The sequence below is a fragment of the Bufo gargarizans genome, chromosome 1 (assembly GCF_014858855.1).
Source record: "Bufo gargarizans isolate SCDJY-AF-19 chromosome 1, ASM1485885v1, whole genome shotgun sequence".
Taxonomy (NCBI): domain Eukaryota; kingdom Metazoa; phylum Chordata; class Amphibia; order Anura; family Bufonidae; genus Bufo; species Bufo gargarizans.
The window spans coordinates 756,981,808-757,125,986 of NC_058080.1; the positions used below are offsets into that span (position 1 = coordinate 756,981,808).

General features: G+C 49.3%; 1 protein-coding gene across 1 annotated transcript; it reads right to left on the reverse strand.

Moving 5' to 3' along the window:
• Positions 1-31,569: 31,569 nt before the first annotated feature.
• Positions 31,570-117,717, reverse strand: LOC122938256 (dynein axonemal intermediate chain 1-like). The gene is made up of 21 exons (XM_044293645.1): positions 117,680-117,717; positions 115,341-115,393; positions 115,139-115,186; positions 114,749-114,847; positions 112,860-112,940; positions 111,594-111,720; positions 111,142-111,212; positions 109,635-109,757; positions 109,461-109,520; positions 109,241-109,372; positions 108,891-108,975; positions 105,948-106,065; positions 103,495-103,538; positions 98,381-98,628; positions 88,515-88,604; positions 86,737-86,824; positions 83,676-83,755; positions 80,942-81,090; positions 80,109-80,208; positions 51,091-51,276; positions 31,570-31,756 (listed from the first exon to the last, which is right to left on the reverse strand). Exons 2-21 carry the CDS (start codon positions 115,359-115,361, stop codon positions 31,652-31,654), a joined length of 2,055 nt encoding a protein of 684 aa, XP_044149580.1. The 5' UTR covers positions 115,362-115,393; positions 117,680-117,717; the 3' UTR covers positions 31,570-31,651.
• Between the last annotated feature and the right edge of the window lie 26,462 nt (positions 117,718-144,179).

Genomic DNA, 144,179 nt, shown 5'->3' on the forward strand with positions numbered 1-144,179 from the left:
ACGGACGAGTTGTGCTCGGTGTCATACACGTCTTTTGACGAGGCGGTGCGTTGGGTGCGGCGTTTTGGGCACGGCGCTCTGCTTGCTAAAACTGATATCGAGGCGGCTTTTCGGTTGTTGCCCATTCACCCAGATAGTTTCCATTTGCTTGGTTTTCGGTGGGAGGGTTGTTTTTATGTGGATTGTTGTTTGCCCATGGGGTGTGCGATCTCGTGCTCTTTGTTTGAGTCGTTTAGTTGTTTTCTTGAGTGGGTGGTGAAGCAGGAGGCGGGGTGGAGCTCTGTTTTGCACTACCTAGATGACTTCTTGTTTTTGGGTCCAGCTGGGTCCAGGGTGTGTGCTGTCTTGCTGCATACGATGGAGCGGGTGGCGGCGCGTTTTGGCGTGCCGTTGGCCGTGGATAAGACGGAAGGTCCGTCCACGGTCATTAAGTTTTTGGGGATTGAGATCAACAGTTTGGCTATGGAATGTCGTCTGCCTGGCGATAAGGTGCTGGATCTGTTGAAGGAGGTGGCGTTTTTGAGGCGGGCTAGAAAGGTTCAGCTCAAGCGGGTTCAGTCGGTTTTGGGTAAGTTGAATTTTGCCTGTCGCATTTTGCCGATGGGGCGGGTTTTTTGCCGTCGTTTGGCTTTGGCGACGGCGGGTGTTACTGTACCTTTTCATTATTTGCGGTTGCCGGGGGCTGTGAAGGATGATTTGGCGGTATGGGAGTCCTTTTTGATGGATTACAATGGAAGGTCTGTGTGGATGGACGCGGTGGTTAGTAATGTGGATTTGGAGTTGTTTTCGGATGCGTCTGGTTCGTGTGGTTACGGTGTTTTTTGCAGGGGACAGTGGAGTGCGGAGGCGTGGCCGGTGGAGTGGGAACGGGCTGGTTTTCTTTCCAATTTGGTGTTGTTGGAGCTTTTTCCGATTGTTCTGGCTACTGAATTGTGGGGGGACTGGCTCAGGAATCGGCGGGTGCGCTTTTACTGCGACAATATGGGTGTTGTTCAAGCGATTAACAGCCAGTCCGCCAACTCACCGCCGGTGTTGAATCTACTACGGCATCTGGTGTTACGGGGGTTGCGGTTGAATGCCTGTTTTGTTGCAGTTCATGTCCCGGGTGTTGATAACTCACTTGCTGATTCCCTTTCTCGATTTCAGTGGGAGCGTTTTCGAGGTCTGGCGCCGGGTGCCGAAGTCCGAGGGTTGCCCTGTCCCCAGTGGCTCTGGAGCGTGGCCTTGGGGTTTCAGCGGACTTGATTAGGAGGTCGATTAGTAGCGGTACGTGGTCGGCTTACTCTTCTGTGTGGTCTTTGTGGGAGGCTTTGATTGAGCAGGTGGGTGGTTGTAGCTCGTTGGAGGATTTTCGGACGTTGTTGGTGTTCTGGGTGGGCACGTGTTATGCTGCTGGTTTGTCCTTTTCGGTGGCGTCGAAGAGGGTGGCGGCGGTGGCATTTTGGTTGCGGTTGCGGGGCATCGCTGATGTGTCTCAGTGTTTTATGGTGCGGCAGGCGTTGAAGGGTTATCGCCGGGGAAGGCTGCGGAGGGACACCCGTAGGCAGGTTTCCTTGGCGGTGTTGCAGATGCTGTGGACGGCGGCGGGGTCGGTTTGTGAGTCGGCATTCGAGGTGTGTCTGTTTAGGGCGGCGTTTACGTTGGCCTTTTTCGGGGCTTTTCGCATATAGGAATTGGTGGCGGCTAGTCGCAAGGGCGATGGGGGTTTGTTATGGGAGGACGTGGTAGAGGTGGATGTTGTTTTGCGGTGTTATATTCGCAGGTCTAAGATGGATCAGGAGGGTAAAGGGGTTGTTTTGTGGCTGAGACCGATGGTGGGGTCCTTGCTTTGTCCTGTGCGGTGTGTGGGGGATTTCTTGGCGGTTAGGCCCTGTGGTTTGGGGACGTTGTTGGTTCATCGGGATGGTTCGCGGTTGTCGCGTTTTCAGTTTGTCCCTGTTTTTCGGAAGTGCTTGGCAGCCGCGGGTTTACCTGCTAAGGAGTACGCCTCTCACTCGTTTCGGATTGGGGCTGCGACCGAGGCGGCCAGGTGGGGCCTGGGGGAGGAGGTTATTCGGCGTATTGGGCGCTGGGAGTCTGATTGTTTTCGTTCTTGTATTCGGCCTCATCTGTTGTGAGGGGTGTGGGTTGGGTTGAGCGTGGGGATGATGTGAGTTGTTTGGTTGGTGGTTGTGGTTAATTGTGTTTGTTTTGTTGCAGGGTCGGCGCCTTGTTTGGCTTGGATTTTCGGGCACTCGTATGTTCATTGGGGGGCCTTGCGAGCGGATGTCTGGAGGAATGGACGTCAACTGGGCTTCTCGGCGGACGAGATGCAGATTAGGTGGATTGGTTTGCGGGGGCTTCTGTGGGGGCGGGTTTTGCCCGAGTTTCATTTGAATGTGCGGTTGGATCGGCCTCCGGATATTTTGGTTTTGCACGTTGGTGGAAATGATTTGGGGGTACGTCGTTCGCGTGATGTCATTCGGGATATTAAGCTGGATGTGTTGCGGCTGTTGGCAGATTTCCCGGATGTTTTGTTGGTATGGTCGGAGGTGGTGGCGAGGAGTAGCTGGCGGTTTGCTAGGTTGGTGGAGCGAGTTAATAAAGCTCGGGCAAAACTGAATAAGGAGGTTGGACGATTTGTGCGCAGGCAAGGTGGGATAGTGGTGCGTCATAGGGAATTGGAGGCGGCGTCGCCTCAGTTCTTGAGAGCGGATGGAGTGCACCTTAATGATGTTGGGATGGACATGTGGGCGTTGGGCATTCAGGAGGGTCTGGAGACGGCACTTAGGGTGTGGCAGGACGCCCACAGGTGAGGTGTCACCTGTGGTCTTCTGGTGGCTGATTTATATGGGATCCTGGGGAGCAATACAATGGTTAAGAGATGCGGGACATGTTGGAGCCTGCATCTCATGTGGTTTGGCAATGCTGAGGATGGGGCTCCTGTTTGGGCTAAAAGGCCTACAGGAGGAGTTGCGTGGATACTTCAAGGATTTGGTGCTCTTGGGTCGGTGAGTGCGGCCAAGGGTAAGCTTGAAGTATATGGTGAGAGGGTTGAGGAAGATGACGCTTGTTTGGGTTGCCCTCCAGGATCCTTGTTATGGTGCAGCAGGTCATGACGTTGAAGGTTGTGTTAAATTGTCTGTTGTTTTTATTGTTATTATTATCATTGTATATAAATAATAAAGTTCGGCCGTCATGGTCATTTTCTCCAAAGAAAGAAGGTGTCGATGTGGTTATTGAAAGGTAGAGGTTAGTAGGAAAGACGGAGGAAGTTCTTCCATCCTATTAAGTCATTGTGAGTGAGCCCACTCCCTTGGATGAGAAGCAACCCCACACATGAATGGTCTCAGGATGCTTTACTGTTGGCATGACACAGGACTGATGGTAGCGCTCACCTTTTCTTCTCCGGACAAGCCTTTATCCTGATGCCCCAAACAATCGGAAAGAGGCTTCATCGGAGAATATGACTTTGCCCCAGTCCTCAGCCGTCCATTCACCATATTTTCTGCAGAAGATCAATCTGTCCCTGATGTTTTTTTTGGAGAGAAGTGGCTTCTTTGCTGCCCTTCTTGACACCAGGCCATCTTCCAAAAGTCTTCGCCTCACTGTGCGTGCAGATGCGCTCACACCTGCCCGCTGCCATTCCTGAGCAAGCTCTGCCCTGGTGTCACTCCGATCCCGCAGCTGAATCCTCTTTAGGAGACGATCCTGGCGCTTGCTGGACTTTCTTGGACGCCCTGAAGCCTTCTTAACAAGAATTGAGCCTCTTTCCTTGAAGTTCTTGATGATCCTATAAATTGTTGATTGAGGTGCAATCTTAGTAGCCACAATATCCTTGCCTGTGAAGCCATTTTATGCAACGCAATGATGGCTGCACGCGTTTCTTTGCAGGTCACCATGGTTAACAATGGAAGAACAATGATTTCAAGCATCACCCTCCTTTTAACAGGTCAAGTCTGCCATTTTAACCCAATCAGCCTGACATAATGATCTCCAGCCTCGTGCTCGTCAACATTCTCACCTGAGTTAACAAGACGATTCCTGAAATGATCTCAGCAGGTCCTTTAATGACAGCAATGAAATGCAGTGGAAAGGTTTTTTGGGGATTAAGTTAATTTTCATGGCAAAGAAGGACTATGCAATTCATCTGATCGCTCTTCATAACATTCTGGAGTATATGCAAATTGCTATTATAAAAACTTAAGCGGCAACTTTTCCAATTTCCAATATTTATGTAATTCTCAAAACTTATGGCCACGACTGTAGACACGAGATGCCAGTAAGGGGTTAAAATAAAGTGCATTTCAGCTTCACTTCTGGTTGGAGGCACATTGGCAATATGGCGGCAGTCATGTGGAAGTAATTGAGGTGACATCTACACAGCCCATCACTGCTGCCCCCTGAGACCCCGCTGATGGGGAGCAGCGAACAGATGGAGGTCAGCGGACTGGGGAATATCACTGAGTGGTGCAGCGCCATCCAGACACCCGCACCCTCCATGTCCTTCACCTGGGGATACACCCCCTCCCCCGCCATTTATTCCACGTCATTCCACTGCGCACAGTGAGAATATATCAGGATTACCTCTATATTATTCTTCTTAGTCCGTTATAATGGTTATAAATCTACTATTGCGCTTAATTTCCCTAGAAAACGGAACCTGTCGGCCGCCCCCAGTCCGCCCATTGGACCTGACAGTTTGCTCCTCACAATGGTGTTTATTGCCTCCTCCAGTGGGTTCCTTTAATAACCACTCAAAGAGGTGGAGGCCTTGAGACCCCATAATGCAGAGCATCCTCCCCATAATGCAGAGCATCCTCCCCATAATGCAGAGCATCCTCCCCATAATGCAGCGCATCCTCCCCCATAATGCAGCGCATCCTCCCCATAATGCAGCGCATCCTCCCCATAATGCAGAGCATCCTCCCCATAATGCAGATCATCCTCCCCATAATGCAGATCATCCTCCCCATAATGCAGCACATCCTCCCCATAATGCAGCACATCCTCCCCATAATGCAGAGCATCCTCCCCATAATGCAGAGCATCCTCCCCATTATGCAGCACATCCTCCCCCATAATGCAGCACATCCTCCCCCATAATGCAGCGCATCTTCCCCATAATGCAGAGCATCCTCCCCATAATGCAGCACATCCTCCCCCATAATGCAGCACATCCTCCCCATAATGCAGCACATCCTCCCCCATAATGCAGCACATCCTCCCCCATAATGCAGCACATCCTCCCCCATAATGCAGCACATCCTCCCCCATAATGCAGCGCATCCTCCCCATAATGCAGCGCATCTTCCCCATAATGCAGAGCATCCTCCCCATAATGCAGCACATCCTCCCCCATATTGCAGCACATCCTCCCCATAATGCAGCACATCCTCCCCATAATGCAGCACATCCTCCCCATAATGCAGCACATCCTCCCCATAATGCAGCACATCCTCCCCCATAATGCAGCACATCCTCCCCCATAATGCAGCACATCCTCCCCCATAATGCAGCACATCCTCCCCCATAATGCAGCACATCCTCCCCCATAATGCAGAGCATCCTCCCCCATAATGCAGCACATCCTCCCCCATAATGCAGCACATCCTCCCCCATAATGCAGCACATCCTCCCCCATAATGCAGCACATCCTCCCCCATAATGCCTTATCTATCCTCATCAACTGCCCCGCCTTCTAATAATAATGAGATGACTGCTGACCCTGCCCTCTAATGATAATAATATGACTGCTGACCCTGCCTTTTAATGATAATAAGAGGACTGCTGACCCTTCCCTCTAATGATAATGAGATGACTGCTGACCCTGCCCTCTAATGATAATAATATGACTGCTGACCCTGCCTTTTAATGATAATAAGATGACTGCTGGTCCTGCCCTCTAATGATAATGAGATGACTGCTGACCCTTCCCTCTAATGATAATGAGATGACTGCTGACCCTGTCTTTTAATGATAATAAGATGACTGCTGGTCCTGCCCTCTAATGATAATGAGATGACTGCTGACCCTGCCTTTTAATGATAATAAGATGACTGCTGACCCTGCCCTCTAATGATAATGAGATGACTGCTGACCCTGCCTTTTAATGATAATAAGATGACTGCTGACCCTGCCCTCTAATGATAATGAGATGACTGCTGACCCTTCCCTCTAATGATAATGAGATGACTGCTGACCCTGCCTTTTAATGATAATAAGATGACTGCTGACCCTGCCCTCTAATGATAATGAGATGACTGCTGACCCTTCCCTCTAATGATAATGAGATGACTCTGCTGTCAAATTCACTACAGAAAGCAATCTCCTTTTTGTAACACATGGGAAAATATGGTGCAAATAATTGATAAATTTGGTAGACATCTTGGCCGCCATATTTTCTGGGGTAATGGTCATTTCTTGGCAGTACGCAGATTGATATTTGCAGCCCTGGGCCAAGTCCTTGTCGTCCTGTCACCAGCAGCAGATGCTGTTGGTTGGTAATTACCGCCTCAGACTGAAGCTTCTTCTCAGGAGCAGTAACAACCCGCGGAGAGAAGAGCTGACAGCTCGGCCATCAGCGCCGACTGCCCATCTGCCGCCACCGGCTAAATATATCCAACACAGAAAAGCTTTTATACAGAGAGGGGACGTCATGTCACATCGGTGCCGGCGGCTGGAGACGAGGCCACGGCTCCTCCAGCATCTCTTAGCTTATCCCAAGGTGAGGACTGGGGGGACTGACCCTAAGGATCCTGTCACACCCTCCCCCACCGCTGCCGAGTTATACCGCACCTTGTATGAGGGTCCTCCGGCCACCGGACAGACTTCAGCTCAGCGGCGGCCAGGCTTTGGGGACCCACCATTACTTTTTTTTATATTTCCGTCTATGGAGCTGTGTGGGGGCTCATTTTCTTGCAGTTTTCATTGACACCATTTTGGGGTTTGTATGACGTTTTGATCACATGAAGTATTAAATATTGTGAACCGGCGTCACAACCAGAGAGCGATGTGGGTGTAAACATAATCCACGCATTTCCTAGAAATATCAACCACAAAAGATCAGTTAAAAAAGTCATTAAAAATGAATCTACATTTACTGAATCCCCCCCTCAACGGGGGACGAGGACCCCCGTTACTGTAAAGAGAACCCCCGTTACTGTAAAGAGAACCCCCGTTACCGTAAAGAGAACCCCCGTTACCGTAAAGAGAACCCCCGTTACTGTAAAGAGAACCCCGTTACCGTAAAGAGAACCCCCGTTACCGTAAAGAGAACCCCGTTACCATAAAGAGAAGCCCCGTTACCGTAAAGAGAACCCCCGTTACCGTAAAGAGAACCCCGTTACCGTAAAGAGAACCCCCGTTACCGTAAAGAGAACCCCCGTTACTGTAAAGTGAACCCCCGTTACTGTAAAGAGAACCCCCGTTACCGTAAAGAGAACCCCCGTTACCGTAGTGTCACGTCAGTGGGAGCGAAGCGTGAACAGGAGTAAAATATCAATAATACACGAATCAATAAGAATAAAAAAATTATGTAAAAATATAAAAAGTGCAGGATGGAAAAATGCTTGGCAAGTGTCCCCACCGTACGGTGCTATTTTCCTGTCATTGGCGCTGTAGATATTAGTTAGAAGTTGGTGGATTAATACATTCAACATCCACTTGAAATAAATTGTATGGAATACAGGTTATACATGTTATACAGGTTATACATAAAAGACGCAGCGTTACCACAATAGAAATGTTACTATGTATTTATATCCAAGCATCACAGTATCGATCTCTGCGCCGATACAGACTGTTGCTGAGAACATCAAATCAGGAAAAAAGAAGAAAAAAGAACACCCTTTGACTAGTTACATCCAAACTATGAAATCCAGTCCAGCTCTTTGGTGATAACCATAGACAGGGTATAAAAACTGCCTGGTGGCGGGTGACCACTGATGGAGGAGGCAGGCTGGACCTCCGAAACGCGTCTGCTGAAAGCACAGTAGACCCGCATCCATACAATTTGATGGACAAGAACTATTTACTCATTTTTTGGAAGCGCTTCCAACATTAGACCTTCTCCCCATCTGAATGAAGATTACCGAACAGTGAACGCGGACCGACACACAACACGCGGGACGCCGAACACGGTGACGTCACACTTACGTGGGACGCCAAGCGAGGAGACTCGAATGGCGAACTAGCGGTCACGGCCAACAAGATCACCGGAGAAGGTAACTTCCATCAGGGTACAGACTTCCTTACCTTGTCGGACGCCACAACAGGTACAACACCGACTGACATATACACCGCCCTGATACCGCCATAAGAGGCCGCCTGTAACTAACAACCTGATTGTGAAGAAACGTCCCAAGTGGATGTTGAATGTATTAATATTCCAACTTCTAACTGAGCAGAAGAACGGTAATGGAGACTATAACCGAAGTGGCCGTCTAATAACAGCGACAGTCCGCCATATGTGTGACAACAGCGACAGTCCGCCATATGTCTGACAACAGCGACAGTCCGCCATATGTGTGACAACAGCGACAGTCCGCCATATGTGTGACAACAGCGACAGTCCGCCATATGTCTGACAACAGCGACAGTCCGCCATATGTCTGACAACAGCGACAGTCCGCCATATGTCTGACAACAGCGACAGTCCGCAATATGTGTGACAACAGCGACAGTCCGCCATATGTGTGACAACAGCGACAGTCCGCCATATGTCTGACAACAGCGACAGTCCGCCATATGTCTGACAACAGGGACAGTCCGCCATATGTCTGACAACAGGGACAGTCCGCCATATGTCTGACAGCAGCGACAGTCCGCCATATGTCTGACAGCAGCGACAGTCCGCCATATGTCTGACAGCAGCGACAGTCCGCCATATGTGTGACAACAGCGACAGTCCGCCATATGTGTGACGGCAGCGACAGTCCGCCATATGTGTGACGGCAGCGACAGTCCGCCATATGTGTGACGGCAGCGACAGTCCGCCATATGTGTGACGGCAGCGACAGTCCGCCATATGTTGACGGCAGCGACAGTCCGCCATATGTGTGACGGCAGCGGACAGTCCGCCATATGTGTGACGGCAGCGACAGTCCGCCATATGTGTGACGGCAGCGACAGTCCGCCATATGTGTGACGGCAGCGACAGTCCGCCATATGTCTGACGGCAGCGACAGTCCGCCATATGTCTGACGGCAGCGACAGTCCGCCATATGTCTGACGGCAGCGACAGTCCGCCATATGTCTGACGGCAGCGACAGTCCGCCATATGTCTGACGGCAGCGACAGTCCGCCATATGTCTGACGGCAGCGACAGTCCGCCATATGTCTGACGGCAGCGACAGTCCGCCATATGTCTGACGGCAGCGACAGTCCGCCATATGTCTGACGGCAGCGACAGTCCGCCATATGTCTGACGGCAGCGACAGTCCGCCATATGTCTGACGGCAGCGACAGTCCGCCATATGTCTGACGGCAGCGACAGTCCGCCATATGTCTGACGGCAGCGACAGTCCGCCATATGTCGGACGGGGCCGCGACAGTCCGCCATATGTCTGACGACAGCGACAGTCCGCCATATGTCTGACGACAGCGACAGTCCCGCCATATGTCTGACGACAGCGACAGTCCGCCATATGTCTGACGACAGCGACAGTCCGCCATATGTCTGACGACAGCGACAGTCCGCCATATGTCTGACGACAGCGACAGTCCGCCATATGTCTGACGACAGCGACAGTCCGCCATATGTCTGACGACAGCGACAGTCCGCCATATGTCTGACGACAGCGACAGTCCGCCATATGTCTGACGACAGCGACAGTCCGCCATATGTGTGACGACAGCGACAGTCCGCCATATGTCTGACGACAGCGACAGTCCGCCATATGTCTGACGACAGCGACAGTCCGCCATATGTGTGACAGCAGCGACAGTCCGCCATATGTCTGACAGCAGCGACAGTCCGCCATATGTCTGACAGCAGTTACAGTCACCGTACTACAGCCAATATATACCTGCCTGTTGGAGAGATCATTCAAAAACTCCACCAGCTAAGGCTACGTTCACACTTGTCTCAGAGGGATCCGGCAAAACGTATGCCAACTGAGGGCATTTGTAAGACTGATCAGTCAGAAAAATGCATTGAAGTGCCGGATCCGTCTTTCCGGTGTCATCCGGCAAAACGGATCCGGCATAAATTTTTTTCGGTCTGCGCAAGGACAGATCCGGCGTTCCGGCACTAACACATTCCTATTGAAAAAAATGCCGGATCCAGCATTCAGGCAAGTCTTCAGTTTTTTTGGCCGGAGATAAAGCCGTAGCATGCGGCGGTATTATCTCTGTCCGGAACAGTCAAAAAGACTGAACTGAAGACGTCCTGATGCGTCCTGAACGGATCGCTCTCCAATCAGAATGCATGGGGATATGACGGATCAGTTCTTTTCCGGTATTGAGCCCTTTTGGTGGAAATCGGTGCCGGAAAAGAAAAACGCAAGTGTGAAAGAATCAATATTTTTATATTTTGATTGCACAGAAATTTTCGGATGAGGCGAAACCAATTATCTTAATTTTTTTAATTAGTTATTCTGAGTTGTAAAATGGAGAAGGGGTGACTCCGTTTTTTTTTTTTTAAATGTTAATAGTTTTATAAGCTTTTTTTGTTTAAAAAAACAAACAAAACATTTTAAATAGATCCTAGCAGGAGTGGCTCGCGGTAACTGATCCCTCAGACACTGTGGTTGTAAAAGTCTGTGATCGGAGTTGTCTCTTGTCGCAGACTCTGCTGCCGGTGTCTGTCTGCCCCAGAAAAGCACCAACTATGGTAAAACTTATCCCTGGTGTCCAGTCATATAGTGTCTGGAGGTTTAGTGTCCTCTCCCCGTCTTCATGTGATTTAGTGCCCAGTCCCTGGTGTCCAGTGTTTAGTCCCCAGTCCCTGGTGTCCAGAGGTTTAGTCCCCAGTCCCTGGTGTCCAGAGGTTTAGTCCCCAGTCCCTGGTGTCCAGAGGTTTAGTCCCCAGTCCCTGGTGTCCAGAGGTTTAGTCCCCAGTCCCTGGTGTCCAGAGGTTTAGTCCCCAGTCCCTGGTGTCCAGTGTTTAGTCCCCAGTCCCTGGTGTCCAGTGTTTAGTTCCCAGTCCCTGGTGTCCAGAGGTTTAGTCCCCAGTCCCTGGTGTCCAGAGGTTTAGTCCCCAGTCCCTGGTGTCCAGAGGTTTAGTCCCCAGTCCCTGGTGTCCAGTGTTTAGTCCCCAGTCCCTGGTGTCCAGTGGTTTAGTCCCCAGTCCCTGGTGTCCAGTGGTTTAGTCCCCAGTCCCTGGTGTCCAGTGTTTAGTCCCCAGTCCCTGGTGTCCAGTGTTTAGTCCCCAGTCCCTGGTGTCCAGTGTTTAGTCCCCAGTCCCTGGTGTCCAGTGGTTTAGTCCCCAGTCCCTGGTGTCTAGTGTTTAGTCCCCAGTCCCTGGTGTCCAGTGGTTTAGTTCCCAGTCCCTGGTGTCTAGTGTTTAGTCCCCAGTCCCTGGTGTCTAGTGTTTAGTCCCCAGTCCCTGGTGTCCAGTGGTTTAGTCCCCAGTCCCTGGTGTCCAGTGGTTTAGTCCCCAGTCCCTGGTGTCTAGTGTTTAGTCCCCAGTCCCTGGTGTCTAGTGTTTAGTCCCCAGTCCCTGGTGTCTAGTGTTTAGTCCCCAGTCCCTGGTGTCTAGTGTTTAGTCCCCAGTCCCTGGTGTCTAGTGTTTAGTCCCCAGTCCCTGGTGTCTAGTGTTTAGTCCCCAGTCCCTGGTGTCTAGTGTTTAGTCCCCAGTCCCTGGTGTCTAGTGTTTAGTCCCCAGTCCCTGGTGTCCAGTGGTTTAGTCCCCAGTCCCTGGTGTCCAGTGGTTTAGTCCCCAGTCCCTGGTGTCCAGTGGTTTAGTCCCCAGTCCCTGGTGTCCAGTCTTTAGTCCCCAGTCCCTGGTGTCCAGTCTTTAGTCCCCAGTCCCTGGTGTCCAGTGTTTAGTCCCCAGTCCCTGGTGTCCAGTGTTTAGTCCCCAGTCCCTGGTGTCCAGTCATATAGTGTCCTCTCCCTCTCTTCATGTGATTTAGTGCCTAGTCCCTGGTGTCCAGTGTTTAGTCCCCAGTCCCTGGTGTCCAGTGTTTAGTCCCCAGTCTCTGGTGTCCAGTCATATAGTGTCCTCTCCCTCTCTTCATGTGATTTAGTGCCTAGTCCCTGGTGTCCAGTGTTTAGTCCCCAGTCCCTGGTGTCCAGTGTTTAGTCCCCAGTCCCTGGTGTCCAGTCTTTAGTCCCCAGTCCCTGGTGTCCAGTCTTTAGTCCCCAGTCCCTGGTGTCCAGTCTTTAGTCCCCAGTCCCTGGTGTCCAGTCTTTAGTCCCCAGTCCCTGGTGTCCAGTGTTTAGTCCCCAGTCCCTGGTGTCCAGTCATATAGTGTCCTCTCCCTCTCTTCATGTGATTTAGTGCCTAGTCCCTGGTGTCCAGTGTTTAGTCCCCAGTCCCTGGTGTCCAGTGTTTAGTCCCCAGTCCCTGGTGTCCAGTCATATAGTGTCCTCTCCCTCTCTTCATGTGATTTAGTGCCTAGTCCCTGGTGTCCAGTGTTTAGTCCCCAGTCCCTGGTGTCCAGTGTTTAGTCCCCAGTCCCTGGTGTCCAGTGTTTAGTTACCAGTCCCTGGTGTCCAGTGTTTAGTCCCCAGTCCCTGATGTCCAGTCTTTAGTCCCGAGTCCCTGGTGTCCAGTGTTTAGTCCCCAGTCCCTGGTGTCCAGTGTTTAGTCCCCAGAGAGGTAGAATTAGTAACGTGTAATAATCAGCCCATGGCGGTTGTAGGCGGCTGTGCGGTTGTGTAATCCGAGGATGATGATGATGAAACAATGTAACGATCTCCTCCCTGTGCGGCTTCAGTTTTGTGTCGGGGTTTCGGCTCCACGCCCGGACACCCGCTAATTACGGCCTGTGCTGTGGTTTCCTGCATTACCCGGAGCGGCCGCTGTGTGGCAGCAGTGCGCAGCCCGGCGCCTCCTCCCGCTCAGGGTCGGGGAGGGCGGACACAAGAAGTTGATGTTTTCTGCTGAAACATTTCCCTGGATCCCATTACTGGTGACACAGACCCAGCCTGGCACCGCCGCCGATGGATAGTACAGCTGGCATAGCCCCTGTGCCCCGGAGAGTGACTCCCAACATCTCACCCTGGCATCACCACTGCTGGTAACTACAGGTGGTGCAGACCATGTGCCCTGGAGAGGACACACTGGGCACATACCTGCTGCTGTGGGCACCGTCCTATGATCTGGAGAGTGGGCACCTGCACCCAGCACTGGAGATCGCACGGACATCTGCCAACCTGGCATCACCGCAGACAAGAGTCGGAGCCTGGCATCTGGATCATTGAAGGTACAGGGCGCCCATGAATGCCCCTGGCATCAGTCAGAACTGTGCTGAGTCCTGTGGGGCCTGACCGGGCACCTGAGGAAGGGGCAGAACTGGGCACAGAGCGGCTGAGATCCTGGTGCCCACACCGTGCCCTCTGATCTGTGGAGTGCCACCTGTGAGGGGCAGATTCCTGGGACGCCCATGAAGGTAAAGGGCTTCCTTCCATTCCTACTGCCCGGTCTGCACGGGGTCCTGACCTGGTCCTGCTCGGGGTCCTGACCTGGTCCTGCTCGGGGTCCTGACCTGGTCCTGCTCGGGGTCCTGACCTGGTCCTGCTCGCCGGCTCCTGGACAGTTTCAGGGTAAGTTCACATGGCGCAGATCTGCTGCCGCTATCCTGGTCCTGTGGATGAGGGGCAGTGAATGGGGAGAGTTTCTATTCACTGACTGCAAGCAGGGGTCATGAGCATGGGGCGGGAGAACTTTTTATTATAGAATATTTATTGTTGAATCTCTTTTTATTGCAAAGAAGGACAAAGTAAGTAAACATAGCGTTCCAGGCAATGTAAGCAAACATGTACACACAGAGGCTTCAGTGAGTTACAGCATAGCCCTCAAGGTACAATTATAGAATATTTAAATGTGAGCGGAGAACCCCTTTAAAACTGAACAGATATTATGTGAAAAGCCTCATCATTAGGCGTCTGATGGGGGTTGTAGTTCAGATGATGCTGTGCACAGGCAGGAGATATTACCGCTCTGATCCAGGACAAATGGGAAAAGTCACAAGAGAGAAAACAACAACGTATCGAAGGAAACAACCCCCCCCCCCCCCCAGGGGATTAACCCCTTCACCTCCATTATGGTATTGTGTACCTCCATGTACCCCCCATCCTGTACCTCCATGTACCCCATCCTGTACCTCCATGTGCCCTGTACCTCATACTGTACCTCCATGTTCCTCATACTGTACCTCCATGTACCCCATACTGTACCTCCATGTGCCCTGTACCCCATACTGTACCTCCATGTACCCCATACTGTACCTCCATGTACCCCATACTGTCCCTCCATGTACCCCATACTGTCCCTCCATGTACCCCATACTGTCCCTCCATGTTCCCCCATACTGTACCTCCATGTACCCCATACTGTACCCCCATACTGTACCTCAATGTGCCCCATACTGTACCTCCATGTACCCCATACTGTACCCCCATACTGTACCTCAATGTGCCCCATACTGTACCTCCATGTACCCCCATACTGTACCTCCATGTACCCCATCCTGTACCTCCATGTTCCTCATACTGTACCTCCATGTACCCCATACTGTACCTCCATGTACCCCATACTGTCCCTCCATGTACCCCATACTGTCCCTCCATGTACCCCATACTGTACCTCCATGTACCCCATACTGTACCTCCATGTACCCCATACTGTCCCTCCATGTACCCCATACTGTCCCTCCATGTACCCCATACTGTACCTCCATGTACCCCCATACTGTACCTCCATGTACCCCATACTGTACCTCAATGTGCCCCATACTGTACCTCCATGTACCCCATACTGTACCTCCATGTACCTCATACTGTACCTCCATGTACCTCATACTGTCCCTCCATGTACCCCATACTGTCCCTCCATGTACCCCATACTGTACCTCCGTGTACCCCATACTGTACCCCCATGTACCCCATACTGTACCCCCATACTGTACCTCAATGTGCCCCATACTGTACCTCCATGTACCCCATACTGTACCTCCATGTACCTCATACTGTACCTCCATGTACCCCATCCTGTACCTCCATGTACCCCATACTGTACCTCCATGTACCCCATACTGTTTCTCCATGTACCCCATACTGTACCTCCATGTACCCCCATACTGTACCTCCATGTACCCCATACTGTACCTCCATACTGTACCTCCATGTACCTCATACTGTACCTCCATGTACCCCATACTGTACCTCCATGTACCCCATACTGTACCTCCATGTACCTCCATACTGTACCTCCATGTACCTCATACTGTCCCTCCATGTACCCCATACTGTACCTCTATGTACCCCATACTGTACCCCCATACTGTACCTCTATGTACCCCATACTGTACCTCCATGTACCCCATACTGTACCTCCATGTACCCCATACTGTACCTTCATGTACCCCATAGTGTACCTCATACTGTACCTCTATGTACCCCATACTATACCTCCATGTACCCCATAGTAACATAGTACATAAGGCCAAAAAAATCCCTCTGTCCATCCAGTTCGGCCTGTCATCCTGCAAGTTGATCCAGAGGAAGGCAAAAAAAAACTGTGAGGTAGGAGCCAATTTTCCCACTAAAGGGGTAAAAAAAATTCCTTCCCGACTCCAATCAGGCATCAGAATAACTCCCTGGATCAACGACCCCTCTCTAGTAGCTATAGCCTGTAATATTATTACGCTCCAGAAATACATCCAGGCCCCTCTTGAATTCCTTTATTGTACTCCCCATCACCACCTCCTCAGGCAGAGAGCTCCATAGTCTCACTGCTCTTACCGTAAAGAATCCTCTTCTATGTTTGTGTACAAACCTTCTTTCCTCCAGACGCAGAGGATGTCCCCTCGTCACAGTCCTGGGGATAAATAGATGATGGGAGTGATCTCTGTACTGACCCCTGATATATTTATACATAGTAATTAGATCTCCCCTCAGTCGTCTTTTTTCTAAAGTGAATAACCCTAATGCTGATAATCTTTCAGGGTACTGTAGTTGCCCCATTCCAGTTATTACTTTAGTTGCCCTCCTCTGGACCCTCTCCAGCTCTGCTATGTCTGCCTTGTTCACAGGAGCCCAGAACTGTACACAATACTCCATGTGTGGTCTGACTAGTGATTTGTAAAGTGGTAGGACTATGTTCTCATCACGGGCATCTATGCCACTTTTGATATAACCCATTATCTTATTGGCCTTGGCAGCAGCTGCCTGACACTGGTTTTACAGCTTAGTTTGCTGTTTATTAAAATTCCTAGATCTTTTTCCATGTCAGTGTTACCGAGTGTTTGACCATTTAGTATGTACGGGTGACTTGCATTATTCCTTCCTATGTGCATAACTTTACATTTGTCAGTGTTAAACCTCATCTGCCACTTCTCTGCCCAAGCCTCCAATCTATCCAGACCCCTCTGTAGTAGTATACTGTCCTCTGTAGTATATATACAGTATACTGTCCTCTTAAGTGTTAATTACTTTACACAGTTTAGTGTCATCTGCAAAAATGTATGTTTACTGTGCAAGCCTTCTACAAGATCATTAATAAATATATTGAAGAGAATAGGGCCCAATACTGACCCCTGAGGTACCCCACTAGTGTCCCTCCATGTACACCGTACTATACCTCCATGTGCCTAATTCTGTACTTCCATGTACCCCCATACTGTACCTCCATGTCCCCCATACTTTACCTCCATGTAGCCCATACTGTACCTCCATGTACCCCGATACTATCTCTCCATGTACCCCCATACTGTACCTCATACTGCCCCTCCATGTACCCTGATACTGTCCCTCCATGTACCCCATACCTTCCCTCCATGTATCCCGTACTATACCTCCATGTGCCTAATACTGTACTTCCATGTACCCCCAGACTGTACCTCCATGTACCCTCATACTCTACCTCCATGTACCCCATACTGTACCTCCATGTACCCCCATACTGTACCTTCATGTACCCCCACACTGTACCTCCATGTACCCTCATACTCTACCTCCATGTACGCCCATACTGTACCTTCATGTACCCCATACTGTCCCTCATACTGTACCTCCATGTACCCTATACTGTATCTCATACTGTCCCTCCACGTTCCTCATACTGTACCTCTATGTACCCCCCACATGTACCCCCATACTGTACCCCCATGTATCCCCATACTCTACCTCCATGTACCCCTTACTGTACCTTCATGTACCCCATACTGTACCTCCATGTACCCTACACTGTATCTCATACTGTCCCTTCACGTTCCTCATACTGTACCTCTATGTACCCCCCACATGTACCCCCATGTATCCCCATACTCTACCTCCATGTACCCCTTACTGTACCTCCATGTACCCCTTACTGTACCTCTATGTGCCCCCCACTGTACCCACATGTACCCCATCCTGTCCCTCATACTGTCCCCCATATTGTCCCTTCATGTACCCCATACTGTACCTCCATGTGCCCCCACTGTACCCACATGTACCCCATACTGTCCCTCATACTGTACCTCCATGTACCCTACACTGTATCTCATACTGTCCCTCCACGTTCCTCATACTGTACCTCTATGTACCCCCATACTCTATCTCCATGTACCCCTTACTGTACCTCCATGTACCCCTTACTGTACCTCCATGTGCCCCCCACTGTACCCACATGTACCCCATACTGTCCCTCCATGTCCCCCATAGGTCCTGCAGAGGGCACAGTTCCCCTATTGCTCTGAGAAGCTCCGTGCAGAGGTTCTCCGTCCAGGACATGATGGATGCCGTATAAAAGCCGCAGTCTGATCTGGGGGTGTCCAGCTGTGACCCCATCATAGTCCTCTGACTGCAGCTCATGGACTGTTGACAGATCTGTGGGACTATTACTCCTGTCAGTAAATTGTGAATCTACAACTCCCATCATGCTGCATTCACCTCTATGGGACTTCTGAGAACAGCCCAGCAAGTGTTGATGCTGGGAGTTGTAGTTTCACAAATGCTGGAGGTTGCTGATTAGAGATGAGGGAATTTCTGCTTATGAAATTCGTTCACACTTCGTTTGGTGCATCCCGTCATAGAATTGCGCTAAGGTCCGTGGTAACGGAATCCATAACGCAATTCACCTTTTACCACCAAACTGTGAACGAATTTCAAAATATGAAATGTGCTCATCTCTGTTGCGGATCCCTGCACTAGAGACTGGAGAGGAGCTGCAAGGGTTAAATGCTCCACAGTATAGATCCCAATCTGCTATTAGCGCTATGTCTTATACTCCACTCACACCCAGAGCTGCATTCACTGTTCTGCTGATTAATGCTGGCTCACATTTCCCTCCTGCTGCCTCAGGGTCTGTACGTAGCCTGCTGTGCTGCAGTGCATTGTGGGAGTTGTAGTCTCTGCAGTAGGCACTGTACAGTGCACCGCACCGATGTAATGGGAGGAAACCGCAAACCCAGCATTTCCGCGGAGGAGTCAGCGAGGCGGTCTGAGAGAGAAGCTCATTGTAACAGACCCTCAGCTGTGAGCAGTGTCGGGTCTGTCTAGGTTTTCAGCCCTGTATATGAAAAGTTCTACCACCTGGATGAGGAAGAGTTAAATCTCGATTTTCGCCCCGGTCTCTTCCATAAAGCAAAGGGAGCGATGGGTTAATAAAGCGTTCCTGGCCGTCAGCAGAATCCGGTCCCTCGAGGGCCGACTCATACATTATAGATCCTCGCTAAAAGGTTTCCACAGAAAACAGGAGGAATCAGCGGGAGACTTATATTCAGTGATGTCAGGGGGCGGGGCTGTGACAACCTCTCAGATATGATATACAGGCAGGTGGTCAGCAGTAGTAGATGAATAGCTGTAGTATAAGGGGTGTGGATCCTCCATCATCCCCACCGCCAGGGTCCTCCACACTCAGCTACTGGGAGGGGGAGGGACAAAACATATGGAGCAACCGCCACCCTGTATACAATAATACCACAATGCAGTGCCCACATACTGCCATACTGTGCCTGCAATCTAGTGCCATACAGTGCCCACATACTGCCATACTGTGCCTGCAATCTAGTGCCATACAGTGCCCACATACTGCCATACTGTGCCTGCAATCTAGTGCCATACAGTGCCCACATACTGCCATACTGTGCCTGATATATAGCGCCATACAGTGCCCACATACTGCCATACTGTGCCTGCAATCTAGTGCCATACAGTGCCCACATACTGCCATACTGTGCCTGATATATAGCGCCATACAGTGCCCACATACTGCCATACTGTGCCTGATATATAGCGCCATACAGTGCCCACATACTGCCATACTGTGCCTGCAATCTAGTGCCATACAGTGCCCACATACTGCCATACTGTGCCTGATATATAGCGCCATACAGTGCCCACATACTGCCATACTGTGCCTGCAATCTAGTGCCATACAGTGCCCACATACTGCCATACTGTGCCTGCAACCTAGTGCCATACAGTGCCCACATACTGCCATACTGTGCCTGCAATCTAGTGCCATACAGTGCCCACATACTGCCATACTGTGCCTGCAATCTAGTGCCATACAGTGCCCACATACTGCCATACTGTGCCTGATATATAGCGCCATACAGTGCCCACATACTGCCATACTGTGCCTGCAATCTAGAGCCATACAGTGCCCACATACTGCCATACTGTGCCTGATATATAGCGCCATACAGTGCCCACATACTGCCATACTGTGCCTGATATATAGCGCCATACAGTGCCCACATACTGCCATACTGTGCCTGATATATAGCGCCATACAGTGCCCACATACTGCCATACTGTGCCTGCAATCTAGTGCCATACAGTGCCCACATACTGCCATACTGTGCCTGCAACCTAGTGCCATACAGTGCCCACATACTGCCATACTGTGCCTGCAACCTAGTGCCATACAGTGCCCACATACTGCCATACTGTGCCTGCAACCTAGTGCCATACAGTGCCCACATACTGCCATACTGTGCCTGCAACCTAGTGCCATACAGTGCCCACATACTGCCATACTGTGCCTGCAATCTAGTGCCATACAGTGCCCACATACTGCCATACTGTGCCTGCAACCTAGTGCCATACAGTGCCCACATACTGCCATACTGTGCCTGCAACCTAGTGCCATACAGTGCCCACATACTGCCATACTGTGCCTGCAACCTAGTGCCATACAGTGCCCACATACTGCCATACTGTGCCTGCAACCTAGTGCCATACAGTGCCCACATACTGCCATACTGTGCCTGCAACCTAGTGCCATACAGTGCCCACATACTGCCATACTGTGCCTGCAATCTAGTGCCATACAGTGCCCACATACTGCCATATTGTGCCTGATATATAGCGCCATACAATGCCCACATACTGCCATACTGTGCCTGCAATATAGTGCCATACAGTGTCGACATACTGCCATACTGTGCCTGCTATGTACCCTCATACTGCCATCCTGTGCCTGTAATATAGTAGCATACAGTGCCCACATACTGTCTTATAGTGCCTATAAACTTTTTTTTTTAACTCCTCATTAGGCCGAACATTTCTGCTTGCTGTCAGTGAATTTAGAACACTGATGTTTACATTCAGGAGCAGTAAACTTGTAGACCTGCTCCCAGCTGAGGGGTTGTTACAATGTATCCAGTCTAGACAATGCTCTACAGACTCCAGACTGATACATTGTAGCTGCTGAGAGCATTGTCTGGACTGGATACAATAGTCACAAATCCTCAGCTGGGAGCAGGACTAGGAGTGTTCAAGTTTAGGGCTTCTGGATTGGTGACCCACCACTGATTGCTGCACAGGTCTATAGATCGGCCCCGGAGGAGACCCGAGACGTCTTATTTCACCTCCTTACTGCAAGGAACAGGATTACTAGAGAATTGTCCCGGTGAAGGGCACAATGCAGGGGGGAAGAAGACCTCATCTCCATCATCTTCAGTCCTCAGGTCCCTCCACCAGGTTGTAATATTTCTGAAAGAGATCTTAGATTTGAGGAAATCCTAAAGATGTGCTGGGGGAAAACTTGAGGAATGGAGATGAGGATGTAGACATGACCACGTGGTCCTGGTCAGAGCTGCAAAGTCCAGTCCAGGAGTCCACCAAGGCCATACCAGGAGAGACATCCTTAAGAATGAGCTGCGCTGCCCCCGGGGTCCGACCCACTTGCTAAGATATAATAGGGGCAGTTCTGGGTTTTATGGAAGGAGATGGGTCATTTGTGATACCTGATGATCTCACTTCTTTGCTCTTTTGCAGATTCAGATGTTCTGACCTTGGTGAGCAGATTCTTGGGATGATCCATGTAGTCGATCCTCGCACATGATGTGTTGATGCAGCTTTTGAAGGGTGAACCCAACATGAAGTTCTGCTGCAGTTGCCCCTGAGGTTGGAGATGTAGAATCACCGTTGGACCTGACTTGAACTCCACCATGTCTAATCAAGTGGTGCTAACCTGGTAGATAGAAGCGTTGGTTGAGCACTGCTACATCTGCCTGCTTCAGGGACGGGTAGTACCTGAGATGGGTTCACGGCTGTCGATCGGAGCGGTGGTGGCCATCTCTTTTAACTGTGTGATTGCATTACTGATCCTCATCCTCTTCCTCATCTTATGTAAGGCATGCCAGACTCCATCCTGCCCCAACTCCAGCCCCTCACCGGACTCTGAGAAGGGGAACGAGGAGAAGTATCTACTACAATCCTGATTATCCATCACCTGAAGAAAGGAGCCACCGGAGGATCCTTCAGCAGCACTGTCATGATCTTAGAGCACTTTTTGCATCTCACTCTGCACTTTAATTTTCCTGGAACCCACGGGAAGCAGATAACGGGAACAGTATCTTCCCTGCCGCATAGTAACCATTATGACAAATGCCCAGAGCCAAAACAAACCTGAAGATGCAATTGTTGTAGAAAATGCAAACAGAATAATAAGATCTGTGACGTCTTCCCATCTACAACCTCCGGTGGCCTCCGCTCTGGGGAGCGAGCTGGTGGTCCGGCTCATGTCGGGTAGAGTAGTCACTCCTGGATTAGGGCTCATGTCTGACTGTCCGTGGGTCGTCCACCTGCTGACCTCCTCAATGTGCACTATAATCCTGGAGGAACATGGTCTCCAGAGCTCCCTCACAAAGCCCCATGTAGCAGAACGGCAGATGCTCTTAAAGGGCCAGCAGGGTTTGAGGAGGGTGGGCAAGCCTTCTGCGATGAATAATCCTCCATTGCACTCGGTTTGCAGATGATGGGTCACATGACGTGAGCGCGGTGGGAGGGGTTAAAATCTTTAATATAGACATTTTTTTCAGCAGGAACTTAAAAAAATACAGCAATAAGGGGACAACGAATCAGGGAAGCTCCTCGACATGTGCGGCCTGGTGGATCCGTCACATCCCTCCTGCCTCCTAATACAGCAATGCAACAATCACCTGAGCGTGAGCGCCCCCTCCTGCACCAGTACTGACCCTGCAAGCGTGAGCGCCCCCTCCTGCAGCACTACTGACACTGTAACCAGGAGCGCCCCCTCCTGCACCAGTACTGACCCTGCAAGCGTGAGCGCCCCCTCCTGCACCAGTACTGACCCTGCAAGCGTGAGCACCCCCTCCTGCACCAGTACTGACCCTGCAAGCGTGAGCACCCCCTCCTGCAGCACTACTGACCCTGCAAGTGTGAGCGCCCCCTCCTGCACCAGTACTGACCCTGTAATCAGGAGTGCCCCTCCTGCACCAGTACTGACCCTGCAAGCGTGAGCACCCCCTCCTGCAGCACTACTGACCCTGCAAGCGTGAGCGCCCCCTCCTGCACCAGTACTGACCCTGCAAGCGTGAGCGCCCCCTCCTGCACCAGTACTGACCCTGCAAGCGTGAGCACCCCCTCCTGCACCAGTACTGACCTTGTAACCAGGGAGCGCCCCTCCTGCACCAGTACTGTCCCTGCAAGCGTGGAGTGCCCCCTCCTGCACCAGCACTGACCCTGCAAGCGTGAGCACCCCCTCCTGCACCAATACTGACCCTGTAACCAGGGAGCGCCCCTCCTGCACCAGTACTGACCCTGCAAGCGTGAGCACCCCCTCCTGCACCAATACTGACCCTGTAACCAGGGAACGCCCCTCCTGCACCAGTACTGACCCTGCAAGCGTGGAGTGCCCCCTCCTGCACCAGCACTGACCCTGCAAGCGTGAGCGCCCCCTCCTGCAGCACTACTGACCCTGTAATCAGGAGCGCCCCTCCTGCACCAGTACTGACCCTGCAAGCGTGAGCGCCCCTCCTGCAGCACTACTGACACTGTAACCAGGAGCGCCCCCTCCTGCACCAGTACTGACCCTGCAAGCGTGAGCACCCCCTCCTGCACCAGTACTGACCCTGCAAGCGTGAGCACCCCCTCCTGCAGCACTACTGACCCTGCAAGTGTGAGCGCCCCCTCCTGCACCAGTACTGACCCTGCAAGCGTGAGCGCCCCCTCCTGCACCAATACTGACCCTATAACCATGGAGCGCCCCTCCTGCACCAGCACTGACCCTGCAAGCGTGAGCGCCCCCTCCTGCACCAATACTGATCCTGTAACAAGGGAGTGCCCCCTCCTGCACCAGTACTGACCCTTTAAGCGTGGAGCGCCCCCTCCTGCACCAGTACTGACCCTGTAACCAGGGAGCGCCCCCTCCTGCACCAGCACTGACCCTGTAAGCGTGAGCGCCCCCTCCTGCACCAGTACTGACCCTGTAACCAGGGAGCGCCCCCTCCTGCACCAGCACTGACCCTGTAAGCGTGGAGCGCCCCCTCCTGCACCAGTACTGACCCTGTAACCAGGGAGCGCCCCCTCCTGCACCAGCACTTACCCTGTAAGCGTGAGCGCCCCCTCCTGCAGCAATACTGTCCCTGCAAGCGTGGAGCGCCCCCTCCTGCAGCAATACTGGCCCTGTAACCAGGGAGCGCCCCCTCCTGCACCAGTACTGACCCTTTAAGCGTGGAGCGCCCCCTCCTGCACCAGTACTGACCCAGCAAGCGTGAGCACCCCCTCCTGCAGCAATACTGTCCCTGCAAGTGTGGAGCGCCCCCTCCTGCACCAATACTGACCCTGCAAGCGTGGAGCGCCCCCTCCTGCAGCAATACTGACACTGTAACCAGGGAGCTCCCCCTCCTGCACCAGTACTGACCCTGCAAGCGTGAGCGCCCCCTCCTGCACCAATACTGACACTGTAACCAGGGAGCACCCCCTCCTGCACCAGTACTGACCCTTTAAGCGTGGAGCGCCCCCCCTGCACCAGCACTGACCTTGTAAGCGTGAGCGCCCCCTCCTGCACCAGTACTGACCTTGTAACCAGGGAGCGCCCCTCCTGCACCAGTACTGACCCTTCAAGCAGGGAGCGCCCCCCCCCTGCACCAATACTGACCCTTCAAGCAGGGAGCACCCCCTCCTGCAGCAATACTGACCCTGCAAGTGTGGAGCACCCCCTCCTGCACCAGTACTGACCCTGTAATCAGGAGCGCCCCTCCTGCACCAGTACTGACCCTGCAAGTGTTGAACGCTGCCTCCTGCACCTCTGCTGAACCTGCAAGCATAGGGTGCCCCCTCCTGCTCACTACGGAGATCGGCACCCCCCTGCAGCCTCCATACTGTCACGCCAAATGTGTGTGAACATGTGCAAGATCACAGTGCAATGCGTGAAACCCACAGCAAGTCCGTGACAAACCATCAGAATCTGCAAGTAAGACGTGGATTTTTCTGTGGCGTAAAATGACGCCTCATGTGAATCCACCCTGACAGGCACCGCTGATCACATATCATCCATAACATGCACATTATGGCGGTATCCTCCCCTAAGAGCAGTGACTCCATAGGGGACTGTTTGCTGCTGTGCGGGGTCCTTGCAGGCGGCAGTGCTGGGACGGGGCTCGTGTCCGCAGTTCCGCCGGCGCAGGACGCTTCCCCTCTATTCCCGCTATCTCAGAGGTGGAAGCACACGTGATCGCCACATTTCCACACCTCCTACGATGAATTAGTGATGGGGAGGGGAGGGGAGCGGATACGGAAATACATGAGGTCGCCTCTCCCTTTGCCTTACCTGATTAGTGGATCACGGGGTACATTCTGGATCGGGGTGCTGACCCTGCCCCTTTTCCTGTTTTAAGCACCAGGTTGTCACTGTCCTGTGCCTGCACCTTCCTGACGCTGACGCGTCTCACTTTATATTCTGCAATTTAATAAACACAATATAAAACCCCAAATCTGTGCCGTAAGTTATTATCAGCACCACTATTCTCCAGCTTCTACTCTAGTTACATTCAAATCTGCATTCACAAATATTGTATGCTGCATGGAAATCTGTCAACAGGGCGCTGACAGCCACTCCCCCCCGGCTGCACTGCACTGTGGGAGTTGTAGTTTTCCTTCCCCAAAAGCGCTGTATCCTGGGTATAGACTACAACTCCCACAATGTACAACTACTACTCTCTACAGATTCTGAACCAATAGGATGTGAAGAAGCTCGTATATATATAGACTGTATATAGGGAGAGGATGAGACATGATGTGTGAGGTCCTGCCGCCTGAGAGCTCCCAGGAAACGTTGAATGCAGATCTGAATGTGACTGGAGTAGAAGACCTAAGTCATGCATTGAACCAGCAGGTGGGAGCACTGGCACGAGATCCTGCAGTGTGAGAGCTCCCTGCAGATCTGGATGTGACTGGAGTATAAGACATGATGGTATAAATATTTGGTAGGACCCCTGGTGGGTATCAGGGTGGTCTTCTTGCTCATACTTCTCGGCTGTGACACTTCCTGCTGGTCAGGATTTTTGGGGGAGGGGGGGATTATTTTCTTCTGGATGAACAAGCTCAAACAGATAAAACAACAAAGCGAACACATTTGGAGCAAGCGCCGCGTCGTCCTGCCCGGAGGGGCGCCGTCCTGTTCATCCAGCAGGAAGAGACGCGTCTGTTTTGCACATGCAGCAACTTTACGGCGGAGAATCATCCAGCTGCTTCAGCACAATGTCGCGTTAACCCCTTGTACTCCGGGCCATGAACCAGTTTCAGGTCAAAAGTCTCCAGGATCATGTGACAGTCACAGCGTCCAAATTTATAGATTTACACACAATCCTCTCCCCGGCCTGAAATGGCTGATAACAGGGAGCAATAGATTGTTATGTTTTAAAACAATATTTTATAATAAAAGAGTTACAAACTAAAACATAAACGTATAATAATGACATAAAAATATAATTCGGACCATATCTCCCCTTCCAGCCAGTCCACACCTCCTACACATACCACACACACATATAATATACTATATACACATCCGTCACCGTCCCCTACAAAATTCTAATTTTTATTTAATTTTTATACTTAACAATATAAGAACCAAATCATATAAACTAACTGAAAACAAACCTGGTCCACCACCAAACAACAACATCAATAAAATAACAATAAAACAACAATAAATCCATCCTTTTTTTTTTCACACCCACACATCTATCTAAATTCACATGAAAAGCCGAGCTCTGTCCCCAGCCTTTTAGTTTATCCCCAGGTCAGGCTAAGGCCAAAACAGTCCATGCAAACACTATCCCCATCACCCGAAGTCCCTCACCCAACCTAACACCCAGAAAATAAAATAACATACAATATATACAATAAACACAACATAATCTACAATATATACAATAATCACTTACCATAAACCCTAAACGCTGACTTTTCAGTCAGTACACACACCAGGCCCAGGTTTGGCCTCTGGAAGCCCTTTTTTCATTGCAAAACAAAAAGCTAGGAGTTTAAGATCAGCCCATCACCAGGAGGAACTGGAGGATTAGTCAGCTAAGGTACCCCAAAGCAAAAACCCCTCCAAAGATGGGAGACTCTGGCAGCACCCAGCCTTCCACGCTCCAGAGAGCGAACCTTTACCAGGTCACCGAGGATGCTCCTACATAACTCTTCCCCAGGGAGGATTTTATGACACATCGCGACTAGACACCTCGCGTTCCACGTGTGGTACCTAACCACTACACTAACTAAGAAAGAAGTGCAGTGGTCCCTACCACCCAGGTCTCTGAATGCCCCTTAAACCCACTCTGCATAGGGCAGCCAGCCGAGGCCAACCGATGGAAGCCCCCACTCTGTGGTAAACCCCTGTATTAAAGGGGCACTGAAGCAGGAAGTGGTCCATGCTCTCCAACACTCCTCCCGGGGATAACCCCTTTCCTCGGGTTTCCTGTATTTCAGATTGCCCCTCACATACAGCTTACCATGGAAGCAGTGCCAGACGAAATCCCAAAATTTCATAGGGATCCTTACTGAATTTAAAAGCAACAACCCTACCTCCAGATCCCGACCTGGGCAGTCCCCGAGGGCCAGCGGGGCCTGGAAATGAGAAGACAGGACCCTACTGTCAAGGAGTCTCCTTGACATGGTCCTAATCTCCCTCACTCCCAAGCCCCACCGTCGGATGATCTTCAGTCAGGGCAGCATAAGTCGGGAGAGGCCCATGTGGTGTACGGAGATCCTTCACTTGCCCACCTGTCTCCCATTCCTGGAAGAAAGGCTGAAACCATCCTTTACAAGAGACTACCCACAAAAGAGCCCTTTCTTTCCAGAGGTTGGCAATGTTTGCTTTAAGAATGGTATTCACAAGAATACCACTGGGTTGACCATACCCAACCCACCTTCTCTCCTTGTGCGGTATGTGATCTCCCTCCTGATTAGGGTCAGTCTGTTCCCCCATAAGATCTGGAAAAACAGACTGTAAACCCGTGGCCAGAGAGACTCTGGCAAGATACAGACGCTGCCCAAGTATATCAACAAAGGGATCAGGTAAGTTTCGCTCTGATTGACCCTTTCCCGAAAGGTTAAATACCAACCCTTCCATTGGTCCACCTTATGAGTGGCATCCTTCAGCCTGCTTTCCCAATTTGTCTGATGATAATCATCGGGCCAAACTTGGTGTCTAGAATCTTCGCCCTACCATGGGGTTCTGGGAGGGTGCCCTGGAGACCAAACTTAGGCTCTCCTCCTCCCAGCCAGAGAGTTTCAAATTTCTCCCGGTTGACACTGGACCCGGAATCCTCCGAGTAGCAATTTACCTCTGAAATCAGCCATTCCACCTCTTCTTGCAAAGAGGCAAAAACAGTGACATCATCGGCATATGCCACCACTCTCAGAGACAGGCCCTGCCCTGCCAGGTCCATCCCAACCCCTGCCAACAGTCCACGATCTATACTTCTAAGGAAAGGGTCAATCGCGAACACTTACAACAAAGTGCTTAAAGGACATCCCTGATGAACACCGGAACTTACTGCAAAAGACCGGCCAAATCCAGCCGTTTACCGACGGGAAACTCCCTGCCCCCACATACAAGGTTTGTAGCCAGCTAACAAACCTCCCTGGCAGGCCGTACTTCAAAAGGATGGACCACAGGTACTCATGATCAACCCGGTCAAAAGCCTTAGCCTGATCCAAAGACAGCAGGTACCCCTTCCAAAGACCCGCCCTCCTCTGCTCAACGTCCTCCCGGACACTAAACACTCCGACCAGGAACAGAACAGTGCTGAGTCCCCGAGAGGATACCTGTCGCAAATTTCTCCAGACGACTGAACAATATCTTGACCAGAATCTTCCTATCTGTATTAAGAAACACTATGGGATGCCAATTCTCAATACGGCACGGATCTTTTCCCTTTGATAGAATAATCAGGGCCGACCTCCTCATTGACTTTGGCAGAGTGCCCGAGGATAGACACTCATTTAATACCTCGGTCAAGAGGGGAACCAAAAGGTCCTTAAAGGTCTTTTACCATTCAGATGTTGCCATCTGGATCTGGCGATTTCTTGAGCCAAAGCCCCTCAATGGCCAGTCTCACTTCCTCTTCCCTGATTGGCTCTACCAAAACATCAATAGAAAAATCACCTCTTGGCTCAGGGACAGTTTCAGCCAAGAAAGCCAACATCTGACCCCAATTCAGTTCCTTCTTACCCAAGAGATATGAGTAAAAGTATCTGACGCTTTCCAAGATCCCTGACTTGGACCTCTTCAGGGATTCCATACCGTCAATCAGTCCAGCCACATACTTACAACTCACGGCCATCTTATAGTTTCTGTAAGGGTCGGGCGAAGTCCCTCTCAAAAACCAAAGATGCGTGTCTATCATACTGACATCTCATAAGCAAAGATTTGACACAAGAGATATCCTCGCGGCTACCTCCTGTCGAGACCAGATGCTCGAGTTTCTTCCTCAGGGCCTGGTACAAACGATATTTGTCCAGACTCCTGAGGCTAGAGAGCGTACAGAAGAAACCCGCAACCCGATGTTTGAACATCTCCCACCACTCCGACTTACTACTGCAAAGGTCCATTAAAGGTACCTGACTCTGCAGAAAGTCCTCAAAAGACTGTCTGATCTCCATATCTTCCAGGAGTGCCTAATTCAGCTTCCATAAACCTCTACCCAGCCGAGGAGTCTTTGCAACATTCAGAGAGAACATAATCAAAACGTGGTCGGAGAAATCCAACTCCACTGCCGTTAAGGCTGAAAAGATGGCTTCCCCTTTCAAATAAAACCTATCTATTCTAGACCTGAACTGACTACCTCTAAAGTAAGTGAACACCTCGTGGCCTGGGGTGTGCCGATGAGGACATCCACCAGGCGAGCCTCACTAACTATACTGTTCAGAGCGATCGCATCATAAGCCAGCCTCTGTTCTCTTGAACCTCCCCTATCCTGGAGTCTAGTGACATTATTAAAGTCCCCTCCAAAGACCACCTGTCGGCTGGTAAAAAGAAAGGGCTTGATTCTCATAAAAAGACCCTTATGGTCCCACTTAGTCTGAGGACCGTAGATGTTTATGAGCCGAAGCTCCTGTCCCCTCATTAGAACATCCAGGATCTAAGACCTCCCCATTTCCAGCTCGATTACCCGTCTGCATTTAACTCTTTCGGTGGTTTTAAAAAGGATCGCCACCCCGCTATACGGCTCGGCCGCAAGAGACCAATATGATGGCCCTAGCCACCATTCCCGATTGGCTTTATGAAGATCTACCAAGCTTGGCAGCCTGGTCTCTTGCAAAAATAAAACACCAGCTTCAACCCGTCTGAAAAAATCAAAGGCCATAAATCTTGCCATATCTGACTTTATGCTGGCGACATTAATACTCGCCAGCATCAACGGGTTAAGTGCCGCCATCCTTGGTGATTGAACTAGACAGCCTTCTTCTTACCACCCCCACTACCCTCAGAAGATGACGCCCTGTCCTCCTCCTGTCTTTTCAGACAAGGAGAGGTATCCATGACACCTTTGCCTGCTGGCCCTGGTTTAGCCTCCTTTCTTGAGGTCATTACACCCTTTGAGGGAGGAGACTCGGCAACCCCTGGAGGAGCCTCCTCTACGCCCTTTGGTACCCTGCCCTGACCCTCATCCTCCGAAGAGGAGGGAGAGATGTTATGAAGACCAGGATACCGGTTGGAAAGATAAAAAAGAGGGGAGATCGTCGAGCTTTCCTCCGGTACTTGGTCCAAGGTGAGAGGTACAGATGGATGCCACTCTAGAAAGGTGCTACCTCTCTCCTTCCTCTTTTTTAATCTCTGCACCCCACTTTTTACACTTTCCCTCTAGCCACTTTTTGTAGTCCTCATCCAATCTCTCACCATATGAAGAGGACACAACTGTGGCATCTGAGGTCATCTCTTCCCTTTCCTCCTCTCTGGTTCTCACTCAGGAGCTCAGCTGTAGTGCGACCACACTCAGGTTTGGATTCTCCTGTCCTAAAGTAATCCTTTCCCGGCCTGAAATGGCAGATAACAGGGAGCAATAGACTGTATTCTCCTGTCCTACAGTCATCCTCCCTCGGCCTAAAATGGCCGATACTAGCTTATTGTTCCCTCCTCCACTCTGATCAGCAGGACCTGGGGGTAAAGACCCAGTAAGTGGCCGAGGCACGTATTTGGAGGTATAAGCCCTCACCTACATATCTCCTGACTGTACACCTATAATGACCGCCAGAAGTCACCAGAGATGAGCCGCCATAGTGTACAGAGGATGCTGCACCACAGCCCTGTCAGTCTCATAACCCCGGGCAGTCAATGACATTTCTGCCTCCCACTGGTTGACCTCTATTCTTTGCAGGACACATCTTCACGTTCTCATGGTCCTTGGAGAAGATAGATGGGACCTTCTTTCCCTGGGCCCCAGACCACACATGGGGCCGCCTGTTCAGCCCTTGACTGTGGTATCACCCCAGCTCTGCTGCATCCCTCAGCCGATACGCAGCCTCTCCTTGCTTTAGTTGCTTGTAATCCTGTCATTTATGTATTGGAAATCATCTCACCATGTACGGACCTCACGGTGAGCTGGTGCTTATACACAGCATCCTCCGAATAAGCATTGCTGCAGTGCAAACCATAGTGGAGGGACAGAGTGATATTATCAGAGTGCGGAGTCTGCACATATCGCGCTGAGACAGAAGACGTCACTCTAATATAACAAACATTTATTATGAACAGAAGAAGAAGCAGAAGATTCCTGGATTCTTGTGAAGATTAGGCACCGCCCCCGAGGATCCATCACTTCTCAGGTTTGTCGTCCGGTTCTCTAACCAGGGACAGTAACTTGTCCAGTTTGGCCACTTCCACCTCGGGACCTTTAGGGACTTCTTGCCCTTTCTTTTCCTGAAAGATAAAAAATGAATCATCAGAACTAAAGACGTAATGAAGACTCATGATCCAGGTATCTGATGATGGGGGTTATAGTATAATGTAGGTACACAGTGACTTTACCAGCAGAATAGTGAGTGCAGCTCTGGAGTATAATACAGGATGTAACTCAGGATCAGTACAGGATAAGTAATGTATGTACACAGTGACTGCACCAGCAGAATAGTGAGTGCAGCGCCGGAGTATAATACAGGATGTAACTCAGGATCAGTTGTGGTCTGCCAGCTGGGAAGGTACCAGACTGTGCCATCGGTTCCACTCCTGATATTTAGGTATGGCGATGCCACGGTCACCTGAGGGATCTCACTGTGTTAGGAAGATGCGTTCATTCCATCTTTTGCAAGTTCATAAATGTCGGGGTTCTCCTTTATATAATAAGTAGACAGGGGCGGCCGGAGACTGTCCGGGGGATCATGTGATTTCAGGGTCTCTGAAGACGTTGCTCTTTTCAGACTGTCTTGTGCTGCTGTCGATGCTTCTTACTGACGCGTTTCATCCCTCGTGTAACATCTTTGTTAAGCTCTGAGGGTCAGTCAGTAAAGAAGAACACGTCCGTCTGGGAGAGGACGCGGCATTTACATGGACAGATGAGAAGACATAACATTTCAGATGATGGCTGGGGGCTGTGGAGCCAAGCGGGGGGGGGGGATCAGGGACGGCTGGATGGCGGCTTCAGCCCTGAGCGGCTCCCGGGTCTTCTCCTCAGAAATCCCTAGTGATGGTGAACGTGCCCCGGTGACGGGAAATTATACTGTGAGCCTCACTGGGGACAGGGGAGGATGGGAGTTATAGTATCTGTATAGCGCTGCCCGATATGATGTGGTGGGTTACTATGTAATAATACACAGGTGGGGGGTCAGTGTGTAATAATACACAGGTGGGGGGGTCAGTGTGTAATAATACACAGGTGGGGGTCAGTGTGTAATAATACACAGGTGGGGGGGTCGGTGTGTAATAATACACAGGTGGGGGGGTCGGTGTGTAATAATACACAGGTGGGGGGGGTCGGTGTGTAATAATACACAGGTGGGGGGGTCGGTGTGTAATAATACACAGGGGGGGGTCAGTGTGTAATAATACACAGGTGGGGGTCAGTGTGTAATAATACACAGGTGGGGGTCGGTGTGTAATAATACACAGGTGGGGGTCTGTGTGTAATAATACACAGGTGGGGGTCAGTGTGTAATAATACACAGGTGGGGGTCAGTGTGTAATAATACACAGGTGGGGGGGTCGGTGTGTAATAATACACAGGTGGGGGGGTCGGTGTGTAATAATACACAGGTGGGGGGGTCGGTGTGTAATAATACACAGGTGGGGGTCAGTGTGTAATAATACACAGGTGGGGGTCAGTGTGTAATAATACACAGGTGGGGGTCAGTGTGTAATAATACACAGGTGGGGGTCGGTGTGTAATAATACACAGGTGGGGGTCGGTGTGTAATAATACACAGGTGGGGGTCGGTGTGTAATAATACACAGGTGGGGGTCAGTGTGTAATAATACACAGGTGGGGGTCAGTGTGTAATAATACACAGGTGGGGGTCAGTGTGAAATAAAACACAGGAGGGTGTCAGTGTGAAATAAAACAAGGGTGGGGGTCAGTGTGTAATAATACACAGGTGGGGGTCAGTGTGTAATAATACACAGGTGGGGGTCTGTGTGTAATAATACACAGGTGGGGGTCCGTGTGTAATAATACACAGGTGGGGGTCAGTGTGTAATAATGCACAGGTGGGGGGGTCGGTGTGTAATAATACACAGGTGGGGGTCGGTGTGTAATAATACACAGGTGGGGGGTCAGTGTGTAATAATACACAGGTGGGGGTCAGTGTGTAATAATACACAGGTGGGGGGGTCAGTGTGTAATAATACACAGGTGGGGGTCGGTGTGTAATAATACACAGGTGGGGGTCAGTGTGTAATAATACACAGGTGGGGGGTCAGTGTGTAATAATACACAGGTGGGGGTCGGTGTGTAATAATACACAGGTGGGGGGGTCAGTGTGTAATAATACACAGGTGGGGGTCAGTGTGTAATAATACACAGGTGGGGGGTCAGTGTGTAATAATACACAGGTGGGGGTCGGTGTGTAATAATACACAGGTTGGGGGTCAGTGTGTAATAATACACAGGTGGGGGTCGGTGTGTAATAATACACAGGTTGGGGGGTCAGTGTGTAATAATACACAGGTGGGGGTCGGTGTGTAATAATACACAGGTGGGGGTCAGTGTGTAATAATACACAGGTGGGGGGTCAGTGTGTAATAATACACAGGTGGGGGGTCAGTGTGTAATAATGCACAGGTGGGGGTCGGTGTGTAATAATACACAGGTGGGGGTCGGTGTGTAATAATACACAGGTGGGGGGTCAGTGTGCAATAATACACAGGTGGGGGTCAGTGTGTAATAATACACAGGTGGGGGTCAGTGTGTAATAATACACAGGTGGGGGGGTCGGTGTGTAATAATACACAGGTGGGGGGGTCGGTGTGTAATAATACACAGGTGGGGGTCGGTGTGTAATAATACACATGTGGGGGTCGGTGTGTAATAATACACAGGTGGGGGTCAGTGTGTAATAATACACAGGTGGGGGTCGGTGTGTAATAATACACAGGTGGGGGGGTCGGTGTGTAATAATACACAGGTGGGGGTCGGTGTGTAATAATACACAGGTGGGGGTCCGTGAGTAATAATACACAGGTGGGGGTCCGTGAGTAATAATACACAGGTGGGGGTCCGTGTGTAATAATACACAGGTGGGGGTCCGTGTGTAATAATACACAGGTGGGGGTCCGTGTGTAATAATACACAGGTGGGGGTCCGTGTGTAATAATACACAGGTGGGGGTCCGTGTGTAATAATACACAGGTGGGGGTCCGTGTGTAATAATACACAGGTGGGGGTCCGTGTGTAATAATACACAGGTGGGGGTCTGTGTGTAATAATACACAGGTGGGGGTCAGTGTGTAATAATACACAGGTGGGGGTCTGTGTGTTAATAATACACAGGTGGGGGGGGTCAGTGGGTAATGATACACAGGTGGGGGTCGGTGTGTAATAATACACAGGTGGGGGTCGGTGTGTAATAATACACAGGTGGGGGTCCGTGTGTAATAATACACAGGTGGGGGTCCGTGTGTAATAATACACAGGTGGGGGTCCGTGTGTAATAATACACAGGTGGGGGTCAGTGTGTAATAATACACAGGTGGGGGTCGGTGTGTAATAATACACAGGTGGGGGGGTCGGTGTGTAATAATACACAGGTGGGGGTCGGCGTGTAATAATACACAGGTGGGGGTCAGTGTGTAATAATACACAGGTGGGGGTCAGTGTGTAATAATACACAGGTGGGGGGTCAGTGTGTAATAATACACAGGTGGGGGTCGGTGTGTAATAATACACAGGTGGGGGTCAGTGTGTAATAATACACAGGTGGGGGTCCGTGTGTAATAATACACAGGTGGGGGTCCGTGTGTAATAATACACAGGTGGGGGTCCGTGTGTAATAATACACAGGTAGGGGAGGGTCAGTATGTAATAATACACAGGTGGGGGTCAGTGTGTAATAACACACAGGTGGGGGTCAGTGTGTAATAATACACAGGTGGGGGTCAGTGTGTAATAATACACAGGTGGGGGTCGGTGTAATAATACACAGGTGGGGGTCAGTGTGTAATAATACACAGGTGGGGGGGTCGGTGTGTAATAATACACAGGTGGGGGTCAGTGTGTAATAATACACAGGTGGGGGTCAGTGTGTAATAATACACAGGTGGGGGTCAGTGTGTAATAATACACAGGTGGGGGTCGGTGTAATAATACACAGGTGGGGGTCAGTGTGTAATAATACACAGGTGGGGGTCAGTGTGTAATAATACACAGGTGGGGGTCGGTGTAATAATACACAGGTGGGGGTCAGTGTGTAATAATACACAGGTGGGGGGGTCGGTGTGTAATAATACACAGGTGGGGGTCGGTGTGTAATAATACACAGGTGGGGGGGTCGGTGTGTAATAATACACAGGTGGGGGTCAGTGTGTAATAATACACAGGTGGGGGGTCAGTGTGTAATAATACACAGGTGGGGGTCGGTGTAATAATACACAGGTGGGGGTCGGTGTAATAATACACAGGTGGGGGTCAGTGTGTAATAGGATAGCAGTGAGGGGCTTCTCGGCCGGTGTCTCTGCACACAGATTACTGCTCTGGAGCGGGTGCGTTCAGCCTATATGTAGGTCACACACTGAGACGAGCTCTAATGGACGCTTCCCTTCAGAGGACATCATGGGTTCGGGATAAAAGCCTCATTAATCACACGGATGGCGGTCCGGGCTCTCTGCGCACTTGGCTTGTAATAACTCATCGCCCCGGGGTGAACGGCCTCGTTAAGTGCGGCTTATACTCCAGGACGCCGGAGCGGAGACCCTGATCAGTGGCTGGATGTAGTACTCAGGGGTAGGGACAGGGTCTTACTGGGGGTAGTAGTATGCAGTGGTCTGTATCTGACAGGGACCGGGGTGGCGCCATCACTAGTGGGGACCGATGGGCGCACAGGAGTCCCGTGAGTCCCTTGGCTCTAGTTCACACTGCTCTCTGATGCTCTTACTGTAAAGAATCCTTTCCTCCACACATACCTGACCTAATGAGGACTCCACGTTTTTAGACAGAGGCTCGGGAACGGAACTGTGGGCCCCCGGTGAGAACTGGTGACAAACACCTCGCTGCTACTCCCATCTCCGTGCAGCACAGAAACGAAGCCTTCCTGCAGCAGCTCATGACGCAGCGCCAGCCTGGCATGGCGGATTACATAGGGAAGGTCTGCTATGGCAGCAGCTTCAGTCTGTCTCATCGGAGTTCCCCCGCTGCCCCCGGGATGATTCACTCATCCAATTAGCGGCGCCCCCCCTAACTGGCGGCATACGCCAGGGTCCAATTACCCTGATAAGAGCCCGCTGCGTGCGGAGCGCGCGGGGTTATTACACTACTAAGTCACAGGAAGAGCGGCGCGCTTTGCGGCACTGTGCACGTGTGGGGACAATGGCTCGGAGCGGGCAGACGCACTGGCACAATGGGCATTCAGGCGGCACAAAGGCCTCTCCGTCCCCCACGTCTCCTCTGTGATTCTGAAGACGCTGCGTTTTGCATTGATGCCAAAAATAGAGGGCGGACGCCATTCATCAGACAGGTGGCGTATTAATGCCTCAATCAGGGCTTTTATCCGGGTACAGCAGGGCCGAGCGCGCGCCGTCACATCTGTGCACAGTGCCATTTATTAAAGGGACACAAAGTGTTATGGGGGGGGGGGGATGGTTCAGGATCTGAGCTCCAATCTGGAGTGCGACTGTGGAGGGGAGGAGGGTCATCTGGACCCCAGTGACTGAGGGGCCCCATCGAGCACGTGACACCTAGGGAACCCAATGTGCATATCTGCAAAGATGTAGCAGAGTCCTGTGGGCGCTAAGCTGTGTACACAAGAGTTGCACGTGACTCCATATTGCGACTAGAGCAGCGATTTGACTGTGAAATGCACAACTCCCATTAAAGTCAATGGAGGAGAAGTCGTGCGTGACTTGTGACCCAGCATGTCTGGATTTTTTGCGACGGCCTCGTTGTCATGTCACACTGCGACGCCAGTGGCAATGTCATGCGACAAGTCTCCGCATACCCGTACCCTAAAAGTGTAAGGAGCCGTTAACCCCCGGACGACAGGTACACATACCTACTCCCGCAGCAGCTGATGATGATGTGGCGGTCACAGGGCACGCGCCCACATAATACACGCAGTCAGGTGGGGGATTTCACGTCTGTTCTGTGTCAGCTGCCAAACTGCAACCTGCGGGATCCCCCTTCGCCTCGGAGTTCCCATTAAGGCCGTGATGAATGCGAGGCGGCGGCGGCGTTCCTGGGAGAGCTGCCATTTCCCGGGCAACAGTCGATAAATGAAACGTCCAGCAGGGAAATAATGGAAGCGCGGGGCGAAAATAGAAACCCATTCCAGGGCATCCTGACACGCAAGGGTTAATGATATGGAGCTCACCAGCACCATCACTCCCAACATCCTCACTGAAGTACTGCCAAGCCAACCTAACTGTACCTATGGTTGCCGGTGCCTCCTGTCTGCTCCTGGCGCTCATATGTCGGTGTCCCCGGCTCACAGCAGGCACAATGCCAAGCGGCAGCTGGAGAGGTGTGAGGCACATCGGGTCGCTAACTAGCAGGCTGGTTCTGGGGGGGCCTGTGTCGCGTCTTCCCATGTGAGCCCCTGATGAGGTGCCACAGGCCAGTGTCCAGGCTCGTCACCAGTTGACTCGAAAGACGACCCCAGGGCTGGGATTTACTGGGGACTTTTTGTTTTGGGGTAGGGGTGGGGGGGGGGGGGGAGAGAAAGATCTCTACGCGTCAAAAGTATCCAGACCCATAATACCTGTATACAGACCTCAGCCCAGACCCCCTTCTAGACAGACTCCAGACCAGACCCCACTGCATGCAGACCCCATTACACAGACTTTAGCGCAATCCCAGGCCAGACCCCACTGTATACAGGCCCCAGGCCAGACCCCACTGTATACAGGCCCCAGGCCAGACCCCACTGTATACAGACCTCAGACTAGACCCCCTTCTAGACAGACTCCAGACTAGACCCCCTTCTAGACAGACTCCAGACTAGACCCCCTTCTAGACAGACTCCAGACTAGACCCCCTTCTAGACAGACTCCAGACCAGACCCCACTGCATGCAGACCCCAGAAAGACCCCTATATACAGACTCCAGACCAGACCCCACTGCATGCAGACCCCTATATACAGACCCCAGACCCCACTGCATGCAGACCCCAGAAAGACCCCTATATACAGACCCCAGACCAGACCCCACTGTATGCAGACCCCATTACACAGACTTTAGAGCAATCCCAGACCTCACTGTATACAGGCCCCAGGCCAGACCTCACTGTATACAGGCCCCAGGCCAGACCCCACTGTATACAGGCCCCAGGCCAGACCCCACTGTATACAGGCCCCAGGCCAGACCCCACTGTATACAGGCCCCAGGCCAGACCCCACTGTATACAGGCCAGACCCCACTGTATACAGGCCCCAGGCCAGACCCCACTGTATACAGGCCCCAGGCCAGACCTCACTGTATACAGGCCCCAGGCCAGACCCCACTGTATACAGGCCCCAGGCCAGACCCCACTGTATACAGGCCCCAGGCCAGACCCCACTGTATACAGGCCCCAGGCCAGACCCCACTGTATACAGGCCCCAGGCCAGACCCCACTGTATACAGGCCCCAGGCCAGACCCCACTGTATACAGGCCCCAGGCCAGACCCCACTGTATACAGGCCCCAGGCCAGACCCCACTGTATACAGGCCCCAGGCCAGACCCCACTGTATACAGGCCCCAGGCCAGACCCCACTGTATACAGGCCCCAGGCCAGACCCCACTGTATACAGGCCCCAGGCCAGACCCCACTGTATACAGGCCCCAGGCCAGACCTCACTGTATACAGACCTCAGACCAGACCTTTCCTATTTAGAGACCCCACTGTATAAAAAGCCCAGACTAGTTTTTAATATGGACCTCAGACCAGGGGATGGTGGGAGTTGTGGTCTAATGTTAACTCTCTGGGTATGACTGGTGTATGACACATGATGTAGTGAGTGAATACAAGTGAACTGTAACATTATATTATCAGGAGAATTGTGAATGCAGCTCTGGATGTGACTGGAGTATAACACATGATGTAGTGAGTGGATACAAGTGGACTGTAAGCCATCATGTTATCAGCAGAATTTTGAATGCAGCTCTGGATATGACTGGTGTATAAGACATGATGTAGTGAATGGATTCCAGTGGACTGTAACACATGATGTTAGCAGAATGATAAATGCAGCTCTGGATGTGACTGCAGAGTAACACATTTGCTGTCCTTCATGTTCCCTCCATCACAGCAGCCGGGGCAGCGACAGATGAGGCTGTTATAATGGACTCAGTGATCATGAACATTGTGACGACGGCGGCGGCGGTGGCGACAAGCAGCGTGAAATGAATCCGCTCGCTCCCTGCGAGGACGGGGCCTCCAATTCTCCGGGGTTAATAAACCATTTACAGACAATTATCCCAGTGTGATTAAACATGGAGCGCTACACTTATCGTGCATCAGTCACCGCCGACCCTCGCCTCACCCCGCACACAATGACACGTAGAAGCGATGACATCATCCGATGCAGGCGGAATGTAAAGCAGCTGCAGTGACATCATCAGGACACAACAGACCATGACATCACAAGAAATGAGCAGAATATGAAAGAGGAGCTGGAACATCCGATGTTCTAGGCCAGGCATGGCCAACCTGCGTCTCTCCAGCTGTTGTAAAACTACAACTCCCACCATGCCCTGCTGTAGGCTGACAGCTGTAGATAGTCTAGGCATGCTGGGAGTTGTAGTTTTGCAACAACTGGAGAGCCTCAGGTTGGCTAGGTCCTGAAGCATTAGATGTGCTAAGCCCCGAAGTGTCATAAGTTCTAGGTCCTGGGGTGTCAGAGGTTGTAGCTCCTGGAGCATGCGATGCTCTAGATCCTGGAGCTTCAGAAGTTCCAAGTCCTTGGGCATGAGAAGTTCTAGACCCTGGAGGGCCAGTGATACCCCTTTATGCCCTTGGTGCAGGTACCATGAATCAGGCTGGATTTTTACCTCACAGAGGACTTTGTAGACTGGATACGGATACAATTATAACAAACCCTCAGCTGTGAAAAGCTTTAGATCAGGACATATTTCACATTCACTGTCAGCAAGCAGAGATCTTGTCCATTACAAAGTTGCAGAACTGCATGGACACAACTGTGAATCTCTATGTATTCCTCCGCGTTGCAGGAGGGAAGGGGTTAATATTTCCACGCTCCGGCTCATTGTGAGTCTGATGGGCAGATAGAGACGACCGACCGCCCCGCGCAGAACAATGGCGCTTTCCCTCCGCCTGCCGTCCGGAGATAACTCTCATGCGGGAACTCAAATTAAACCCTTCTCAAGTGTTCAAATACAAGGCGATTATCACAAAGCGGGCGAAGAAAGACGAAAGGAACAAGAAGATCCTCCAGAAATGGAGGGGGGAGAACAGCGATGGGGGAGGCATGAGGATGTGATTTAACATGTACCAGACCCTGCACACCGCACACAGCAGGATGTACACAGCAGAATAGTGAGTGCAGCTCTGGAGTATAATACAGGATGTAACTCAGGATCAGTGCAGGATAAGTAATGTATGTACACAGTGACTGTACCAGCAGAATAGTGAGTGCAGCTCTGGAGTATAATACAGGATGTAGCTCAGGATCAGTACAGGATAAGTAATGTATGTACACAGTGACTGCACCAGCAGAATAGTGAGTGCAGCTCTGGAGTATAATACAGCATGTAACTCAGGATCAGTACAGGATAAGTAATGTATGTACACAGTGACTGCACCAGCAGAATAGTGAGTGCAGCTCTGGAGTATAATACAGGATGTAACTCAGGATCAGTACAGGATAAGTAATGTATGTACACAGTGACTGCACCAGCAGAATAGTGAGTGCAGCTCTGGAGTATAATACAGGATGTAACTCAGGATCAGTACAGGATAAGTAATGTATGTACACAGTGACTCCACCAGCAGAATAGTGAGTGCAGCTCTGGAGTATAATACGGGATGTAACTCAGGGTCAGTACAGGATAAGTAATGTATGTACACAGTGACTCCACCAGCAGAATAGTGAGTGCAGCTCTGGAGTATAATACAGGATGTAACTCAGGATCAGTACAGGATAAGTAATGTTATGTATGTACACAGTGACTGCACCAGCAGAATAGTGAGTGCAGCTCTGGAGTATAATACAGGATGTAACTCAGGATCAGTACAGGATAAGTAATGTTATGTATGTACACAGTGACTGCACCAGCAGAATAGTGAGTGCAGCTCTGGAGTATAATACAGGATGTAACTCAGGATCAGTATAGGATAAGTAATGTAATGTATGTACACAGTGACTGCACCAGCAGAATAGTGAGTGCAGCTCTGGACCAGCTGTTCCTGAGCTGCGATTACCTGTGGGTGTGGTCGCCTGTGGCTGTGTGTAGCTGCTGCTGCTGCTGCTGCTCCTGAGCGTTTGGAGGAAAATCTATCCACCTGAGGCCGGCTCTCTCCTCCCCAGGGGGAGAGTGGGTTCTCAGGCATGAGCGAGGGAAGCAAGCCCCAGGCTCCTGTTCCCAGCGGCAGGCCTTCAGGGGACAGGAGAAGCCAGCGTTTGGCCTGCATGGAGGACTCAGGGGTAAGAAGATCTGGCAGGAGTCGCAGTAATGTGGCTTCTGTCTCCCCTGAGTCTGAGGGTAGTAGGAAGAGCCGCAAGGCTGGATCCGCTAAGGAGGACCCGAATGCCAGCATGGGTGAGAGTGGCCCTTCCGGGGCCCAGCAAAAGCCGAGTGTTCACGGAGGTGAAGCAGATCTTGAGGAGGAAGGCTGGGGCGTACTGAGGGCCCGGGAGTCCATTTCCACCTACGGATCCCGGGTCATGAGCCACCTCCGTGAGTACGAAGACGCGACTAAGACCCTGAGGAGGCTCCGGGAGGAGCTGCGCGGCTTGAGGTCTTGTGTTGGAGTGGCCCCAAAGAGGAAGAAGCAGGGGCTGGAGAGCCAAATAAAGCAGCTACAAGCTGACATTGGCGAGATTGAGCAAAGGCGGACTGTACTCCGAGATAAAAGCGGCCCGTTTAAGGAAAAACTCCTAAACGAGGAACGTTTTCGGAAGATGGCGGAGGAGAAGGGGCAGATGGGGCAGCAGCCTGACAGCCAGGTGGAGAAGGAACCAGTCGTGCAGGAGGAGGATGATGATGATGACCAGCAAGATCCACCTGGCAGCCTGCAGGAGCAGATTCCGTACAGTGGGCCCCCTGCACGCCAAATAGCAAGGTCACCCAGCTGCGGCTCGGGGGATGAGTATGAGACCTGCGGCCCGGGAGGGGCCCTAGTGGAGGAGATCCAGCTCCTGGAGTCCCCAGTGCGTTTCCAGGACTTATGCTTTGGTGATGAGTTGCCACCGGAGACGCCTGGGGAAGGAAAGAAAAAGGCTAAGAAGACCAAGCTCCAGGAGCAGGTAAGATATGTATACACCCCCCTCCCTGGGACCCCCGGGTCGACCGCAGGGCCGGCTCACTGTATTAGCCCCTCTTCTCAGCCCAGCCCGTGTCCTGCAGTGGACTCGGTGCAGGAGAGAGGGGAGAGCGAGGTATCCGATATGGTGGTGAGCTCCGTCTCTGTTTGCAGTAACGGGGATGGAGCTGGTGCGACACCGGCTGAAAAGCCGGACAGGAAGGTTACTGCGGAGGATGAGAGAAAAATCTCTGGCGCTGGAGTTTGCTCCCTGATGGGAGGAGGGGGTGGCTCCACGCCACAGATGGCTGCAGGAGCTCCGATGGCTCCAACCGCTGATGACGCTGTTCCCTCGGGCCAGCAGAGGCATGAAGGAGCTGTCGGAGCTATGACGGTTACGCCTCCCAATGAAGGTCAAGAACTGAGGCCAAAGCCTTTGTTTTGTATTGGCGCTGCTGGTCCAGATGAGCGGCGCCATGAAAGAACAGATCAGCAGCGTTTGGATCAGCGGCGCCCGGTAATGGATCAGCGGCGTCCAAAAGTTGTAAATGGTAGTACTGAGGAAGCGGAGGGCAATGATAAAAGTGGGGTTGGGGCTGTGGTCTGTCTTTTGGGGGCAGCTCCGACCCCAGGGCCCAGTGATGCTGAGGTACCAATAATTACACCAAAACACACCGGTTCAGCCAGTATGAGTGAGGGAGCAGGTGGGGGGCAGAAAATTATTTTTAATAAAAATTTGTCTGGGGGTTTGGATGGTGGAGTGAATGGTGTTAGGAGGGAAGGAAGGGAGGTCGCAGAATCTGTTGTAAGTAAGGCTGGTTTGGGGATGGAAGATATGGAAGTGGGTGGTGGAGGGTCTTTGGTAAGCGGGGAGGGTGTGGAACCTGGTCCGGTTGCCCCCCCGGCTGTGGCAGCCCCTGTGCGCAGTTTTGCTACTGTCGCGGCCGGGGGGAGTAGGGGACCCTCCTTGTCCTCTGGCTCTGGGGACGGCGTTTTGCAGCGGCGTCTTCTGGAGGCTCTAAAGAGAGGGGAGAGCACAATCAATGTAGAGGGGAGGGAGGTTGATCTATCCTTTTGGATAGATAGGCATGGCCTCTCAGCCTTCCGAGAGCAAAGGAGCGGGGAGACCACGTGGTCCCTCCCGACAGCTGGGCAGGGTGCTCTCCGTAGGAATGTGGTCCGTCTGAGGTGGAGGGGCAGTGATACATGTCCTTCAAGATCAGAAGTTGTTGAGCTCCTTCTAAAGATGGGCTTCAAGGCGACAGACATCTACGCCTTGATACATCCCTATGGGACCCCTGAGTTCGATGTCAGCTTTGTTCGGCCGGAGGGACTTGAGCTCTTCTGGTCGAACTATGAGATGGCAAAGGACGAGCCCAGCTGGCGAGATTTTGCCGTCCAGGCAGTGTCTCGTCAGAACAATGTGAAGAGGGTGACCGTTCTAACCCGTAACGAGTCACTCTCGTGTATTGACATCATGACGTGGCTCGGCCGATATGGGGAGGTGGTGGAGGTTCCCAAGAAGAACAGGGATGAACATGGCATCTGGTCTGGGGCCTGGACGTTCATGGTAAAACTTAGGCTTTTAGGAAACACAGTTACTCACATACCATCTGCCACCTTCCTTGGAAGGGATCGCATCCAGATTTTCTACCAGGGTCAGCCGAAGCTCTGTCACAGATGCGGCAGCCCCACACACTTCAGTGCTAACTGCACTGTACAGAAGTGCGCGCTGTGTGGGGAGATTGGCCACCTCGCTGCATCATGTGCAGAGATTAGGTGTCACCTGTGTGGTGACTTAGGTCACCCATTCAGTCGCTGCCCTCATTCCTTTGCCAATGCGGTCAATGCCCCGGCGGGAGGAAGCCGTGAGGCCAATTCTACTGGGGCAGGGGCTGGCAGAAGTGAAGGAACAGAGGGGCCAGGGAAGAAAAGTAAGCAAAAGACGCCTGCCCAACTGAGGCGTCAGGAAAATCGCCGAAGGGAGAGGGAGATGGGTGAATCCCGGGAACCTCAGGCAACTGGGGAAGCTGGGATGACCCCTGATCTCACCCCTGAGACTGCTGCTACTGCTGAGGCCCAAAGGGACAGTGAGCTGGATGAGGAAATTAGGAGGATCCAGGAAGAGGAAGGTGCCATCTCCTCATTATCCCCCCATGACGGGGGAAGTGGGGGATGGCAAAAGCAGGGTAATAAACGTACAGGGAAAAAGGGAGATTTAAGATCTTCTCCCACCCGCCAGATGCCAAAGGAAGGTACAACCAACCCCCCTCTGATTAGTCTCTCAAACCGGTTCCAAGCCATTGGTGACACCTCCCCCTCCTCAGGGGAGGGAGCCGGTGGGGAGGTTTCGGGAGTCGCGGTGACACCTGGGCCTGCGGGGGACGCCGAGCCTCCTTCTACTGGGGAAAACATGTCCTCAGGGGTGGGGGCTGGCTTGGAGTCAGAGCACAAGGGCAGAGGTGAAATGGACACATCTGTTTGTTTGAAGAGGGGTAAGCCATCATCTGATGAAAAAGTTGGTGGGGGCAGTGGGAAAAGAAAGCCATCTAATTCAATCACCCATGATGGCGGCACTCACTCCGTTGACGCTGGCGTCCATTAATGTCGCCAGCATTAAGTCAGATACGGCTAGATTTGCGGCCTTTGATTTTTTCAGCCGGGTTGAAGCTGACATTTTGTTTTTGCAGGAGACCAGGCTGCCAGATTTGGCATCTGTATTTAAAGCTAAAAGGGAGTGGCGACGCGGATCCTCCTACTGGTCTCTTGCGGCCGAGCCGTATAGCGGGGTGGCAGTCCTTTTTACTGCACCGGTAGAATGCCGACGGGTTATTGAATTAGAAATGGGGAGGTGCCTGATCCTGGATGTCCTCATGAGGGGACAAGAACTTCGTCTAATTAACATCTATGGTCCCCAGTCCAAGTGGGACCGTAAGTGTCTCTTCATGAGGATCAAGCCCTATCTTTTTACAAGTCGGCAGGTGGTCTTTGGAGGGGACTTCAATACTGTCACGAGGCCCCAGGATAGGGGAGGTTCCAGGGACAAGCTGACTTACGACAGCATTGCGCTTAATAAAATAGCTAGTGAGGCTCGTCTGGTGGATGTCCACATCCGGCACACCCCAGGCCACCCGGGGTTCACCTATCATAGGGCTAGTTGTAGGTCTAGAATAGACAGGTTTTATTTAAAGGAGGAAGCCGTCTCTTCAGCCGTGTCCGCTGTGGAGGTGGAGTTCTCCGACCACTGTATGATTTTGTTTTCTCTGAATGTTGCAGAGACCCCCCGAATGGGAAGGGGCTACTGGAGGCTCAATTCGTCTCTCTTGGAAGAAGCGGAGATAAGACAGTCCTTTGAGGATTTCGTTCAGAGCCAGGTACCATTGCTGGATCTCTGCGGCAGTAAGTCTGAGTGGTGGGAGATCTTCAAGGAAAGGGTGGGGAGATTCTTCCGCCAGCTCTCGAGCCTCAGGAGTCTGAGTAAGTATCGCCTGTATCAGGGCCTGAGGAGGAAACTCGAACGTCTTGTCTCGACTGGGGGTAGCCGTGAGGAGATCTCCAGAGTGAAGTCTTTGCTTATGAGGTGTCAGTACGATAGGCACGCATCTTTGGTTTTTGAGAGGGATTACGGGAAATACCGCTCGCCCGACCCTTACAAAAACTGCAGGATGTCAGTGAGTAGTAAGATTGTGTCAGGACTGATTGATAGTACGGGTTCTCTGAGAAGGTCCAGATCAGGGATCCTGGAGGTTGTCAGATCCTTTTACTCACATCTCATGGCAAGGAGGGATCTTGATCGTGATAAGATATCGGCTTTCCTGACTGAAACTGTCCCTGAACCAGGGGTAGACCCCTCTCTTGACGGTTTGACGGAAATGATCAGTGAAGAGGAAGTCAGTCTGGTGATTGAGGGGCTTGCTCCCAAAAAATCACCTGGTCCGGATGGCTTAACATCTGAGTTTTACAAGACCTTTAAGGACACCTTAGTTCCCCTCTTGACTGAGGTATTAAATGAGTGTCTCTCCTCGGGTACTCTACCAAAGTCAATGAGGAGGTCGGCCCTGATCATCCTGTCAAAGGGTAAAGATCCTTTCCACATTGAGAATTGGCGTCCCATAGCGCTCCTCGGTGTGGACAGAAAGATTTTGGCAAAGGTGCTATTTAATCGGCTGGTGAAGTTTGCACCCCAGCTCCTTTCTGGGGCCCAGCATTGCTCTGTTCCCGGCCACAGTACTTTTAGTGCTGTGCTCAGTGTCCGGGAGGCCGTGGAGCGGAGCAGGGCAGGGCAGGTCACTGGAAGGGGTACATGCTGTCCTTGGATCAGGCAAAAGCATTTGATCGTGTTAACCACGAGTACCTCTGGTCTGTCCTTCTGAGATATGGCCTGCCCGGGGGGTTTGTTGATTGGCTTAAGACCTTGTATGCAGGGGCAGAGAGTTTCCCGCTTGTGAATGGTTGGATTGGGCGTCCTTTTGGGGTGGGATCTGGGGTTCGCCAGGGTTGTCCTCTGAGCCCGCTTTTGTACGTGTTCGCGATCGATCCCTTCCTTAGAGGGGTTGATCGTGGGCCGTTGGCGGGCATCGGGATGGACCGGGCGGCTCCGGAGACTACACTGAGGGTGGTGGCGTATGCTGATGACGTAACTATCTTTGTGTCTTCGAGAGGGGAGGCAGAGTGGGTACTGTCTGAGGTAGAGCGCTACTCAGAGTCATCTGGGTCCAAGATCAACCGAGATAAGTGTGAGAGTCTCTGGCTGGGAGGTGGAGATCCTGGTTTTGATCTCCCGGACACCCTTCCAGAGCCCCAGGAATCTACAAAAGTCCTCGGCATTGAATTTGGCCAGGGGGATTACCCCCATCAAAACTGGGATAGCAGGCTTAAGATTGCCGCTCAGAAGGTGGACCAGTGGAAGGGTTGGTCTTTAACCCTCAGGGAAAGGGTGAACATTATCAAAACCTACCTGATCCCTTTGCTGTTATATCTGGGCAGTGTGTGCGTCTTGCCGGAACCTTTCTGGACTCGGGTCTACAGTCTGTTCTTCCAGATGTTATGGGGAAACAGACTGAACCTTGTCAAGAGGGAGGTTACTTACCGTACGAGGAGACTAGGAGGGTTGGGTATGGTCAACCCTGTGGTGTTCCTGGTGAACACCTTTATTAAGATTAATCTCTCGAACCTCTGGCAAGAGAGGGCTCCTCTGTGGGTAGCCTCCTGTCGGGGATGGTTTCGGCCTTTCTTCCAGGAATGGGAGACAGGGGGGCAAGTGAAGGATCTCCGCACACCACATGGGCATCTCCCGGCTTATGCTGCCCTGGTTCTGAAGGTATTACGTCGGTGGGGTCTGGGGATGTGGGAAATCAGGACTCAGTCAAGGAGACTCCTTGACCAGAGGGTTCTGTTGACCCATTTCCAGAAACCTCTGGCCCTCAGGGACTGCCCAGGTCGGGATCTGAGGGTTGGGTTACGGCTTTTAAATTCCAATAGGATCCCCTTGAAGTTCTTTGACTTGACTTGGCGCTGCTTCCATGGGAAACTGTGTGTGAGGGACAATCTGAAGTGTAGGAGCTCTGAGGACAGGGGGTGTCCCCGTGAGGAGTGCGGTGGTGTGCTGGAAAGCATGGACCACTTCCTGCTTCATTGTCCCTTTAACACAGAGGTTTACACCAGGGTGGGGACCTCCATTGGCTGGCCTAGGCTGGTCACTCTCTCCTATGCGGAATGGGCCTATGGAGCATTCAGACACCTGGGTGGTAGGGACCTTTGCACTTTATTCCTAGTCAGCTCAGTGGTCAGGTACTACACGTGGCATGCACGGTGTTTAGTTTCGACGCAACGCAAAATCCTCCCCGAGGATGAGGTGGTTAGGAACATTCTCGGAGACAGGGGCGTAGCTATAGGGGGTGCAGAGGTAGCAATCGCTACCGGGCCCAGGAGCCTGAGGGGGCCCAAAGTCCTTTGTGCCATATAAGAAGACACCAGTATTATAGAAAGTACATGCTGGTCAAGTTACACCTCTGGCTGAAGGGAAGGGGTTAGGTCAAGAATTTGGATTGAGGGGGGATGCTGTTTCAATTTTTGCCTCAGGTGGCACGAAGGCTATGTGTTTCCCTGTCCCTTGCCACAAAGTAGGGGGCCCAAGCTGAACTCTTGCACCAGGGCCCATGAGCCTTTAGCTACGCCCCTGCTCGGAGACCTGGTGAAGGTGCGCTCTCTGGAGTACGAGAGGTTGGGGGCGGGTAGAGCCTCTCTCCTCTGGAGGGGTTTTGCCTTTAGGGTACCCTAGCCTGTTGTCTCCCCTCCCGGTGGTGGGCTGAAGCTGACACTGTAGATTTTTGTTTTGTTTTGGTGGCTGTATGAGGACATAGGGCTTGCAGGCGCCAAACTTGGGCTTTAATGGGTTGTGTGTGGCTGAAAAGCCTCACGGTGGGTGGTGAGGTTAAGGTCTACTATGTAATGTACTATGTAATGTAGTTTATATGTCTTTATGTCTATATATATTTGTATATTTGTATAGGTTGAGTTGTCGGGTGTAGTGTTAGGTTGGGTGGTGGGTAAATGGGGGGAGGGTTCCATGGAACATTGGGGACTTTGGGACATATAAGAAAATCCTGGGCTGGTTCATGGACGTCTATTATCATGTACTGGGGGCATGGGATGCGGGACCAGCTCAGGGACCCAAAAAAAAAATAAAAAAAATAAAAAAAAAATATATATATATATATATATATATAATATAAAAAAAAAAAAAAAAATTGTGTGTTGCATTGGGGTGGTGGTGGGTGGGCTTTTTGTAAGTTTAACTTCTGTATTTGTTAAGTGTAGGTAGGTGCAACCGGATCAGGAAGGTTAGTACATGTACATAGATATTGTAAATATTGTACATAGCTGGTGTTCTGTGGCGAGTGGGCTGGACCGGTGCTGTCTGCGCCGCGCTGAGGAGCATCATGTCCTGTATGGTTGGTTTGGTCTCTGTTTTATATATTTATTTATCTGTTTGTTTTAAAATTTTAATAAAAGAAATACAGGATGTAACTCAGGATCAGTACAGGATAAGTAATGTAATGTATGTACACAGTGACTGCACCAGCAGAATAGTGAGTGCAGCTCTGGAGTATAATACAGGATGTAATCAGGATCAGTAATGTAATGTGGGGTATAACACTAATAATGGTGGACACACGGTGGATCAGAAGTTGTAAACATCTCTGATTCCCGTTTTCCCCATGGGATAAATAATTGATCAGTATAGTTAGAATTATTTGGATCTGGGGGAGGGGGTCTCACAACAACAGTATGCTCCTGGGGTGATGGATGATGGGAGTGATACTTTGTGTGAGATCAAGAGGTTAGATTGTGAGCTCCTGGGGTCAGGGATGATGGGTGTGATTACCCTCTGTGTTGTCACTATATATAGGACACACAGCGCAGGATTTGCCCGGTTAGTCTCACAGCCCACGGGCAGTCACCCAGCTTTCCAGAGACCCTGCATATCACTGACGTCTGCCTGTACCCCTGCTATACCGAGGCTCAGGAGCGGCCGCTGGACTCGCTGGCCCCTGATCTTTTCTGGGATTGGGAGCACAGATGGGATTTTAACCCATCTGATCTGTTGCTTCCTTAAGAGATGAGCAGCGGCGGGCATGTCTGGCAGCCGCTTATCTTCCTCAACCCACTGAATGGGGCTCATGTGTGGGTCGACGGCATTACAAACTGCAAGTCCGCAGGGTTATCCTCAGCGGATTCCCTGGTGGATATATCTGATGGACAATTCTGCAGTGTGAATGCGCCCCTATAGCTGCTGATGGTGCCAACATTTTGGCAGACTGAAGATGTAAAAGGGCGGGCGCTATAAGTTTAGGGTTACAGAAAAGTCCTTCAATTTCTCAAAGTCCTTCCACCTGTCCGGCTGCAGAGGAGATGTATGTGAGCTCAGTGGAGAAAGAGGCGCTCAGCCCCCGTCCAGAGAAGACGTCAGTATTTGTCGCCTCAGATACAGCACCAGACGTCTGCAGGGGTCAGGGCCCGGTAACTGATTATTCCGTGATGTCTACCCCCATCCGCCATACTTACAGGCAGATGTAACGCCAACCTAGGCGGCTGAGCGCCTCTTTCACCACTTGGCACCCCCATGTAGCAGCCGGAGGGGGAACACTTACCTTTGGCATTTTGCGCAGGTTTGGAGACAGCTTCAGGCATATGACATGTCCGCGATCGTCCCCGACGATAATCACGGGGTAGACGGGGTTAAACTCAATGTGAGTCAGCTTGGTTTTCTTCTTGGCCACCACGGCCTGCTGGCACAGGGCTTCATACTTGTTGACAGACAAGTCGAACACGTGGACCTGCGGGGCGGACAAGGGAAGAGGTGAGAGGCGGGTAGGACGCTGGTCAAGAACACTTCACACATCATAGTCCTCTGCTTTAACCATCTCTCTAGTCACATACAGAGCTGCATACAAAACTACGCTGAGGTGCCTTCAGCATGCGGTGCATTACAGGAATTGACCCGTGCTGGTCGCAAGGCATCTAATACTTCAAGGAGCTGCAGGCAGGAGTACTGTCGATGCAGCTCTAGATATGACTGGAGTATAAGACAGGATAGTGTTGAAGATCAGAACAATAAGACAACGCTCAGTTCTTCCACTAGTCAGTTGGACGATAACTGCGGTGGACATGAAGCGGTTAAGGACCTGTGGGCGCAGGGGGATAATCTGCATTATTTCCACATGCTGGAGCTGGATTATCAGGGCAGCCATGATAAGCCGGGATTTTCTGCCTGGAAGCCACCAGATCCTCTACTTATGTAGTTACGGTGTGGGGTGTAGCGGGAGCCTCCCGGATCAGTGGAATCTTATCTGCCGGGTCACCAGGAGGGCGGCGACAAAAGAGGAACTCATTTCAGTCCCAAAAATTATTGGATGAAGGACGGGCGAGACTCATCTAATCGAGCATCACCTGCCGGATATCAGGCGGCCATAACGGACCCCACGCAGTAATTACAGGGTGTGACCCCAAGAAGACCCCATGCGGTAATTACAGGGTGTGACCCCTCGGACCTTGAGCAGTAATTACAGGGTGTGACCCCAAGACCCCACACGGTAATTACAGGATGTGACCCCCTCGGACCCTGAGCGGTAATTACAGGGTGTGACCCCAAGAAGACCCCATGCGGTAATTACAGGATGTGATCCCTCGGACCCTGAATGGTGATTACAGGGTGTGACCCCAAGAAGACCCCACACGGTAATTACAGGATGTGACCCCTCGGACCTTGGGCAGTGATTACGGGGTGTGATCCCAAGATCCCACACAGTAATTACAGGGAGTGACCCCAAGACTCCGGGTGGTTATCACAGGATGTGACCCCTTGGACCCTGAGCGGTAAATGACAGGGCGAGACCCCGGGTGGTTATCACAGGATGAGACCCCTCAGAACCCGGGTGGTGATTACAGGGTGTGACCCCTCAGGCGCCAGGTAATAATTACAGGATGTGACCCCTTGGAGCCCGGGTGGTGATTACATGGTGTGACCCCTAGGATCGCAGGCAGTAATTACAGGATGTAGCCCCTCAGATCCTGGGTGATGATTACAGGGTGTGACCCCTCGGACCTCAGGCAATGATTACAGGGTGTGACCCCTCGGACCCCAGGCAATGATTACAGGGTGTGACACCTCAGTCCATATGTGGTGATTACAGAGATTTACCCCTTGGACCTCGGGTGGGGATTACAAGGTGTGACTCCCTCATCTCCAAGGTGGTCATTACTGTGAGTGACCCCTCGGACGCGGGCGATGATTACAGGGTGTGTCCCCCTCGGATCCCGGGCTGTGATTATAGGGCGTGCCCCTCTGATCCTTGTGATTAGGGCCTCTGGGTACCATATGACTGGCATAGGATGGGCTCCAGTGCGAGGCGCATGCCCTGCAGACAATTCCCGGCGCTCACACAGACATATTTGAGGACATATGGTTCGCTGCATGAATTATACACGGCTCTGGGGGATCCGGCGCGCCCTGTGAATCGTGTCGATGTGCACAATGTGACCGTCGCCACATAAACTGGGGATTATGAATATTTAACACAGCACATCTGAAAGCAACGAGAGGCCAGCCATTAACCCTTCCTCTGCCCGTGTCCTTAGTCATGTCCTGGAAAGCTGGGTGACCACCAATATGGCGGCTCTGTAGTGATATTTGGTAGCCGCCCCGGACCCCCTACCAGGGTCTTTTTCAGTGAAGTCTGTGGCGTTATGGAGACAGCCGAGCTTGGCGCTGCTGGAAAACCATCAGGGACCCCCATGTACCTGAGAAGTGGGGGTTCTGGAGGTGACTGCTGGATCTGCAGAGCCCTCCTGTACAGGGACAGTGGGTGGTGGCGGTCCCTATAACCCAATGGCACCCGGTTTACCGCGTCTACCCCAGCACAGTCCGGCAGAGACCAGCCATCTTCCCAGTCAGTCCCTAAATCCTGTAAATTCGCCTTTAGATAAACTCTGCATTTCCTGCACCAGTTCCATACTGGACTGGATCCATCGGAAAGCGCTCAGTGTGGGCCGGCGAGCCGACGAAATACCGGAGGCTGCACCTGCGCCGCTGATCATCCGAGGGAAGACACTAATAGAAAAGAAAAGCAGCACATTGAATATTTCACGCAAGACTGCGCTTCAATCTACACGCTCCAGCAAGGATGACTGCTGAATTATGCATCCGCTCGACCTGGGGAACACGACAAATACGTCAGCCTCCGCGGGAACGGCACAAACACCTCCGACCGCCAGCATATGGTACAGGACAGGACACACAGCGGCCACAAAATGATAGAATGGAACAGATAAAATAATGCAATACACATAATACATAACGTACAACGATATAACAATCTACTATCATATACAACAGTGCCCATGTCTGGCGGGAAATAATACTACAGCAGATGTAATAGTAATAAACTAAAAAGACTAAAAAACACTAAAAACAAAAAAAAAATTTATTTGACTGCAAAGTTGGGTCCACAGAACAAATTACTGGGATTATCTAGAAATGGGCCCCATAGCGACAAGTCCCACTCTGGACGATGCCACCGACATCATATCCGGCTGTTGGGAGACTGTATGGGGACGGGGACCCTGTGCAGGTGGATGAGGTTAGAGAGGACCCAGCGCGGTCCGTGTCCCAATGTGCAGGGGCATGCTCACAACTGGTAACACCCAGATACGTCAATCTCTAGTAGGAATGATGGAGGAACGCCACAATGCACAGCCATAAGAATGGATGCTCCAGTATGGTTAGGACACGAGAAATGCATGTAGATACTAAGGCAGGCCGGTCAGGAGGGGGTCCTCTCACCGCTCGCTGCCGGGCACACAGGTGCTGGGTCACACCACAAACTTCCATGATGCAAATCTGCCCTGAACAATGGAGCTGCAGTAATAAACAAAGCTGCATGCAAATCATGTGATGGATATATGACTGGGGAGCAGGAGGGGATAGGTACACTGCCGACATGATGAGCTGGAGGGCCACAGCTTGTAGACCCCAAGACTAGATCATAACCCACCAACCAACCAACCGGAACCCAAGAACAACGGCAAAAGGCTTAAAGAAGAATGAGAGATAAATACACAAAGACCCTGCAGGCACACATAGGGTCATACAGTGCCCACATAATACTGCCATAAAGTGCCCACATAATACTGCCATAAAGTGCCCACATAATACTGCCATAAAGTGTCCACATAATACTGCCATAAAGTGCCCACATAATGCTGCCATAAAGTGCCCACATAATACTGCCATAAAGTGCCCACTTAATGCTGCCATAAAGTGCCCACATAATACTGCCATAAAGTGACCACATAAGGTCATACAGTGCAAACATAATAATGCCATAAAGTGCCCACATAATAATGCCATAAAGTGCCCACATAATAATGCCATAAAGTGCCCACATAATACTGCCATAAAGTGCCCACATAATACTGCCATAAAGTGACCACTTAATGCTGCCATAAAGTGACCACATAAGGTCATACAGTGCCCACATAATTATGCCATAAAGTGACCACATAATAATGCCATAAAGTGTCCACATAATACTGCCATAAAGTGCCCACATAAGAATGCCATAAAGTGCCCACATAAGAATGCCATAAAGTGCCCACATAAGGTTATACAGTGCCCACATAATACTGCCATAAAGTGCCCACATAAGGTTATACAGTGCCCACATAATGCTGCCATAAAGTGCACACATAATACTGCCATAAAGTGCCCACATAATACTGCCATAAAGTGCCCACATAATGCTGCCATAAAGTGCCCACATAATGCTGCCATAAAGTGCCCACATAATGCTGCCATAAAGTGCCCACATAATGCTGCCATAAAGTGCCCACATAATGCTGCCATAAAGTGCCCACATAATGCTGCCATAAAGTGCCCACATAATACTGCCATAAAGTGCCCACATAATGCTGCCATAAAGTGTCCACATAATGCTGCCATAAAGTGCCCACATAATACTGCCATAAAGTGCCCACATAATACTGCCATAAAGTGCCCACATAATACTGCCATAAAGTGCCCACATAATACTGCCATAAAGTGCCCACATAATACTGCCATAAAGTGCCCACATAATACTGCCATAAAGTGCCCACATAATGCAGCCATAAGTGCCCACATAATGCAGCCATAAAGTGCCCACATAATGCTGCCATAAAGTGCCCACATAATGCTGCCATAAAGTGCCCACATAAGGTCATACAGTGCCCACATAATAATGCCATAAAGTGCCCACATAATAATGCCATAAAGTGCCCACATAATAATGCCATAAAGTGTCCACATAATACTGCCATAAAGTGCCCACATAATACTGCCATAAAGTGCCCACATAAGCATGCCATAAAGTGCCCACATAAGGTTATACAGTGCCCACATAATACTGCCATAAAGTGCCCACATAAGGTTATACAGTGCCCACATAATACTGTTATACAGTGCCCACATAATACTGCCATAAAGTGCCCACATAATACTGCCATAAAGTGCCCACATAATACTGCCATAAAGTGCCCACATAATACTGCCATAAAGTGCCCACATAATACTGCCATAAAGTGCCCACATAATACTGCCATAAAGTGCCCACATAATGCTGCCATAAAGTGCCCACATAATGCTGCCATAAAGTGCCCACATAATGCTGCCATAAAGTGCCCACATAATACTGCCATAAAGTGCCCACATAATACTGCCATAAAGTGCCCACATAATACTGCCATAAAGTGTCCACATAATACTGCCATAAAGTGCCCACATAATACTGCCATAAAGTGCCCACATAATACTGCCATAAAGTGCCCACATAATGCAGCCATAAAGTGCCCACATAATGCAGCCATAAAGTGCCCACATAATGCAGCCATAAAGTGCCCACATAATACTGCCATAAAGTGCCCACATAATACTGCCATAAAGTGCCCACATAATACTGCCATAAAGTGCCCACTTAATGCTGCCATAAAGTGCCCACATAATACTGCCATAAAGTGACCACATAAGGTCATACAGTGCCCACATAATAATGCCATAAAGTGCCCACATAATAATGCCATAAAGTGCCCACATAATACTGCCATAAAGTGCCCACATAATACTGCCATAAAGTGACCACTTAATGCTGCCATAAAGTGACCACATAAGGTCATACAGTGCCCACATAATAATGCCATAAAGTGCCCACATAATAATGCCATAAAGTGTCCACATAATACTGCCATAAAGTGCCCACATAAGAATGCCATAAAGTGCCCACATAAGAATGCCATAAAGTGCCCACATAAGGTTATACAGTGCCCACATAATACTGCCATAAAGTGCCCACATAAGGTTATACAGTGCCCACATAATGCTGCCATAAAGTGCACACATAATACTGCCATAAAGTGCCCACATAATACTGCCATAAAGTGCCCACATAATGCTGCCATAAAGTGCCCACATAATGCTGCCATAAAGTGCCCACATAATGCTGCCATAAAGTGCCCACATAATGCTGCCATAAAGTGCCCACATAATGCTGCCATAAAGTGCCCACATAATGCTGCCATAAAGTGCCCACATAAGAATGCCATAAAGTGCCCACATAAGGTTATACAGTGCCCACATAATACTGCCATAAAGTGCCCACATAAGGTTATACAGTGCCCACATAATACTGCCATAAAGTGCCCACATAAGGTTATACAGTGCCCACATAATGCTGCCATAAAGTGCACACATAATACTGCCATAAAGTGCCCACATAATACTGCCATAAAGTGCTCACATAATGCTGCCATAAAGTGCCCACATAATGCTGCCATAAAGTGCCCACATAATGCTGCCATAAAGTGCCCACATAATGCTGCCATAAAGTGCCCACATAATGCTGCCATAAAGTGCCCACATAATGCTGCCATAAAGTGCCCACATAATGCTGCCATAAAGTGCCCACATAATGCTGCCATAAAGTGCCCACATAATACTGCCATAAAGTGCCCACATAATGCTGCCATAAAGTGTCCACATAATACTGCCATAAAGTGCCCACATAATACTGCCATAAAGTGCCCACATAATACTGCCATAAAGTGCCCACATAATACTGCCATAAAGTGCCCACATAATACTGCCATAAAGTGCCCACATAATGCAGCCATAAAGTGCCCACATAATGCAGCCATAAAGTGCCCACATAATGCTGCCATAAAGTGCCCACATAATGCTGCCATAAAGTGCCCACATAATGCTGCCATAAAGTGCCCACTTAATGCTGCCATAAAGTGACCACATAAGGTCATACAGTGCCCACATAATAATGCCATAAAGTGCCCACATAATAATGCCATAAAGTGTCCACATAATACTGCCATAAAGTGCCCACATAATACTGCCATAAAGTGCCCACATAAGAATGCCATAAAGTGCCCACATAAGGTTATACAGTGCCCACATAATACTGCCATAAAGTGCCCACATAAGGTTATACAGTGCCCACATAATACTGTTATACAGTGCCCACATAATACTGCCATAAAGTGCCCACATAATACTGCCATAAAGTGCCCACATAATACTGCCATAAAGTGCCCACATAATACTGCCATAAAGTGCCCACATAATACTGCCATAAAGTGCCCACATAATGCTGCCATAAAGTGCCCACATAATGCTGCCATAAAGTGCCCACATAATGCTGCCATAAAGTGCCCACATAATACTGCCATAAAGTGCCCACATAATACTGCCATAAAGTGTCCACATAATACTGCCATAAAGTGCCCACATAATACTGCCATAAAGTGCCCACATAATACTGCCATAAAGTGCCCACATAATGCAGCCATAAAGTGCCCACATAATGCAGCCATAAAGTGCCCACATACAGGGAGTGCAGAATTATTAGGCAAGTTGTATTTTTGAGGATTAATTTTATTATTGAACAACAACCATGTTCTCAATGAACCCAAAAAACTCATTAATATCAAAGCTGAATATTTTTGGAAGTAGTTTTTAGTTTGTTTTTAGTTTTAGCTATTTTAGGGGGATATCTGTGTGTGCAGGTGACTATTACTGTACATAATTATTAGGCAACTTAACAAAAAACTAATATATACCCATTTCAATTATTTATTTTTACCAGTGAAACCAATATAACATCTCAACATTCACAAATATACATTTCTGACATTCAAAAACAAATCAGTGACCAATATAGCCACCTTTCTTTGCAAGGACACTCAAAAGCCTGCCATCCATGGATTCTGTCAGTGTTTTGATCTGTTCACCATCAACATTGCGTGCAGCAGCAACCACAGCCTCCCAGACACTGTTCAGAGAGGTGGACTGTTTTCCCTCCTTGTAAATCTCACATTTGATGATGGACCACAGGTTCTCAATGGGGTTCAGATCAGGTGAACAAGGAGGCCATGTCATTAGATTTTCTTCTTTTATACCCTTTCTTGCCAGCCACGCTGTGGAGTACTTGGACGCGTGTGATGGAGCATTGTCCTGCATGAAAATCATGTTTTTCTTGAAGGATGCAGACTTCTTCCTGTACCACTGCTTGAAGAAGGTGTCTTCCAGAAACTGGCAGTAGGACTGGGAGTTGAGCTTGACTCCATCCTCAACCCAAAAAGGCCCCACAAGCTCATCTTTGATGATACCAGCCCAAACCAGTACTCCACCTCCACCTTGCTGGCGTCTGAGTCGGACTAGAGCTCTCTGCCCTTTACCAATCCAGCCACGGGCCCATCCATCTGGCCCATCAAGACTCACTCTCATTTCATCAGTCTATAAAACCTTAGAAAAATCAGTCTTGAGATATTTCTTGGCCCAGTCTTGACGTTTCAGCTTGTGTGTCTTGTTCAGTGGTGGTCGTCTTTCAGCCTTTCTTACCTTGGCCATGTCTCTGAGTATTGCACACCTTGTGCTTTTGGGCACTCCAGTGATGTTGCAGCTCTGAAATATGGCCAAACTGGTGGCAAGTGGCATCTTGGCAGCTGCACGCTTGACTTTTCTCAGTTCATGGGCAGTTATTTTGCGCCTTGGTTTTTCCACACGCTTCTTGCGACCCTGTTGACTATTTTGAATGAAACGCTTGATTGTTCGATGATCACGCTTCAGAAGCTTTGCAATTTTAAGAGTGCTGCATCCCTCTGCAAGATATCTCACTATTTTTGACTTTTCTGAGCCTGTCAAGTCCTTCTTTTGACCCATTTTGCCAAAGGAAAGGAAGTTGCCTAATAATTATGCACACCTGATATAGGGTGTTGATGTCATTAGACCACACCCCTTCTCATTACAGAGATGCACATCACCTAATATGCTTAATTGGTAGTAGGCTTTCGAGCCTATACAGCTTGGAGTAAGACAACATGCATAAAGAGGATGATGTGGTCAAAATACTCATTTGCCTAATAATTCTGCACGTAGTGTAATGCAGCCATAAAGTGCCCACATAATGCTGCCATAAAGTGCCCACATAATGCTGCCATAAAGTGCCCACATAATACTGCCATAAAGTGCCCACATAATGCTGCCATAAAGTGCCCACATAATACTGCCATAAAGTACCCACATAATACTGCCATAAAGTACCCACATAAGGTTATACAGTGCCCACATAATACTGCCATAAAGTGCCCACATAAGGTTATACAGTGCCCACATAATACTGCCATAAAGTGCCCACATAAGGTTATACAGTGCCCACATAATACTGCCATAAAGTGCCCACATAAGGTTATACAGTGACCACATAATGCTGCCATAAAGTGCACACATAATACTGCCATAAAGTGCACACATAAAACAATACTGCTCCCACATAATACAGTCATAAAGTAAACACATAGCACCATACAATGCCTGCATAATACATAAGGTGCCCACATAAAGCCATACAGTGCCCACATAGTACTGCCATACAATAAACATATAGGAAGACATTTATTATGCAGTTTACTTCATTTTTTGTGACATTAAAGTTTCAAATTTTGTTGCATGCTATTTTTGAGGCAGCATTTAAGACTTTCCACCAAATAATACTGCCATACAATAAACACATGGGGGCACATTTATTAAGACTGGCGTTTTATGCCTAAAAAACAAACAAAAAAACCCCATAGAAAATGGCAAATGATATGGGTCTGCCGGCCCCTCTCCTTCCACGCCGCGCCCACTTTTTTAGACCTGGCATGATCGGGGAGAAGTTAGGCGTATTTCTGTTTAATAAATGACCCCCACGGAGCCATACAGTGCCCACATAATACTGTCATACAATAAAGCACAGTGCCATACAGTACCCACATAATACGGTCATACAATAAAGCACAGTGCCATACAGTGCCCACATAATACTGTCATACAATAAAGCACAGTGCCATACAGTACCCACATAATACTGTCATACAATAAAGCACAGTGCCATACAGTACCCACATAATACGGTCATACAATAAAGCACAGTGCCATACAGTGCCCACATAATACTGTCATACAATAAAGCACAGTGCCATACAGTGCCCTCATAATACTGTCATACAATAAAGCACAGTGCCATACAGTACCCACATAATACGGTCATACAATAAAGCACAGTGCCATACAGTGCCCACATAATACTGTCATACAATAAAGCACAGTGCCATACAGTGCCCTCATAATACTGTCATACAATAAAGCACAGTGCCATACAGTACCCACATAATACGGTCATACAATAAAGCACAGTGCCATACAGTGCCCTCATAATACTGTCATACAATAAAGCACAGTGCCATACAGTGCCCACATAATACGGTCATACAATAAAGCACAGTGCCATACAGTGCCCACATAATACGGTCATACAATAAAGCACAGTGCCATACAGTGCCCTCATAATACTGTCATACAATACAGCAGAGTGCCCACATAATACTGTCATACAATAAAGCACAGTGCCATACAGTGCCCACATAATACTGTCATACAATAAAGCACAGTGCCATACAGTGCCCTCATAATACTGTCATACAATAAAGCACAGTGCCATACAGTACCCACATAATACGGTCATACAATAAAGCACAGTGCCATACAGTGCCCACATAATACGGTCATACAATAAAGCACAGTGCCATACAGTGCCCTCATAATACTATCATACAATAAAGCACAGTGCCATACAGTGCCCACATAATACTGTCATACAATACAGCACAGTGCCATACAGTACCCACATAATACGGTCATACAATAAAGCACAGTGCCATACAGTGCCCGCATAATACTGTCATACAATAAAGCACAGTGCCATACAGTACCCACATAATACGGTCATACAATAAAGCACAGTGCCATACAGTGCCCACATAATACTGTCATACAATAAAGCACAGTGCCATACAGTGCCCACATAATACGGTCATACAATAAAGCACAGTGCCATACAGTGCCCACATAATACGGTCATACAATAAAGCACAGTGCCATACAGTGCCCTCATAATACTGTCATACAATAAAGCACAGTGCCATACAGTACCCACATAATACTGTCATACAATAAAGCACAGTGCCATACAGTACCCACATAATACTGTCATACAATAAAGCACAGTGCCATACAGTGCCCACATAATACTGTCATACAATAAAGCACAGTGCCATACAGTGCCCTCATAATACTGTCATACAATAAAGCACAGTGCCATACAGTACCCACATAATACGGTCATACAATAAAGCACAGTGCCATACAGTGCCCACATAATACTGTCATACAATAAAGCACAGTGCCATACAGTGCCCTCATAATACTGTCATACAATAAAGCACAGTGCCATACAGTACCCACATAATACGGTCATACAATAAAGCACAGTGCCATACAGTGCCCTCATAATACTGTCATACAATAAAGCACAGTGCCATACAGTGCCCACATAATACGGTCATACAATAAAGCACAGTGCCATACAGTGCCCACATAATACGGTCATACAATAAAGCACAGTGCCATACAGTGCCCTCATAATACTGTCATACAATACAGCAGAGTGCCCACATAATACTGTCATACAATAAAGCACAGTGCCATACAGTGCCCACATAATACTGTCATACAATAAAGCACAGTGCCATACAGTGCCCACATAATACGGTCATACAATAAAGCACAGTGCCATACAGTGCCCACATAATACTGTCATACAATAAAGCACAGTGCCATACAGTGCCCTCATAATACTGTCATACAATAAAGCACAGTGCCATACAGTGCCCACATAATACTGTCATACAATACAGCAGAGTGCCATACAGTGCCCGCATAATACTGTCATACAATAAAGCACAGTGCCATACAGTGCCCTCATAATACTGTTATACAATAAAGCACAGTGCCATACAGTGCCCACATAATACTGTCATACAATAAAGCAGTGCCATACAGTGCCCACATAATACGGTCAGTGAACACATAGCACCATGTTATACAGTGAATGAACAACCATGCCATACAGTGCCCACATAACAGTGCCCTACAGAAAAAGTGCCACCCTATAATTACAGTGCTGTACTGATACCACAGAATAATACAGAACTGATAGTTACCTATATAGTTAATGCACAACAGTGCCGTATAGTGCTGACATAATAGTGCCATACAGTCCCACATAAAACCGCGATGAGGTGAAAACATATGTACAAGATCCCGCACCAGAGGGGAGACCAGTCCGTGTACGGTGGGGAGATGGAGATGATTTTTGCCCGGGCTATAATCTGACACCCAGTGTAACGATGCTCCATTTTTTTGTTGTCGTAGATTTTATCAATGTGATATCATTACTGGAAGAGAAGGGTTAATGCTCGGTGATCAGGGGAGTGACCACTCATGGGGCCCCATAGCAAAACCTGTAACGGAGCCCCTCTGCACCAAGACCACCTTCGCTAGCGCATTCAGAACACGAGCAGCTTATAATTATTTGGTTACCATAATGCCTCATGCACACGGCCGTTGTGCGTTTTGCGGTCCGCAAACCGCGGATTCGCAAAACACAGATGGCATCCGTGTGCATTCCGCAATTTGCGGAACGGCATGGACAGCCTTTAATATAACTGCCTATTCTTGTCCGCCAAGCGCGGACAAGAATAGGACATGTTACATTCTTTTGCGGACCACAGAACAGAGCAATGGATGTGGACAGCACACGGAGTGCTGTTCGCATCGTTTGCGGCTCCATTGAAGTGAATGGGTCCGCATCCGAACCGCCAAAACTGCGGCTCGGATGCGGACCAAAACAATGGCCGTGTGCATGAGGCCTAATGAAGAGGAATAATGCGCACAGTGATGTCACAATAGTGTAATAATGCACACAGTGATGTCACAATAGTGTAATAATGCACACAGTGATGTCACAATAGTGTAATAATGCACACAGTGATGTCACAATAGTGTAATAATGCACACAGTGATGTCACAGTACAGCAATAAGGCTCACAGCGATATCACAGTAGTATGACAACAGGCATGGTACAAAACGAAGTCTGTGATGTCACAGCATAGATATCATCATAGTAATGCGCTCCTCCACTGTCCATATATATCACTAACTGCACATGTCTGAGTGGAGATGGGCCCCCTTAGATATTGGGCCCCCTAGCAGCAGGTATGCCTGCTACCATGCACGGTGTGTGTATAGGGCTTGAGTACAGAGAACGGGTGGACAAGGGTCACGTAACTATACCGCTAAGCCTGAGTAATCCTCTTCTAGGCTGGCCTCCAGTGATAACCTCCCACCGGGTTCCATCACTGCTATGTAATGACCAGGATTAGAATCCGCACGCTTCACATTACATTCGACGTGTTCATACTTGTGTGGCCCTGGACACAGACGGAGCTAGCTAATCATGGTCACCAACCCTCTGAAGCAGATCCTACATATGACGGATTCCTGAATGCTGATGAACGGGTTAAACTGTCGGGTCCCCCGTCACATTGAAGGTCATATGCGTGGTGAGGAATTTATATCTTGACTCTGTGACCTCAATTTCCAGTATGATTCAACATGGTCTACACTGGTGGAGCACCGCAGAGCCATCCACTGTAACAATCAGTGGGGGTCCCTGCTCAATATGGAGGAGACACATCCATCATACTACATCCCACCGCCATATGATGGCCTGGACCTCCCCAGTCTAAGCTGTGGCACATCCGTGCCATCTTCTTCTTCCTCTTGATGTCGGCGTTCCTCAGGGCTCAGTACTAGGTCCTCAACTCTTCTCCCTCTATACAGCCCCCATCGGACAGACTATCAGTAGATTTGGCTTTCGATACCATCTCTATGCTGACGACACCCAACTGTACACTTCGACCCCTGACATCACCCCTGCTTTACTCCAAAACACCAGTAATTGTCTGGCAGCTGTCTCTACCAGCATGTCCTCTCTGTATCCAAAACTGAACCTCTTACGGTGGAAATAGCAAAAACTCTTGTTGTTGCCTTGATTCGTTCTCGTCTTGACTACTGTAACGCATTACTAATCGGTCTCCCTCTCACTAAACTCTCCCCCCTTCAGTCTGTCCTAAATGCTGCAGCCAGGCTCATCTATCTATCCAACCGCTACACTGATGCCACTAGTCTGTGCCAGTCACTTCACTGGTTGCCCATCCACCACAGAATACAGTTCAAACTTCTCACCCTCACTCACGAAGCTCTCCACAGTGCTGCACCTCCATACATCTCCATCTACCACCCGATTCGTGCTCTCCACAGTGCTGCACCTCCATACATCTCCTCCCTCATCTCCATCTACCACCCTACTCGTGCACTCCACAGTGCTGCACCTCCATACATCTCCTCCCTCATCTCTATCTACCACCCTACTCGTGCTCTCCACAGTGCTGCACCTCCATACATCTCCTCCCTCATTTCCATCTACCACCCTACTCGTGCTCTCCACAGTGCTGCACCTCCATACATCTCCTCCTTCATCTCCATCTACCAACATACTCGTGCTCTCAACAGTGCTGCACCTCCATACATCTCCATCTACCACCCAACTCGTGCTCTCCACAGTGCTGCACCTCCATACATCTCCTCCCTCATCTCCATCTACCAACCTACTCGTGCTCTCCACAGTGCTGCACCTCCATACATCTCCATCTACCACCCTACTCGTGCTCTCCACAGTGCTGCACCTCCATACATCTCCTCCCTCATCTCCATCTACCACCCGACTCGTGCTCTCCACAGTGCTGCACCTCCATACATCTCCTCCCTCATCTCCATCTACCACCCGACTCGTGCTCTCCACAGTGCTGCACCTCCATACATCTCCTCCCTCATCTCCATCTACCACCCTACTCGTGCTCTCCACAGTGCTGCACATCCATACATCTCCTCCCTCATCTCCATCTACCAACCTACTCGTGCTCTCCACAGTGCTGCACCTCCATACATCTCCATCTACCACCCAACTCGTGCTCTCCACAGTGCTGCACCTCCATACATCCCCTCCCTCATCTCCATCTACCACCCTACTCGTGCTCTCCACAGTGCTGCACCTCCATACATCTCCTCCCTCATCTCTATCTACCACCCTACTCGTGCTCTCCACAGTGCTGCACCTCCATACATCTCCATCTACCACCCTACTCGTGCTCTCCGCAGTGCTGCACCTCCATACATCTCCTCCCTCATCTCCATCTACCACCCTACTCGTGCTCTCCACAGTGCTGCACCTCCATACATCTCCATCTACCAACCTACTCGTGCTCTCCACAGTGCTGCACCTCCATACATCTCCATCTACCACCCTACTCGTGCTCTCCACAGTGCTGCACCTCCATACATCTCCATCTACCACCCTACTCGTGCTCTCCACAGTGCTGCACCTCCATACATCTCCTCCCTCATCTCCATCTACCACCCTACTCGTGCTCTCCACAGTGCTGCACCTCCATCTACCACCCTACTCGTGCTCTCCACAGTGCTGCACCTCCATACATCTCCATCTACCACCCTACTCGTGCTCTCCACAGTGCTGCACCTCCATACATCTCCTCCCTCATCTCCATCTACCACCCTACTCGTGCTCTCCACAGTGCTGCACCTCCATACATCTCCCCCTCATCTCCATCTACCACCCTACTCGTGCTCTCCACAGTGCTGCACCTCCATACATCTCCTCCCTCATCTCCATCTACCAACCTACTCGTGCTCTCCACAGTGCTGCACCTCCATCTACCACCCAACTCGTGCTCTCCACAGTGCTGCACCTCCATACATCCCCTCCCTCATCTCCATCTACCACCCTACTCGTGCTCTCCACAGTGCTGCACCTCCATACATCTCCTCCCTCATCTCCATCTACCACCCTACTCGTGCTCTCCACAGTGCTGCACCTCCATACATCTCCATCTACCACCCGACTCGTGCTCTCCACAGTGCTGCACCTCCATACATCTCCTCCCTCATCTCCATCTACCAACCTACTCGTGCTCTCCACAGTGCTGCACCTCCATAGATCTCCATCTACCACCCGACTCGTGCTCTCCACAGTGCTGCACCTCCATACATCTCCTCCCTCATCTCCATCTACCAATCTACTCCTGCTCTCCACAGTGCTGCACCTCCATACATCTCCTCCCTCATCTCCATCTACCAACCTACTCGTGCTCTCCACAGTGCTGCACCTCCATCTACCACCCAACTCGTACTCTCCACAGTGCTGCACCTCCATACATCCCCTCCCTCATCTCCATCTACCACCCTACTCGTGCTCTCCACAGTGCTGCACCTCCATACATCTCATCCCTCATCTCTATCTACCACCCTACTCGTGCTCTCCACAGTGCTGCACCTCCATACATCCCCTCCCTCATCTCCATCTACCACCCTACTCGTGCTCTCCACAGTGCTGCACCTCCATACATCTCCATCTACCACCCGACTCGTGCTCTCCACAGTGCTGCACCTCCATACATCTCCTCCCTCATCTCCATCTACCAACCTACTCGTGCTCTCCACAGTGCTGCACCTCCATAGATCTCCATCTACCACCCGACTCGTGCTCTCCACAGTGCTGCACCTCCATACATCTCCTCCCTCATCTCCATCTACCACCCTACTCGTGCTCTCCACAGTGCTGCACCTCCATACATCTCCTCCCTCATCTCTATCTACCACCCTACTCGTGCTCTCCACAGTGCTGCACCTCCATACATCCCCTCCCTCATCTCCATCTACCACCCTACTCGTGCTCTCCACAGTGCTGCACCTCCATACATCTCCATCTACCACCCGACTCGTGCTCTCCACAGTGCTGCACCTCCATACATCCCCTCCCTCATCTCCATCTACCACCCTACTCATGCTCTCCACAGTGCTGCACCTCCATACATCTCCTCCCTCATCTCTATCTACCACCCTACTCGTGCTCTCCACAGTGCTGCACCTCCATACATCCCCTCCCTCATCTCCATCTACCACCCTACTCGTGCTCTCCACAGTGCTGCACCTCCATACATCTCCATCTACCACCCGACTCGTGCTCTCCACAGTGCTGCACCTCCATACATCTCCTCCCTCATCTCCATCTACCAACCTACTCGTGCTCTCCACAGTGCTGCACCTCCATAGATCTCCATCTACCACCCGACTCGTGCTCTCCACAGTGCTGCACCTCCATACATCTCCTCCCTCATCTCCATCTACCAATCTACTCCTGCTCTCCACAGTGCTGCACCTCCATACATCTCCTCCCTCATCTCCATCTACCAACCTACTCGTGCTCTCCACAGTGCTGCACCTCCATACATCTCCTCCCTCATCTCCATCTACCAACCTACTCGTGCTCTCCACAGTGCTGCACCTCCATATATCTCCTCCCTCATCTCCATCTACCACCCTACTCGTGCTCTCCACAGTGCTGCACCTCCATACATCTCCTCCCTCATCTCTATCTACCACCCTACTCGTGCTCTCCACAGTGCTGCACCTCCATACATCTCCTCCCTCATCTCCATCTACCACCCTACTCGTGCTCTCCACAGTGCTGCACCTCCATACATCTCCATCTACCACCCGACTCGTGCTCTCCACAGTGCTGCACCTCCATACATCTCCTCCCTCATCTCCATCTACCAACCTACTCGTGCTCTCCACAGTGCTGCACCTCCATAGATCTCCATCTACCACCCGACTCGTGCTCTCCACAGTGCTGCACCTCCATACATCTCCTCCCTCATCTCCATCTACCAATCTACTCGTGCTCTCCACAGTGCTGCACCTCCATAGATCTCCATCTACCACCCGACTCGTGCGCTCCACAGTGCTGCACCTCCATACATCTCCTCCCTCATCTCCATCTACCAATCTACTCCTGCTCTCCACAGTGCTGCACCTCCATACGTCTCCTCCCTCATCTCCATCTACCAACCTACTCGTGCTCTCCACAGTGCTGCACCTCCATACATCTCCTCCCTCATCTCCATCTACCAACCTACTCGTGCTCTCCACAGTGCTGCACCTCCATATATCTCCTCCCTCATCTCCATCTACCACCCTACTCGTGCTCTCCACAGTGCTGCACCTCCATACATCTCCTCCCTCATCTCCATCTACCAACCTACTCGTGCTCTCCACAGTGCTGCACCTCCATACATCTCCATCTACCACCCAACTCGTGCTCTCCGCAGTGCTGCACCTCCATACATCTCCTCCCTCATCTCCATCTACCACCCTACTCGTGCTCTCCACAGTGCTGCACCTCCATACATCTCCATCTACCACCCTACTCGTGCTCTCCACAGTGCTGCACCTCCATACATCTCCATCTACCACCCTTCTCGTGCTCTCTGTTCTGTTAGCAACCTAAGATTAATAACCTCCATAATTCGTACCTCTCACTCCTGTCTTCAAGACTTTTCTCGAGCTGCACCTACTCTCTGGAATACTCTGCCCCGGAATACTAGGTCAATTTAAAACTTCTCCACCTTCAAACGTGCAAACGTGTAAAAACACATCTTTTCAGGCAGGCTTATCAAGCTACCTAAACTGACTATTCCCCGACTAAACCTCTCCCCCACCAACTCCTCTGGCCTGAACTCGATCCTCTAGTAGTCCCAAACCTGAAGCAGATCGGCCGGCACCACTCTTGTCAGTTAAATAATGGCTCAAATCCTACTTATCACAATCAACTACCTTATGTGTCACCCCCGATTCCTCATAGATTGTAAGCTCTTGCGAGCAGGGCCCTGACTCAGTTGCATATTACCCAGTTACTTTTGTTTTGTATATGAACCCTATGAATTTGTAAAGAGCTGCGGAATATGGTGGCGCTATATAAATAAATTGTATTATTATCCGTGAGGAGCGATGCTACATGATCTAAGACACAGATACCACTGATGGTAGTCGCCATCCCTACGACATTTCTGCCACTCATCATGCTCTAGATGGAGTCTCAGTAGTGGTGAGGATCGAGATGCTGCCTGGAAAACACTAATTAGCTCAGGTTAAGTGTGAGCCTCATCTCGTAACGAGTTCCTCGCTGCGTTGAGCGGGGACTAAAATACTCAGCGCAATTATTCCAGCAACAGAATCCTCTGATTGATTAAAGGGCGGCTCATGGTTCATGCACAATTCCGGATCACGATGAAAGGTCTGACCGGGGAGGTGACGAGAATCACCACTTCACACAACACACCGAGATGTTTAATTATTTCCAGTTCGTTTTCCACTTGATTGTGTTTTTTCATCAGGTAAAGGTCAATCTCATGGCCAGCAGTGGAGTGGTAGCGACCAGTGGCCCCGTATAATAAGGAGCTTGTCTTACAAAGGTTGTGGTATTTCCTGTGTACGGAGATGACCCCTGGGATGTAAGTTTTTGCTGGTGAGGCATAAACAAGGTACAAATCTAGAATAAGATCCTCCATACTGATGAGGACATGAGTGGAGGACACGTCACTGGTTGCAAAAATGCAAAAATAAGCTGAAGATCATTACAAATGGCCACAAGTCATGACAAAGTTCTACTTATACAAAACGTCGATCAAAAGTTACGGCTCTCATACTGACTGCTGATCCTATACTAGCTTTACATTACCAGCCATAGACCATAACCAAGATCCACACTCAAGTTTTGCACTCGCCTTGACTTTCAGTGACCATTGATCATGACCTATCTGTACATTTCATATAGCAACTGATCATGACCAAGCACTAAATTCCATGACAAATATACCCAGCACTGAAGTATGAGGGACAACAGTATCCAAGGATCATCACCCAGCTTTAAATTCCACGAGTTTCCCAACCACCACTGATCGTAACCTAGCTCTAAATTCCATGACTTTCATAATGACCATTGATTTTGATCTAGTTGTATATTTCATGTAGCAATTGATCATGAATTGCAAGCTAGAAATTCTATGTCTAACATGCATAGCTCTTAAGTATGAGAGCAAACAGTATCCAGGGGCATAGCTATAGGGGGTGCAGAGGTAGCAGTCGCTACCGGTCTCAGGAGCCTGAGGGGGCCCAAAGACCCTTGTGCCGCATGTGAAGACAATAGTATTATAGAAAGTGAATGCTATTTAAGTTACACCTCTGGCTAGAGGTAAGGGGTTAGGTCTGGAATTTGCCACGGAGGAGGGGGGAGAATGCCGTTTCAATTTTTGCCTCAGGCAGCACAAAGGCTATGTGCTTCCCTGCCCCTGGCCACAAAGCACTGAGAGAAGGGGGGCCCAAGCTGAACTCTTGCACCAGGACCCATGAGCCTTTAGCTACGCCCCTGACAGTATCCATGTATCTTGACCTAGCTCTATAGTCAATCAGTTTCCTAATGACCATTGATCTTGACCCAGCTCTATATTCGATGACTTTCAGAACAATCAGTCTTGATCTAGCTCTATATTCAACACATTTCGTAACAACCAACAGTATCCATGGATTTTGACCCAGCTCTATATTCGATGAGTTTCCCAATGACCTTCGATCTTGACCTAGCTCTACAGGGAGTGCAGAATTATTAGGCAAGTTGTATTTTTGAGGATTAATTTTATTATTGAACAACAACCATGTTCTCAATGAACCCAAAAAACTCATTAATATCAAAGCTGAATATTTTTGGAAGTAGTTTTTAGTTTGTTTTTAGTTTTAGCTATTTTAGGGGGATATCTGTGTGTGCAGGTGACTATTACTGTGCATAATTATTAGGCAACTTAACAAAAAACAAATATATACCCATTTCAATTATTTATTTTTACCAGTGAAACCAATATAACATCTCAACATTCACAAATATACATTTCTGACATTCAAAAACAAAACAAAAACAAATCAGTGACCAATATAGCCACCTTTCTTTGCAAGGACACTCAAAAGCCTGCCATCCATGGATTCTGTCAGTGTTTTGATCTGTTCACCATCAACATTGCGTGCAGCAGCAACCACAGCCTCCCAGACACTGTTCAGAGAGGTGTACTGTTTTCCCTCCTTGTAAATCTCACATTTGATGATGGACCACAGGTTCTCAATGGGGTTCAGATCAGGTGAACAAGGAGGCCATGAGGCCATGTCATTAGATTTTCTTCTTTTATACCCTTTCTTACCAGCCACGTTGTGGAGTACTTGGACGCGTGTGATGGAGCATTGTCCTGCATGAAAATCGTGTTTTTCTTACCTTGCAGACTTCTTCCTGTACCACTGCTTGAAGAAGGTGTCTTCCAGAAACTGGCAGTAGGACTGGGAGTTGAGCTGGACTCCATCCTCAACCCGAAAAGGCCCCACAAGCTCATCTTTGATGATACCAGCCCAAACCAGTACTCCACCTCCACCTTGCTGGCGTCTGAGTCGGACTGGAGCTCTCTGCCCTTTACCAATCCAGCCACGGGCCCATCAAGACTCACTCTCATTTCATCAGTCCATAAAACCTTAGAAAAATCAGTCTTGAGATATTTCTTGGCCCAGTCTTGACGTTTCAGCTTGTGTGTCTTGTTCAGTGGTGGTCGTCTTTCAGCCTTTCTTACCTTGGCCATGTCTCTGAGTATTGCACACCTTGTGCTTTTGGGCACTCCAGTGATGTTGCAGCTCTGAAATATGGCCAAACTGGTGGCAAGTGGCATCTTGGCAGCTGCACGCTTGACTTTTCTCAGTTCATGGGCAGTTATTTTGCGCCTTGGTTTTTCCACACGCCTCTTGCGACCCTGTTGACTATTTTGAATGAAACGCTTGATTGTTCGATGATCACGCTTCAGAAGCTTTGCAATTTTAAGAGTGCTGCATCCCTCTGCAAGATATCTCACTATTTTTGACTTTTCTGAGCCTGTCAAGTCCTTCTTTTGACCCATTTTGCCAAAGGAAAGGAAGTTGCCTAATAATTATGCACACCTGATATAGGGTGTTGATGTCATTAGACCACACCCCTTCTCATTACAGAGATGCACATCACCTAATATGCTTAATTGGTAGTAGGCTTTCGAGCCTATACAGCTTGGAGTAAGACAACATGCATAAAGAGGATGATGTGGTCAAAATACTCATTTGCCTAATAATTCTGCACGTAGTGTATATTCGATGAGCTTCAGGATGACCATCGATCTTGACCCAGCTCTATATTCGATGAGCTTCAGGATGACCATCGATCTTGACCCAGCTCTATATTCGATGAGCTTCAGGATGACCATCGATCTTGACCCAGCTCTATATTCGATGAGCTTCAGGATGACCATCGATCTTGACCCAGCTCTATATTCGATGAGCTTCAGGATGACCATCGATCTTGACCCAGCTCTATATTCGATGAGCTTCAGGATGACCATCGATCTTGACCCAGCTCTATATTCGATGAGCTTCAGGATGACCATCGATCTTGACCCAGCTCTATATTCGATGAGCTTTATAATGACTCTCTCTATATTCAATTAGTTTCCTAAGGACCATTGATCTTGAGGTAGCTCTGTATTCGATGAGTTTCATAATGACCTTCGATCTTGACCTAGCTCTATATTCGATGAGCTTCAGGATGACCATCGAACTTGACCAAGCTCTATATTCGATGAGCTTTATAATGACTCTCTCTCTCTATATTAAATGGGTTTCCTAAGGACCATTGATCTTGACGTAGCTCTGCATTTCCGAACATTGGTCGATCTTACCTAGCTATATATATTCGATGATAATGGCCACTGATATTTGAGGAGTTTCAGAATGCCCATCAATCTCAACCATGTAATCTATGATGAGTTCCCCAGCAACCATCAAACCTGATCTAGCTCCACATTCAATGACTTTCATACTGCTCATTGGTCTGGACCTAGCTCTAAACTTCATGACTTGCCTACTACTGAAGTATGACAGACTACAGCATTCATGGATTGTGACCTAGCTCTATATTCCATGAATTTCATAAGGACTATAACTCCACCTACCATTCTGTGACTTTTATGCCAACTATCGATCATGTCCTAGCTGTACATTCCACGACTTTCGCAGAGACCTACATACCTACCACTGCCCTATGAGAGACAACAGTATCCACAGATCATAACCAACCTCTAGCTCTACATTTCATGAATTTCCTGGAGACCAATGATCAGGCCTTTCATACTGACTAAAGGTCATGATGACCGAGCTCCATGTTCCATGAATCATGACCTAGCTGTCTGTTCCAAGATATACATCCCAACCATCGATGGCCTACATTATGTGAATTTAGCACTGATCCTTGAGCATTGCGTTGTTATCTCCTTAGGTGATGGTCATGACCAGAAAACTGGTGTTTTTTTTTTTGTTTTGTTTTTTTATATCAGAAATCAGTAAACTTCAGGGGAAATACTTTACACCCTCTATTGCTCCCAATAAATGAAAGAGCTTTGCTTTAACACAACCCGCTCAACTAGATGCAGACGATGATCACATAATGAGGCATCCGACTGGAGTCACAGTGATGAGATCGGTGCTGAAGCCCCCGCTGCGCATTATATGAGAGGGTTGAATGCTCACCTGGATCTGTAATAAGCGTGCTATCATGTGACCCGCTCGGCTTCCTCGGCTCGTTAGTCCTCAGTGGGTATGAAATGGAGGATATACATATTAAAAGTATGGTAATGTGATTGTGCTTGACCTGCGGGAGCCAGACGTACGGTTTGTAATATTTTCCCATGCAGTAAAATGAATTAACCGATGAGGTGATGAAAATTCATGAGCTGTGAGGACGTCTCATCAGAGAGCAGGAAAAATGGCTGACAGAGAGGTGAAGGCGCTCTCTGTACCAATCATAGATGATACATCAATCTCCATGTGTCATCATCAGATGGTCCATTCCTTCACCTCATTGTCTATAGACATGTGGCACCATATATGTTCTCCACCACAGTATCCAATACATCAGCCCATTAATGGACCACTTCTATATTCCAGGCGCAAACATTTTACACATTTCCCAGGGCCCGGCGCAGGTCATGTGTTCCCGGGGCCCGGCGCAGGTCATGTGTTCCCGGGGCCCGGCGCAGGTCATGTGTTCCCGGGGCCCGGCGCAGGTCATGTGTTCCCGGGGCCCGGCGCAGGTCATGTGTTCCCGGGGCCCGGCGCTGGTCATGGTAATGGAGCCCAAACCCCATGCTGGTTCTCCAATCCTGGACCCCTCCTAGTTGTACAGTTCTGGGCCCCGTACTGGTACAAGCACATTAACTCCATACTGGTTAGCCGCTTTCCATCTCACACTGGTTAGCCGCTTTCCATCTCACACTGGTTAGCCGCTTTCCATCTCACACTGGTTAGCCGCTTTCCATCTCACACTGGTTATAGAGTTTCCATCTCACACTGGTTATAGAGTTTCCATCTCACACTGGTTATAGAGTTTCCATCTCACACTGGTTATAGAGTTTCCATCTCACACTGGTTATAGAGTTTCCATCTCACACTGGTTATACGCTTTCCATCTCACACTGGTTATAGAGTTTCCATCTCACACTGGTTATACACTTTCCATCTCACACTGGTTATACGCTTTCCATCTCACACTGGTTATACGCTTTCCATCTCACACTGGTTATACGCTTTCCATCTCACACTGGTTATACACTTTCCATCTCACACTGGTTATACACTTTCCATCTCACACTGGTTATACGCTTTCCATCTCACACTGGTTATACGCTTTCCATCTCATACTGGTTATACGCTTTCCATCTCACACTGGTTAGACGCTTTCCATCTCACACTGGTTATAGAGTTTCCATCTCACACTGGTTATAGAGTTTCCATCTCATACTGGTTATACGCTTTCCATCTCATACTGGTTATACACTATACTATCTATACTACAGCATACACACACAGCCCTTGGCCCCTCACTGGTTATATTTGGGGCCCTGCATCGTCACATGGTTCAGACTCAGCTCTGGTTATAGGTTTGCTGTGTCCTCGATTTCCCTCTACCCACAAGTGAACATGTGGAGACCACGCTGTATAACTTGGCTCTGATCACAGCCCCCATCATCCACCCGTCACATCCAGCACCGTCTGCTCACAGCTGTACGGCCGGAGCGTTCTGAACCTGCCGCCACTCCTCCGAGACCCCACTGTTTATAACACTGCGCTGCCAGGATAACAATGCCACCCTTGTGAGGAACCCAGGAGGACATCGAGGGGTTGGAGGCCAAGCACAAGGCACAACGTGGCACACTACAGGAGACTTGTAAGACGCCTCGGCGGACGCTGCTCTCGCTCCACAGCGGAATCCATCAAACATTTGATTACTTCCACTACTCCGCAATTATTATACGGCCTATTTCATCCGTAATATTATGCTGTTAACCCCTTCTTCCCCTGTCGGGAAGGACTGCTGAGGAATTCTAATGGGAAGGGGGCAATTCATCTTCCCTACAGTCCCAAAGGGTTAATCTGCAAATTAACACAGGAAGGCTTGGTGACAACCCCAGTGGAGCCTGTAATAGCCTCCATACTGGTTGTCACCCAGTTTTTCCATTAAATAAAATTATAGCAATAAAAACCCAAAGTTGTGATGCCTGAATAATAAATCTGCCCCCCTACCCCCTACCACATGCCATTTATACTACTGCCACTGCAAGTGTCAGTGGTAACTATAGTTCTGTCATTCTATTCATGAACCTGCAGGCCCAGGATGATTTGCTTGTTGGGGTGGCTATATTATATCCGTGCTGCCCTTCCCCCTCCCGTATGCGCTGCTCATCCTCCCCCCTCCATAAACAAATCTACGCTGGGATCTATCAGATTAGATATTTCCCATGATGGAAGGTTTATTGTCGGTAAGTGGTGAAGTGGGGGACGGGATCCCCAGACTATAGGAAGGAGGAGGAGTGAGGAGTCCGCAAAGTATCAGAGAATCACTCCAGAGGCTTCCCCCCGACAACAGGATAGAAGAGCGAGAAAAGATGGGCGTGAAGGAGGGAAGACTGGTGGTAGGAGAATGGGAAGAGGGAAGGAAGCAAGACTGCAAAAAGAGGGTGGTAGGAGAACAGGAAGAGGGAAGGAAGGCAGGGAGGGAAAGAGGAAGGAAGACTGCAAAAAGAGGGGGGTAGGAGAACAGGAAGAGGGAAGGAAGGCAGGGAGGGAAAGAGGAAGGAAGGAAGAATGCAAAAGAAGAGGGTGGTGGGAGAATAAATAGAGGGAAGGAAGGCAGGGAGGGAAAGAGGAAGGAAGACTCCAAAAAGAGGGTGGTGGGAGAATAGAGGGAAGGAAGGCAGGGAGGGAAAGAGGAAGGAAGGAAGAATGCAAAAAGAGGGTGGTAGGAGAACAGGAAGAGGGAAGGAAGGCAGGGAGGGAAAGAGGAAGGAAGAATGCAAAAAGAGGGGGGTAGGAGAACAGGAAGAGGGAAGGAAGGCAGGGAGGGAAAGAGGAAGGAAGACTGCAAAAAGAGGGTTGTAGGATAATACAAGGAAGGTACGAAGGAAGTAGGACTGCAAAAAGAGGGTGGTGGGAGAACAGGAAAAGGGAAGGAAGGCAGGGAGGGAAAGAGGAAGGAAGAAGGAATGCAAAAAGAGAGTGGTGGGAGAATAAATAGAGGGAAGGAAGGCAGGGAGGGAAAGAGGAAGGAAGAATGCAAAAAGAGAGCGGGAAGGAAAAGGGGGGTGACTGCAAAAGGAGGGTGGTGGGAGAAAAAAATAGAGGGAAGGAAGGATAGAAAGGAGAGGAGGAAGGAAAAAAGGAAGGGAGGAGGAAAAGAAAGTGAGGGAATTAGAAATGGAAAGCTATGGAGGGGAAGTACAGGAGGAAAGAAGAAAAGAACTATGCAAAAAGAGGGTGGTAAGAACAAAAAAATGGAAAGGAGGGAAGAAAAGGGAAAAAGAAGTGAGAGTAGGAAAAGGAAGCAAGGAAAGAAGATAAGAAGTAATAGAACATATACAGTTGCAAGAAAAAGTATGTGAACCCTTTGGAATGATATGGATTTCTGCACAAATTGGTCATAAAATGTGATCTGATCTTCATCTCAGTCACAACAATAGACAATCACAGTCTGCTTAACTAATAACACACAAAGAATTACATGTTACTGAACACACTATGTAAACATTCACAGTGCAGGTGGAAAAAGTATGTGAACCCCTAGACTAATGACATCTCCAAGAGCTAATTGGAGTGAGGGTCAGCCAACTGGAGTCCAATCAATGAGATGAGATTGGAGGTGTTGGCTACAGCTGCCCTGCCCTATAAAAAACACACACCAGTTTTGGGTTTGCTTTTCACAAGAAGCATTGCCTGATGTGAATGATGCCTCGCACAAAAGAGCTCTCAGAAGACCTACAATTAAGAATTGTTGACTTGCATAAAGCTGGAAAGGGTTATAAAAGTATTTTCAAAAGCCTTGCTGTTCATCAGTCCACGGTAAGACAAATTGTCTATAAATGGAGAAAGTTCAGCACTGCTGCTACTCTCCCTAGGAGTGGCCGTCCTGTAAAGATGACTCCAAGAGCACAGCGCAGACTGCTCAATGAGGTGAAGAAGAATCCTAGAGTGTCAGCTAAAGACTTACAAAAGTCTCTGGCATATGCTAACATCCCTGTTAGCCAATCTATGATACGTAAAACACTAAACAAGAATGGATTTCATGGGAGGATACCACAGAGGAAGCCACTGCTGTCCAAAAAAAACCACTGCTGCACGTTTATAGTTTGCACAAGAGCACCTGGATGTTCCACAGCAGTACTGGCAAAATATTCTGTGGACAGATGAAACCAAAGCTGAGTTGTTTGGAAGAAACACACAACACTATGTGTGGAGAAAAAGAGGCACAGCACACCAACATCAAAACCTCATCCCAACTGTGAAGTATGGTGGTGGGGGCATCATGGTTTGGGGCTGCTTTGCTGTGTCAGGGCCTGGACGGATTGCCATCATCGAAGGAAAAATGAATTCCCAAGTTTATCAAGACATTTTGCAGGAGAACTTGAGGCCATCTGTCCACCAGCTGAAGCTCAACAGAAGGAGGGAGTTGCAACAGGACAACGACCCAAAGCATAGAAGTAAATCAACAACAGAATGGCTTAAACAGAAGAAAATCCGCCTTCTGGAGTGGCCCAGTCAGTCCTGACCTCAACCCGATTGAGATGCTTTGGCATGACATCAAGAAAGCGATTCACACCAGACATCCCAAGAATATTGCTGAACGGAAACAGTTCTGTAAAGAGGAATGGTGAAGAATTACTCCTGACCGTTGTGCACGTCTGATCTGCAACTACAGGAAACGTTTGGTTGAAGTTATTGCTGCCAAAGGAGGTTCAACCAGTTATTAAATCCAAGGGTTCACATACTTTTTCCACCTGCACTGTGAATGTTTACATTGTGTGTTCAATAAAAACATGGTGACATTTAACTCTTTGTGTGTTATTAGTTTAAGCAGACTGCGATTGTCTATTGTTGTGACTTAGATGAAGATCAGATCACATTTTATGACCAATTTGTGCAGAAATCCATATCATTCCAGAGGGTTCACATACTTCTTCTTGCAACTATAAAAAAGGAGGGAGAATAAGGAATGAAAATGTAGGAGAGGAAGGTGTAACTGAAAAGGAGAGAAGAGAGGAAAAGGAAGGGATGAAGGAAGAAAAAATATATAACGCTGCGATGATACAGGTGACTGTCGTGTATAATACGCATATAACGCTGCGATGATACAGGTGACTGTCGTGTATAATACGCATATAACGCTGCGATGATACGCGTGTGTCCGTCGCGAGGGCTGGATGATTCACATGACATGGCAGACGCCGATTCAATTTCATAGAAATAACTGAAGCCCAGGAATTAATAGGATGACGACTCAATGTCTTTCCCCAGGAACACAGCAGCACAGAGGATTTGCAACTCCGATTGCAGGGTATAAATGGGGAGGAGTAGGAACCCCCAGGGCTCATGCCTAACGCAGCCGAGTCCTACTGCTGATTTTGTTACAGTGTATCAGTGCTGACAACTCTGGGTCTCCCTCCTGGACTCCAGCTATACTGACACACTGTAACAAGCCCATCAGCTGTGTGAGCGGAGATCTGTCTGGCAAGGCAAACTTCAATACTGCAACCAATGAGTGGGATCAGAGACGAGCGTCTTGATGACTGCGCCGCCGCTCGTTATTAGACCATGGAGGAGACATCGCTTACCTTGCCATCGGTAGTGACCGCTGCAAACACGGTGGAAGAATATGGCGCCCACGCGACGTCCCCGACGGCAGAGTTCAAGTCAAAGACGAACATGGGCTTCCTGTGGAGACAGAAGGACCCGTCAGCGGCGCTGTGACAGGATGATCGTAAGGAGCGTCACAGTGTGTCAGTCACAGCCATACACGGCCGGGCGATTGACTGGATATTAGGAATTCAATCAAACGGGACGCACTGTAATCCGGATCGTCCCTCGGAGATGTCAGTGGGGGTCCAGTTCTGAAAACGAAGGGACCAAATGAACCGCCCGCACCCCCCATCATTGGTCAGATCATCTCTGAATGGAAACCTCAGAACGGCACTGATGTTGTCGTACTGCCCTTCTGTCCCAGGCAGGACAGGCCACGGACGTCCCCTAGAGGGCGCGCTTCTATTTAACCCCTGACTGGGATGCATTTTAAGTTCCAATGTGTCACCATTTTCAAGATCTCTGCTTCCTATCAGTGAATAGGATCTTTCTTCTCTACATCCAGAAGCTGAAAAACCCATCCGGACCTAGTGCTGCTTAAACAGCGGAGGGGTTGTTACAATATACGCAGTCCTATGTCAGATGAAGACAGCGGCAGAACAAATCCCTCTCCTGTCCTGGACATCCGGGTGATAGCTCTTACCTAGAACGATACAGTGTAACAAACTACAGCTGTGTGACCAGGACTAGGTCAGAATGGGTTTATTAGCTTCCGGATGTAAAGAAGAATGCTTACATCAACTGACAGCAAGCAGAGATCTTGAAATATATGATTTCAGCTCTTTGAAACGATGGCGGAAGGACATACTTTACGCTGTGTTCCCAGATCTTCACCGTCCAGTCAGAGCTGCAGGTGATGAAGACCTTGGGGTGAAATGGATTCCATCGAACAGTGTCCACCGCCATATTGTGAGCGTCAAACGTGTCCAAGAACTGGCTGGAGTACGCCTTCGAGCACTGCGAGAAATAAGAAGACACCAGGTGAGAAAGAAAGCAGATCTAGTGCTGCGCCTATATACTGTACAGGGCGCCCATGGCGCTGCGCCTATATACTGTACAGGGCGCCCATGGCGCTGCGCCTATATACTGTACAGGGCGCCCATGGCGCTGCGCCTATATACTGTACAGGGCGCCCATGGCGCTGCACCTATATACTGTACAGGGCGCCCATGGCGCTGCGCCTATATACTGTACAGGGCGCCCATGGCGCTGCGCCTATATACTGTACAGGGCGATGGTGCTGCGCTTATATACTGTACAGGGCGCCCATGGCGCTGCGCCTGTTTACTGGGCGATGGCGCTGCGCCTATATACAGGGTGATGGTGCTGCGCCTATATACAGGGCGATGGTGCTGCGCCTATATACAGGGCGATGGTGCTGCGCCTATATACAGGGCGAAGGTGCTGCGCCTATATACAGGGCGAAGGTGCTGCGCCTATATACAGGGCGAAGGTGCTGCGCCTATATACAGGGCGAAGGTGCTGCGCCTATATACAGGGCGATAGTGCTGCGCCTATATACAGGGCGATGGCACAGGGCGATGGTGCTGCGCCTATATACAGGGCGAAGGTGCTGCGTCTATATACAGGGAGATGGTGCTGCGCCTATATACTGTACAGGGCGCCCATGGTGCTGCGCCTATATACAGGGCGATGGTGCTGCGCCTATATACAGGGCGAAGGTGCTGCGCCTATATACAGGGCGAAGGTGCTGCGCCTATATACAGGGCGAAGGTGCTGCGCCTATATACAGGGCGAAGGTGCTGCGCCTATATACAGGGCGAAGGTGCTGCGCCTATATACAGGGCGAAGGTGCTGCGCCTATATACAGGGCGATGGTGCTGCGCCTATATACAGGGCGATGGCACAGGGCGATGGTGCTGCGCCTATATACAGGGCGAAGGTGCTGCGTCTATATACAGGGCGATGGTGCTGCGCCTATATACAGGGCGAAGGTGCTGCGCCTATATACAGGGCGATGGTGCTGCGCCTATATACAGGGCGATGGTGCTGCGCCTATATACAGGGCGATGGCACCGTGCTCCGGTAGAACAGTGCCATACATTCCCCTAACAGCAGCCATGTCGTACTGCGCCCTGACCAGTCCTCGCTGCTCTGTGAGGGCATACATGGTGGGCATGGAATGATGGATGCCCATGTGCCCCTCCCACCATGATCTATTGCATATCTCACCATACCTAGCCGATATGCGGCAGCCCGACCATCGCCCTGTAGCAGTCCCATCAGGGGGACATTTCTGTGCCTGCCCCTGGGCTCAGTCACATTAGTGGACGCGATATCACAGGCGGAGGCCGCGGTGCCCATGCCAGTGCATTCACAATGACAATCAGGAGTATGCTGGGCAGCCGCCAGCACTCCGCACCCCTACTACAGGGGACGCGCAGAGCAGCACTCATCCCCCTGCTCTTCAAGATGACTATTCTGTGCCCCCCCCCCCTACATCAGGACCCCCGGAGCGCTCCTCCACATCCTGCTCCCAGCGATTAGCTGCGCCTCTGCAATTTACAGGAAGGTTTCTGCATCACAACCAAATCCAATTAGACGGATAGAGAAGGGATTATGGCGGCGGCATCGGGGCCGCTAAATGGGATTAGTAGAAGGGGGCAATTTTCTCAAGAATAAGGAAATCCTTAAAGGAGAACTCCGCAGACTGCTCCTCATCCATTTCATGGCGAGTTGCTTTACCTATCTTTGTCCTGGTCACATCCTGAGCTGCATTCACAAATCTGCTGAAAATCGGGAGCTCGGAAGACGTTTACCCAGTCAGGGCGGAGATGTCACAGACTGGAGAGGAACCTCAGCAGAATTCTGAAAGTAGCTCTGGATGTGACTTGAGACATGTGACAAAGCCAACCATTGCTGAAGGTGGTATTACACTATAGCATGACTTCTCAGGGTAGTTGGGACTGTAAGGGGGTACTCCACCCCTCCAGCGCCTGAACCTGTGGATAAGACCACGTATCGGGTCTGTCATCCGTGGTTTCCAGCGGCCATTGAGATGGCGGGTACATTATACAGATGAGCTGGGTCACACCGGGGTATATATGGGCTGGTTGAACTGGTCAGAGGCGTAAAGTGACCCTGAGGTGGTGACCGGGTGCCTGAAGCTGATGCTATTTAGTGGGGTCACTTACCCCAAGGGGCTCCTTTTCCCTTGAGGGCAGGTTTGCCATGGCCACCACCCGTGTGCTCGGTCTGCGTGGTGCGGCATTAGGCTCCTCATCTCTGCTGGTGGCCCCGGTGGTCAGCAAATAGCTGGACTCTTCTGGCCGCAGTGAGGACTCTTCCTGGCCCTGACCATGGCTATTCTCTTCTAGCTCACCCTATTACATCACATCCGGACTGCTCTACTGCTCCCTCCAGTCAGTGACCACGACCGGAGAATCTGCTCAGTAAATCCATCTCATTGGGGATGAATGGGAAGCACCTCCGCTCCCGGTACAGCCAGCCGCAAATGGTCGACATCACCGCGAGAAACATCAGGAAAAAAGGACAATCCGGCCGCCCACCATTACTGTTACCTTGTGGATCTTCCCCTCCTCTGTGCCGACCAGGAAGAGATAATCGATCTGTCTGTGGAAATCGAAGGACGTTCCGCTCCCTGCAGGACACAACATGAATGGAGAGATGTCAGGCAGGAGAGACACCGTACATCTGCCAGGGAGGAGCAGGCAGGACCGTCGCCCAGCTGTACCCACTCTGCTGCTGGCACTAATATCTCCTCCTGGCAGTCCCATCTCCTAGCACTAATATCTCCCCCAAATCTCTTCCTGGCAGTGCCTTATCCCCCATCTCTCCTCCTGGCAGTGCCATCTCCCCCATCTCTCCTCCTGGCAGTGCCATCTCCCCCTTCTCTCCAGCTGGCAGTGCCATCTCCCCCTTCTCTCCAGCTGGCAGTGCCATCTCCCCCTTCTCTCCAGCTGGCAGTGCCATCTCCCCCTTCTCTCCAGCTGGCAGTGCCATCTCCCCCTTCTCTCCAGCTGGCAGTGCCATCTCCCCCTTCTCTCCAGCTGGCAGTGCCATCTCCCCCTTCTCTCCAGCTGGCAGTGCCCTCTCCCCCTTCTCTCCAGCTGGCAGTGCCATCTCCCCCTTCTCTCCAGCTGGCAGTGCCATCTCCCCCTTCTCTCCAGCTGGCAGTGCCATCTCCCCCTTCTCTCCTCCCGGCAGTGCCAACTCCTTCTGGAGGTCCTATTACCTCCATATTTCCTCTTTAAAGTCCTAGCTCTTCAGTACTCATTTCCTCCTAGCAGCCATATTTCCTCCTTATGTCAGGAGCTGTACATATAGTGTCAGTATGACCGGCGCTGTACATATAGTGTCAGTATGACTGGTGCTGTACATATAGTGTCAGTATGACAGGAGCTGTACATATAGTGTCAGTATGACAGGAGCTGTACATATAGTGTCAGTATGACAGGAGCTGTACATATAGTGTCAGTATGACCGGAACTGTACATATAGTGTCAGTATGACCGGAACTGTACATATAGTGTCAGTATGACCGGAGCTGTACATATAGTGTCAGTATGAGAGGAGCTGTACATATAGTGTCAGTGTGTCAGGAGCTGTACATATAGTGTCAGTGTGACAGGAGCTGTACATATAGTGTCAGTGTGACCGGAGCTGTACATATAGTGTCAGTATGACCGGAGGTGTACATATAGTGTCAGTATGACCGGAGGTGTACATATAGTGTCAGTATGACCGGCGCTGTACATATAGTGTCAGTGTGACAGGCGCTGTACATATAGTGTCAGTATGACAGGAGCTGTACATATAGTGTCAGTATGACAGGAGCTGTACATATAGTGTCAGTGTGACCGGAGCTGTACATATAGTGTCAGTATGACCGGAGGTGTACATATAGTGTCAGTATGACAGGCGCTGTACATATAGTGTCAGTATGACCGGCGCTGTACATATAGTGTCAGTATGACCGGCGCTGTACATATAGTGTCAGTATGACAGGCGCTGTACATATAGTGTCAGTATGACAGGCGCTGTACATATAGTGTCAGTATGACAGGAGCTGTACATATAGTGTCAGTATGACAGGAGCTGTACATATAGTGTCAGTGTGACAGGCGCTGTACATATAGTGTCAGTATGACCGGCGCTGTACATATAGTGTCAGTATGACAGGCGCTGTACATATAGTGTCAGTATGACAGGCGCTGTACATATAGTGTCAGTATGACAGGAGCTGTACATATAGTGTCAGTATGACAGGCGCTGTACATATAGTGTCAGTATGACAGGAGCTGTACATATAGTGTCAGTATGACCGGAGCTGTACATATAGTGTCAGTATGAGAGGAGCTGTACATATAGTGTCAGTGTGTCAGGAGCTGTACATATAGTGTCAGTGTGACAGGAGCTGTACATATAGTGTCAGTGTGACCGGAGCTGTACATATAGTGTCAGTATGACCGGAGGTGTACATATAGTGTCAGTATGACCGGAGGTGTACATATAGTGTCAGTATGACCGGCGCTGTACATATAGTGTCAGTGTGACAGGCGCTGTACATATAGTGTCAGTATGACAGGAGCTGTACATATAGTGTCAGTATGACAGGAGCTGTACATATAGTGTCAGTGTGACCGGAGCTGTACATATAGTGTCAGTATGACCGGAGGTGTACATATAGTGTCAGTATGACAGGCGCTGTACATATAGTGTCAGTATGACCGGCGCTGTACATATAGTGTCAGTATGACCGGCGCTGTACATATAGTGTCAGTATGACAGGCGCTGTACATATAGTGTCAGTATGACAGGCGCTGTACATATAGTGTCAGTATGACAGGAGCTGTACATATAGTGTCAGTATGACAGGAGCTGTACATATAGTGTCAGTGTGACAGGCGCTGTACATATAGTGTCAGTATGACCGGCGCTGTACATATAGTGTCAGTATGACAGGCGCTGTACATATAGTGTCAGTATGACAGGCGCTGTACATATAGTGTCAGTATGACAGGAGCTGTACATATAGTGTCAGTATGACAGGCGCTGTACATATAGTGTCAGTATGACAGGAGCTGTACATATAGTGTCAGTATGACCGGCGCTGTACATATAGTGTCAGTATGACAGGCGCTGTACATATAGTGTCAGTATGACCGGCGCTGTACATATAGTGTCAGTATGACAGGCGCTGTACATATAGTGTCAGTATGACCGGCGCTGTACATATAGTGTCAGTGTGACAGGCGCTGTACATATAGTGTCAGTATGACAGGAGCTGTACATATAGTGTCAGTATGACAGGAGCTGTACATATAGTGTCAGTATGACCGGCGCTGTACATATAGTGTCAGTGTGACAGGCGCTGTACATATAGTGTCAGTATGACAGGAGCTGTACATATAGTGTCAGTATGACAGGAGCTGTACATATAGTGTCAGTATGACAGGAGCTGTACATATAGTGTCAGTATGACCGGAGCTGTACATATAGTGTCAGTATGACCGGCAGTATACATATAGTGTCAGTATGACCGGCAGTATACATATAGTGTCAGTATGCCCGGTGCTGTGCACAGTCAGGGTGATTACCACACAGCCCGGGTGCTCGTACCATGTGTCTGCAGCTGGAGCCCCTCCACACTGTCCTGCATCGATCTTTCCACTGACAACCTGATGACGTCTGTGTGAACCAGCTCATTCTGCGGGCAGAGGACATGACGGTTATTACAGCACTTGGCAGCTTCCTCGCAGCCTGTAAATTATCTCATGTCAGAGTGACACAGCCAACACTGCTCTACTGCACGGCGCAGAGCCCGTCCTCCTCTTATCTACACCCCAACGTCACCGCCAATCCTACGTTACATATGAATATAGTGATCTCAGAAATAACCGCCATAACCGTGCAACCGAATCCACAGCTACATGTCACCCGAGTACAGGAGGAGACATTATAGACATGTTATACTCCAGAGCTGCACTCACTATTCTGCTGGTGCAGTCACTGTGTACATACATTACATTACTTATCCTGTACTGATCCCGAGTTACATCCTGTATTATACTCCAGAGCTGCACTCACTATTCTGCTGGTGCAGTCACTGTGTACATACATTACATTACTTATCCTGTACTAATCCTGAGTTTCATCCTGTATTATACTCCAGAGCTGCACTCACTATTCTGCTGGTGCAGTCACTGTGTACATACATTACATTACTTATCCTGTACTGATCCTGAGTTACATCATGTATTATACTCCAGAGCTGCACTCACTATTCTGCTGGTGGAGTCACTGTGTACATACATTACTTCTCCTGTACTGATCCTGAGTTACATCCTGTATTATACTCCAGAGCTGCACTCACTATTCTGCTGGTGCAGTCACTGTGTACATACATTACTTATCCTGTACTGATCCTGAGTTACATCCTGTATTATACTCCAGAGCTGCACTCACTATTCTGCTGGTGCAGTCACTGTGTACATACATTACTTATCCTGTACTGATCCTGAGTTACATCCTGTATTATACTCCAGAGCTGCACTCACTATTCTGCTGGTGGAGTCACTGTGTACATACATTACATTACTTCTCCTGTACTGATCCTGAGTTACATCCTGTATTATACTCCAGAGCTGCACTCACTATTCTGCTGGTGCAGTCACTGTGTACATACATTACTTATCCTGTACTGATCCTGAGTTACTTCCTGTATTATACTCCAGAGCTGCACTCACTATTCTGCTGGTGCAGTCACTGTGTACATACATTACTTATCCTGTACTGATCCTGAGTTACATCCTGTATTATACTCCAGAGCTGCACTCACTATTCTGCTGGTGCAGTCACTGTGTACATACATTACTTATCCTGTACTGATCCTGAGTTACATCCTGTATTATACTCCAGAGCTGCACTCACTATTCTGCTGGTGGAGTCACTGTGTACATACATTACATTACTTCTCCTGTACTGATCCTGAGTTACATCCTGTATTATACTCCAGAGCTGCACTCACTATTCTGCTGGTGCAGTCACTGTGTACATACATTACTTATCCTGTACTGATCCTGAGTTACTTCCTGTATTATACTCCAGAGCTGCACTCACTATTCTGCTGGTGCAGTCACTGTGTACATACATTACTTATCCTGTACTGATCCTGAGTTACATCCTGTATTATACTCCAGAGCTGCACTCACTATTCTGCTGGTGCAGTCACTGTGTACATACATTACTTATCCTGTACTGATCCTGAGTTACATCCTGTATTATACTCCAGAGCAGCACTCACTATTCTGCTGGTGCAGTCACTGTGTACATACATTACGCATTATGTACAGGGGGTGTCACTGCAGGATCGGGGAGACCGGTCATTAATCACCCACCTTTATCAATGTCCAGGACACCACTCGTCCGTCTGAAGACACAGAGAAGAAGTTCAGGTTCTTGTCCAGGTCGTCTTTCTGCCATTTTACCTAAAAATTTAAAGGTTAAAAGCCATGAGATGACAGTCACACGGCGCGGCGGTGTTATATGGCGCCGTTTTTATATTCACTGTAATATTTTTATGACCAAGTACTGTAACTACAGACGGCAGACGCCACATTCACGGCTGCTCCAGACACCTCCATCAGGAATACATCCATATAACCCTTTGTTTCTCATCCTCTAGTCACATCCAGAGCTGCATTCACTGTTCTGCTGGCTGTCACTTGTTGCAGTTTGTAGCAGGTGCAGCATTCTGACCGCAGTGCTGAGCATAGCCCACCGTGCAATGCTTCAGAGGAGTGCACTATGGACAGACACAACCAGCAGGGGGCAGCACTGGGATGCGGGGTCCGGGCCCTGAATACTAACAGAAAACATTCAGCATTGTGAATGCAGCTCTGGGTGTGACAGGAGCATAGGGGAAGTTCAAGATTAGCAAACAGAGGGTTTATGAAGCAACTGTACATTACATGGGGTGGAGGGCAATGTCCAGTGGCTTCTGCCTCCTCCTCTCCCTGACCCAGTGTGATGACCTCTGACCTGCCTCCTCCTCTCCCTGACCCAGTGTGATGACCCCTGACCTGCCTCCTCCTCTCCCTGACCCAGTGTGATGACCCCTGACCTGCCTCCTCCTCTCCCTGACCCAGTGTGATGACCTCTGACATGCCTCCTCCTCTCCCTGACCCAGTGTGATGACCTCTGACCTGCCTCCTCCTCTCCCTGACCCAGTGTGATGACCTCTGACCTGCCTCTTCCTCTCCCTGACCCAGTGTGATGACCTCTGACCTGCCTCCTCCTCTCCCTGACCCAGTGTGATGACCTCTGACCTGCCTCCTCCTCTCCCTGACCCAGTCTGATGACCTCTGACCTGCCTCCTCCTCCTCTCCCTGACCCAGTCTGATGACCTCTGACCTGCCTCCTCCTCCTCCTCTCCCTGACCCAGTGTGATGACGTCTGACCTTGGCCTTGTCAGTAAGTGGACACGACCCTCCGGTCTCCGGGGAGCGCCCGCCCCACCCCCCCCCCCCCCCCCGCGGCTCCCGTACGATCCTCCCTCCGCTCCTAGTAATTAATGCTGGGATTTTCAGGCGGACGCTTCATATTTACTCCAGTAATAGGTTTCTGCAGGACGTGCACAAGTCCGGAGGAGGAGGAGGAGGAGGAGGAGGAGGAGGGGGGTCCGTCCAGGGCTGTGCAAGTACCGCACTAAGCCGAATGTCAATGAGCTGCTCACGAGCCCGGGGTCTGGATCAGAACGTCACTGCATGTGCACAGATGTCCCCCCTCCATCGCTGCATGTGCACAGACGTCCCCCCCTCCATCACTGCATGTGCACAGACGTCTCCCCCTCCATCACTGCATGTGCACAGACGTCTCCCCCTCCATCACTGCATGTGCACAGACGTCTCCCCCTCCATCACTGCATGTGTACAGACGTCTCCCCTCCATCGCTGCATGTGCACAGACGTCCCCCCTCCATCACTGCGTGTGCACAGACGTCTCCCCCTCCATCACTGCATGTGCACAGACGTCTCCCCCTCCATCACTGCATGTGCACAGACATCCCCCCCTCCTCCATCACTGCATGTGTACAGACGTCCCCCACCTCCTCCATCACTGCGTGTGCACAGACGTCTCCCCCTCCATCACTGCATGTGCACAGACGTCTCCCCCTCCATCACTGCATGTGTACAGACGTCCCCCCTCCATCACTGCGTGTGCACAGACGTCTCCCCCTCCATCACTGCATGTGCACAGACGTCTCCCCCTCCATCACTGCATGTGCACAGACATCCCCCCCTCCTCCATCACTGCATGTGTACAGACGTCTCCCCTCCATCGCTGCATGTGCACAGACGTCCCCCCTCCATCACTGCATGTGCACAGACGTCTCCCCCTCCATCACTGCATGTGTACAGACGTCTCCCCTCCATCGCTGCATGTGCACAGATGTCCCCCCTCCATCACTGCGTGTGCACAGACGTCCCCCCTCCATCACTGCGTGTGCACAGACGTCCCCCCTCCATCACTGCATGTGCACAGACGTCCCCCCCTCTGTGGCGAAACCAACCTCGCCACTGGGTTTTGGAGAGGGCTGTTTAAAAGCCTCTTGCCTCAGGATTATGGCCCATAGTAACTGTAAAGGAGAAGACAGACCGGCCGCACAGCTTAAATCTGTCTGTAGAATTGTATTTTATGTTATTATGCGTTCGGTTAAATTGTATGTTATGTGAGGGCACCCAGATAGCTAATAGTATTGTATTCGTGTATTCTGAGTGCCATTCACCTAATGATATGCACTCAGACTTGAGCTATCTGGGGATATGTTAAATGTCTGTGTTTGCTGTGGGGGTGTCCCATTGTGTGTTTGGGTGGTGATTCCTGTCCTGTTGTCTCCACATGTGTATTGGCGATCTCCCTTTGTCCTGAGAGATAATTGGATTGCCTTCGGTTGTCTCTGGGACAGAGAGGAGGAAACCATGATGCATTGTGGGGATGTGTTGTATCTGTTCTGTGTCGCAGTCTCCCTTCTGGTCCTCTAGGGGGCGTGAACGATTGGTTGCTGTACTTGCATTGTGTGTGTTGTAAGGTATTGATTGGTTGGATTTCAAAACCCTGTGGACAGTGCTATGTATGTTTCTTATGAATAAAAGAGGCTGTATCTGAAGTACAGTCAGACCACTGCTGACCCTCAAGACGAAGCCTTGTCTCGTTATTGGGGGGATTCCCTGTATGCTGTTAGAGACTGATTGCCAGGAGTGTAAGCTGACTGTACGCTTTTCCTGTTCGTCTGCTGGCAGCTATTCGCGAGGTTCCAGTTTGGAGTGCTATTTTGTATCCAGTTCGGGAGTTTGGTGTTTTGCAGTAGCTGTGCCTGTCTCTCAGAAAGGGGCATATCGCCTAAACGGATCTTAACCCCTTGTCTGCTGAAACGGTCCGTTACACCCTCCATCGTTGCATGTGCACAGACGTCCCCCCCTCCATCGCTGCATGTGCACAGACGTCCCCCCTCCATCACTGCGTGTGTACAGACGTCCCCCACCTCCTCCATCACTGCATGTGCACAGACGTCCCCCCCTCTATCACTGCATGTGCACAGACGTCCCCCCCTCCATCAATACATGTGCACAGACGTCCCCCCCCAATCACTGCATGTGCACAGACGTCCCCCCCTCCAATCACTGCATGTGCACAGACGTCCCCCCCTCTATCACTGCATGTGCACAGACGTCCCCCCCTCCATCAATACATGTGCACAGACGTCCCCCCCCCAATCACTGCATGTGCACAGACGTCCCCCCCTCCAATCACTGCATGTGCACAGACGTCCCCCCCTCCATCGCTGCATGTGCACAGACGTCTCCCCCTCCATCACTGCGTGTGTACAGACGTCCCCCACCTCCTCCATCACTGCGTGTGCACAGACGTCCCCCCTCCATCACTGCGTGTGTACAGACGTCCCCCACCTCCTCCATCACTGCATGTGCACAGACGTCCCCCCCTCCATCGCTGCATGTGCACAGACGTCCCCTCCTCCATCACTGCGTGTGTACAGACGTCCCCCACCTCCTCCATCACTGCGTGTGCACAGACGTCCCCCACCTCCTCCATCACTGCGTGTGTACAGACGTCCCCTCCTCCATCACTGCGTGTGTACAGACGTCCCCTCCTCCATCACTGCGTGTGTACAGACGTCCCCCCCCCCCCCCCATATACAAGCCTATTCTCCCCCCAACTGAAAACCCTGTCCCCTCACAGGTATAAACCTGTCTTATGCTTTAGTCACAACCAAAGCTGCAAATTGGATTTGAAGTTCCACTAATGAAAAGTGTTGCAACTTTATATTCTCTGCTGTTTTAATGCCGCATTTTCAAGATCTCTGCTTGCTGTTTGTAAATGGGAACATTCTGGCTTAACTGCTAAAGTAGGAAACTCATCCTGACCTTTTCACAGCTGAGAATTTGTTACAGTCGTATCCTGTCCGAACAATCCCCTGTGATCTAAGTACAGCAGCACAAGTCGCTGTCCCGCCCTGTTTGTTACAGTGTGTCAGTCATTGTCTAGCGAGGATACATAGTAGAAAACCCTCAGCCTCTTGGCCGGCACTCCCTGACAGAAAGCAGAGATCTTGAAATGATGAGAACTTTTGGGGATTTAGAGCTTTGTTATATGACATGAGCTCCCACAATGCACTGAACTCAAGAAGGGGATTGTGAATGCAGCTTTGGATGTGAATGGAGCACATCACACTGTCATCAGAGAGAGGTAAATAAAGTGAAATATCTACAATGTCATTGAAGCATTGTTCTAGGGTGGAGCGCCCCTTTAATATCTGAGGGATCTCCCAGTACAGCTTTCCGAACCCCCTGAATGCCCCCCTCCTGCGGGATAACGAAGGAGGTCTGCAGGAATATGGAGAGTCTAGGCGAGGGGCTGGTGGGTATGCTGGCACTTGTAGTTCCACAGGCCAATATTGAGTTCTGCAGTGTATGTGCCCTCCACCGGAATACAGGAATCCTGCTGTATGCACAGAGGTCACCACAAGGGTCAGCTGTAGGGAGAAGCGGCGCCCCGGCCCTGCCGTCAGTGACAGGACAGGTGACGAGCTTCTGTGCAGGTACACTGCGGACGAGCGGCGCCAGACTGGAGCCACAGCAGTCAATAGCCCCGGCACATGGAGCCGCTAATAGACTTTCCACTGTATAATGACGCGGTCAGAGAGGCACCTCACCAAATGTATCAGGACACACAGTACGGGGGGAGACAGCCAGGGCGGGGGGCTATAGACAGGGGCTTATACAGAGGGGGGCTTATACAGAGAGGGGGGGCTATAGACAGGGGCTTATACAGAGAGGGGGGCTATAGACAGAGGCTTATACAGAGACGGGGGCTATAGACAGAGGCTTATACAGAGAGGGGGGCTATAGACAGGGGCTTATACAGGGAGGGGGGCTATAGACAGGGGCTTATACAGAGAGGGGGGCTATAGACAGAGGCTTATACAGAGAGGGGGGCTATAGACAGAGGCTTATACAGAGAGGGGGGCTATAGACAGAGGCTTATACAGAGAGGGGGGCTATAGACAGAGGCTTATACAGAGAGGGGGGCTATAGACAGAGGCTTATACAGAGAGGGGGGGCTATAGACAGGGGCTTATACAGAGAGGGGGGGCTATAGACAGGGGCTTATACAGAGAGGGGGGGCTATAGACAGAGGCTTATACAGGGAGGGGGGGCTATAGACAGAGGCTTATACAGGGAGGGGGGCTATAGACAGGGGCTTATACAGAGAGGGGGGGCTATAGACAGGGGCTTATACAGAGAGGGGGGGCTATAGACAGGGGCTTATACAGAGAGGGGGGGCTATAGACAGGGGCTTATACAGAGAGGGGGGGCTATAGACAGAGGCTTATACAGAGAGGGGGCTGTAGACAGAGGCTTATACAGAGAGGGGGGCTATAGACCGGGGCTTATACAGAGAGGGGGGCTATAGACAGGGGCTTATACAGAGAGGGGGGCTATAGACAGGGGCTTATACAGAGAGGGGGGCTATAGACAGGGGCTTATACAGAGAGGGGGCTATAGACAGAGGCTTATACAGAGAGGGGGGCTATAGACAGAGGCTTATACAGAGAGGGGGGGCTATAGACAGGGGCTTATACAGAGAGGGGGGGCTATAGACAGAGGCTTATACAGGGAGGGGGGCTATAGACAGAGGCTTATACAGGGAGGGGGGCTATAGACAGGGGCTTATACAGAGAGGGGGGGCTATAGACAGGGGCTTATACAGAGAGGGGGGGCTATAGACAGGGGCTTATACAGAGAGGGGGGGCTATAGACAGGGGCTTATACAGAGAGGGGGGCTATAGACAGAGGCTTATACAGAGAGGGGGCTATAGACAGAGGCTTATACAGAGAGGGGGGCTATAGACAGAGGCTTATACAGAGAGAGAGAGAGGGGCTATAGACAGAGGCTTATACAGAGAGAGGGGCCATAGACAGAGGCTTATACAGAGAGAGGGGCTATAGACAGGGGCTTATACAGAGAGAGGGGCTATAGACAGGGGCTTATACAGAGAGGGGGGGCTATAGACAGGGGCTTATACAGGGAGGGGGGCTATAGACAGGGGCTTATACAGAGAGGGGGGCTATAGACAGGGGCTTATACAGAGAGGGGGGGCTATAGACAGGGGCTTATACAGAGAGGGGGGGCTATAGACAGGGGCTTATACAGAGAGGGGGGCTATAGACAGGGGCTTATACAGAGAGGGGGGCTATAGACAGGGGCTTATACAGAGAGGGGGGCTATAGACAGAGGCTTATACAGAGAGAGAGAGGGGCTATAGACAGAGGCTTATACAGAGAGAGGGGCCATAGACAGAGGCTTATACAGAGAGAGGGGCTATAGACAGGGGCTTATACAGAGAGAGGGGCTATAGACAGGGGCTTATACAGAGAGGGGGGCTATAGACCGGGGCTTATACAGAGAGGGGGGCTATAGACAGGGGCTTATACAGAGAGGGGGGCTATAGACAGGGGCTTATACAGAGAGGGGGGCTATAGACAGGGGCTTATACAGAGAGGGGGCTATAGACAGGGGCTTATACAGAGAGGAGGCTATAGACAGGGGCTTATACAGAGAGGGGGCTATAGACAGGGGCTTATACAGAGAGGGGGCTATAGACAGAGGCTTATACAGAGAGGGGGGCTATAGACAGAGGCTTATACAGAGAGGGGGCTACAGACAGAGGCCTATACAGAGAGGGGGGCTACAGACAGAGGCTTATACAGAGAGGGGGCTATAGACAGGGGCTTATACAGAGAGGGGGGCTATAGACAGAGGCTTATACAGAGAGGGGGCTATAGACAGGGGCTTATACAGAGAGGGGGCTATAGACAGAGGCTTATACAGAGAGGGGGGCTATAGACAGGGGCTTATACAGAGAGGGGGGCTATAGACAGAGGCTTATACAGAGAGGGGGGCTATAGACAGAGGCGTATACAGAGAGGGGGGCTATAGACAGAGGCTTATACAGAGAGGGGGGCTATAGACAGGGGCTTATACAGAGAGGGGGGCTATAGACAGGGGCTTATACAGAGAGGGGGGCTATAGACAGGGGCTTATACAGAGAGGGGGCTATAGACAGAGGCTTATACAGAGAGGGGGGCTATAGACAGGGGCTTATACAGAGAGGGGGGGCTATAGACAGAGGCTTATACAGAGAGGGGGGCTATAGACAGGGGCTTATACAGAGAGGGGGGCTATAGACAGAGGCTTATACAGAGAGGGGGGCTATAGACAGAGGCTTATACAGAGAGGGGGGCTATAAACAGGGGCTTATACAGAGAGGGGGCTATAGACAGGGGCTTATACAGAGAGGGGGGCTATAGACAGGGGCTTATACAGAGAGGGGGGGGGCTATAGACAGAGGCTTATACAGAGAGGGGGGGCTATAGACAGGGGCTTATACAGAGAGGGGGGCTATAGACAGAGGCTTATACAGAGAGGGGGGCTATAGACAGAGGCTTATACAGAGAGGGGGGCTATAAACAGGGGCTTATACAGAGAGGGGGCTATAGACAGGGGCTTATACAGAGAGGGGGGCTATAGACAGGGGCTTATACAGAGAGGGGGGGCTATAGACAGAGGCTTATACAGAGAGGGGGGGCTATAGACAGGGGCTTATACAGAGAGGGGGGCTATAGACAGAGGCTTATACAGAGAGGGGGCTATAGACAGGGGCTTATACAGAGAGGGGGGCTATAGACAGGGGCTTATACAGAGAGAGGGGCTATAGACAGAGGCTTATACAGAGAGGGGGGCTATAGACAGAGGCTTATACAGAGAGGGGGGCTATAGACAGGGGCTTATACAGAGAGGGGGCTATAGACAGGGGCTTATACAGAGAGGGGGGCTATAGACAGAGGCTTATACAGAGAGGGGGGCTATAGACAGAGGCTTATACAGAGAGGGGGCTATAGACAGGGGCTTATACAGAGAGGGGGCTATAGACAGAGGCTTATACAGAGAGGGGGCTATAGACAGGGGCTTATACAGAGAGGGGGCTATAGACAGAGGCTTATACAGAGAGGGGGGCTATAGACAGGGGCTTATACAGAGAGGGGGCTATAGACAGGGGGTTATACAGAGAGAGGGGCTATAGACAGAGGCTTATACAGAGGGGGGCTGTAGATAGGGGCTATAGAGTGAGGCTGATATGAAGATATTGGGGTATATTGATATACAGGGGTAATATAGAGATAAAGGGAGGTATACAGGTATACGGCGGGGGGGGGGGGGTATATAGATAATCATGAATATGTGGACATTTGCCCCCTCCTGCATCCCCCACACCACCGCCGCTTCTCCTGCTCTGCTGTGACTATAATATTATTACACAGGTGGGAAGGAGGCGCCGTGGTGCGATGATGTCAGCGCCGGCGGCGGCCCCATGGACACAGACGGCGTTATCTCAGCCGCCATAAACTGCCTGCACATTAACTGAAATTACCAATCATCCGCTCCGGCTCTGCACCGCGCATATTAACGAGCGCCGCCGCCACAAGCTCCCATCCCCCACACACCGAGGATAACATCCCAGCACTGGCAAAACACAGGAACCGTAGGGGCCCCAAAATCTTCCCCTGATGGTTGCGGAGCTGTGTAAAAGTATTCACGCCCTTCCCTCATCACAGATCGGTCACACTGAACGATTCCTGATGCTCAGACACAGAGTCACTAGACGGGAGGAGACCCGCGGGATCCCAGGACACGGAGTACGAGCGGTATCCCGCCATGTGCAGAAGTAACTGCCCCCCTTCCCAGTAAGGGTATATGGTCACATGTAGCTGCGTCCGCGTGCGGTCACCCATCGCCACCCAGCTTCAGCTATCTGGAATCGGACGGGAGATAATCCAGAAACCAAACCGTCAGCATGTGAGATAATCAGAGCCGGAACCCCCTGAACACGGGTTATATCCCGCACTGACAGAGCCGTGAGCACCGCCCAGGGGCCACTACTGGAACTGCAGCTGTGCGCGTGTTAACCCAGTGTGAACCTGTATTCCAGCTCCAGGGCTGCTTGCTACGTCACACATTTTTGCTGTGTACCTGCGCTGCTCTGTGGGGATGAGGGGATTAATAAGTGCTATTCCTTATCCCAGTTACCTAGGGTCGTTATCCAATATCCCTGGAGGTCTAGGGGGTTAACACCTAAAATTCCTGGTGGGTCGGGATAGTGAAGGGGTTAATAGGCTGACTATCAATGTGTTTTTTTTCGATGTAAGTTTTTCACATGTTTTGTCGAAGCGGTTGAGCGCGCATTTTGTTGATGTCATTTCTCGCGCGTTTTTTGCCCATATCAATGGGAAGTTTGGATGTGGATTCAATGTGGAAACCGCACTAAGAATGAAGACTTCACTTCTATTTTCCACATCGCGGTTTTTAAAACTGCGAGAAGAAAAAAAAAAGAAAAAAAAAAAAAAAGCGCCATGTACATGAACAAGCGGTTTGCCCATTAAAACCAAGGGAGATTACTTGCAAGCCTTTTTGGTACAGGTCCTGGAGGTGGGATCAGAATCAGTCTCACCATTCCAGCTCCTTCTCCCCGCTCACAGCATGCAGTCTCAGAACAGTGACAGGACCCTCAGCTGCATCCCCCTCCTCCACCAACGTAGATGGTAAAATGCTAAGGCTAGGTGTACAGTACGGCGCCCCATGTAGTAGGGAGATGTGAATACTGGGGTTCAGGTGCGCCACTCACCTGCCACACGGGGTCGGTGTGCTTTCCTGACTTTGCTGAGCTCATGTACTTTGGCTGAGGAGAGTCGGACTTTAGGTTGAAGATGGCCACGTTCCCATCGTAGAAGCCGACGGCCACCAGGTAGGGGTGATCCTTGTGAATGTCTAGGCACATGATGCCGCTCTCCGTGCTGAAGATGTACTCAGGGTATGAGGGGTTCTTCAGGGTCCAGAGAAGCAGCAGCCCCCGGGTCTGCTTCATGAAGTCATCTGCGGTGACAAAGAATGAAAAGAGAAGTCACGGGAGGGGTTTATATAGAGCTACCATAATAAACCACGCCTCTGAGGAGCGCCTGCCCTGCTAGATCTGATAATGGCACAGAAAGGGAGGTTACCCTGATGTTAGTGTAGAGGAGATCACTAGGTACAGTGCAGTGTAGAGGAGATCACCGGGTACAGTGTAGTGTAGAGGAGATCACCAGGTACAGTGCAGTGTAGAGGAGATCACCGGGTACAGTGTAGTGTAGAGGAGATCACCAGGTACAGTGTAGAGGAGATCACCGGGTACAGTGTAGTGTAGAGGAGATCACCGGGTACAGTGTAGTGTAGAGGAGATCACCGGGTACAGTGTAGTGTAGAGGAGATCACCGGGTACAGTGTAGTGTAGAGGAGATCACCGGGTACAGTGTAGTGTAGAGGAGATCACCGGGTACAGTGTAGTGTAGAGGAGATCACCGGGTACAGTGTAGAGGAGATCACCGGGTACAGTGTAGTGTAGAGAAGATCACCGGGTACAGTGTAGTGTAGAGGAGATCACCGGGTACAGTGTAGTGTAGAGGAGATCACCGGGTACAGTGTAGAGGAGATCACCGGGTACAGTGTAGTGTAGAGGAGATCACCGGGTACAGTGTAGTGTAGAGGAGATCACCGGGTACAGTGTAGTGTAGAGGAGATCACCGGGTACAGTGTAGTGTAGAGGAGATCACCGGGTACAGTGTAGTGTAGAGGAGATCACCGGGTACAGTGTAGTGTAGAGGAGATCACCAGGTACAGTGTAGAGGAGATCACCGGGTACAGTGTAGAGGAGATCACCGGGTACAGTGTAGTGTAGAGGAGATCACCGGGTACAGTGTAGTGTAGAGGAGATCACCGGGTACAGTGTAGTGTAGAGGAGATCACCAGGTACAGTGTAGAGGAGATCACCGGGTACAGTGTAGTGTAGAGGAGATCACCAGGTACAGTGTAGTGTAGAGGAGATCACCGGGTACAGTGTAGTGTAGAGGAGATCACCGGGTACAGTGTAGAGGAGATCACCGGGTACAGTGTAGTGTAGAGGAGATCACCGGGTACAGTGTAGTGTAGAGGAGATCACCGGGTACAGTGTAGTGTAGAGGAGATCACCGGGTACAGTGTAGTGTAGAGGAGATCACCGGGTACAGTGTAGTGTAGAGGAGATCACCGGGTACAGTGTAGTGTAGAGGAGATCACCGGGTACAGTGTAGTGTAGAGAAGATCACAGGGTACAGTGTAGTGTAGAGGAGATCACCGGGTACAGTGTAGTGTAGAGGAGATCACCGGGTACAGTGTAGTGTAGAGGAGATCACCGGGTACAGTGTAGTGTAGAGGAGATCACCGGGTACAGTGTAGAGGAGATCACCGGGTACAGTGTAGTGTAGAGGAGATCACCGGGTACAGTGTAGTGTAGAGGAGATCACCGGGTACAGTGTAGTGTAGAGGAGATCACCGGGTACAGTGTAGTGTAGAGGAGATCACCGGGTACAGTGTAGTGTAGAGGAGATCACCGGGTACAGTGTAGTGTAGAGGAGATCACCGGGTACAGTGTAGTGTAGAGGAGATCACCGGGTACAGTGTAGTGTAGAGGAGATCACCGGGTACAGTGCAGTGTAGAGGTGATCACCAGGTACAGTGCAGTGTAGAGGTGATCACCAGGTACAGTGCAGTGTAGAGGTGATCACCGGGTACAGTGCAGTGTAGAGGAGATCACCGGGTACAGTGCAGTGTAGATGTCAGCACCGGGTACAGTGTAGTGTAGAGGAGATCACCAGGTACAGTGTAGTGTAGAGGAGATCACCAGGTACAGTGCAGTGTAGAGGTGATCACCAGGTACAGTGCAGTGTAGAGGTGATCACCAGGTACAGTGCAGGGTAGAGGTGATCACCAGGTACAGTGCAGTGTAGAGGTGATCACCAGGTACAGTGCAGTGTAGAGGTGATCACCAGGTACAGTGCAGTGTAGAGGTGATCACCAGGTACAGTGCAGTGTAGAGGAGATCACCAGGTACAGTGTAGTGTAGAGGAGATCACCAGGTACAGTGCAGTGTAGAGGTGATCACCAGGTACAGTGCAGTGTAGAGGAGATCGCAAGGTACAGTGCAGTGTAGAGGAGATCACCAGGTACAGTGTAGTGTAGAGGAGATCACCAGGTACAGTGTAGTGTAGAGGAGATCACCAGGTACAGTGTAGTGTAGAGGAGATCACCAGGTACAGTGTAGTGTAGAGGAGATCACCGGGTACAGTGTAGTGTAGAGGAGATCACCAGGTACAGTGTAGTGTAGAGGTGATCACCAGGTACAGTGTAGTGTAGAGGTGATCACCAGGTACAGTGCAGTGTAGAGGAGATCGCCAGGTACAGGGTACTGTAGAGGAGATCACCAGGTACAGTGTAGTGTAGAGATCACCTGGTACAGTGCAGTGTAGAGGAGATCGCCAGGTACAGTGTACTGTAGAGGAGATCACCAGGTACAGTGTACTGTAGAGGAGATCACCAGGTACAGTGCAGTGTAGAGATCACCTGGTACAGTGCAGTGTAGAGGAGATCGCCAGGTACAGTGCAGTGTAGAGGAGATCACCAGGTACAGTGTACTGTAGAGGAGATCACCAGGTACAGTGCAGTGTGGAGGAGATGACCTGGTACAGTGTACTATAGAGTTGATCACCAGGTACAGTGCAGTGTAGATGTCAGCACCGGGTACAGTGCAGTGTAGAGGAGATCACCAGGTACAGTGTACTGTAGAGGAGATCACCAGGTACAGTGCAGTGTAGAGATCACCTGGTACAGTGCAGTGTAGAGGAGATCACCAGGTACAATGTACTATAGAGTTGATCACCAGGTACAGTGCAGTGTAGATGTCAGCACCGGGTACAGAGAAGGACCCTCATTCCTGCAGCTTTGCCTCATAGGTAGTAGACAGCTGTAAATTAGAACGCATGGTCCAGTATCGACACCCGGTGGCCATTTGTAGGCACTGCACCTGGTTCCCCAGTCCACCCTCCGGGTATACACTAGATATCCTGTGCACCAGGTTACTGCACACATACAGGAGAGCGGTGCCCGGATGCATCAGATATAAGGAGCACCGTGCAGCACCCCAGCACCCTCCTCTCTAGGAGAAGACGTGGGTCCAGGGCTGGATGTCCCGGGTGCAGGGAACCAGTCCTCGGTCTTAGGCTCCATTCACACGTCAGTATTTTTACATTTCCAGATAAACGTTCCTTTTTTTGGCGGATCAGTTTTTCAGTACAACCTTCCGTTTTTTTACTAAAGTGCTTCCAAATCCGTTCCGTGTTTCCGTTATTCCGGGGTTTTTTTTTCTTCCATTTTCCTGTCAACGGATCCGCAAAATCGGATGACATTCGGATGGTTTTGTGCAGGTCATCCGCATTTATGCGGATCCATTGACTTGAATAGACAACGGACCCGAAAAACGGACAGAAAGTAGGACAAGCTTAATTTGTTTTCAGGATCCGCATACTCGAAAATAGGAAAACGGAACGGATTCCGTGATTCGGACAGCACTATGATTGGTGTCCGCATTTTTGCAGAGGCAATTGAAATTAATGGATCCGAAAAAACATTCCGATTTAAATCGGAACGGAAATGGAGTGTTATAACGGACGTGTGAATGGACCCTAATGCCGAGCTGTGAACCGGAGAGTGACCTCGATATGAAGCTGCGGTGTGTGTTATGGGGGGGGGGGGGGGGGCACCCCCACATCTACACAATGACACGCTGCAGAGATGGGAACAATGTGCACGCTCCCTTATTACTAATACTCACAGTGGCCCCTACTGGCACATCTGCTGCTATTCCAGGGGCCACAACCAGCTGATACTTTAAACCCTCACACACTGACCCAGAGTTTCCCCATAACAGTGTCAGCGCCCCCATAATAGTGCCCTTATCACAGGGTCAGCCCCCGGTGTGTTTATGAATAACAGCAAATGTGCCCCCATAGTGGTGCCAGCTGGAGTACCGTCTCCATCAATAGTGACGGAGTGCTCCATGAATACAGCCAGAAAGAGTGCCCCCTTAAAGGGAACCTGTCACCGGGATTTTGTGTATAGAGCTGAGGACATTGGCTGCTAGATGGCCGCTAGCACATCCGCAATACCCAGTCCCCATAGCTCTGTGTGCTTTTATTGTGTAAAAAAAAGCTATTTTATACATATGCAAATTAACCTGAGAGGAGTCCTGTCCCTGACTTATCTCAGGAGGGACAGGACTCCTCTCAGGAGGGACAGGACTCCTCTCAGGAGGGACAGGACTCCTCTCAGGAGGGACAGGACTCCTCTCAGGAGGGACAGGACTCCTCTCAGGAGGGACAGGACTCCTCTCAGGAGGGACAGGACTCCTCTCAGGAGGGACAGGACTCCTCTCAGGTTAATTTGCAAATGTATAAAATCGTTTTTTTTTTTACACAATAAAAGCACACAGAGCTATGGGGACTGGGTATTGCGGATGTGCTAGCGGCCATCTAGCAGCCCATGTCCTCAGCTCTATGCCCAAAATCCTGGTGACAGGTTCCCTTTACCAGTGCCAGAGTGTACCCATAACAGTGACCCTAGAACACTGTCCTGAGCTCCATTTTGCATCCTTACCTCCATATGTCAGGACAATGCAGTACGGCTGCCAGCGATAGGGGGCGCTCAACACAGACCGCTCCCATCCCCAGTCACATGGCTGGGGAGAACCTAACAGGGCTCCTCCTCTCCGTGGGCCATATAATATTACGGACCATTGGAGGGAAAAATCAAACTTAGATGGGATAATCAATAATTCCAAAAGATCACAACTGCTGGGGGTTGTAGTTTCACTGCATCAGCCATAAGACTTACATGATCCATGTCCCACTGCAAACAGATCCTTGTACTTGGGATTCCTGTGAGGACAGAACAGAGATTGGGATGACAGATAAGGTTGTGATGAAAGGGTTAATATCGCCCATAGGCACATGAATAACATTTTCTGCCCCTCGCCTCTGCACTGCCCCCTGCTGGTTATAGATCAGCTATGACACCAACATGGCTGCTCCTCTGGACAATGCAGCCTGGAAGTGGATAGGTCATCAGTATCTGACTGGTGGGGGTCCGATACCTGGGACCCCCGCTGACCAGCCTGTGCTTGCAGCAGTACCGCAGCCTTCTCCCAGCTCACCCAGCACAGCGCCATACATTGCACAGCAGCGGTGCTCAGTATTGCACTCAGGCCCATTCACTTCTATGGGGCTGAGCTGCTCCCAGGTCATGTGACTGATGAACGTGACATCACTGGCCCAGGACAGCTGGAGAAGGCTGAAGCACTATTGCGAGCTTCAATAGGTCAGAGAATAGGTCATCCGTAAAAAACACTTGTAAAACCCCTTAAATTAAAGGTTCTGGGGTCTGAATAAGTTTAGGATTCTGGTCAAGAGTCCAAATTTATTTTAAGGATTAGTCGTGGGATCTATTTAATGTAGGCAGTCTGGTCTGGGCCCCGAACGAGTTTAGGGCTCTGGCCTGGGCCCCGAACGAGTTTAGGGCTCTGGCCTGGGCCCCGAACGAGTTTAGGGCTCTGGCCTGGGCCCCGAACGAGTTTAGGGCTCTGGCCTGGGCCCCAAACGAGTTTAGGGCTCTGGCCTGGGCCCCAAACGAGTTTAGGGCTCTGGCCTGGGCCCCAAACGAGTTTAGGGCTCTGGCCTGGGCCCCAAACGAGTTTAGGGCTCTGGCCTGGGCCCCAAACGAGTTTAGGGCTCTGGCCTGGGCCCCAAACGAGTTTAGGGCTCTGGCCTGGGCCCCAAACGAGTTTAGGGCTCTGGCCTGGGCCCCAAACGAGTTTAGGGCTCTGGCCTGGGCCCCAAACGAGTTTAGGGCTCTGGCCTGGGCCCCAAACGAGTTTAGGGCTCTGGCCTGGGCCCCAAACGAGTTTAGGGCTCTGGCCTGGGCCCCAAACGAGTTTAGGGCTCTGGCCTGGGCCCCAAACGAGTTTAGGGCTCTGGCCTGGGCCCCAAACGAGTTTAGGGCTCTGGCCTGGGCCCCAAACGAGTTTAGGGCTCTGGCCTGGGCCCCAAACGAGACCCCCAGTAAGCGGACCTTTACTAAGTAGAGGCAATTAACCCTGTACTAGACACGGGTCTTGTTACACATCCGCTGTACCGACACAAGTCGTGCATCCAGTGATTATATTACGGAGCCTCACAGGTTATATGCAAATTACTGTTTGTTGCCTGCGTGGCTTATGGCTTAGAAATGCCATATGGCCGAAAATGAAAATATGGTAAAACCGCCGGTGGTTCTTGGCTGCATGGCGCGCTAATGCTACATGTTTACTGTCCCATGACCGCAGCTCCTGAGAGGCAGGAAGATGGCCTCCGCGGTACAGCCTCAGCATATCCTACAGCAGGTTAGCTGTACAGGGTGCGGCTGTCAGCACAGGGCAGATGGATTACAAGTGGCAGACACCAGAGCTGTGAATGCAGCTTTCAGTGTGACTAGAGTACAAGACCTCCTGATTAGTACACAATACACAGTAGTACTTGCAGCATTATATGCAGATTTCAATGTAAAGTTTATTTAAGAGGCTTAAGCCAATTTTGTTTTGTAACTTACTAATATACTCTGTGCGGCAATCCCCCAATTATCAAGATCTCTGCTTGCTTTCAGAGGATGAGACCCATCCTGACCACGTCCAGCTGACAGACCTGCAGTGCTAGTTATATAAAGAGCTTATAACAGGCCCATCAGCTGTATGCAGGACTAGGGCAGGAGGGGTTCTTAGGCTCTGGGATGTAGAGGTTTCCATTCAGTGACAACAAACATCTGTATAAAGAAAGTATGATTTTAAAAGAGAAAATTCTGCAGAACCTCATGATACAGAGCGCAGATGCTGAGGAGCCTCGCAGTACCAGAGAGGTGGGAGGTTCATACCTATCAAGCGATCAGCAATGCTCTGAAGTCACATTTCTTCCTTAAAAAAAAGAGGTTCTGCAGCAGCGTCTGTGTGCGTCGTTGGAGTGAATTTACATCTTGCGGTTATATTGAATTTCTCAAAACTGCAGCAAAAATGCGTTATGGCCGCACCTTGGCATACCTGTACACATACCAGTGCTGTGCGCCAAGAACCACATGGCAAAACCGTGCATAGTTTTTACTGCAAATCACTGTAGGTTTACTTCACGCGGCACAAAATGCTACGCTCAGGGGCACAAAACAGCCTCATGGTCTAGAAACCTATAGGACATGTACCTGGAGGCATTCGGGAACCAGAGAACACTGAGAATCAGCCACAAGACGGGTGTAATACCGGCACTCACCAGCAGACGGCAGTCACTGCCAGCCGTTTGGCCTTCTCATACTGGAACCTCCAGAGCGGCAGCAGCGTGCCCTCCTGCTCCCTGAACTCGTCCGCCACATCCTCAAAGTACTTGAAGTCTAGAGTGAAAAGATGCAAGAAGATAATCGCCATCAGTGGAGCACGAGACTGTGTGTACCATGGATACAAAATCCTGCAGGCGACTACTGATGCACAGATTATTAAGATTACTGCACCACTGGTTGTCGGATTTAATTAAAAGTATCTTTCAATAACCTAAACTAGAGCTGGGATGTGCTGGTATACAGTCCGTGACCGCTGCAGCCTAGCATGGTCCTCAGAGGTTGGCTGCAGTGGACACTTGCTGTACACCCGTACGTCACAGCCAATCATTGTCTTTGGTGGTTGGTTGCTGAGGACAGTGATTGGCTGCAGCGGTCATGTGCCATTTCCCAGCACGTCCCCCGCTGCAGACTGAAAATCTGCAACAGCAAAATGGACAGGACAAGGGCCACAGAGAACGGCGCTGGACAAAGGGGCGAGGATAAGGCGACAATTTTTTTTCAAATTTTAGGCTATTGCAGGGTTAATGATCGCGGAGAACCCCTTTAACCATTTCTTTGGTTCACAGAACCCTTCATCTTTTTTTGCAGGGGCTCGCCCAGTCCTCTAACCATCGTATAATGAAACCTTCTGCCAGTTTCTGCTTCGATTCCTTGTCATTTTCAAGACCTCTGCTTACGGTCAGTGAATGCGAACATTCTTGCTTACATCCAGAGGCTGAACCCTTTCGTGGTCTAGTCCTGCTCACAGGGCCGAGGACAGGACATAAGAAAGGTTTGTGCTGCTACTGTGTTTCGATACTGACCCATTGTAACAACCCAGTATAAACACTACTACTCCCACTATCCAACACAGAAAATTCCGGAGGTATGTACAATGCAGCCAGAAAGTCTTTCACTTTTTCACATTTTGTTAAGTTGCTCCTTTCAAGTTTCCCTCCATCAATCTGCCCTCAGTTCCCCGTAATGAGGAAGAGAGAACAGAACAGTAGAAATATTTGCAAATTTATTAAAAAATGGAAAACTAATATTACAGCTGGACACAAGTATTCCGAGCCTTTGCTATGACACTGGACATTTAGCTCTGGGGCCTCCCAGTTCTCTCCTGTAGTAAATTCAGGTGATTGGAGAAGATTTGGAAGGACGCGGCCCGGTCTATATAAGGTCTAACAGCTGACAATGCAGATCAGAGCAAAGACCGAGCCATGAGGAGCAGAGAACTGCCTGTAGAGCTCAGAGACAGGATTGTGTGAAGGCAGAGATCTGGAGAAGGGGACAAAAAAGGTCAACTGCACTGAAAGGTCTCAAAGCACAGTGTCCTCCATAATTCTTACATGGAAGAAGAATCACCAGGAATCTTCCTAGAGCGGGCCACCCCACCAAACTGAGTAATTGGGGGAGAGGGGGCTTGGTAAGAGAGGTGAGCAAGAACTCAATGGTCACTCTCGCTGAGCTCCAAAGATACTGTGTATAGATGGAATATACACACATAGATACCACTAATATGGGCTTTATGCCAGAGTGGCCAGAACGAAGCCTCTTTTCAGTAAGAGACACATGAAAGCCGCCTGGAGTTTGCCACAACAACAACAAAAACTGAGAAAGAGGATTCTCTGGTCCAATGGAACCAAGACTAAACTTTTTGGTCTCAATTCTAAGCATTGTCTTGAGGAAACCAGGCCCTGCTCATCACCTGCCCAATACCATCCCTACAGTGAAGCATAGTGATGGCAGCATCATCCTGGGGGGACAGGGAGACTGGTCAGGGTGGGGGGGGGGGGGAAGCTGAATGGAGCAAAGTACAGAGATATTCTTAGTGAAGACCTGATCCAGAGCTCTGGACATCAGACTGGGCTGAAGGTTCTCCTTCCAACAAGACAATGACCCAAAGCACACGGCCAGAACACAGGAGAGGCTTAGGGACAACTCTGGGAATGTCCTTGAGTGGCCCAGAGTCCTGAACCCAATGGAACATCTCTGGAAAGACCTGAAAATGGCTGTTCACCGATGGCCCCCATCCAACCTGACAGAGCTGGAGAGGATCTGCAGAGAAGAAGAAAATCCCCAAATCCAGGTGTAAACCTTGTGGCCTCATCTCCAAGAAGACTGGAGGCTGGAATCACTGCCAGAGGGGCTGAAGACTTACGTCCCGGGTAAAGGGGCTGAAGACTTACGTCCCGGGTAAAGGGGCTGAAGACTTACGTCCCGGGTAAAGGGGCTGAAGACTTACGTCCCGGGTAAAGGGGCTGAAGACTTACGTCCCGGGTAAAGGGGCTGAAGACTTACGTCCCGGGTAAAGGGGCTGAAGACTTACGTCCCGGGTAAAGGGGCTGAAGACTTACGTCCCGGGTAAAGGGGCTGAAGACTTACGTCCCGGGTAAAGGGGCTGAAGACTTACGTCCCGGGTAAAGGGGCTGAAGACTTACGTCCCGGGTAAAGGGGCTGAAGACTTACGTCCCGGGTAAAGGGGCTGAAGACTTACGTCCCGGGTAAAGGGGCTGAAGACTTACGTCCCGAGTAAAGGGGCTGAAGACTTACGTCCCGAGTAAAGGGGCTGAAGACTTACGTCCCGAGTAAAGGGGCTGAAGACTTACGTCCATGCAACAATTACATTTTCCTTTTCAATAAATTAGTGAAGATTTCTGCCATACTCCCTTTCTCATTATGGGGGACTGAGGGCAGAATAATGGGGGAATTTGTAGCACAAGGAGCAAGAAAACAAAATGTGAGAAAAGTGAAGGGGCTGAAGACTTTCCCAATGTATAGATTTACTATAGCCGCACTATAGCAGATTTGTCGCGGTTTTGTGTGTTATTACAGTCTACTATGAAGACAGTGTATTACGCACCAGTACCGTACGTGATGTATTGTGCACTCCATACCTTGTGTGACGTCATCAAATGTGTTCTGATTCACCATACGCTCCATTATTTTACTGGATTTTTCCACCCTGGTGATGTCATCGCTCTACTCCGTGATAAGAGAAAGAGACTTTAGTACATTATGGTGCAGGGGTATAACGTGCGCAGGTCAGGTCCTCAGGCTGTACATACCCAGCTAGGACTTAGGGGTATTTCACCACTGGACTGTCTACCCCTATTCTAGTCTATAGGACTATACAACATGTCCATCTGACACTGCGTTATTGACAATGGCTGGACATCAGAAGGCAGGCCCAGCGTACCAAGGTATCCCCTCTACCCACGTGTGCTGTGGGGGTCCCGTGTCTCACCTGAGACTCTGAGGCTGGCACCTTCCTCCTGGACTGGAGCTCGTCCTCCTTCTTAGAGACAGGAGCTTTCTGCTTCTCCTTCAGCTTCTCCTGTTTCTGCAGCTCCTCAATGTAAGCATCATAGATGTCCCACTGAAAGATGGAGGGGCGACATAAGGGAGGGCAGCACCCACCTGACACCATGTCTACTGATCTAAAGACTAGTGGTATATCACTGTACCTGATTGGCGGTGCTGGAGAACGTGGCTCGCGGAGGAGGTTCTGTCTGGGAGGCTCTTTCCTGGGACAGAACACATAACTTATTACTGAGCAGACCCTCTATGGTGACCCCTGGGGCGCTTTATCCTGCCCTCCATCAGACATGAGACACACAGGACGTGGACGTGGGACTTACTCTCAGGGGGTTGTTGTACGTCTGTGAGGCTCTCTCGCTGAAGTTGAACTGGTTGGTCAGTTTACACTCCTTTCTGGTTTTGGCGGAAAGTTCTTCACCCTCAGTCCCATCATCACCGGTGCCCTGAGGACATCATTACATAGACAACACTGAGGCATCTGGAAATGTGTGCCCGCCATCACCACACACACAAGAGATCTGTACTGGGTATTATATATATATATATATATATAGCATAAAGTTCTGCAGCAGCTGAGGTGTGTATTCTGAGGTTCTGCAGCAGCTGAGGTGTGTATTCTGAGGTTCTGCAGCAGCTCAGGCGTGCATTAGGAGGTTCTGCAGCAGCTCAGGTGTGCATTAGGAGGTTCTGCAGCAGCTCAGGTGTGCATTAGGAGGTTCTGCAGCAGCTGAAGTGTGCATTAGGAGGTTCTGCAGCAGCTGAAGTGTGCATTAGGAGGTTCTGCAGCAGCTGAAGTGTGCATTAGGAGGTTCTGCAGCAGCTGAAGTGTGCATTAGGAGGTTCTGCAGCAGCTGAAGTGTGCATTAGGAGGTTCTGGCAAGGTTCTGCAGCAGCTGAAGTGTGCATTAGGAGGTTCTGCAGCAGCTGAAGTGTGCATTAGGAGGTTCTGCAGCAGCTGAAGTGTGCATTAGGAGGTTCTGCAGCAGCTCAGGTGTGCATTAGGAGGTTCTGCAGCAGCTCAGGTGTGCATTAGGAGGTTCTGCAGCAGCTCAGGTGTGCATTAGGAGGTTCTGCAGCAGCTCAGGTGTGCATTAGGAGGTTCTGCAGCAGCTCAGGTGTGCATTAGGAGGTTCTGCAGCAGCTCAGGTGTGCATTAGGAGGTTCTGCAGCAGCTCAGGTGTGCATTAGGAGGTTCTGCAGCAGCTCAGGTGTGCATTAGGAGGTTCTGCAGCAGCTCAGGTGTGCATTAGGAGGTTCTGCAGCAGCTCAGGTGTGCATTAGGAGGTTCTGCAGCAGCTCAGGTGTGCATTAGGAGGTTCTGCAGCAGCTGAAGTGTGCATTAGGAGGTTCTGCAGCAGCTGAAGTGTGCATTAGGAGGTTCTGCAGCAGCTCAGGCGTGCATTAGGAGGTTCTGCAGCCGCTCAGGCGTGCATTAGGAGGTTCTGCAGCCGCTCAGGCGTGCATTAGGAGGTTCTGCAGCCGCTCAGGCGTGCATTAGGAGGTTCTGCAGCAGCTCAGGCGTGCATTAGGAGGTTCTGCAGCAGCTCAGGCGTGCATTAGGAGGTTCTGCAGCAGCTCAGGTGTGCATTAGGAGGTTCTGCAGCAGCTCAGGTGTGCATTAGGAGGTTCTGCAGCAGCTCAGGTGTGCATTAGGAGGTTCTGCAGCAGCTCAGGTGTGCATTAGGAGGTTCTGCAGCAGCTCAGGTGTGCATTAGGAGGTTCTGCAGCAGCTCAGGTGTGCATTAGGAGGTTCTGCAGCAGCTCAGGTGTGCATTAGGAGGTTCTGCAGCAGCTCAGGTGGTGTGGACAGATAGAAGTATACAGTACCACAGACTCAGCTCTCGTGTCCTTGATGGTTTCTCTGTCTCCAGCCTCAGCGGAGTCACTCGGCAGCGTCTCTGTGGAAGGCAGGAGAATACAATCTACCTCTAATAATGAGCAGATCCCATCATATCAGGTACAAGACACAATACGGGATTATATCCTAGAGGAGCAGGAGGCGCGATCAGATATCAGTGCTGCCCCCTACAGGTCCTACACATATACTGGTGCTGTGCATGTGGACATCATAGAGGGGGCCTCCTGCTCAGGACCTCTATGACTGTACGTGAGGGGGTATGAGATGCCCATGGATCACACTGTAGTGCACCGTCCACTGCTTCTCTCATCAGCTATGTGGGGGGTGTATGAGGAGCCGGATCGGCAGCAATGAGACGTCCATCTTCCCCACAGAGACCAGAAGCTCCTGCAGTATGTGCAGTGGACACCCCCATCCTTACCATCAATGACCCCCATCCTTGCCCGCTGTCTCCGCGCCTCATCTGAGTCTTTATGTAACATGTTCCCGTCCAGGGAGAAGTGCACGGCCAGCTGGTCCACGATGTTGATGGGTTTGTAGGCCCGATCCTGCACAGAATGAAGCCGCAGGTTACCGTACATATACTATATACTGTATACAGTGAGGAGGGGGCAGGGAGATCACGCTGTATACGATAGGGTGCCGGATGACCGGACGCTACATCCATTACACCGTATCCGCAGGTTACCGTATACAGTGAGGAGGGGGGCAGGGAGATCGCGCTCTATATGAAAGGGTGCCGGATGACCGGACGCTATATCCATTACACCGTATCCGCAGGTTACCGTATACAGTGAGGAGGGGGCAGGGAGATCACTCTGTATACGATAGGGTGCCGGATGACCGGACGCTACATCCATTACACCGTATCCGCAGGTTACCGTATACACCCTATATACTGTATACAGTGAGGAGGGGGCAGGGAGATCACTCTGTATACGATAGGGTGCCGGATGACCGGACGCTACATCCATTACACCGTATCCGCAGGTTACCGTATACACCCTATATACTGTATACAGTGAGGAGGGGGCAGGGAGATCACACTGTATACGATAGGGTGACGATGACCGGACGTTACATCCATTACACCGTATCCGCAGGTTACCGTATACACCCTATATACTGTAGACAGTGAGGAGGGGGCAGGGAGATCACGCTGTATATGATAGGGTGCCGGATAACCGGACGCTACATCCATTACACCGTATCCGCAGGTTACCGTACATATACTATATACTGTATACAGTGAGGAGGGGGCAGGGAGATCACGCTGTATATGATAGGGTGACGGATGACCAGACGCTACATCCATTACACCGTATCCGCAGGTTACCGTATACATCTCATATACTGTATACAGTGAGGAGGGGGCAGGGAGATCGCGCTGTATACGATAGGGTGACGATGACCGGACGCTACATCCATTACACCGTATCCGCAGGTTACCGTATACACCCTATATACTGTATACAGTGAGGAGGGGGCAGGGAGATCACACTGTATACGATAGGGTGCCGGATGACCGGACGCTACATCCATTACACCGTATCCGCAGGTTACTGTATACACCCTATATACTGTAGACAGTGAGGAGGGGGCAGGGAGATCACGCTGTATATGATAGGGTGCCGGATGACCGGACGCTACATCTATTACACCGTATCCGCAGGTTACCGCCACTCACCTTGAAGCTGTATCTGACGATGTTCTGCGGAGCGTGCGGATTATTGGCGGTCAGGATACGAGTGAACTCTTCCTTCATCTCCTGTTAAGATACAGAGCTCCTGATAAGTGGGGGGGGGGGGGGGCGCTGTTCTAGAGCGGCGTCCAGCGGAGAACACTGAATAATTCACAGAACCCATCTGCTCTATAACTAAAAGAGAAGCGTGAACCCCTGGGGGACAATCCCGCCACGCTGCTCTCTCCTGATGGGGAAGGTGTATACAGTATACATGGAGCAGGGCGAACAATCGCCCGCACATTTGCCCTCTGCCTCCTGGATGTCTCCACACTTCTACACTCTCTGTTCCTTTGGCTTTCAGGAGTCTCTGGTCGCTGGGGTTCCTCAGGCTGCAGTGCTGTCTATTAGAGGTCCCTACTGCCTGCCACATGTCTCAGCTGTCTACTGACAGTAAATGCTGACTGTCCCCGGCATCGATCAGTGGTCTGCGTTTGTGATCAGATGTCTCTGCTCCCATCTGGTAGTCTCTACTGGTAGTCAGATGTCTCTACTGTCTGTCTCTGAACTGTATTGGATTCAGACACTAGCCCTGATCATTTCTTTCGGATTACTACACTCATCGGATGCCCCCCAAACTACTGCACTCATCAGGACCCACCCCAGACTACTGCACTCATCGGGAGCCCCCCCCCTAGACTACTGCACTCATTGGGAGCCCCCCCCTAGACTACTGCACTCATTGGGAGCCACCCCTCCAGACTACTTCATTCATCGGGAGCCCCTCTCCAGACTACTGCACTCATTGGGAGCCCCCCCCCTCCAGTCTACTGCACTCATTGGGAGCCCCCCCCCCCTCCAGACTACTGCACTCATTGGGATTCCCCCCTCCAGACTACTGCACTCATTGGGAGCCCCCCCTCCAGACTACTGCACTCATTGGGAGCCCCCCCTCCAGACTACTGCACTCATTGGGAGCCCCCCTCCAGACTACTGCACTCATTGGGAGCCACCCCCCCCCTCCAGACTACTGCACTCATTGGGAGCCCCCCCCCCTCCAGACTGCACTCATTGGGAGCCCCCCCCCCTCCAGACTGCACTCATTGGGAGCCCCCCCTCCAGACGACTGCACTCATTGGGAGCCCCCCCTCCAGACGACTGCACTCATTGGGAGCCACCCCTCCAGACTACTTCATTCATCGGGAGCCCCTCTCCAGACTACTGCACTCATTGGGAGCCCCCCCCCTCCAGACGACTGCACTCATTGGGAGCCCCCTCCAGACTACTGCACTCATTGGGAGCCCCCCCTACAGACTACTGCACTCATTGGGAGCCCCCCCCCTCCAGACTACTGCACTCATTGGGAGCCCCCCTCCAGACGACTGCACTCATTGGGAGCCCCCCCTCCAGACGACTGCACTCATTGGGAGCCCCCCCTCCAGACTACTGCACTCATCGGGAGCCCCCCCCTCCAGACTACTGCACTCATTGGGAGCCCCCCCCTCCAGACGACTGCACTCATTGGGAGCCCCCCCTCCAGACGACTGCACTCATTGGGAGCCCCTCTCCAGACTACTGCACTCATTGGGAGCCCCTCTCCAGACTACTGCACTCATTGGGAGCCACCCCTCCAGACTACTTCATTCATCGGGAGCCCCTCTCCAGACTACTGCACTCATTGGGAGCCCCCCCCCTCCAGTCTACTGCACTCATTGGGAGCCCCCCCCCCTCCAGACTACTGCACTCATTGGGAGCCCCCCTCCAGACTACCCCCCCCAGAGGAGCCCCCCCAGATGAGCTTGTGACGTCTCCTCTCCAGCAGGCTGCAGTATATATACTGTATACACCCGGCTTCTAGTCGCCACCTCCACCTCTACAGTAAGGGTCATACTCACGGCCTCGGATAACTCCAGCTGGTCGGGTGGCTTCACCAGGGTCTTGGCCTGCGTCCACTCATCAGCTCCGTCTCCCATGTCTGTGGAGTCATCTTCATCCTGACATATGAAGGCATCATCAATGGAGGACAGTGAGATGAAGAGTGCAGAGCAGGACAGGGGACACAGACTGTATACAGCTCTGGTGGTCAATACTGCATCCAGATGAGAGGGGGCAAGCGCCACCCCTGTCCACAGGTTGTGCTGGGTATGGCAGACCAGTCTTATTCACTTCAATGGAGCTGGAACTGCAATACCACCTTATATCCTCATTGATCACACTCTTATGTTGTGTAGAACAACCACACGCTCAGTACAGCAGCACCCAGGACTACACCACCATGTCCTCACCCTTCTCCTGGTAATGGCCTTCAGCGGCTTGGAGACGGGAGCAACACCCTAAAGAGGCAGGAAACAGTCAAGAGTCACTAGGTAGGTAGTATGGGGGGGGGGATACACATGGGTGATGGTCTACATGTGGATTAAAGTTATTAATGAAAGTTGGGGGCTTCTGGGTGGGTGCAAGCAGGGACTGGTACACACTGGCCCTTACCTGTTTGGCTCTGGTCGGCATGGTAACTGTCGGTCTCTGTACGGACAATGAATCTAAATAGAAGATAAAAGAGAAAAACTGAGGATCCATTGAAATAATTTGTCAAAAAAAAAAAAAAGGTACTTCTGAGAAGATTTCACACTCTCACACCACGTGTCCCACATTTACCTGAAGATTTCAGGGAGTCTCATGAGGTTCTGGAAAACTGCAGTTTCCTCTGATATTGTATACGGGGGTATACATAAAGTAGGGGCTGTATACGGGGGTATACATATAGTAGGGGCTGTATACGGGGTATACATATAGTAGGGGCTGTATACGGGGTATACATATAGTAGGGGCTGTATACGGGGTATACATATAGTAGGGGCTGTATACGGGGTATACATATAGTAGGGGCTGTATACGGGGTATACATATAGTAGGGGCTGTATACGGGGTATACATATAATAGGGGCTGTATACGGGGTATACATATAATAGGGGCTGTATACGGGGTATACATATAATAGGGGCTGTATACGGGGTATACATATAATAGGGGCTGTATACGGGGTATACATATAGTAGGGGCTGTATACGGGGGTATACATATAGTAGGGGCTGTATACGGGGGTATACATATAGTAGGGGCTGTATACGGGGGTATACATATAGTAGGGGCTGTATACGGGGTATACATATAGTAGGGGCTGTATACGGGGGTATGCATACAGTAGGGGGTGTATAGGGGGTATACATACAGTAGGGGCTGTATACAGGGGTATACATATAGTAGGGGCTGTATACGGGGGTATACATATAGTAGGGGCTGTATACGGGGGTATACATATAGTAGGGGCTGTATACGGGGGTATGCATATAGTAGGGGGTGTATAGGGGGTATACATATAGTAGGGGCTGTATACGGGGGTATACATATAGTAGGGGCTGTATACGGGGGTATACATATAGTAGGGGCTGTATACGGGGTATACATATAGTAGGGGCTGTATAGGGGGTATACATATAGTAGGGGCTGTATACGGGGGTATACATATAGTAGGGGGTGTATAGGGGGTATACATATAGTAGGGGCTGTATACGGGGGTATACATAAAGTAGGGGCTGTATACGGGGGTATACATACAGTAGGGGCTGTATACGGGGGTATACATACAGTAGGGGCTGTATACAGGGGTATGCATATAGTAGGGGCTGTATACGGGGGTATACATAAAGTAGGGGCTGTATACGGGGGTATGCATATAGTAGGGGCTGTATACGGGGGTATACATAAAGTAGGGGCTGTATACGGGGGTATGCATATAGTAGGGGCTGTATACGGGGGTATGCATATAGTAGGGGCTGTATACGGGGGTATACATATAGTAGGGGCCGTATACGGGGTATGCATATAGTAGGGGCTGTATACGGGGGTATGCATATAGTAGGGGCTGTATACGGGGGTATGCATATAGTAGGGGCTGTATACGGGGGTATGCATATAGTAGGGGCTGTATACGGGGGTATGCATATAGTAGGGGCTGTATACGGAGGTATGCATATAGTAGGGGCTGTATACGGGGGTATGCATATAGTAGGGGCTGTATACGGGGGTATGCATATAGTAGGGGCCGTATACGGGGGTATACATAAAGTAGGGGCCGTATACGGGGGTATACATATAGTAGGGGCTGTATACGGGGTATACATATAGTATGGGCCGTATACGGGGTATACATATAGTAGGGGCTGTATACGGGGGTATACATATAGTAGGGGCCGTATACGGGGTATACATATAGTAGGGGCTGTATACGGGGGTATACATATAGTATGGGCCGTATACGGGGTATACATATAGTAGGGGCTGTATACGGGGGTATACATACAGTAGGGGCTTTATACGGGGGTATACATACAGTAGGGGCTTTATACGGGGGTATACATACAGTAGGGGCTTTATACGGGGGTATACATACAGTAGGGGCTGTATACGGGGGTATGCATATAGTAGGGGCTGTATACGGGGGTATAAATATAGTAGGGGCTGTATACGGGGTATACATATAGTAGGGGCTGTATACGGGGTATACATATAGTAGGGGCTGTATACGGGGTATACATATAGTAGGGGCTGTATACGGGGGTATACATATAGTAGGGGCTGTATACGGGGGTATACATATAGTAGGGGCTGTATACGGGGTATGCAGATTCTAGGTGACAGGCGCTGTATATGCACTGGTGATGTACACAGAATACAGGTGTAGCACAGGTGACACGCGAGGCCCCGCACATATAACACAGAAGATACAATGGAACATTTTATAATAACCTAGAAAAGAATAATTTACCTGCGAACGCGCTGTCCCCGACCGGAAGTTGATATGTGGTTGCTAGGACACAGCGCGCTCGTTCAACATGTGACCGGAAGTCTATAACTGGTTGCTAGGACACGGCGAAGCGCAGAACTGCCAGTAACACTAGATGAAGGCGGAACGTGGGTGGAGCTCTGATCATATGACGAGGAATGACGGACGTGATTGGTCAGAGCGGTTACCGTGGAGACCGCGTTACACGCTCACACAGAGTCTGCCTGTAGTCACCTGTAACCCCATACACCCTCGTGTTCCATGTTCCATATCTGTTTCAATGGCGCAGAAATAATAGGGGGAGTTTTAATATTTTATGATTCTTCTCCTTTGCTGCTTCCATATTGTTATAATTAGGATATGAGAAGGTCAACTTCGGGCCCCCTCCTTCCATAACAGGGCCCAAGGTCCGAGTAAGTCTGGTGAAGGCCCCTGGAAGGTGCATGTCTCCAGTGGAGTCCACCAACCTGGTAGTGAAGGGAGCTGGATACTGCCACACTGCTACCATTGAAGTCAATGGGAGTAGCGCTGCAGTGACAAGCTCAGATGGAGCTGTCAGATCCCCACCAATCGGCCTGTGATGGCCTATCCTGAGGACCGAAGGTGGACAACTCCAGTACGGCCGGGGCGGGCAGGGCTCCATGCCATGGTGATCCTGACTGCAGCACCCCTCACTACCAGAGGCTGCTTCTGGGGCTCTAATGATGTACTGAGCTTGAGTATTTCTGTTATTGCAGTGTCCCACTCCGTGATGCTCGTGGGGCCCTGTATAACTTTGGGCATATGCATTCCCCATGTCAATGTATTTGAGCGTGTCATTACAACCATTCACCCCTAGGTGGTGCTGACACCACATATATATATCCTAGGGCAGTGATGGCTAACCTTGGCACTCCAGCTGTGGTGAAACTACGACTCCCAGCATGCTCCATTTATTTCTACAGAGTTCTGAGAGCAGCCAAGCAAGGGGGCATCTTGGGAGTTGTAGTTTTACCACAGCTGGAGTGCCAAGGTTAGCCATCACTGTCCTAGGGTGTGCCAAGGCAGAGGAGAAGGGAGGAAGGAGTGAGGAGCAGAACCAGATAAGCCCAGTATGTAGCTGCTAATTTTAGGCCCTGGCCAAGCTATAGGAGTAGGGAGAGCATCCTCACAGCTACCTAGCACAGGCCAGAGAGAATGCATGGAGATAGAGAAAGTCTAGCGGAGATAGAAGCAGCGTGAGCTTATGGACTCCACAGCACCAGTGACCGGGAGAAGCCTAAAAGCGCCTGGACACAGCCGGACGACTATACGCGTGGTTGTCCATTACCACAAGCCTCTACATTGTGGACCAGAGTTTATGAAAGCAACCAGTGCAAATAATGGAGCAGAGGATGTTGCCCGCCGTTAGGGAGACCACCCTGTGGATTGCTAATTACAAGTAAGAAGTTATTATATCCAGTACCTGGCTGCTAGAAGGTGGACAAGGTGGAAAATCTCATTGAACCCATCGCCAAGCCTGTTACAGAGATTACAGCTGAGCCAATATTTGGATTATTACTTTTGCTATATGATTGGACTGTACTGACTACTCTGAGGCAAGTGATCAAGTAAAAGTTCCGTTGTTCACAACCATTCACTCCTCATCCTTTCTGCCACCTTCCTTTGCATCGAACGGTGCTGGTGTCACGAATACCAGGGACCCTGCCTCCACGGCACCTTAAACCATTCCACCAAGGGCACCTCAACCACCATCTGACGGGAGTCCCTGGACAACAGAGTGTGCCCCGAAGGAACTGGTGCTGTCCTTCCATTCACTGCACACCGGCCCAGGGAGCTCTACAGAACAGTGAGGAAACAACTACTACCCCCATCGGCCCACCAACACTCACATATTGCCCATGCGGCCCGGTCGCTGCATTATGACCTTGGTTCTGGTGCTATATTTATGTTACAAGCTTGGTTCTAGGGCTGTAGTTATTTTATGCACTTGGTTCTGGTGCTGTATTAATGTAAATGGGCTTAGTTCTGGTGCTGTATTTATTTTATGAGTTTATTTCTAGTCTTTGGTATTTATGCACTGAGCTTGACTCTGGTGTTGTGTCAATGTAATCATCTTGGTTCTGGAGCTGTAATTATGTAATAAGATTAGTTCTGGTGCTGTATATGTTATGAGGTTGGTTCTGGTGCTGTATATGTTATGAGGTTGGTTCTGGTGCTGTATATGTTATGAGGTTGGTTCTGGTGCTGTATATGTTATGAGGTTGGTTCTGGTGCTGTATATGTTATGAGATTAGTTCTGGTGCTGTATATGTTATGAGATTAGTTCTGGTGCTGTATATATTATGAGATTAGTTCTGGTGCTGTATATGTTATGAGATTAGTTCTGGTGCTGTATATGTTATGAGATTAGTTCTGGTGCTGTATATGTTATGAGATTAGTTCTGGTGCTGTATATGTTATGAGGTTGGTTCTGGTGCTGTATACGTTATGAGGTTGGTTCTGGTGCTGTATATGTTATGAGGTTGGTTCTGGTGCTGTATATGTTATGAGGTTGGTTCTGGTGCTGTATATGTTATGAGGTTGGTTCTGGTGCTGTATATCTTATGAGGTTGGTTCTGGTGCTGTATATGTTATGAGGTTGGTTCTGGTGCTGTATATGTTATGAGGTTGGTTCTGGTGCTGTATATGTTATGAGGTTGGTTCTGGTGCTGTATATATTATAAGGTTGGTTCTGGTGCTGTATATGTTATGAGATTGGTTCTGGTGCTGTATATGTTATGAGGTTGGTTCTGGTGCTGTATATGTTATGAGGTTGGTTCTGGTGCTGTATATGTTATGAGGTTGGTTCTGGTGCTGTATATGTTATGAGGTTGGTTCTGGTGCTGTATATGTTATGAGGTTGGTTCTGGTGCTGTATATGTTATGAGGTTGGTTCTGGTGCTGTATATGTTATGAGGTTGGTTCTGGTGCTGTATATGTTATGAGATTAGTTCTGGTGCTGTATATGTTATGAGGTTGGTTCTGGTGCTGTATATGTTATGAGGTTGGTTCTGGTGCTGTATATGTTATGAGGTTGGTTCTGGTGCTGTATATGTTATGAGGTTGGTTCTGGTGCTGTATATGTTATGAGATTAGTTCTGGTGCTGTATATGTTATGAGGTTGGTTCTGGTGCTGTATATGTTATGAGGTTGGTTCTGGTGCTGTATATGTTATGAGGTTGGTTCTGGTGCTGTATATGTTATGAGGTTGGTTCTGGTGCTGTATATGTTATGAGGTTGGTTCTGGTGCTGTATATATTATGAGGTTGGCTCTGGTGCTGTATATATTATAAGGTTGGTTCTGGTGCTGTATATGTTATGAGGTTGGTTCTGGTGCTGTATATGTTATGAGGTTGGTTCTGGTGCTGTATATGTTATGAGATTAGTTCTGGTGCTGTATATGTTATGAGGTTGGTTCTGGTGCTGTATATGTTATGAGGTTGGTTCTGGTGCTGTATATGTTATGAGGTTGGTTCTGGTGCTGTATATGTTATGAGGTTGGTTCTGGTGCTGTATATGTTATGAGGTTGGTTCTGGTGCTGTATATGTTATGAGGTTGGTTCTGGTGCTGTATATGTTATGAGGTTGGTTCTGGTGCTGTATATGTTATGAGGTTGGTTCTGGTGCTGTATATGTTATGAGGTTGGTTCTGGTGCTGTATATGTTATGAGGTTGGTTCTGGTGCTGTATATGTTATGAGATTAGTTCTGGTGCTGTATATGTTATGAGATTAGTTCTGGTGCTGTATATGTTATGAGATTAGTTCTGGTGCTGTATATGTTATGAGGTTGGTTCTGGTGCTGTATATGTTATGAGGTTGGTTCTGGTGCTGTATATGTTATGAGATTAGTTCTGGTGCTGTATATGTTATGAGGTTGGTTCTGGTGCTGTATATGTTATGAGGTTGGTTCTGGTGCTGTATATGTTATGAGGTTGGTTCTGGTGCTGTATATGTTATGAGGTTGGTTCTGGTGCTGTATATGTTATGAGGTTGGTTCTGGTGCTGTATATGTTATGAGATTAGTTCTGGTGCTGTATATGTTATGAGATTAGTTCTGGTGCTGTATATGTTATGAGGTTGGTTCTGGTGCTGTATATGTTATGAGGTTGGTTCTGGTGCTGTATATGTTATGAGATTAGTTCTGGTGCTGTATATGTTATGAGATTAGTTCTGGTGCTGTATATGTTATGAGGTTGGTTCTGGTGCTGTATATGTTATGAGATTAGTTCTGGTGCTGTATATGTTATGAGGTTGGTTCTGGTGCTGTATATGTTATGAGGTTGGTTCTGGTGCTGTATATGTTATGAGGTTGGTTCTGGTGCTGTATATGTTATGAGGTTGGTTCTGGTGCTGTATATGTTATGAGATTAGTTCTGGTGCTGTATATGTTATGAGGTTGGTTCTGGTGCTGTATATGTTATGAGGTTGGTTCTGGTGCTGTATATGTTATGAGGTTGGTTCTGGTGCTGTATATGTTATGAGGTTGGTTCTGGTGCTGTATATGTTATGAGGTTGGTTCTGGTGCTGTATATGTTATGAGGTTGGTTCTGGTGCTGTATATGTTATGAGGTTGGTTCTGGTGCTGTATATGTTATGAGGTTGGTTCTGGTGCTGTATATGTTATGAGATTAGTTCTGGTGCTGTATATGTTATGAGATTAGTTCTGGTGCTGTATATGTTATGAGGTTGGTTCTGGTGCTGTATATGTTATGAGGTTGGTTCTGGTGCTGTATATGTTATGAGATTAGTTCTGGTGCTGTATATGTTATGAGGTTGGTTCTGGTGCTGTATATGTTATGAGGTTGGTTCTGGTGCTGTATATGTTATGAGGTTGGTTCTGGTGCTGTATATGTTATGAGGTTGGTTCTGGTGCTGTATATGTTATGAGGTTGGTTCTGGTGCTGTATATGTTATGAGGTTGGTTCTGGTGCTGTATATGTAATGAGGTTGGTTCTGGTGCTGTATATGTTATGAGGTTGGTTCTGGTGCTGTATATGTTATGAGGTTGGTTCTGGTGCTGTAGTTATGCATTGATATTGGTTATGTTGCTGCATGTACGTTGTGGGCTTGTTCTGGGTCCATATTCATGTACTGAGCTTAGTTCCATTGTTGTATTCATGAAGTGATCTTGGTTCTGCACTGTATTTGTGTGGTTAGCTTGGATCTGATACTATCAGTGCATTGTGGGAAGTGAATGGTGTTATGAAAGCAGACGTGGATCCGCTGTGCTGCTGAACAGATTTGATTTGGGGGTATTCCTCAGGGCTCAGGCAAAACCCTAGTCATGAAACAAGCTGAAGTCAAGGCAGACAGCATACGGGCAATACAGTAAACAGACCAGAAGTAAGGGCAGGCAGCACAGGGTCAAAACGATGAATAGGCAGTGAAAGGTCAAATTCAGTAACTGGCAAAGATCAGTACCAAGGAAGACAAATAGGATAATGCCACAGCTTAGCACGAAACTAGGTAACTAGCACCTATTGCTCAGGCACCCTCCCCTGTGCGCATAACAGTACCTGGACAGTTGGAGAAATTTCCTGAGATGAACAGGTGCCTTAATGTTCTCAAAGGCTTCCCAAGATCTCTCTTTAGGACCAAGTCCCTTCCATCTACAAGATAAAACATTTTACCTCCAACTTTCTTCATGTCCAGAATATTCTTAAACTCATGCTCATTCTCAGCACTAACAGAAGAGGGAGCAGAAACAGAAGGTCTGGAGTAATTGTCCACCAATATTGGCTTGAGTAAAGCGACGTGTAATGAACTAGGAATTCATAAAGAGGGTGGGAGGCGCAAATTGTAACGGATGGCAGATTAATCTACTTCGGGATTTCAAACAGATCACTGTAACGGAGTACTAACTTGTACAAAGGTACCTTAGTCTGATGCTCCTGGAGGAGAGTCAAACTTGTCCCTGGGAGAAAACTGAAGTGGTGTACAACGCTTTCGATCCGCAAACTTTTTCATGTGAACAGTCTCCTGAAGAAGGGATCAGCTAGTCTCCTGCTAGATCTAGAGGTAGTTATTGACAGTAGACTCAACATTGCATGAGATCGGCACTGGAAGAGGAACCCGAAACTGACAACCATACCCAATAAAGATTGGAGACTTGCCAGTAGCTTTACTCGAGTGGATGTTGTAAGAGAACTCCATCCATGGAAGCAAAAATACCCAATCATTCCAAAGCCAGGAAAAGACCCGCGATATCCCGACTCGTACAGACCGATTCCCCTTCTAACAGCAGATGTTAAAATGATGGCAAAGGTCTTGGCAAAAAATCTATCTAAAGTGATTCCTAATATTATTCATCCAGATCAGACAGGGTTTATGCCCCAGAAATCTACGGCTATTAATATTCGTAGAGTATATACCAGGATACAGAGCGAGGCGGATAACTATGGAGATAGGGCAATTCTGTCGCTTGACCCTGCCAAGGCATTTGACAGTGTGGAGTGGGGTGTCACCACCAGACATCTGAGAAGCTCTGACAGACGTTCTTTAGAACCTCCTGCTTGAGGTTCCTTTTGTTTTGCTTTCGTTTTCTCTTCTCGTTAGCCTCTCTCAGCTGTCATGTAGTTGCACTGATTGCATCCCTTTAAATCCCTTCCCATACTGCATCACTTTGCGGTTTATACTACTTCCTGGAGTGTGTGCATGCTGGATGCTACTACTGAGTCTTCTACAGATAAGTTTGTTCATTCATTTGGGTTTTCCTGTTTGCTGGATCCTAGGTGACCCTGACTCCCTCCGTATTAAGTGTAGGGAGCCAGTGGTCGTGTCCCCTCACTATTATAGGGTGTTCAGGTTTCATACAGTCGAGGAACGAGGATATGCAATCATCTATCATAGAGATTTTTGCATAGGCTGAGCAGTAAGGGAGAGAGCCAGGTTTGTTACAGGGCTTACCCTCTGGTTCCTTAGTTTTGGATCTAGTCAGTCGTATCTTCATTTTGTGTCTTCTAGTTTCTGTACACCTTCCGTTACATGGGGGTATCTTTGGGGTACGTTGAGATGTATGGGATTTGGACAATGGTTTATTAAATGGGTACAGGTCTTATACTCTAACCCGAAGGAGCGAATTCTAGCTAATGGGGCAGTGTCTAACTACATTCAGTTGGCATGGGGAACTAGACAAGGCTGCCCGTTATCGCCCCTACTTTTTGCTATAGCCATTGAGCTGGTAGCAGCAGCTGTGAGAAAATCTACAGAAATTAAGGGGTTCCAATATGGACAGATACATAATAAAATAGCGTTGTATGCTGACGATACTCTCCTATTCTTGGGGGACACCTCCCTTTCGGCCACCATGTCCCTTATAGAGAAGTTTGGTAGATTGTCAGGACTTATTATTAATTGAAAAAAAAATAAGCGCTGATTCCTATTGATGGTCAGGAAGTGCCTGCCACGGCCATTGCTAATAATATTCAATGCGTGGAAAATATTAAATATTAAGGAATCCACATCTCGCCCAGGATCATGGACTTTGAAGAGCTAAACCTTTTTCCGTTGTTGGTGAGATTTAGATTGAAGGTTAAAGCATGGTGCAAACTATTTCTCTCAGTGGTGGGCAGAGTAAACCTCCTTCAGATGATAATGATGCCGCAACTGTTATATACTGTATACTTCATAATGTATAATCTACAGCCCGGACCCCACAATACGGTATAATTTTGTGATCCCTCATATTTAGGTGATCGTCCGCCACATTAGAGACAATCTGATTGGGCGGTTGTCGGATTGTACACAATTATCTTGCACACTATTTCATCACATGTAGCGGTATAATATGTCGGCCGGGCCCTGCCCCCACCCACAGGCCCGGCTCAGTCCTCGGGGGCCCGGGGCACAGCCGTGTAGTGAGCACAAGGCACAGGCCGAGCAGCAGCTGACTCACAGGCGGCCATTATAATGGAGTCAATGAAGAAGAAAAGAGCCGGTGTCTCCCGGGGATTTACCCTTGAACCTCCAGGAGGAGCGCTCCATCCACACACCACACCCAGGAGAGCCGAAAACAACGCCGGGCGTAAGAGGTGACACACACAGACCACCGGGCGTAAGAGGTGACACACACACACAGACCACCGGGTGTAAGAGGTGACACACACACACAGACCACCGGGCGTAAGAGGTGACACACACAGACCACCGGGTGTAAGAGGTGACACACAGACCACCGGGCGTAAGAGGTGACACACACACACACACACAGACCACCGGGCGTAAGAGGTGACACACACACACACACAGACCTCCGGGCGTAAGAGGTGACACACACACAGACCTCCGGGCGTAAGAGGTCACACACACACAGACCACCAGGCGTAAGAGGTGACACACACACACACAGACCACCGGGCGTAAGAGGTGACACACACAGACCACCGGGTGTAAGAGGTGACACACACACACAGACCACCGGGCGTAAGAGGTGACACACACACACACAGACCACCGGGCGTAAGAGGTGACACACACACACACAGACCTCCGGGCGTAAGAGGTGACACACACACAGACCTCCGGGCGTAAGAGGTCACACACACACACACACAGACCACCAGGCGTAAGAGGTGACACACACACACACACAGACCACCGGGCGTAAGAGGTGACACACACACACAGACCACCGGGCGTAAGAGGTGACACACACACACAGACCACCGGGCGTAAGAGGTGACACACACAGACCACCGGGTGTAAGAGGTCACACACAGACCCCCGAGCGTAAGAGGTGACACACACACACAGACACCGCCGGGCGTAAGACGTGACACACACACACACACACACACAGACACCGCCGGGCGTAAGACGTGACACACACACAGACACCGCCGGGCGTAAGACGTGACACACACACAGACACCGCCGGGCGTAAGACGTGACACACAGACACCGCCGGGCGTAAGACGTGACACACACACACACAGACACCGCCGGGCGTAAGACGTGACACACACACACACACACACACACACAGACACCGCCGGGCGTAAGACGTGACACACACACACAGACACCGCCGGGCGTAAGACGTGACACACACAGACACCGCCGGGCGTAAGACGTGACACAGACCACCGGGTGTAAGAGGTGACACACACACACAGACCACCGGGCGTAAGAGGTGACACACACAGACCACCGGGCGTAAGAGGTCACACACACAGACACCGCCGGGCGTAAGAGGTCACACACACACACACAGACCACCGGGCGTAAGAGGTGACACACACAGACACCGCCGGGCGTAAGAGGTGACACATACACACCATCCGTTACAATATTGGGCTGACTAGATGGGCCAAATGGTTCTCATCTGCCGACACATTCTTTGTTTCTAGTAGGGATTAGCTCTGGTAGGCAGAATAGCGGACGCAGTACGGAGGCAAAAACAAAGTCTTTGACTTAAACAGTGCAGTGTTTATTCACACAAACAAAAATGTTTGTCGTCTTGGTACATTCACCTGGTCAGCGGTTTTCTCAGCAGCAGTCCCCAACAGGCTTTATGGCCTGCTTACCAGCAATGCAGTTCTCAGCCCTTTAGTACGGCACACATCATGCAGATCTCAAACCACAGCGACTCCACAGATCAACTGTGAAATGGAGGATAATCCACACCCAGCTGAGACTGCTGGCTGGGTTTTATATCCCTAGCCAAAACCCGGCCTGGAACGTGGGGAACAGCCACCCACCCTGCACTTTGGATGCTCCCAGTAAGAGCCGGCCCGGATCGGCTTTACAGCCACACTAAATAACCAATAGTGTCAGTCAGCACTAGCTGCCGCTGACACTTAAAATTACCGCTCTTACCTCATCGAGGCCAGGAACCTCAGTGACACATCTTCCATCAATGACGGCTCCTTGCGCTTTTCTATTATATATATATATGTGTGTGTGCCTGCAAGTCTTTCTCTTCATATCCCAACTGCCATACACACGGTCACATGTCCCTTATCAGCCAATAGAAGCTCGCAGGTCCTTAGTCTACACATACACACAGTTTTACTCTAGGTTCCCATAACAACCCAGCCATTTTTCTTCACTACTGTAGGTCAGCTTTAGGCTAGGGCTACACGACGGCATGTGTCGGGCGACAATAAGTCACACGACACATAGGGCACAACTACACTGCTACATATGTCGCGCAACAATCTTTATAATGATAGTCTATGGTGTTGCACTGCGACATGTGACATGCTGCAACTGCAACATGACAGTCACAGAAAAATACATCTTGGATGGATTGTTTGCAACTGTCGTGTCGCAGTCGCAGCATGTCACATGTCGCAGTGCAACACCATAGACTATCATTATAAAGATTGTTGAGACAAACTGTCGCCCGACACATGTCGTTGTGTAGCCCTAGCATTAAAGGGGCAGGGCGCTGTGGAGGTCACTGTTAAAGGGGCTGGCACTGTGGATGTTACTGTTAAGGGGGCAGGCCGCTGTGGAGGTCACTGTTAAAGGGGGAGAGTCCACTATTAAAGGGGCAGCTGCTGTGGAGGTCACTGTTAGGGCAGCGGGGTACTGTGGAGGTCACTGTTAAGGGGGCAGGCCCCAGAGGAGGTCACTGTTAAGGGACACACCTTCTCATTCAAAGAGTTTTCTTTATTTTCATGACTATGAAAATTGTAGATTCACACTGAAGGCATCAAAACTATGAATTATCACATGTGGAATTATTTACATAACAACAAAGTGTGAAACAACTGAAAATATGTCATATTCTAGATTCTTCAAAGTAGCCACCTTTTGCTTTGATTACTGCTTTGCACACTCTTGGCGTTCTCTTGATGAGCTTCAAGAGGTAGTCACCTGAAATGGTCTTCCAACAGTCTTGAAGGAGTTCCATCATAGGGATTTCCAATCAGGTAAGGTGGGTGTATTTGCATGCTAATAACACACTGATGTCATATTAACCCTTGACATGGTATAAAACAAATGGTAAAATAATATATTGTCCATCTGCCTCCAGATGAATATCACAACCTTAAACATTAATTCTAAATACCTAATAACACATTCACATGACCTTCTTCACCTTTTGAATATACATAATTAAGGAAGGTCTCTTCCTGACACTTTTAAATACCTATAACCTAGACTTGCTGGAGTCACTGTCTTCTCATATCTTTTTAAATATTTATTAATTGATAACGATATATAATGGCCTTGATACTCGGCATCGGGATTTGTATACTTTACTTATCTACATGGATGAATAACTACCGTCTGAAACAACATTTAACTCTTCTCAGAAATCCAATTACTAGAAACTTACTTCAGTGTTTCTGTATCTTCTACAGGATACATTCTAAATGACACATACATTGTATAATATATATATATATATATAAATCGATACATTGTTACACATAAATAACACATTATATGAATTATTGGATAAAATATGTTGTAAAACTAAATATACCATACAGAAATATATATAATATAATTATGAATATATGAATTGGACCTCACACAGCAGGTGTGCCTTAAAGAGAGTCTTTCACCTAAAATGACCATTATACACCACAAACATCATGATATCCATTACATTCCCCATATTATAATCTTACCTTTGATATTGCTGTCCGTCGCCTATTCTCTCTTAAAAACGTTTATTCCATATGCTAATCAGGTTCTGAAGGTGCCCAGGGGCGGCGTTTATGCGGCCGGTGCCCAGGCTCCACGGCGCTGTTCAAATCAAACCCCTCCCCTTTCACCCCTCTGGCCTGCCCTCGGTTCTTCAGATACCATCCTTCAGTCAATGACAAATCCGGCGCCTGCGCACTCCATTACCCACTAGGGCAGAGGCAGCAGAGCGTTTAATGCGCATGCGCCGGCCCGTACATCCCGATATTTTGGCAGTTTACTTCCGCCGGCTAGATCGGGATGTACGGGCCGGCGCATGCGGATCATCATGTTTGTGGTGTATAATGGTCATTTTAGGTGAAAGACTCCCTTTAAGGATATGAATTCTTATCTCGTCGTGGCTTATCTATGAAACAACATTGTTCCCTTCAGACAGACATGTTTGAAGAAGCTAGTGTACTCCCCATAGATAAACCCATATCTTTAGCAATAACTTTTAAAATACAATGTCCGTTCATATTCACAATTATTCTTATATAAACTGAACTTGCCATGAACTCATCTTGGCCTCTTCAGCCACATAATAGAGCTTTGGTTCAAGCTGATTTCCTCTTAAAGGCAATAAGCATTCATTTTGGATATAATATCATTAGATAATATTGTATACTTATGAAAATGCACAACAACACACACATATATAGGTGCAGTATATAGGTGAGGTATATGTACACGGCTCCTGTGTATGTTTATATAGGTGCAGTATATAAGTAAGGTATATGTATACAGCTCCTGTGTATATACAGTTAGGTCCATATATATTTCGACAGAGACAACATGTTTCTAATCTTTGTTCTGTACATTACCACAATGGATTTTGAACAAAACAATTCAGATGCAGCTGAAGTTCAGTCTTTCAGCTTTAATTCAGTGGATTGAACAAAATGATTGCATGAAAATGTGAGGAACTAAAGCATTTTTTTAAACTCAATCCCTTCATTTCAGGGGCTCAAAAGTTATTGGACAAATTAAATTATTGTAAATAAAATGTTAATTTCTAACACTTGATTGAAAACCCTTTGTTGGCAATAAGTGCTTGAAGTCTTGAACTCATGGACATCACCAGACACTTTGTTTCCTCCTTTTTAATGCTCGGCCGGCCTTTACTGCCGCGGTTTTCAGTTGCTGTTTGTTTGTGGCCTTTCTGTCTGAAGTTAGTCTTTAACCAGTGAAATGCTCTATTGGGTTCAGATCCGGGGACTGACTCGGCCATTCAGGAATATTCCACTTCTTTACTTTAATAAACTCCTGGGTCGCTTTGGCTTTATGTTTTGGGTCATTGTCCATCTGTATTATGAAACACCGACCAGTTTAGCTGGATTTGAGCGCACAGTATGTCTCTGAAAACCCCAGAATTCATCTGGCTGCTTCTGTCCTGTGTCACATCATCAATAAACACTAGGGCCCCGGGGCCACTGGCAGCCATGCATGCCCAAGCCATCACACTGCCTCCACCGTGTTTTGCAGATGATGTGGTATGCTTTGGATCATGAGCTGTACCGTGCCTTCGCCATACTTTTTTCTTTCCATCATTCTGGTAGAGGTTGATCTTGGTTTCATCTGTCCAAAGAATGTTCTTCCAGAAGTCTGCTGGTTTTTTAAGATGTTTTTTTTTAGCAAAGTCCAATCTAGGCTTCTTATTCTTGAGGCTGATAAGTGGCTTGCACCGTGCAGTGAACCCCCTGTATTTACTTTCATGCAGTCTTCTCTTTATGGTGGATTTGGATATTGATACGCCTATATCCTGGAGAGTGTTGTTCACTTGGTCGGCTGTTGTGAAGGGGCTTCTCTTCACCATGGTAATTATTCTGAGATCATCCACCACTGTTGTCTTCCGTGGGCGTCCAGGTCTTTTTGCATTGTTGAGGTCACCAGTGCTTTCTTTCTTTCTTTACCAAACTGTAGATTTTACCACTCCTAATAGTGTAGCAATTTCTCGGATGTGTTTTTTTTCTGTTTTCGCAGATGAAGGATGGCTTGTTTCACCTGCATGGAGACCTCCTTTGACCCCATGTTTACTTCTCAGCAAAATCTTCAAAATGCAAGCACCACACCTCAAATCCACTCCAGGCCTTTTATGTGCTTAATTGAGAATGAAATAATGAAGGAATTGCCCACACCTGCCCATGAAACAGCCTTTGAGTCAATTGTTTAATTACTTTTGGTTCCTTTAAAACAGGGTGCCACATATAAAAGAGCTGAAACTCCTAAACCCTTCATCCAGTTTTAAATGTGGATACCCTCAAATCGAGGCTAAAAGTCTGGACTTTATGTCCATTATATAACTATAACTTAAATATGTTTTAGTAAACAGGTAAAAAAAACTAAATTTGTGTCAGTGTCCAAATATATATGGACCTAACTGTATATATAGGTGCAGAATATAGGTGAGATATATGTACAGGGCTCATGTATGTGTATATATATATATATATATGTGTGTGCATGTGTACAGTATATAGGTGAAGTATATATGTATACGGCTGCTGTGTGTGTATGTATATATATTGTCAGGGATCGCTCTCTCTCAGGGGGTCGTACTCACAGACTTCTTCACGGACACCAGGTTTAAGGTCCAAACGGTACATTTATTTGGCAGTCTTCACACACCAGCACAAACAAGGCAAAAGAAACACCTGCCCGTCTAGGCACTAACTAAACAAATATGACTCACCTATACATCACAGTTCACACACTGTTTCAGGTGAGGCTTTCTCAGCCCAATAGTCCAGCAGCCTCCAGGTTGTAGCAAATACAAGTCCCCCAAATTCCAGGCTATCTCCCAGCCTCATGGCCCCTCAGCCTAGCCTGGCTGAGACCACACTCACAAAGGTCTCTGTTCCAAATCTCTCTTCCCAGACTGACACACTGGGAGGTGCTTTATCCCAGCCTGATTACAGAAGGCCTAACTTGGGGATCCCTTCCTGCTAGGGAAGACCTTCCCCAAACTGGGGGAGGGGGGAAATGGATTGGGAGGTCCCACTGCCAAAACCTACCATCCCAATCCAAGTAAAATCCAGCCCAGAATAAATAAAGAAAATAGCTCCAGCAACTAAATTTACTGAAGCCAGCGTCATTCTGGATTTCACCCACCTCAGCCAGTTGAGGAACCTGGGAGAGATATACCCCCCCTTCCGGGACTTTCCCATGCATTTTACAGTTCACACTACCGCAAAATACATATATATATATATATATACAGTACAGACCAAAAGTTTGGACACACCTTCTCATTCAAAGAGTTTTCTTTATTTTCATGACTATGAAAATTGTAGATTCACACTGAAGGCATCAAAACTGTGAATTAGCACATGTGGAGTTATATACATAACAAAAAAGTGTGAAACAACTGAAAATATGTCATATTCTAGGTTCTTCAAAGTAGCCACCTTTTGCTTTGATTACTGCTTTGCACACTCTTGGCATTCTCTTGATGAGCTTCAAGAGGTAGTCACCTGAAATGGTTTTCACTTCACAGGTGTGCCCTGTCAGGTTTAATAAATGGGATTTCTTGCTTTATAAATGGGGTTGGGACCATCAGTTGTGTTGAGGAGAAGTCAGGTGGATACACAGCTGATAGTCCTATTGAATAGACTGTTAGAATTTGTATTATGGCAAGAAAAAAGCAGCTAAGTAAAGAAAAACGAGTGGCCATCATTACTTTAAGAATAGAAGGTCAGTCAGTCCGAAAAATTGGAAAAACTTTGAAAGTAAGGGCTATTTGACCATGAAGGAGAGTGATGGGGTGCTGCGCCAGATGACCTGGCCTCCACAGTCACCGGACCTGAACCCAATCGAGATGGTTTGGGGTGAGCTGGACGGCAGAGTGAAGGCAAAAGGGCCAACAAGTGCTAAGCATCTCTGGGAACTCCTTCAAGACTGTTGGAAGACCATTTCAGGGGACTACCTCTTGAAGCTCATCAAGAGAATGTCAAGAGTGTGCAAAGCAGTAATCAAAGCAAAAGGTGGCTACTTTGAAGAACCTAGAATATGACATATTTTCAGTTGTTTCACACTTTTTTGTTATGTATATAATTTCACATGTGTTAATTCATAGTTTTGATGCCTTCATAGTCATGAAAATAAAGAAAACTCTTTGAATGAGAAGGTGTGTCCAAACTTTTGGTCTGTACTGTATATATATATATATATATATATATATATATATATATATAGAGGTGAGGTATATATACAGAGGTGAGGTATATGTGTATATAGAGGTGAGGTATATATATACACAGAGGTGAGATACAGACGTGGACAAAATTGTTGGTACCCTTTGGTCAATGAAAGAAAAAGTCACAATGGTCACAGAAATAACTTTAATCTGACAAAAGTAATAATAAATTAAAATTCTATAAATGTTAACCAATGAAAGTCAGACATTGTTTTTCAACCATGCTTCAACAGAATTATGTAAAAAAATAAACTCATGAAACAGGCATGGACAAAAATGATGGTACCCCTAGAAAACACAGAACATAATGTGACCAAAGGGACATGTTAATTCAAGGTGTGTCCACTAATTAGCATCACAGGTGTCTACAACCTTGTAATCAGCCATTGGGCCTATATATATGGCTCCAGGTAATCACTGTGTTGTTTGGTGATATGGTGTGTACCACACTCGACATGGACCAGAGGAAGCAAAGGAAAGAGCTGTCTCAAGAGATCAGAAAGAAAATTATAGACAAGCATGTTAAAGGTAAAGGCTATAAGACCATCTCCAAGCAACTAGATGTTCCTGTGAGTACAGTTGCACATATTATTCATAAGTTTAAGATCCATGGGACTGTAGCCAACCTCCCTGGACGTGGCCGCAGGAGGAAAATTGATGACAAATCTAAGAGACGGATAATCCGAATGGTAACAAAAGAGCCTAGAAAGACTTCTAAAGAGATTCAAGGTGAACTTCATGCTCAAGGAACATCAGTGTCAGATCGCACCATCCGTCGTTGTTTGAGCCAAAGTGGACTACATGGGAGACGACCAAGGAGGACACCATTGTTGAAAACGAATCATAAAAAAGCAAGACTGGAATATGCCAAACTACATGTTGACAAGCCACAAAGCTTCTGGGAGAATGTCCTGTGGACAGATGAGACAAAAATCGAAGTTTTTGCCAAGGCACATCAGCTGTATGTTCACAGACGAAAAAATGAAGCATATCAAGAAAAGAACACTGTCCCTACTGTGAAACATGGAGGAGGCTCTGTTATGTTCTGGGGCTGCTTTGCTGCGTCTGGCACAGGGTGTCTTGAATCTGTGCAGGGTACAATGAAATCTCAAGACTATCAAGGAATTCTAGAGAGAAATGTACTAGCCAGTGTCAGAAAGCTTGGTCTCAGTCGCAGGTCATGGGTCTTGCAACAGGACAATGACCCAAAACACACCGCTAGGGATGAGCGAACTCGAACTGTATAGTTCGGGTTCGTACCGAATTTTGGGGTGTCCGTGACACGGACCCGAACCCGGACATTTTCGTAAAAGTCCGGGTTCGGGTTCGGTGTTCGTCGCTTTCTTCGCGCTTTTGTGACGCTTTCTTGGCGCTTTTTGAAAGGCTGCAAAGCAGCCAATCAACAAGCGTCATACTACTTGCCCCAAGAGGCCATCACAGCCATGCCTACTATTGGCATGGCTGTGATTGGCCAGAGCACCATGTGACCCAGCCTCTATTTAAGCTGGAGTCACATAGCGCCGCCCGTCACTCTGCTCTGATTAGCGTAGGGAGAGGTTGCGGCTGCGACAGTAGGGCGAGATTAGGCAGATTAACTCCTCCAAAGGACTTGATTAACTGATCGATCTGCAGCTGTGGATCATTGAGCTGCTGATCCTCAATTGCTCACTGTTTTTAGGCTGCACAGACCGTTTGTCAGTCTCATTTTTCTGGGGTGATCGGCGGCCATTTTGTGTCTTGTGGTGCGCCAGCACAAGCTGCGACCAAGTGCATTTAACCCTCAATGGTGTGGTTGTTTTTTGGCTAAAGCCTACATCAGGGTGAAGCTGTGACACCAAGTGCATTTAACCAGCAATAGTCTGTTCATTTTTTGGCCATATCCCAGTCTAATTCTGTCACTAAATCCATACCGGTCACCCAGCGCCTAAATACTAGGCCTCAAATTTATATCCAGCTAAATCTGTCCCTAGTGCTGTAGCTGGGCGAGTTATTTAGTGTCCGTTCAAGCACATTTCTTGTTCTGGGTTGAAATACAATTCCCAATTTAGCAATTTCATAATTTAGTGGTTCCTGCTATATCAGAGCTCTTTGAAATCTATCCCAAAAAGGGTATATAATATTGAAGGTGCACATAGGGTCATTCAGAGTAACTTCACACACACCCGCTACTGTGTATTTCCAAGTCTAATTCTGTCACTAAATCCATACCGGTGACCCAGCGCCTAAATACTAGGCCTCAAATTTAATTCCCTCTAAATCTCTCGTTACCCACCGCTGTACTGTTGTTGCTGGGCAAGATATTTAGTGTCCGTCAAAGCACATTTTTTGTTCTGGGTTGAAGTACAATTCCCAATTTAGCAATTTCATAATTTAGTGGTTTCTGCTATATCAGAGCTATTTGAAATCTATCCCAAAAAGGGTATATAATATTGAAGGTGCACATAGGGTCATTCAGAATAACTTCACACACACCCGCTACTGTGTATTTCCAAGTCTAATTCTGTCACTAAACCCATACCTGTCACCCAGCGCCTAAATACTAGGCCTCAAATTTAAATCCCTCTAAATCTCTCGTTACCGTTGTCCTGTTGTAGCTGGGAAAGTTATTTAGTGCCCGTCAAAGCACATTTTTTGTTCTGGGTTGAAGTACAATTCCCAATTTAGCAATTTCATAATTTAGTGGTTCCTGCTATATCAGAGCTATTTGAAATCTATCCCAAAAAGGGTATATAATATTGAAGGTGCACATAGGGTCATTCAGAATAACTTCACACACACCCGCTACTGTGTATTTCCAAGTCTAATTCTGTCACTAAATCCATACCGGTGACCCAGCGCCTAAATACTAGGCCTCAAATTTAATTCCCTCTAAATCTCTCGTTACCCACCGGTGTACTGTTGTTGCTGGGCAAGATATTTAGTGTCCGTCAAAGCACATTTTTTGTTCTGGGTTGAAGTACAATTCCCAATTTAGCAATTTCATAATTTAGTGGTTTCTGCTATATCAGAGCTATTTGAAATCTATCCCAAAAAGGGTATATAATATTGAAGGTGCACATAGGGTCATTCAGAATAACTTCACACACACCCGCTACTGTGTATTTCCAAGTCTAATTCTGTCACTAAACCCATACCTGTCACCCAGCGCCTAAATACTAGGCCTCAAATTTAAATCCCTCTAAATCTCTCGTTACCGTTGTCCTGTTGTAGCTGGGAAAGTTATTTAGTGCCCGTCAAAGCACATTTTTTGTTCTGGGTTGAAGTACAATTCCCAATTTAGCAATTTCATAATTTAGTGGTTCCTGCTATATCAGAGCTATTTGAAATCTATCCCAAAAAGGGTATATAATATTGAAGGTGCACATAGGGTCATTCAGAATAACTTCACACACACCCGCTACTGTGTATTTCCAAGTCTAATTCTGTCACTAAATCCATACCGGTGACCCAGCGCCTAAATACTAGGCCTCAAATTTAATTCCCTCTAAATCTCTCGTTACCCACCGCTGTACTGTTGTTGCTGGGCAAGATATTTAGTGTCCGTCAAAGCACATTTTTTGTTCTGGGTTGAAGTACAATTCCCAATTTAGCAATTTCATAATTTAGTGGTTTCTGCTATATCAGAGCTATTTGAAATCTATCCCTAAAAGGGTATATAATATTGAAGGTGCACATAGGGTCATTCAGAATAACTACACACACACCCGCTACTGTGTATTTCCAAGTCTAATTCTGTCACTAAACCCATACCTGTCACCCAGCGCCTAAATACTAGGCCTCAAATTTATATCCAGCTAAATCTGTCCCTAGTGCTGTAGCTGGGCGAGTTATTTAGTGTCCGTTCAAGCACATTTCTGTTCTGGGTTGAAATACAATTCCCAATTTAGCAATTTCATAATTTAGTGGTTCCTGCTATATCAGAGGTCTTTGAAATCTATCCCAAAAAGGGTATATAATATTGAAGGTGCACATAGGGTCATTCAGAGTAACTTCACACACACCCGCTACTGTGTATTTCCAAGTCTAATTCTGTCACTAAATCCATACCGGTGACCCAGCGCCTAAATACTAGGCCTCAAATTTAATTCCCTCTAAATCTCTCGTTACCCACCGCTGTACTGTTGTTGCTGGGCAAGATATTTAGTGTCCGTCAAAGCACATTTTTGTTCTGGGTTGAAGTACAATTCCCAATTTAGCAATTTCATAATTTAGTGGTTTCTGCTATATCAGAGCTATTTGAAATCTATCCCAAAAAGGGTATATAATATTGAAGGTGCACATAGGGTCATTCAGAATAACTTCACACACACCCGCTACTGTGTATTTCCAAGTCTAATTCTGTCACTAAACCCATACCTGTCACCCAGCGCCTAAATACTAGGCCTCAAATTTAAATCCCTCTAAATCTCTCGTTACCGTTGTCCTGTTGTAGCTGGGAAAGTTATTTAGTGCCCGTCAAAGCACATTTTTTGTTCTGGGTTGAAGTACAATTCCCAATTTAGCAATTTCATAATTTAGTGGTTCCTGCTATATCAGAGCTATTTGAAATCTATCCCAAAAAGGGTATATAATATTGAAGGTGCACATAGGGTCATTCAGAATAACTTCACACACACCCGCTACTGTGTATTTCCAAGTCTAATTCTGTCACTAAATCCATACCGGTGACCCAGCGCCTAAATACTAGGCCTCAAATTTAATTCCCTCTAATACTCTCGTTACCCACCGTGTACTGTTGATGCTGGGCAAGATATTTAGTGTCCGTCAAAGCACATTTTTTGTTCTGGGTTGAAGTACAATTCCCAATTTAGCAATTTCATAATTTAGTGGTTTCTGCTATATCAGAGCTATTTGAAATCTATCCCTAAAAGGGTATATAATATTGAAGGTGCACATAGGGTCATTCAGAATAACTTCACACACACCCGCTACTGTGTATTTCCAAGTCTAATTCTGTCACTAAACCCATACCTGTCACCCAGCGCCTAAATACTAGGCCTCAAATTTAAATCCCTCTAAATCTCTCGTTACCGTTGTCCTGTTGTAGCTGGGAAAGTTATTTAGTGCCCGTCAAAGCACATTTTTTGTTCTGGGTTGAAGTACAATTCCCAATTTAGCAATTTCATAATTTAGTGGTTCCTGCTATATCAGAGCTATTTGAAATCTATCCCAAAAAGGGTATATAATATTGAAGGTGCACATTGGGTCATTCAGAATAACTTCACACACACGCTTCTGTGCATTTCCAAGTCTAATTCTGTCACTAAATCCATACCGGTGACCCAGCGCCTAAATACTAGGCCTCAAATTTAATTCCCTCTAAATCTCTCGTTACCCACCGCTGTACTGTTGTTGCTGGGCAAGATATTTAGTGTCCGTCAAAGCACATTTTTTGTTCTGGGTTGAAGTACAATTCCCAATTTAGCAATTTCATAATTTAGTGGTTTCTGCTATATCAGAGCTATTTGAAATCTATCCCTAAAAGGGTATATAATATTGAAGGTGCACATAGGGTCATTCAGAATAACTTCACACACACCCGCTACTGTGTATTTCCAAGTCTAATTCTGTCACTAAATCCATACCGGTGACCCAGCGCCTAAATACTAGGCCTCAAATTTAATTCCCTCTAAATCTCTCGTTACCCACCGTTGTACTGTTGTTGCTGGGCAAGATATTTAGTGTCCGTCAAAGCACATTTTTTGTTCTGGGTTGAAGTACAATTCCCAATTTAGCAATTTCATAATTTAGTGGTTTCTGCTATATCAGAGCTATTTGAAATCTATCCCTAAAAGGGTATATAATATTGAAGGTGCACATAGGGTCATTCAGAATAACTTCACACACACGCTTCTGTGCATTTCCAAGTCTAATTCTGTCACTAAATCCATACCGGTCACCCAGCGCCTAAATACTAGGCCTCAAATTTATATCCCGCTGAATTTGAATACAATACATTGGGCCAAATAATATATTTGTTGTTGTGGTGAACCATAACAATGAGAAAAACATCTAGTAAGGGACGCGGACGTGGACATGGTCGTGGTGGTGTTAGTGGACCCTCTGGTGCTGGGAGAGGACGTGGCCGTTCTGCCACATCCACACGTCCTAGTGTACCAACTACTTCAGGTCCCAGTAGCCGCCAGAATTTACAGCGATATATGGTGGGGCCCAATGCCGTTCTAAGGATGGTAAGGCCTGAGCAGGTACAGGCATTAGTCAATTGGGTGGCCGACAGTGGATCCAGCACGTTCACATTATCTCCCACCCAGTCTTCTGCAGAAAGCGCACAGATGGCGCCTGAAAACCAACCCCATCAGTCTGTCACATCACCCCCATGCATACCAGGGAAACTGTCTCAGCCTCAAGTTATGCAGCAGTCTCTTATGCTGTTTGAAGACTCCGCTGGCAGGGTTTCCCAAGGGCATCCACCTAGCCCTTCCCCAGCGGTGAAAGACATAGAATGCACTGACGCACAACCACTTATGTTTCCTGATGATGAGGACATGGGAATACCACCTCAGCATGTCTCTGATGATGACGAAACACAGGTGCCAACTGCTGCGTCTTTCTGCAGTGTGCAGACTGAACAGGAGGTCAGGGATCAAGACTGGGTGGAAGACGATGCAGGGGACGATGAGGTCCTAGACCCCACATGGAATGAAGGTCGTGCCACTGACTTTCACAGTTCGGAGGAAGAGGCAGTGGTGAGACCGAGCCAACAGCGTAGCAAAAGAGGGAGCAGTGGGCAAAAGCAGAACACCCGCCGCCAAGAGACTCCGCCTGCTACTGACCGCCGCCATCTGGGACCGAGCACCCCAAAGGCAGCTTCAAGGAGTTCCCTGGCATGGCACTTCTTCAAACAATGTGCTGACGACAAGACCCGAGTGGTTTGCACGCTGTGCCATCAGAGCCTGAAGCGAGGCATTAACGTTCTGAACCTGAGCACAACCTGCATGACCAGGCACCTGCATGCAAAGCATGAACTGCAGTGGAGTAAACACCTTAAAACCAAGGAAGTCACTCAGGCTCCCCCTGCTACCTCTTCTGCTGCTGCCGCCTCGGCCTATTCTGCTGCTGCCGCCTCGGCCTCTTCCTCCGCCTCTGGAGGAACGTTGGCACCTGCCGCCCAGCAAACAGGGGATGTACCACCAACACCACCACCACCACCTCCGTCACCAAGCGTCTCAACCATGTCACACGCCAGCGTTCAGCTCTCCATCTCACAAACATTTGATAGAAAGCGTAAATTCCCACCTAGCCACCCTCGATCCCTGGCCCTGAATGCCAGCATTTCTAAACTACTGGCCTATGAAATGCTGTCATTTAGGCTGGTGGACACAGACAGCTTCAAACAGCTCATGTCGCTTGCTGTCCCACAGTATGTTGTTCCCAGCCGGCACTACTTCTCCAAGAGAGCCGTGCCTTCCCTGCACAACCAAGTATCCGATAAAATCAAGTGTGCACTGCGCAACGCCATCTGTAGCAAGGTCCACCTAACCACAGATACGTGGACCAGTAAGCACGGCCAGGGACGCTATATCTCCCTAACTGCACACTGGGTAAATGTAGTGGCAGCTGGGCCCCAGGCGGAGAGCTGTTTGGCGCACGTCCTTCCGCCGCCAAGGATCGCAGGGCAACATTCTTTGCCTCCTGTTGCCACCTCCTCCTTCTCGGCTTCCTCCTCCTCTTCTTCCACCTGCTCATCCAGTCAGCCACACACCTTCACCACCAACTTCAGCACAGCCCGGGGTAAACGTCAGCAGGCCATTCTGAAACTCATATGTTTGGGGGACAGGCCCCACACCGCACAGGAGTTGTGGCGGGGTATAGAACACCAGACCGACGAGTGGTTGCTGCCGGTGAGCCTCAAGCCCGGCCTGGTGGTGTGTGATAATGGGCGAAATCTCGTTGCAGCTCTGGGACTAGCCAATTTGACGCACATCCCTTGCTTGGCGCATGTGCTGAATTTGGTGGTGCAGAAGTTCATTCACAACTACCCCGACATGTCAGAGCTGCTGCATAAAGTGCGGGCCGTCTGTTCGCGCTTCCGGCGTTCACATCCTGCTGCTGCTCGCCTGTCTGCGCTACAGCGTAACTTCGGCCTTCCCGCTCACCGCCTCATATGCGACGTGCCCACCAGGTGGAACTCCACCTTGCACATGCTGGACAGACTGTGCGAGCAGCAGCAGGCCATAGTGGAGTTTCAGCTGCAGCACGCACGGGTCAGTCGCACTACAGAACAGCACCACTTCACCACCAATGACTGGGCCTCCATGCGAGACCTGTGTGCCCTGTTGCGCTGTTTCGAGTACTCCACCAACATGGCCAGTGGCGATGACACCGTTATCAGCGTTACAATACCACTTCTATGTCTCCTTGAGAAAACACTTAGGGCGATGATGGAACAGGAGGTGGCCCAGGAGGAGGAGGAGGAGGATGAGGAAGAGGGGTCATTTTTAGCACTTTCAGGCCAGTCTCTTCGAAGTGACTCAGAGGGAGGTTTTTGCAACAGCAGAGGCCAGGTACAAATGTGGCCAGCCAGGGCCCACTACTGGAGGACGAGGAGGACGAGGATGAGGAGGAGGTGGAGGAGGATGAGGATGAAGCATGGTCACAGCGGGGTGGCACCCAACGCAGCTCGGGTCCATCACTGGTGCGTGGCTGGGGGGAAAGGCAGGACGATGACGATACGCCTCCCACAGAGGACAAGCTTGTCCTTACCCCTGGGCAGCCTGGCACACATGAGCGACTACATGCTGCAGTGCCTGCGCAACGACAGCAGAGTTGCCCACATTTTAACCTGTGCGGACTACTGGGTTGCCACCCTGCTGGATCCACGCTACAAAGACAATGTGCCCACCTTACTTCCTGCACTGGAGCGTGATAGGAAGATGCGCGAGTACAAGCGCACGTTGGTAGACGCGCTACTGAGAGCATTCCCAAATGTCACAGGGGAACAAGTGGAAGCCCAAGGCCAAGGCAGAGGAGGAGCAAGAGGTCGCCAAGGCAGCTGTGTCACGGCCAGCTCCTCTGAGGGCAAGGGTTTAGGCATGGCAGAGATGTGGAAAACTTTTGTCAACACGCCACAGCTAACTGCACCACCACCCTGATACGCAACGTGTTAGCAGGAGGCAACATTTTACTAACATGGTGGAACAGTACGTGTGCACACCCCTCCACGTACTGACTGATGGTTCGGCCCCATTCAACTTCTGGGTCTCTAAATTGTCCACGTGGCCAGAGGCTAGACCTTTTATGCCTTGGAGGTGCTGGCCTGCCGGCAGCCAGCGTTTTGTCTGAACGTGTATTCAGCACGGCAGGGGGCGTCATTACAGACAAACGCAGCCGCCTGTCTACAGCCAATGTGGACAAGCTGACGTTCATAAAAATGAACCAGGCATGAGATCCCACAGGACCTGTCCGTCCCTTCTCCAGATTAGACATTAACTACCTCCCCATAACCATATATTATTGGACTCCAGGGCACTTCCTCATTCAATCCTATTTTATTTTCATTTTACCATTATATTGCGATGCTACCCAAAGTTGAATGAACCTCTCCTCTGCCTGTGTGCTAGGCCTAAATATATGCCAATGGACTGTTGCAGTGGTGGCTGACATGAAGCCTGATTCTCTGCTATGACATGCAGACTAATTCTCTGCTGACATGAAGCCAGATTGTCTGTTACGGGACCTCTCTCCTCTGCCTGGGTGCTGGCCTAAATTTATGACAATGGACTGTTGCAGTGGTGGCTGACGTGAAGCCTGATTCTCTGCTATGACATGCAGACTGATTCTCTGCTGTCATGAAGCCAGATTGGTCTGTTACGGGACCTTTCTCCTCTGCCTGGGTTCTGGGCCTAAATTTATGAAAATTGACTCTTACAGTGGTGGGTGACGTGAAGCCTGATTCTCTGCTATGATATGAAGACTGATTCTCTGCTGACATGAAGCCAGATTGTCTGTTACGGGACCTTTCTCCTCTGCCTGGGTTCTGGGCCTAAATTTATGAAAATTGACTCTTACAGTGGTGGGTGACGTGAAGCCTGATTCTCTGCTATGATATGAAGACTGATTCTCTGCTGACATGAAGCCAGATTGTCTGTTACGGGACCTTTCTCCTCTGCCTGGGTTCTGGGCCTAAATTTATGAAAATTGACTCTTACAGTGGTGGGTGACGTGAAGCCTGATTCTCTGCTATGATATGAAGACTGATTCTCTGCTGACATGAAGCCAGATTGTCTGTTACGGGACCTTTCTCCTCTGCCTGGGTTCTGGGCCTAAATTTATGAAAATTGACTCTTACAGTGGTGGGTGACGTGAAGCCTGATTCTCTGCTATGATATGAAGACTGATTCTCTGCTGACATGAAGCCAGATTGTCTGTTACGGGACCTTTCTCCTCTGCCTGGGTTCTGGGCCTAAATTTATGAAAATTGACTCTTACAGTGGTGGGTGACGTGAAGCCTGATTCTCTGCTATGATATGAAGACTGATTCTCTGCTGACATGAAGCCAGATTGTCTGTTACGGGACCTTTCTCCTCTGCCTGGGTTCTGGGCCTAAATTTATGAAATTGACTCTTACAGTGGTGGGTGACGTGAAGCCTGATTCTCTGCTATGA

Bases quoted from the DNA above. Each gene is read 5' to 3' on its own strand.
- LOC122938256 (XM_044293645.1), bottom strand. From the start codon at position 115,361: ATGCCGACCAGAGCCAAACAG. The intron at 115,187-115,340 runs GTAAGGGCCAGT...CTGCCTCTTTAG, and splicing joins TGCCGACCAGAGCCAAACAG to GGTGTTGCTCCCGTCTCCAA. The intron at 31,757-51,090 runs GTAAGTGTTCCC...TTTATCTTTCAG, and splicing joins ACCTGCGCAAAATGCCAAAG to GAAAAGAAAGGGCAAGAAGT.